This window comes from Panthera pardus, unplaced genomic scaffold, assembly GCF_024362965.1.
Source record: "Panthera pardus isolate Hobbes unplaced genomic scaffold, ASM2436296v1 HiC_scaffold_21, whole genome shotgun sequence".
Taxonomy (NCBI): domain Eukaryota; kingdom Metazoa; phylum Chordata; class Mammalia; order Carnivora; family Felidae; genus Panthera; species Panthera pardus.
The window spans coordinates 9,526,929-9,670,281 of NW_026526777.1; the positions used below are offsets into that span (position 1 = coordinate 9,526,929).

Genomic DNA, 143,353 nt, shown 5'->3' on the forward strand with positions numbered 1-143,353 from the left:
GCTGGCTGGCTTACACATAAATACACCACCCTGTTTTAGACGGTTGGAAAGGGCTGCCTCAGATCCCTTTGGAACGACAAGCGTAATTACAGGACTGGGGGATCCCCTGCCCGAGGCCTACTGAGAGGGTAAGACCTGAATCACCAGAAGCCATTGTTTGTAGCAAGGTGAGTATTTAGAGCAGGTGCAGCTGTGTCTCCCATTTTATTGCTTCCCAAGAAGCCGGAAGGGAAAGCAGACATTAAGGAGCTGTAAATAATAATCTCCCAAAACCTGCACAAAGCGTTGCCCTGGGAGGCATGTGTCCCATCTCAACAGAGGTTCTGCTGTCCCCAGGGCCCGGGGGAGGCCGTGGGGGGGTGGGGGGGTGGATGCTGTGTGTGTGAAACAAAGGCGGAAGCCCCAGCAAAGGAGCTGGAGTGAGGGGCTTGTCTTTGCATCTATCATTGAGTCCAGACACCTGCCAGGTGCCTATTTTCAGGCAAGTCCAAAGGACTGCCTGGGATCTATAGCTGTCTACACAGGCATAGGAAAAAGTGGGGGAGGGCAGAGGAGGGCAACTTCATGGCTTTTAAAACTAAAAACAAACAAACCAACCTCATAAGAAGAAAAAATTCCATGCATGAAATGGGAACTGGTGGTAAAGTGCCAAGACACCAGATGTCCTGACCCCAGCTTCCCAGAGGATGACCTGGGTGGGCTGGGAATTCACCCTGGGACAACGCGGAGTAAGATGCTTTGGGTCTGTCTGTGGACAGAGTGATGGTAGAGGGTGGGACAGTTTTGCGGTGGGAATTTGGGGACCCTACCCATGTCTTTGATTTAGGTCTCGGGCCATGTCCCAAGTTTGCTAAGAGAGATCGCTGTAAGAACTGAGAGGACTGTAACAGGTGGGGACAGAGCCCTTCAGAACCTCAGCCCCGTCAGAATGGACAACTGCAGTCACTCAACTGTGGATTCCAGTCTGGTGGTGACCAGAAGAGCCCAGGGACACTGGGGATATGGTAGAAACAGCTGAAGGCATTCAGACGGGGGTGGGAGGTGGGGGGAGCACCTCCACAGTCAGACACTGCGGTGGTCAATGAGGAGATGGCGTGAGCTCCCTTGGATCCGGCCACCCTTTCTGGCCCCTTCTCCCCCATTCAGTGACTGACTATGGAGTCCTGCACTGGAGCCCCCAGGGCGAGGTCTCCTGTCGAGTGGAGAACACTGGTTCCCATCGAGATGCAGAAAGAGGTCATGGAAGCAGACTGAAGCCATTGGGGAGCATAAGCCCTGCTGGAAAGAAGAGACCTGGGCAGACAAGGTTCATGATCCCTGCACCCCCCCCCCCCCCCCCCCGCCACCCAGGGAGTCAAGGCCGCAAGGCCCTCGGGAGACAATGGCTCTGTCCTGGTGGGGGCAAGTGGCACTAAGACCAGAACTTTGGCAGCTATCTGCCGGAAAATGGTCACCACAATATACAAATCCCCGTGGATTGTGATGTGAATGGCACCTCTAGGCTATGCAGCATACGGTGTGCAGCAGCCACCGCCCCAGGCTGCCCTTCCAGGGTCCAGGGTATTTTAAGAGGATCAAGGCCTTACGCAAAAGGACATCATGGCATTGCCCACTGTAGGTAGGAAATAGGTATTTTTTTAGGGGGGTGTCTTAGTCTGTTTGGGTTGCTCTAGCAAATTACTACAGACTGGGTGATTTACAAACAACAGTATTTATTTCTCATAGGAGGCTCGAGAGTCCAAGATCAAGGTGCTGGCAGACTCAGTGTCTGATGAGGGCTGATTCCTGCTTTACAGACAGCCGTCTTGCTGTGCCCTCCCATAGTCAAAGGGACCAAGGAGCTCTGTGGGGCCTCTGGCATAAGAGACCCGCCCCATTCATGAGGCTCTGCCCTCATGTCCTAATTACCTCCCAAAGACCCCCTTCTCTTAATGCCATCACATTGGGAGTTAGGATTTCAACATACGAATTTTGGGAAGACACATTCATTCAGTCTATAGTGGGGAGTGGGGGTGATTGTGAGTGCTGGCAGTGGGGTTCCCTGGGGCCCCTGGAAGAAGACCACAGGTGTCATTAGATGCGTCTAATGACAAGAATACAGCCTGGGGGATAGAGGTCTTCGCTGGTGATCTGGTTCATTTATGCTGCTCCTTGGGTCAAGGGTCAATGGCAGTCTCTGAGTGTAGACGCAATATTCCGGTGTGGGAGTGTTGGTATGGCAAATTTTAAAATGACTACAGAACTGTGTGTGTGTATGTGTGTGTGCGTGTGTGTGTGTGTGTGTGTGTGTGAGAGAGAGAGAGAGAGAGAGAGAGAGAGAAATTGCGGTTGTAGCCTTGAATTAAGAGACACTTGAGCACCAAGGAGCTCACAGGAGGTAAGAATAGCTCATTGCTGTCTTGTGCACACAGTGTGGGAGACAACACAGAGCTAGTGACTGCTGAGACTCAGGAAAGGCAAACCCCGCAGAAAAGGCAAGTGGGAAAAGAGGAAATGTTTCCAGGCCGGAGGAGGGAGGAGACGGTTCTATTTGCTCATCCAGCCTCTCAGCCAGTGTCTAACAGAGCACCTTCCTCTGGAGCCTTCTCCCTCCGTGTTCAGGACTCGTACAGCAGGCACGAAGGGGGCCCGGCACACGGCCCTGCAGTCAGGTGGCTGGGAGGTTAGCATAGTGTGGCCCCTTAGCCACTTACCGTGTGCTCTGGGGCGAGTCCCCCACCCCCGCCCTGCGCCAGCCAGCCTCAGCTTCCTGACCTGTAAAATATGTAAAGCAGTCATTCTGTTACTTGGAGGGTTGTCCTGAAGGCAGAATGAGGGGCAGCTGGCACTTGCAAAGTCCAGCAGGCGTATTTTTCAATGTTTCTTGAAAAGGAAATACACAACACCGGTATGAAAATCAATGTAAAATGTGGGTATGTGCGTATATATTAAATATGGTGAGTAAGAAACTTTTTGAAAAGACGTCACACACACACAGAAACAAATCGAATATAGCAAAAGGTTATCTCGCAGAAAAATAAAAAATAGGTTCTCTTCTTGCCCTGTTCTTACTTCCCAGCTTCCTTCTCCCGCGAGATGATCAGGTTCCCCCTCCTGTTTGGACCATCCCTTACTTCGCTCTTGTGCTTGAATCACCTCAACCTCCAAGATTTTCTATGCTGCTTCTCTTGCCTGAGAGCCACTTTTACAGAAAACACGATTTGAAATGTCTAACACATAAATAAGCGTTCTCCACATTTGTTCTACAAAGGATTTGTTTTCTCACACCCTGGTGCCCCAGACAAATAGATCTGCCTCGCTGGCACCTTGGATGGCCGCTGGCGTGTTTCTGCGTGATGGCCAGGAGGCAGGAGCCCGAGCATGAGGTGTGAATGACAAAGGCCACGCGGGAGGGGGCTGGCGGGAGGCTGTGGCTGCACCCTGGCCGCCCCCTCTTCTCACTAAATTGCGACCTGCACTGGTAATTGGCTCTTGCGAAGCAGCCTGTTGTGTTGGTGGCATTTGAGAGTAAACCCTGGGCTTCTGAAGCAGCAAATACTGTGGCTAAAATCTCACTTTGGCAAAAGACAGGTGCGCAAAATCACTGAAAATTACCTTTCTCTCTGGGCCCCTAAAAACGGTTCTGATGTGGATTCCTGCTCAGGTTTATCTGCAGGCACTTAGCACCCGTCATGAAAGCAACCCACCCCCCCCCCGCCCCGCCCCCACCATGCTCTAGCCCCACCAGGGAAAGGCCAAGCCATGTGACTCCTGCCGGGTTCCCCATGAAGACTGAGGGCTGGGCTGTGTTCAGTTGATTCCAGCTCCGGGGAGCCTCTGCCCCCCACCCCCACCTCCCAAAAGGGATCTCAAGTCCCAGGCCAATGGGGGATGGGACACACTGACTTTTCCCCTTCTGCAGGCCTGTCCGCCAGCTCACAGACACAGACGGGAAGGGAAAGTTACTCCGAAAAGGAACTCTTTTGCTCCAGGGTGGACGCTCCCTCCACGAGGCTGCAATGGCTACCCTCAGAGCTCTCGGTTCTAGGGAAAGCGGTGATCTTGGAATCTCCTGTCCATGCACCCCGCGACCATCTATTCTGGGGTCCTGGGAATACGGCATTGCTCCTGACCTCAGGAAACAGTGAGCAAACTGCAGAGCAGCGGATGTGAGTGGAGCTGGAAGACCGAGCTCCTGCAGCAGGACCTGGGGGCAAGAGAGGGCGGGCGTTGGCACAGGGACAGCTCATGCAGAGTCGCCAAGAGAATAGCATGACCTGCTTACGGTCCTGGCCAGATGTCCGTGGTCTTTCCACGGCCCCACATGTCCCATGCTTGCTTCTCCTTCTTATTCCTTCCTTCCTTTTCCCAGTACGGGGTTCTGAACTCACCTCCCTCAGAGACTCAGGAACTACTGAAGAATTGTCATGAGGAAATTGGCTACCCGGCCAGGACATCCCCACCTCTGATGAAGACCAGTGGGCAGTGTGGGTTCAGACTCGGCAGGGCACTCACATGAGTGAGACCTGGTGACTCACATGAGCCAGACCCGGCAAGCTGGGTCTGAAAGACAAGACTCGCTCCACTCTCACCCCACTGGCCTTCCGTATTTCCCCAATCATGTCCAATTCAGGCTCACTCCAGCCTCAGGGCCTTTGCACTGCCGGTTTCTTCTTCCCGATAATCTCCTTCTCTAGGTATCTGCATGACACCCACTTCTTTCAAATCTATGTTTAAATGCTACATTCTCAGTGAATCTTCCCTGACCATCTTATTTAATTTATTTCTAAAATAAACTGTTTAAGTTTATTTACTTATTTTGAGAGAGAGAGCACAAACTGGGGGGAGGGACTGACGGGGGGGGAGAGAATAAAACCCAAGCAGGCCCTGCACCGTCAGCACAGAGCCCGATGTGGGGCTTGAACTCCCGAACCATGAGATCATGCCCTGAGCCGAAATCAAGAATCGCACACTCAACCGACTGAGCTACCCAGGCCCCCCCCGACCATCCTGTTTTAAACCCATCAATCAATATTTTCATTTCCTGCTATATTCTCCTCCAGAGCACTTAACACTGACATAGCCTGTATTTTGCTTACTGATTTTATTATCTGTCCCTCCCCAGCCTCCATCTAGAATGTAAGCTACCGAAAGCAGAGTTTTGCCTGCCTTGCCCCCTGCTGGGTCTCCCACACCTAAAGCAGTGCCTGGCACAAAGCAGGGGTGCCCTGCACGTTTGTTGGATAAATAATGAAGAAATGGGGGTTTCTGAGGGCCGAATAGTTGGACTGAAGGGAGGTTCATCTTGTACTTCTGCTGAGGGGTGCTGCATGGCCGCTGTGGATTGCAGGAGGAATCACTGGGAAACTCCTTTGCTTGGTTTCCAAGCCCCTGCTCCCTTAACTCTGGGGCCCCTGTCCTCTTTCACAGAGGCCACATCCCCCTCCCAGACTCTGGTCATAGGCTTCTTCTCAGGCTCACCTGGGGACTTGGCACTAGGGTCCTCTTCATGTCCACACAAAGTAGACCCTCCCAGGAGGTTTGCTCACCTGGATGGGCCCCCCTCCCTGTCCTCGCAGGGGCTGCCTCCCCACAGGCAGTATTTTCCTAGCGTGATTTGGCAAGAGAGGTGTTCAACGGAGATAGAAGCACGTCCTTGTTCAGTCTCTGGCTTCTGCCTGTCTGAACTCACCAGCAGGGAGATCTTTCACTAGAGGGAAGCTGGGGTCCCTGGTCAGCTTTGTTGGTGTTTTATCTGCTGTTTTGGCAGTGGCCCCCCATGCCCCTGGGATCCCAGGCTGTCTCGTTCCCAAGCGACTCAGCGTCCCAGACTCGCCATCCGAGTTCCATTTTCTCCTAAAAGGCACTGCTTCTCCTGGGGTGGGGGGACCTCTCTTAAAGACATGGGATTTTGGGGGGGGGTCCTCTTAGCCATCAGCTTAATACTGTGAATTCAGAAGAAATAGCCAAAGTCAACTCAGAATCGTCCAGGGACAGGGGCACCTGGGTGGCTCAGTCGGTTGAGCGTCCGACTTTGGCTCAGGTCATGATCTCATGGTTTTTGAGTTTGAGCCCTGTGTCGGGCTCTGTGCTGACAACATGGAGCCCGCTTTGGATCCTCTGTCCCTACCCACCCCCCGCCTCTTAAAATAAATAAATAAGCTAAAAAAAAAAAAAAAAAAAAGAAAGAAAGAATCGCCCAGGGACAAACTCTCCAGCCTGCTGTGTTTGCAGCTGCCTTATGGACCCCTCTATCTGGGGTGGGAGAGGGGTGTTAGGAAGAGAAGAAAAATTCCCCACCAAATACCATTTTTCACTCTCTCAGAATCTTAACAAAGGATCCCTATAGCTCTGGTTGGAGCCCATTTCTCTCTGTCTTTCCTCCGTGGTAGGAAAATAATTGGCTCCCGTCACCTCAAGGTAGATCATCTCACTAGAGCGAACCATCACTACACTTCAGATTGCACTGCTGGGTGGGGACACACCCAAGTTCCGGAACCTTGTGGATAGACTATTTTGCGTCTGTGTCAGGCTCTGGACGTGAATTTTCAGTTTGGAAACCCTGATCGTCATCATTCTAGCATCTCCCCCCATGCCTCTTATTTATTCTGAGATTTGTTTCACCCTGTGTCGAGGTTCCTTCTCTGTCCTGCCCCATCAGCACGAGACTTGCCCGCTTCCTCCATTTTGACCCTGGACGTATCACGCATCTTTGTCTTTTGGGTGGTTTTGTCCAACTTGCCGTGGAATCTTGATGGTGAGGAGCTGTAGAAGCCGGGAAAGGACACTTGTGTGCACCCTCCAGGCCGGGAGGGTGGGCGACAAGGTTACTTACTGTCTCCGTTGTTGTTCTAAAGTCTCTCATCCTGACCCTGGGGAGAGGAGCGCGGGCAGCACCTGGCGGCGCTGTGAACCGCTTCAGAAAAGAGAGAATCCCTCTTGTCTTAGGAACACCACAAACTGAATGGCTTAAACAACACACATTTATTTCTCATGGCTCTGGAGGCTGGAAGTCCAAGGCCGGGTGCCCGCATGGTGGGGTTCTAATGAGGGACTTCTTCCTGGTTTCCTTACATGATGGGGAGAGAGACAGAAAGAGAGAGAAAGGGAGAGAGAGATTGAGAGAGAGGAGAGAGAAAACACACAAGTGAGAGAGCTAGGGTCTTTTCATCCCTTCGTAAAGGCTCCTTCCCCATGACGTCATCCAAGCCTGATCACCTCTGCAAGACCAAATACCCCCCAAACCTAGTTACACCCCAAAGTCTCCAAGTACCATCACTTGGGGCATAGCCCTTCGACATATGCCTTTTGGCCAGGGGGAGGGGGTGCGGGGGACACAGGGCACAGCACCTTCCTGCCTGTACTTTGCATCGTCTCAGCTTTCCCAGAAGCTGAATTCAGTCCTATTTACTAGCTTAGACTGATGGGCTCAGTACCAGCTGCCTTTCATGCCACTGTGACACTTTCTTTCTGTTCCACAGTGGGTGTTCTCCAATGGCTGAGATAAAAAGGGAAACCACAGGCCGGGAATGGAACAGTAAATCCATTGGTGGTTCACAGCCACACCCACACCCCGGGGATCTGTCACAGGACTGTCCTTTTCTCCACATGGAGTGCTTGAAAGTTCCTAACAAGGACCGTGCTCCAGAGTTTCCCCAGCACGTTCAGTGTGGCTGTGCACGTGCTTTCGTAGAATACCTGAGAAGCGGGCTTGCTTCGAATCCGATTTGAATCAGATAATTGGTTTACAGACAGAAAATATATACTGTTTTAATTTTTCCAACGTTGAGTAAGGATTGCTTTGGGAGCTGCGTGCAGCATGCTGGAAAAATAACTCCTTTTAATTATATTTATTTACTTAATGAATCACACAGATAGTAGGTAAGTGGAGTGTTGAGGCAGCCTGTGGAGTTGCCCAAAAGTGTCACTGACACCACGCCTTATGACTGAGAATGTAATTTTGCACCCAGTCTTATCTCCTATTTGCAGGGCACTTGGTGAGGTGCTGTGTGCCTAGGAATGCTGGGTCTCCATTTGGGGTCTTCTGGCTTCACATCCTGTGCTCATTGCCAGGGCATCGGGAAAATCATACTGTGGAGTCAAGAGAGCCTCCTTGGAGTTCACACCCTGACACTTAGTGGCCATGTGGCCCTTGGGAGTCAACCTTTCTTAGCAGTGGTGAATGACGGCTTCGTGCGTCGCTCCAGATAGGAGACGGTCAACCTGAGACTGCTTCAGAATGTGTGAAGTGTGGTCCTCAAGGCTTACATGTCCCAGGATGCCTGTTGATGCAGAGATTAAATGGGAGAGGCCCTAATTACTGTTTTCTTAGTAAGTGCAACTGACAGCTGTTTCTTGGTATATGGCCCAGACAGAAAAGCACCTGGAAGCTGGTCTTCCAGAATTCTTGATCCCCCTACCTGTTCTTTTCCCCTCCCATCGTACCTCTCACCACATAATGTATAATTTCCTTATTCATGATGCCCATTCTCTCTCTCTCTCCCTCCACTGAAATGGCAGTTCTAGGAGGGATGGGATTTTGTCTGTGTTGTTCTGAGGAATGCTCACCATCTAGAATAGTGTCTGGTATATGCTGGTCACTTAGTATTTGTTGAAATAAGAACTCTCTTGTTCTGCAGACCACTCCAGTGGTCTCCTTGTGCAAAATGGAGGCTTCAGAGATGGGGCATAGCAGAAGTGGGTCAACTTGCACAGGGCACCTGGGCCTTTCCATAGGATGGGAAATGGGAGCCAATTCCCATTCCCCAGGTTTGAAGTTGGGACACCCGTTGGGATCTGCAAGGGACCCAGAGCTGGGCTCAGAGCAGGAAGAGTGACAAGGTCACCGACCTGGGTGGGTGGGGGGGACAGGGCTTTAGGCTGTTGAGCTGGGTTTAACATAGAGGCTTAGAAATTTGTGAGGAGCGTGGTTTCAGCACAACATGGGACTGATTTTGGAAGGGCCTTCCATCCCAGCCCCTTGGCATCGTTTTTCTTTGAGAACAATGACTGAGCCGAGTATGGTGCCCAAAGCTGTGCCAAGCTGACAACTTGTGTCTTGGGTATCCTGGCAGCTGTGAGCTGCCTTCTTCCCTCAGCTAGTGGGAAGGGAAGTTGGGAATGGATTAATACGACCCTGTTCTTTCTGCTTGGTGCTTCGGCTCTCTATGGGATGAGTTCAGGACACAGGGTTCTTGAGAAATCGGGGGTGGGTGCGCTGAGGAGGCCCAAGAAGGGGTTACTGAACTCTGTGACAGGCCCTAAGAAAATTCAAGAAATTAATCTGAAAAATAAAAGAAATGTGACCATATTAGTACTCTAGGTTGGTTACGTAGGTTGCACCATTTCTTCACAAAGGTAAATTATAGCTTTTATTTGAATGTTCTGTCTTTGCTCCCCCAAGTTTCTGTGTGTGTGTGTGTGTGTGTGTGTGTTTAAAGAACCAAATACATCCTTGTTTCCTTTTCCATACCGTTATAGAATTTTACACTTTCTTTTAGTGAGAAAGAAATGCCACTTTTTTTCAGTTTGCCTCAACTGTCACTAGGCTCCAAACCCTCATTCATACATTTGAGCTTACTACATGCGCGTGTGAGCGTGCACACACACACGCCCGCACGGTGTTCAGCCATCGCCAGGGCGTTGTTTATTCCCTAAAATAAGTGAATTTAGGAAAAAAGTGCCAATTGCTCTTTCACAGATGGTGTACCTCAGATCACGCTTTTTAATGGAGAAGAGGCAGGAATCGCGTTTTCTGAAATGTCCCTTTTTTGAAATATGCTTCCTATAGAATTGGACATGTGCTGCTTGGTTCACATGGTGATGGTGGGGTGTCCTAGTTATAAATAGATATGTTTAAAAATGTGCTCCCTCACCCCGTGAGATGCATGATAGACCGTTTTTTTTTTTTTGCTGGTAGTGGAAAGTACTATTTACCACTTTTTATCTGAGTATCTGGATCTCCTTCTTGCTCTTCCTCTTTTAAATGGTGTGTGTGTGTGTGTGTGTGTGTGTGAGAGAGAGAGAGAGAGAGAGAATGTAAATTTTTGACTCCTAGCCCCCTTAAAACTGCTGTTTCTTCAAAAGGGCCACATCTCTTGTAGAAAACAGCCATGACAGATTTGAGCAAAAAGTCCAATGGAGAGAACAGCTATTAGCTGGATGACCCCGAGCATTTAACAGTCAGGTGCTGGCTTCCGGCAGAAATGCAGGGTGAGGTTGAGGCGGGAGAGGCAGGAGGGGGCTCTGGCAGGCTGGAGCTGGAAGAGAGGTGGTCCTCACTTCCTTCCCACCCCAAAGAGTTTTCAGAATCCATGTACACATCAAGATCTCCCTCCCACCTGCACTTCCCACTGTTGCCCAGATAAGGTCTGACCATTAAGAAACACCCCGAAGGAGAGAAGGCAAGGTCCTGGAAGGCTTGACTACTCCCGGGGGCATCGACTTTTCCAATCATCTTCTTTTAGTAGAATCCTAGATAGCGAGTGTTAAGCTAAAGAAAAATTACTGGCCAGAAACTGGCCAAAGGGTGCTCTAGAGAGGAGTGGTGGTGGCCAGGGTATGGAAGGACAAGGCTTGCCCTCTGGGTTTCTAGAATGTTCTCTGGTCCCCAGTTCGCAGCACTAAGTTGGCCTCAGCCCACCAGTTGTCCTAGTGGGTTGGATTCCTGCATCTGCTGTCTGTATGTCCCTGAGCTGCTTGTTCTGGGGCCTTTCCAACAGGCTTTTCAGAAAACCAGCCGCTGCATCTTTAATGACCAAATTAAAGAGAAAAGAGACTTTGTTGTTGTTGAATACGTACTGTATTTAACTGTTTTTTTAATCCCAGAGAAGTGAAATGCAACATCTGTTTGAGTTTATGTAACATCCAAAGACTGACGACTCAGAATTTCCTAATTAAAGTCATTTTTAAGGCACTCTGCAGAGCCAACGTCCGTCTCTTCCTCGGGTGGCTTTTTTCTCCAAACTGTAGCAGAATACCCAAGCAATACACACATGCTCATGCTTTTAACCTGCTCTTTGTCCAGACAACACCGAAAAACAGCACAATTCCAAGCGGGGAACAATGAAGGAAGGGAATACACTTGTTGGGGGGCCGGGCACAGGGAGGACACTTCTGAGTAAATGAACTTGATAGGCCGCCCCAGAAAAGAGAAGGAACAGAAGGGAGATGCACACGGGCGGTGGGGTGAGCCTGACGGCTGGTGGCCAGTGGAAAAACAGGCTACATTTCCCAGTGAGGTTTAAATAAATTTAGTTGTTTCTCTTCCTCCTCCCCCTCCTCCTTCTTTTTTTTTTTTTTCCCATTTGTAAAGTTTGGGCCAATACAAGAGAGGGGTCTCAAAATTCTGGAAAGTGTATGTAGGTAAGTGTGTTTGCTTGTGCTCATGTACTTATGAAGGGTTGATCTTAGAGATAGGTACGGTTTGGGGGGCGCTAAAAAGCTCCCCCGGTTAAAAAATACTCTCCCTTACTGGCCCACTGCTGTGCCCGAAAGTCCCACCATTAGAGCCACTCCTTCAGATTAAGGCATTTATCTGTAGCCCCAATTAAAACATGAATGTCACCTGGGAGGGGTAACACTCAACTCTTTAGCACCCACTGACTGAACTGTCTGTCACCTATCAGAGAGTAGGACCCTGAGAGATGGGACATGGGGCAGGGACATTCTGATTAATGGGAAAAGAAGGCATGGAGGGAGAGAGCACAGGAGGAGACAGGCTGGGCAGTGGGGAGGGTAAGTGTGAAATAGTACTTGCCCCAGGAAATCGCTCAGATGGGGGAGATCGAGTACTAAAAAAAACTCCTCCCACATCACAGGTTTCCTGAGGCTGTGTGTGTGTGTGTGTGTGTGTGTGTGTAACAATTTGTATATGTTACAACATTCTTGTGTTTGTATCTAATATGGAATTCACCCGGGCCCATTATGAACGTAGTACATCTCTATGGACCTCGATGGTTTCTACGCAGCATACGTATACGCATTCACACATGCATTTACTCACACTCAGCAGTGGAGGTCTTGTAAGTGTAAAGGGTGAGATGTCTCTTCTCAGCCCTTTGGGATTTGGATGCCTACTGACTGTTGGGGAAAGAACTGGCTCGGGGCAATGAGACTCTTTCCTCTGTTACCAGTAGACCCTCATTCAATTCAGGTGGCTCTGCAGACATGGCCAAGACTTGGGTTATAAAGACCGAGCATGGACCTTCCCATCAGGGTTGGAATTTGGAGACATAAATGTCACCCAAGTGCCCTTTAAACCTTTGGAATTGGGGAGGCTGGGGGAGGTGGAGAGAGAATTCAGAGCGGAGTAGATTTCTGCTTCTGTTCCTAGAAAAGCTGGAAATCGTTTGAGTGCCCCCCGGCTGGGTGCAGGCACCAGCCTCGAGGTACAAATGGTAAGATCTGTTAACTCTGCAGGGAACTGCTCAGGTTGGTTGACCTGATGGGTAAGGTTCACTGAGGAGGAGGGGCTGGAGAAATGGGAAGAGAATTCTCATTCTCCAGTGGCTGCTCCCTTTCTTGCTGCGGCAGGAAGCTTGGAAGCAGAGGATAAAGGATGTGGGTGGGTGGGAGGGACGAAGGAAGGAAAAACACAAACACTAGAACTGCTTTTCAACCCTAGCCTTGCATTGGGATCATCCTGCCTTTAAAAACACCTGCTCCCAGGCTCTATCCCCAGATGCTGCTGTAATGAGTTGGGGAGGGGACCAGGTATGGATGCTCCTCAGGCATCTCTAGTGTGCATGTGGCATTCAGAAAGTGGCACCAGAGCAGAAAAATAAGTCTAGTTTTGAGGTGGCCAGGCTGCAGATGACTGGCCACCCCCCACCTGCGCACACAGAGCAGGAAAGCAGGGCTGTTACAAAGGGGAGGAGATGGTGGGATGCTAGGAGCTTGTATGTGGACAGTTGAGCCTCTGCTGATTTGTGTGGCTTTGTGACCTCACTAGCTGGTGGTTTCAGATCCCATTTCTGGCTGAAAATCTAGTTGGGGTGAAAGTGGGCACAGAGAGAATTCCCCTCCCCCCACCCTGCTTTCTGTGGCTTCAGAGAGGAGTAACTCACTGTGCTCTATGAGGCCAAGAAGACAAATTCTGGGGCTGGATGCTTCAAAGGTGGGAGTGGATTTTCTGCTGTATAACAAATAACATTTCATAATTCAATCAACCAGTAAGCAAGCTGATCAATAAACCAACAAATAAAACAATGCACACCATTTTTGCCCTCCAAGGGTGGTTCTCCCCTCACCCCACTGATTCTGCTGACATACACTTTGCCCTTGGTCACCTGAAGACACCCAGCCTGGTGGTGCAGGGGAAGCAGGACTGCTTTGGCCCTGGCTCCAAGGGTCAGAGAAATCTCGAGAGAGTATCAACATTGGCCACCCATGTGGAGACGGGAGGAAAAAGGGAGATACACATTCTTGCTGTTTCCCACCCAAAAGTGTAGGGAGGGAAGGTGGAGTTTGAGAATCAAGGCTGAGCCATTTTAGGTGTCTAAGTCCAGGCTGACCAGCTCTTCTCCCCGGGCAGCTTCAACTTCAGGGTTGGGGATGGACTTGAGATCTGGATGGACCCAATCCTGCCACACAAAACGATACAGCCCGTAAAGCTCCCACTTGAGCACAGCCTGCTGAGAGCCAAGCAGCCAGCTCAGCCAGTCCATGGGGAGCACTGCATGGCATATGGTGGGGCAGAAGGGGGTACAGGTCACGGGATGGGAGGGTGGCAAGGAGACACATAGGATGGCATTCGTTTTAATGGGAAATCAGCTGTCCAGGTCTTCAGCTTTTAGAGCCACCAGCCATGGCCCCATCCTCCTCTTTAGTCTCTGCCATGTGGTTCTGCTTGATGGACGTGCCTTGTCCTACTAGGTAACCTGTATGTGGACATAAAAACATGTAAATAAAATGGGCATTAAGACAGTGACTAAAGAATGTCATTCCTTACAGGTCGATGTTTATAATCGAGGCTTTATAAATAGATTTTAAGGGGACAATGACCCTGAAATTCGATGCAAAATTATTGGGACTTATTTACTTATGTATTTCTCTGCAGAGATGGTCTATGGCACTTATGTGGGTCTTGAAAAATGATTAAAAACGAAAACAATATTAAAGGATTCTAGATCATCCATCGGCGTAACCACTATCAAGGCATAAAGGGATCTAAAGAAATGGTTGGGAATTCCAGGGCCCCACCCTGTGGCCTTGTGTTTCAGCATCTGAAGGCACAGGATTCATCAGGACCCCGTGGCTTACCCCGTATTCCTCCTGTGCACGGGTGCACACTTCAGCCGCACTAAAACTTCTTGAGTGTAGGTCTACACTACTCGAAGTTGGCAATAGGTTTTTCTTTAAAGAAAAAAACAACTTGCTACCACTATTTTTGTGTGTGTGTGGGTATTTCTATCTATTGCTTTATATAACAGTTGAGGTCCCAAAGCAGAAGTGGGTGAACTAAGTCTTTCGAATAAAAAGAATAGTTTTGAATGCATGGAAGGAGTTGCTCCAAGGTAAACCCAAGCACCAGGCATCCTCCCCTTTCTTCCCTGAATGGCAGAACAAGTTTTTATGATAACAGATGAACACTGTTGCATTTTCAGAGTGTATGCGTGGTTTCAATTTCAGGAAGAAAACAAACCTGAAATTCTTACATAGATTGTTGTCAAATAAACTTGTTCCAATTGTTTGAAGTTTGCAAACGACCTCATCATACATACAAATGGGGGGACTTAATAGCCTACAAAGCCATTCTAGAAATGGTTCCTCCATAAACCCTATACTCTGAAAGAACTGCCATGCTCTAGTGTCGGCGAATGCCAGTTCCCTTTCTTGCAATAAGCAAATGGTCAGAGGCACTGACTCTGCCAGCCCTTGATGTCTTGCGTGGGACAGAATGTCAGGTATGGTGGGTGAGGGGGGAGGATGGGGCTCATGTGGGCTCATGCAGAAGCCTTGTCACAACCTCCGAGTCTGTCCGCTGCTCATGGACCATACTGGAGAGATTCCTGTGTGCAAAAGTCACATCATTGTGACGACTGCTTTTATGACCATTATAGTCATTATTATAATATTCATATTATGTTAACTGTATTAAACTTGCGATACAGTAAGGGTGACTTTGGCTTAGCATAGTTTTTATACAGGAAATATTTTAGCTGCGTGGTTGAGCTTTGTCTCTCTGTTTCCCCAAGGCAAGGCACAGGAAGCTCAGGGCTCTCTGCCAATGTGTTCTCACAAGCTGAAAAACGTTGAGGGGGGTGACTATGGCACTGAGAACAGGCCTTCTTCCCTTTTCACAGATGGAAAAGTGAGGGTGCCCTGCATGTGACCTGCATAATAACAAAGTCAATTCAAAAGTATGCCTCGGAGGTCTGAGGACCCCTAGTCTGTGAGCCCCTCCTGAGCCTTTGAAAGAGGGAGCTGGCTTGGGAAATGCCTCCTCCTTTCCTGAAGAGGACAACAGACAAGTCGCTTTGTGGTGCGGGAGGTTTGGAATCTGAGTTTAGAGCTGCTTATTCTCTCCCTATTTCCTTTCTGATGAAGGTGCCCAAAGAAGGCATTTTCCTTTGTTTTGATTTTGTGAGTGACTCTTGGGGGCAGGTGTTTTTATTTTTGGTGTTTTCAGAAGACCCATGAAACTCTTCAGGTGAGACGGTGGACGAGTCTTAGTCCCTGATGCGTGTGTGTGAGTGTGCACGCGCACACTTGTGGGTGCGTTCGTAGACGCATGCGCACTGTATGCGAAGAGAGAACGTGGTGTAGCGCCCGGGTCCCTGTTCATCTGATATGCATATGCGGAGTCCTTCTTTCTTTTCTAATTAATTAGAAGTAATAGCTTTCTATGGTTTCTGGTACGTGAGGGAGTGAAGTGGGAAATAATTTAATTGGCTGTCTTGCTTTCAAAGCCCAGTTTAATGAAATAGTTCTCAGCCTGAAGCGCATGTATTATCCTTCCTGTTATTTTTCCAATTAACATCTCATTGCATCATGTCTGTGAGGAATATTCGAATTGGTTTGAAGGGTGAGGGTGAAGGGACAAGAGCAGATGGGGAGAGAACCAGCGGTGTCTTCCCCCACCAGTGCCTGCGTGTGTATGGATGCGGCTGGAGGGCTTCCCCCAGTGCCTTTCCTCGGAAGAGATCAGACGACTTGACAGAATGCTGCCTTGTCACCTCACCCACCGTCACCGAGTCTTGGGGCCGGAAAGGCAGCTTCCCCTCGCGGGCAGACTAGGGGGCCCCTTGTTAAACTTCTGGTGTTACTTGTGTTGTGGGGTTCCCAAAGGGGGACAATGAGTGGCGCCCAGAGCCTTCTGCCAGCATCGTCTCCCTCTGGGCTCTGTTCCTCCTGACGCACAGTACACGCTCTGTATAAATACTTGCTGGAAGAATGGGTATCCAGAGGGATCTCACGGTAGCCGCCCTCACCCACCCTTCCTGGGAAGAAAACCACGCATAGAAGGTGGCAGAGAGCGGGGCTGGGACCCAGGCGAGACAAGCCAGGTGTCCAGAGTGGACACTGGCGGTGGGGGGGGGGGGGTTTCACTCGCACCAAGTGCAGTGCTGGTCTTTGCACAAACTGGCATTAAGGGCCTTCTGAGATTTCACACCCTGGGCGCTTTGGTTGGTTCCCCTGCATCCCTGGCCTGGCCTGAGGCAAAGCATTCTGTCTTCCTTCCTTTCTCCTGCCTGTTCCCAGAGACACTGGGCCTCAGCTGGCCTGAGACCAGCCCCCCGTGCAGCCGTCTTGCCGTTTGAATATGTCACGCGCACTGTCAGAGCCCCTCCCGGTCCCCAGGGAGATCCAGGGGCAGCTGGGGCCCTCATTGCTGTAATTCTGGTGTCTATTTTCCCTTCTCTCGGGCTTTCTGACCCAGGACACAGCGGTTTTAAGGACTGAGACACGTTTTCTGGGTTAGCCAAGAACCAATGGGAGCCCGGAGGCAGAGGAGAGGCTCCTGTGTGTGGCCGTGTGGCCCGCCGCCCAGCGGCCTGGCTTCATATTTATCTTGGTGAGAGGAGCTAGCGGGCTCTCTTCTGGACCACTCCCCAGCTGGACAAAATGACCTCTCCTCAGCCTGTGGCGGTGGGCCCAGCTGGGAGGGGGGGCACAGTGATTTGTGGGGACAAGGCACCTTGGGCAGCAGTCCTGAGGCAAGCTGTATGACTGATCCAGGTGGGGCCGTGTGCGATGGGGCCACAGCAGGCAGGGGGGGCAGAGAGAGGGGCCATGACCAAATATGCCTGCAGTGTGGTGGGACAGCCTGGGGGGGGGGCGGGGATGATGCAATATTTGAAGAAGTATTTCCTCCTTCTATGAGTACTTTGAGGGTCAAATCCATAATGCGACCTGCAAACTGTGGAGTCCCGGCCAAGATCTGCGGCATCAGAAACTGTGTAGAGACAGGCCACTGGGAGATTCCCCCTGCCCCAACACACACACTATAGATATATAATTATATATAATATATATCATTATTTTCCCCCTCTGTATTAGTGGAAACCCACAAAAAGGTGTGTGTGTGTGTGTGTGTGTGTGTGTGTGTGTGTGTGTAAAATTATTATTATTTTCTGCCTCTGTATCTCTTGCCTGAATTCATGACAAAAACAACGCAGCTGTCCCTGGCTGGCTTCTCTAGGCGGCTTAGGTGGCAAAGTGTGCTGGGATTTCAAGTCTGGCCCAGATCTGATATTCAGCCTCCTTTTCCTACCAAAGGCTTCTTGGAGTTGCAACTTAGAGTTGCAGCTACAAACTCTGCCCAGAGCTGCTTTCTACACGGCTACACAGTGGTGTCCTTTCCTTTCTTGACTGCCAGGGTCCAGGTCTCTGCAGCAAAGCGTCTGAGGACAGGGGGAGCTCAAAGCCCACCACCCTCCACTGAGCCAGGCTTACTTGGCAGGGAGCCTGGGTTTCCCTGAAATGGGAAAATGGGCTTCCAAGTAGATAGAACTTAATTAAGATCCTGCAACAAGCACTGGGCCCCGTGATTCTACTGATGTGACAATAAGCTTACATCAGGAAGCACGTGAGACATTTTGGAGTGTTTCCAGACATCATCCCACTGTCCTTCCTGACTTGTGATGTCGGCTGATTGTATTAGTGGCTCAGTTAACAGAGGAGGAAACTGAAGCCCGGGTGAATGAAATGATTTGCTCAAGGGCTATTTCACCAGCTGAATCTCAAGTCATGCTGAGGTCCTGGGCTCTGGCCTCCAACCTCAGAGCACCCAGACGAACCTCCCTAATCACCTGAAGGCACAGAGCCTGGGAGAGTTGAACCCAGACTCCTCAGGAGAGCTGATCTGTCTTGTCAAACTGGATCCAGGGATCAATCAGGGCAACTCTGCAAAGACTCTCTCTCCTTGTTAGTCAGTCCTGCCCGAGGAATAGCAGTGACCGGAGAAGCAGAGAACACTGCTTGTGTTTAATGAGGGAGAGAAGGTTCCGTGGAAATGGAGTGAAGGTGTGGAGCCAGAAGACTGAAGCTCAAAGTCCTCAGAGCATGACTCATATTAAGGACCTTGGACAGCTCACATGACCTTTCTCCTCAACTCCCTCATCTGCAAAATGGGGTTATAAAGCAGATCTTATAGGGTTGTTGAGACTAAACGACACAATCTTTGGGTCCGTGCTGTGTAAACTGTAGCATACTAATCAAACGGGAGTCATTGTTGTTAATAATCATAAAGACAGAAAGGTAAGGCCAGTCCTCAGATTTCCTATCTTCAACAGAGATGTTTTTTACTCTATGTAAAGGACCTCAAAAGCCCTTTGTAAACCGTGAAGTCGTGTACACCTCAGAGGAATTGTTAGCGGGACTGAGGTCAGTGGTACGATCCATTATGGGAGGGAGCACGGCTGACCGAGGAGGGCAATGGCACTCACCTCCCCAGATGCGTTCCCATAAAAGTGTTGGAGGAACAGCCCAATAACCTTGCCACTGAGCTGGCAACTCTCCTGAAGGTCTTCCATAGGCAGATGTCCTACCAGGGAAACTGGAACCAGATGTACTCAAGATCTCAAAAGAAATTAATGGCAATAAGACTCCGGGGTAAAAATATCTTTGTGCACCGAGCTTGCTCACTCAGCTCCCTTTCTATCTGAGGATCATTTAGGCTTAATTATAGAGTTCAGGCGTTCATTGGGTTTTTGATTAATTTTCTTTTCAGCTCGAGGAGCGTGTGAGTGTAGTGGGTCTGTGTGTGTGTGTGTGTGTGTTTACATCTTTCTTTGCAACTCAGTCGGGAGCTGGCTCTGGTAATGTTTAATTGTGCCCTCCATTCTAACAAGATCGTCCAATGTGCCAACCGGAGCTCGGAAAGCCATTGTCTCCGCTGCCTCCACCCCACGGGCTGTTCCTGCCGTGTTGAGGGATGGTGGGTGGCAGGCCCTTGCTCAGCTGGGACCCTTACTGCAGGATGCCTGCTTTCCTCCTCCTTTTGTGCTTATGGTGTTTAAGGGGTTCTGGGACCAGGAGAGCAGATTTCCTCCTCTACTAATTACCAGTGCCGTGCCGAGAGCTACCGACTGACAGCCAGCTCACCCACACTGCAGCCCCTGACAGGCATTTTTCTGGGCCAATCTCCCTGGAGATTACAAGGTTCTCTGCATTAGAAAACAGTGTTAGTTCTCTGATTTTTAATACATCCACTTAGTAGCTGGTAGAGACTACATGACTGTGGGTGAAAGTGACTTGCTTTCTCCTTTGCTTCCTTGTCTTTTGTGCCCTCCAGACAGGGAACATCTGGGGAGGCCGCGCAGGAGTGTCCTAGCATGGGATTTGGAGCCCAACGGCCCAGTTCAAACCCCAGCTCCTGACATTTTCTGTTTGTGTGCCTATGGATGAGTCACTTAACCCCTCTGGATCTCAATGGATTTTCTGTAAAATGGGGATAATAATACCAACAATATTGCACTCCTCCTAAGACTATCTGGGGATGAGAAAACGCATGTGGAAGCCTTTGGTAAAATACTCTACAAATCATAATTCTTTTATTTTACTGCTCAGAATTGTTGCTTAGAACATGATTTTGACCTCTGAGATATCATTCCTAGTACCAGGGACAGAGAGTTATTAAAGGCCCATGGAATGGTAGGTGGAGTGAGGACCAGCCTCCAGCCTTCTCATGTGCTGTGCACTAAAGCACTGACCTGGGAATATAAAATCCATGCTGCAAAGGGCCCAGATTAAGAGCTCAATCTTGAAACAGCTGTCATGGATAAAAGGGAATCTGGAACATTCAGTTTTTGACATAACTGTAACGAAGATTTCACCCTATTTTTTAAAGGATGAATTTAATGGTCTCTAGTGCTACAAAGGTAAATGGTTCAGGGATGGAAACGAGGAGAGGACTGTGGGTGTCAGGTAAGTGTGACCATGCTGTGCTATGAGATTTAGGGGACCCAGGCTCTTCTCTTGGCTCTGCTGCTAATTAGGTCTCTGACCCTGAATAGATGAGCTAATTTAACTCTCAGTTTCCATGAGATCGTGGAAGAAAGGATCTCAAAGGTGACTACATTTAAGATCTATGACCTGACAAAACAGTCTTTTCCACACGGGAATCAAAAACTCTGGTGTCACCAGAAACCATTGCGTATGTGCATGTTCGGAATCCAAGTATAGTCCTGACACCTCCCGACTAAAACCTGATCAAGGCACTGAGTGAACTTCTCTAAACTGATGGCATCTGGTATCAGACCCAGGGAGTCTCAGGGGAAGAAAAGCCGGGTGGGAAGATGTGACCCCAGTAGAGATTTCAAGGTGAATTCTCTCTTGTTGGAGAGCCTTTTATTTGACAATATCCTGACTAAGCTGAAAGGTAATGATCTAAGGATCAGAGAAAAAGAAGGGATTGTTTCCTTGTAAAACCACTATAACTTTAAAATAATTGGCTGCAGGGCAATGGAGCATTCTGCCAGGCTCATTCCAGAACCAAGAGACCCAACTGCAGAGCTTGAATGGTATCACCAACAATAATCATAATGTATATTTGCCCAAGGGCTTTTAACTTTTATAAGCACTTTCCCCTCTATTTTTCTCATTTTGGTATTACATAATTTTCCAGAAAACTGGCCAGGTCATTTCTTTTCAAACTCTGAATAGTGTGAATTTTCAGCAGGAGCAAGTCTAGTTAAGTATGCTACCCTTGGCTTTATACAGCTATGCCCTTGAAAAAGTTACATTATATGTAAACGTGATTGTGGAAGTCATCTTGTTTTAATGGATGGGCAAGGGGAATTTAAAAACAGAAACTTTGTATAGGATCTTGTAATTAAGTGATCATTTTTACCAGCTGTTTGGTACAATGTTGGTTTTTAAATATTAGGTTTTCTTAGGATAGGGCCATGGGGGTTAGATTCTAGGATCAGTGTCTTAGCATCCCATAAGGTTGACATGTAATTCATTTAGAGGGAAAAGTTGTTTTGAACATCAGAGTGAAAAATAAGCAGCTTTATTTCAGCCATGGCGTTCTTTGGAGCTCCCTTAAAAAACAAGGAAGCATGGGAAGGACAGACATAACAGCTGAATTATTTTTAAATGGAATGTCTCCAGGTCTCTTGTGAGTCACTGATGTGTCATTAATGTGCTGTTATAAATAGCTCAGCTTGCCATCAATAACTAATCTATAAGACAGTAGCTGGTGGTTGGGGTGTGAGGTTAACACTACATGATTTCAAGTGGATCTGTTAACCCTCTCTTGTAAATAAGCACCATCCCCTGAGACTAGAACCTGAAAGAAATTAGACTTAATTGCATTTTTAATAAAAATAATTTAAAAAGTCCTCTTGCTTTTCCTTCTCCATTCTTAGACTCTGGGAGAAGATCTCATTGGAGCCAACCATAGGACTGTAATAATTACTCTGACCCTCAACTCTTTCACCTCTGAAATTAGGCTGCCGGTATCCATCCATAAAATCCACAATGACACTGTGGCAGTTTTATAATTATTTTGCTTGGGGGATTTGGGTGATGGAAGCTAGAAGAGCTGGAAAAATTCTTACTGTAAAGACTAGAAACTCTTTAAAATGTTTGAGATTGGCCTAGCTAAAGGAAATATGGTCTCTCATCCTTGATGGTTGGATCTCAGCCATAGAGTCTTGCTTAATGTGAGCAGCTCATATTTTCATTAAAGAGCTCTGAAGTTAAGCATTATGAAGCACTTTCTCACAAATGCTCATGCAGTTAAAGTTGAGCTTCTGTGAAATTGAGCTAAAATAAACATATATAGATAAAAAGCGTATGTACTGGGCTTCAAGTACATAGGTAGGCACTGCTGGCAAATGTGTTAGTTATGCTGACTCCATCCTGACGTGTATGTTTGAATGCGTGCATGTGTATACATATGTGCATTCTGTATGTTCACATCATTCAGAAACTAAAAAAAAAAAAACAACAAAAGGAATGAAAATAGTATTCGTATTTGTTAAAATGTTCTTGAAATTCTACATGGATTCCATGGTTTAGAAACAATTATCTTTTTGTAAATTTAGGGCTGGAAACGGGGAACAGAATAGGCAGCTGTAAACAAAATTGCAATTAAGGTTTCACTAAAAACATGGCAAAGGCCCCAAATACCATAGCTACTGTAGAATACAGGAACTATCTATCCAAATATTGTGATTAAGGAATACTCTGAACGATCAGATTTTGGAAAGAAGTGGGTAGATGGAACCATTGAGAGTCTCCATCTGTCTGTTCACATCAGGACCTTGGACAGTTCCAAGGAGGCTCTCCAGAAGGGAGCCCATATCACTCTATCTCTCGTTTTTTTTTAAGTGTGCCTTTCATTCCACTGAGTATGTTGAAGAGCTGATGGTCTACCAATAAATTCACAGGTATTAATTTGTAATAACAACTTATTTCTTTCTCTCCCCATTCTCTTCACCACCTGACTTTCATTCCACCCCCATCCCCAGCACCCTCCAGTCAGACAGTGGGACTGTCTGTCTTACAAACACCTGGTGTGGATGTTTTCACTCCCACTTCTAATTGGTTGGGAAGCAGCATTTGCCACAGGCACTGTTTAATTTTGTTTCCATCCCCTGCATCTCGCAGGAAAGCAATGGTCAATAGTTCAGATAAAAGAATCATCCTGGTCAGCTCCAAAATATGGCTACTTGCATGGTAATCACAGCAAGTCTGTCAAATCAGCGATTTCTTTATTCCTAAAAGGAAGGGAATTTTCCTAAGGATTATGGTTCTACCACCCAAGAAGCAGCCCTACTCTTCACAAGTGGCTGCAAAGGCTGGCAAACCGAGAGGTCTGCTTTGGCTCAGAAACTCAGTTTGGCTCCTGCCACCCCTGGCAGCCTCACTGCGTGTCTCAGCGTCATGTGCTCCACACACAGTCAGGCCAGTCTGCTTCTACTTAGGAGGGATCACAACCAGAGGTGGCCCTCGTTTGGGTCTCCACATGAGGACCTGGGCATCGTTGGCATTGGGTTTCACTAGTGCATTAGGGGGGATGGGCTCCATCCGGCTCAGGATCCGGGGCTGCTCCTGCTGAGTCCTGCCCACTAGCCGGGCCCGTTGCCCCAAGAGCTGAAGAGGGTCCACCTCAATGTCCACCCTCATCCTCCACTTGATGGTCTGCAGAATGATCTTCTCCTTCGTGGTGGTGTTCATGGCCACCAGCCAGGTAGTGAAACTTTGGTCCCTCTTGATCCTTGTGAGCAGTGGCACATTGCTGTCACTCACTGGCACTGCCCACGTCACACTTGGGTAGAAGTTGTCATTCATGCTGACGGAGAACCTGGAGATCTTGTTGGTGGGACCAACCAGGGTCACAGTTTCTGTGGTGTTCCCGTACCAAGGGTAGCTCACCCCATCTGAGTCACTGATGGCTTTTACTCTCCCTTCCCTCAAGTCAGGTAGTTCCCAGCTTGACCTGGCAAAGCAGAAGAGATGCACAAGAAAAGAAGAGGCTGTATGAATTTTTCAAAAGATGGAGACGTGCCCAACACTTACTAACACAGTCAACTTGGTCAAAATGGGAAGCTCAGAGGGGAATTCAGGTCAGAAAGTTCTATGCTGTGCTGCTTTGGGATGAGATAGGGGACAAATCGAAATAACACAAAGATAAAAAAAAATACCAAAAAGTTAAATAAAATCATAGCTGGTTTAACTGGCAACGGGAAGCTCAAAGAGGCATTTGTGAGCCCCACAAAGAGGTATCAACTATTTGGGATGGTGGAATTGTAATCAGCTATTTAGAGTCATTCCATTGCAAGAACAACTTTCTTGGGAAGTATGAGTGTGTGCAAAGTTTGTTTGTTGGGAAGAAGTGGTTACGGTTTGATGTACTTGAAAGGAAGCATCAGGTGGAAAGGAGGGCAAAAAGAGGCAGAGTTAAGTGTTACACAAATTTCCCAGAAAATCACAGTCGTAGAATTTCTACTCAACAAAGAGGGTTGCTTAAATTCCAATCATTGGCCAATCCAGCACTTGGAAAACAGACATAGCAACTGATACACAAGGAGATAATGGTCACCTTCTGGAAACCACCTCAAAGCAAACATTGTGCTGTAGGCTGGCATACATAGTCTCTAAAGTGCTATTGTCCCATTGACTTCAGGTCCAGACTGGAAGTCTAATTGCTAACTTTATTTTATTTTTTTAAAGATTATTTTAATGTTCATTTATGTTTGAGAGAGAGAGAGAAAAGAGAGCGAGCCAGGGAGAGAGAGTGCAAGGACGGGAGGCGCAGAGAGAAAGGGAGGCAGAGAATCCCAAGCAGCCTTCACGTTGCCATGCAGAGCCCAATGTGGGGCCCAGACCCACGGGTCATGAGATCATGACCTGAGCTGAAACCAAGAGTCAGATGCTCAACTGATTGGGCCACCCAGGCACCCCATTAATTGCTTAGTTTAGTGAACCTGCCATTCTGGGCACTTTGCTACTTCTCTTGGGTACCCCTGACTTTAGCCCATGTCTCTTCCCCCAGCTCATCATCATCATCATCACCACCACCATCATTGTCACAGCTGATACTTATTGAATGCTGCTCTATTTCAACCACTGTGCTAAGTACTTTAACTATGTTATCTCAGTTAATGCTCAAAATATCCCACAAGATAAATGAACTTTTATTTCCATTTTACACATGAGAGGATAGAGGTTTAAAGATGTTAAGGCCCATAATGTGGGGTCTACAGATTGTAAGAGGTGGAGTTAGGAGTTATTTGACTCCAGGGTTTGTGCTTTTGACCACTATACCATATCACTTCCCCAAGTACCCTTACATGGTTCTGGAGAAAGTCAGAGTGGAGGGGACTCTGGCTGTCCATCTGCTTGCAGCTCCCAGAGCAGCCACCAGGAGCTGGATTGAATCCAAACAGAAGCAGAAATTAAGTCGGCAGAGCCTGAGTGTGCATTCTCCATATATCCACTGCTGGGACTAGGAATGATTCTTAGTAATATGAGAAGATTTTTTTTTTTTTTTTTTTTTTTTTTTTAGTGAAAGGCAGAGGGAGAGAGAATTTTTTAAAAAAATTTTTAATGTTTATTTACTTTTGAGAGAGAGAGACAGAATGCAAGTGGGGGAGGGGCAGAGAAAGAGGGGGATACAGAACCTGAAGCAGACTCCAGGCTCTGAGCTGTCAGCACAAAGCCAGACGTGGGGCTCGAACTCACAAACTGCAAGATTAAGACCTGAGCCAAAGTTGGATGCTTAACCAACTTAACCAACCAACCACCCAGGCACCTCTAGAAACAGAATCTTAAGCAGACTCAATGCTCAGTGAGGAGTCTGACACAGGGCTTGATCCCACAACCCTGGGATCATGACCTGAGCCAAAACCAAGAGTTAGATGCTCAAACCACTGAGCCACCCAGGAGCCCCAGAGGAATGTAATAATTAAAGAAATAAAAGAGATGCTCCACTCATCAGCTAAGTTCTTCCTCTTATGAAGTGACAGAAGATCCTACAGGGCTTTATACAAATGGCTTAAGAGAGAGCTCCACTGTCAAGTTGATGCTGAAATGTCTCAGCATCTTTTACTGTCACGCAGGGACATTGAGACACTAACTACTGCCTCTGGCTGGCCTCCACAGCACTTCCAGTGTGGCTTCCTGGAGAGGAAGTGAGCGCACAGCTGCAAGAACCTTTTCTCTTGTCTGCATGCCCTTGGTAGCTGCCGGGAGTAACTGCAGTGTATCATGATTGGCAGAAATGAAGAAGAAGAAATGACCTCAAATAGAAAGTCAGAGAGATACCGTTTTGCTGCACATGCTGGTTGTAGCTGAGCCAAGGAGTAGCTCACCGAAAATGCTGTGGCCATTTCTTACTGTACAAAAGGGAGTAAGTGTTATTTGAGCAGGACATATTCATATATGGGTCAGAGGTCAGGTGAAGCCCAATCTGCTTATTGGGTTTATGAAATGGCCAGATTGGAGTCAGCTTCTTGCCTCCAGCCAAAGTGTGGAGACAGTTATTAAGTCACCAGGCATTTACTTCCTGTGTTGCCTCAACTCTGATCTCCGTTTAGGTTACAGTGACGAGACCTGTTTGGGGTTCTTTTGTGGGACTAGAGGACACGTATTCTCAGCAGTGTAAAACTGTACTTAGACACTGTGCCAACTGTGGCATATTGGCTAGGGAATTTGGTTTTTGATTCTGTTATAACACTGTCCTTTTAAAGACTGGCTATCTTGCTGGTTGATTAAGATACTTTGTCTATAGTGTCTTCACAGTTCCTATTTTTGCCCCCATCTTCCTGCCCAGAGCTACGTGAACAGACTTAAGCCCAGGGTCTAGAGGTCAGTCAAGTGAGAAATTTACAAAGCTTAGTTTGGTCCCGGATGTTCCGCAAACAGAGATAATATAATAAGGCTCTACTCTTGTGTCTGTCTTGGGAGAGAAGGAAGATACCCTTTTCTTGGAAGATCCTGTGGAATAGAGAAACAAGCTTCTTATTCATCACATGGAAACAAAGGGACATGGCTGAGTTTAGCCAATGGGTGCAGTGACCTTGGGAGGCTACGTACCCCATCCATCCACATTGCTGTGACTTTGGCCACTGCTCTATTGGAAATCCTTTGGGTCTGAGGCATGTTCTCTCCCACAGCCCCAGGGAGGGTTTGATTTTGGAAGTAGCCAAAATTCACTATGACTTCAATCTAGTGAATAGGGACTAGGTTTCTTTTCCAAAAATATCATAGTTTTATTTCTTTTATGAAAGATAGGTACTAATGCACATTCTAAGGTAGTGGCTTTTTTTTTTCCTCCCAAAAGAGTTATGCCTATACAATGCATGATTGGTTTATATAGCTGATAAACCAGTTTGATAATGGTTTTCAAAGAAGTGCCTGATGAATTTCAGGAGTGATAGTACCGTGGAGTCACTCTCTCTTTTAGAGAACTACTTTAAATGAATGCTTGAGGCGCTTCAAATTCTACATGGTCAAAGTGAACTCACCACCTCTAGCATACACTTGGCCCCTTCTCCCATGTCTGCTGCAGCGGGTGACCCACTACTCACCCAGCCTTCGAGGCCAGAAATAAGGGCCATCTTCCTATGCTCTTTCCTAGACTGTCTCAGCTACCGCATCACTGCATCCTGTGAATTTTGCTCCATACGTGATGTTTGAATTTATCTCCTTTTCTCCAGTTCTCACTGCCGTCATTTAATTCACACCCTTAGCATCTCCCACCTGGTCTACTGGTAAGGGGCCACAGCTGGGCCTCTCTGCATTCAACCCCAATCCCTTTCAAATTCATCTTTTAGCTGCATTGGTGTTCCCACATGCAGACATGATTCTGTCCTTTCTACACCCTTCAAAGTTTCCTCTGAATGGGCATCAATGGCATCATCTACATGGTAAGATTCACGTTTCTTAATATATGGTTCTCCATGGTCTGGCCTCCCCACCCCAACATGCCATGCTGTTCTTCCCCTCTTCCTTTTGCTCATGCCATGCCCACTGCCTGAAGCTCTCTCTCCCCTGCTAAAGTCTCACTGGACCTAAGTACTCTTTTTTGAGAATCATTACATGCGTCACCTCCTCCAGGAAGCCTTCTCTTCCAAGCTCTCCTGGATATATCCAGCTCTTTACAGGTCCCAGGTTATATTATAATTGTTTGTTTATGTGTCTGCTTTCTCCATTAGATTATGCTTTCCTTGAGGCTTGGGACTGTGACTTATTTTTGGATCATTAGTGTTTAGCACATTGTTGGCAGATAGTAGATCTTAATACATTTTTGTCAAAGGAATATTTTATTTAAATCATTTTCATGCTTGTCTTATATACAGCTTGTATATAACAAAGTGTTTTATCACAGTTTTATACTTTATATTTTCCCTCACCTTTAAAAAAACTATTATCTACCATTCATGTATTCCATTATTACAATTGCACCATATTTAACACCATGTTTATCCTTTGGGGGGAGGCAGACAAGCCACACACAAATAAAATGAATGAACTGGTGACTACAAATGTATTTAGTGACTGTTCATGCCATAATATACCTACACACAAAAATTAATGACACAGACTTGGAGTGATACAGGAAGTCAGAAACATGGACATCTGTGCAGGCTATAGGGGGAGGGTTTGGGGAGGAAATGGAATTTGAGCTGTGAGGAACAAAGAAGGGCACACCTTGGCGGGAGTTTCCGTCATGGACAAATGTGTGGCATTAAGCATGAACATGGAGTGCCCAGGAACCAGAGGGACCACCTGGGAAGAGTGGAGACAAGGCTGGTTGGGCAAGGCAGTGTCAGTCTGGGAAGAAGTGCCTTTAATAATGGCCTTGAGCACTGGGCTTCATCCCAGGGGTGGTGGGACTTTTCAGCGAGAGATGATGAGCCAGGAAGAAATGTGATGTATGAAGAAGAATTAGAGAACCAAAGGGAGGGAACCAGGATGCTCTGGAGCTTTTGCAACATTCTAGGTGATCTTTAGTGAAGCTTTCATCTAGGCTGGTGGCTGAGAATGGAGAGGAAGGGCCACAAAGAAGAGATACTGCAAAGGTAGATCTACTGTGGCTTGGCAACTGATTGCCTCTCAGAGACAAAAGAGGAAATAAAGTAAAACATTCACTCAAACAATTAATCAGAAGAGCCAAGCACAGTTGACTGGTGTGTGTGTGTGTGTGTGTGTGTGTGTGTGTGTGTGTAAAATCATTCTCAGAAGTAACAAGGTGTGGCCTCACTGTGGCTGACATGCCACACCCATCTCCAGACCCACCCACAGTGGAATTTCAGGGTGCAAAGCTCTGACTCTTCCATTAGGCAGGGAAGACGAAGTCGTGTTTGTCTTTGTGTCTTTGCCCAGGACGTGGTGGTTAGAACATGGAGCACACACACAACTCTCGTTTCTCCTTGTGTCTCGCTAGCTCTTCCTCACCATCCTTTGCTGGTTCTGCTTCATGTCTCAACCTTCTACCTTCGGAGGGCCCCAGGTCTCAGTCTTTGGCCCTCCTCTCTTTTCCATCTTGGTGAATCCAGTCTCATGGCTGTAAGTACCATCTACATGCTGACAACTTCCAAATTTCTATCTCCAGCCTGGATTGCTCTCCTGGGCTCCATATACCCCCTGGCCCACCTGCCAACAACCCTGGAGTCACTCTTGACCACTCTCGCACCTTCCACTTACTAACTATTGGCAAATCCTGTTGATGTCATCAATATCTATCTAGAATTCAACTCCTGCCCATCCATCACCTCCATCGCCACTACCCTGATCCAAGCTACAGCTGGCTCTCCTGGATTGCTGCACTAGTGTCCTAAACTAGTATGCTTGCTAATACTTCTGCTCTGCTGCTCTGGTCTATTTTCAACATGGCAGTCACAGCGGTCTTGTTAAACAAATGTGAAATTATGTCACTCCTCTGCCCAAAACAATTCCACGGCTCCTAAACTATTTAGGAAACGTCAATGTTCTTAAAAGGACCTAGGTGGCCCTGCATGATCGGGGTCTCCATTTCCTCTTGTATATCATTAACTTTTCTCTCCTTCTTGCCCATTCTGGCCTCTGTGCTGCTCACTGAGCATGCCAAGCAAACTCCCACCTCATGGCCTTTGCACTCTTCATTTTATCTGAAGCATTCTTCCTTCAGGATCTGTAAGGTTTGCTCCCTTGCCTCCATCATTCCTGGCTCAAGCATCGTTTTCTCACTGCCACCTTTCCTGTCAACCATATTTAAAATTGCAACTTCCCGACCCAGTGTTCTTCATCCTATATCTCTGATTTATTTTTCTCCACTGTCTAATGTAATATATAACTTATTTCGCTTATGGTCTCCCAACTCCCCAAATGTAAGCCCAAAGTATGTCTTATGTTGTGTTCACTGCCATATCTCCAGTACCTAGAACAATGCCTGGCACGTGGAAGGAGTTCAAAATTGGGGGCCCTGGGTGTCTCAGTCGGTTAAGCATCCAACTTCAGCTCAGGTCACGATCTCACAGTTTGTGGGTTCGAGACCCGTGTTGGGCTCTGTGCAACAGTTCAGAGCCTGGAGCCTGCCTCAGATTCTGTGCCTCACTCTCTCTCTGCCCCTCTCCTTCTCACACTCTGCCTCTCAAAAACAAATAAACATCAAAAAAAATTTTTTAAAAGGAGTTCAAAATTATTTGTTGAATAGATAGGTATTGAAACAGTCTGAAGTGAAAGGTAGGAGGAGACTGAGTTTCAATTGGGACGCGATGCTTTTGTGGGGTTGCAAAGTTGGGTCTAGAGCTTAGGAGAAAGTGAGGGCTAGAGGTGTAAATCTGGCAACTGTCTGCATGGAGAGGGTCAGCTGACCTGACGGTGATATTGGGATCACTGGAGCTGAAGGAGATGCCTTAGGAGGCTCGTTCAGATGGCCAGAAAACAAAGAGGAAACTAAGAAGCAGAAGGACCAGCAAAAGGGGACAATGAACTTCCAAAGTCAAGAGAATTTCAGGAAGTCACCGGTGTTTAAAGCCACATGAACTGGAGAGAGTGGGGTTAAGAAAAAGACCATTAGATTTATTATCAAGACAGCGGTGAAGATATGCTGGTGGAGGCCTTTCGGTAAGGAGTTATGGGGGGAATGAACAAGCACAAGGGGAAAAAAAGAGAATTCAGGTAATTCCTTCAAGAAGTTGGGCACCAAAGTTGGAGAGTTGTCCGAGCAGAGGAACCGAAAGCAGGATTTCTGGAGCCAGGTTGCCTCAGCTTGTAAACTGAGTGCTACCACCTACTGGCTGTGTCAGTTAGATAAGTCACTTGCCCTCTTTATGCCAGTTTCCATCTCCAAGCTAGGCATAGTAATAGGACTCCCTTGATGTACTTGGTGTGAGCCTTAAATGAGATAATGAATGTGAGGCGTGTGGTCAGGCATGGGCGCGAGTGAGGTTTAAGTTCAGATATGAGTAAGGAAGCGAGACGCGGGAAGAGAGAGGGTTGGGAAAGAAGGAAACTCACAGCGGTCGACCCTTTCAGCTGCAAACACTTGACAGTAAGCATGTGAGGCAGGGATTATTGTACCCTGGTCACACACAAGGAACAGAAACTCAGAGTGAACTGTGTAAACTCCTCCTCCTGGGGAGGGCAGTGCCAGGCTTTGAAGTCAGGTCTTTCTGGCCCCAAACCCTGCTTTCTCTCCTTCACCATGCTTGTGGGAAAGCTCCTTAATCTTAACCTTCAATGAGTCCCCAATCTCATTTTTTTCTCTTTGAGGTCTTCTTGGTGGTGAGTGGAGAAAGCACTGATTTGGGTGTCAGTGCCAAAGTAACAGCTGGCTGGCCTCAGACAAGACACTCCTGTCGGCCTCAGGCTCCTCATGTGTAAAATGGGAAGGCAAATTAGAGAAGGAAAGTGACTCCAGGCAAGTTACATCTCGGAGCTGTTACAAGGATCACACAGAGCAATGGCAGGTGAGCAGACGCTTTGGAAACTATAACACACGAGACCCACATTAGTTATTATCTCAATTCCCCTCCTTCTCTTACAACCCTCTCCTCACGGGATAAACACAGTGTTTTCATTTTGGACAATCGGTCATTGACCCAAAGCGCACAGCTAATGGACTCGCCAATGGAGCTAATAATGAAAGCATCGATTATTGCAACCTTCATGCTTTCTGCAGCCCAGTTTTAGAAGAAAAAGGCAAATCTTCTTTAAACAAGCTCGTGCGAAGCATTTCATTCAAATAAGTGGCCCCTGGGTTGAGGTCCTGTTTCTACCCGGACCCAGCCAGTTCTCCCAGGGCCCACGAGGAGCAGAGCAACCTCCCCGAAGGAGCCCCTCTTTGCTCCCCCCAACCCCCCCGAAGCCCCATGGTCTCCAAGGAGATCGGGAGCCAGCAGCAGCATTCTTGAGGGCAGGGAGTGGGCAGGTATTCGGGGGGTACTGCTGACACTGATGTCCCCTGATTGATGGGTGGTTTCAAGGGTGTTTCAAGCTCCCAGGGAGGCTTTGAGATCCAGGATGATACTGTCCCTCAGCCCAGGTGACAGGAGCTCCTGCCTGGCCCTCCACTTTAAGAGACCCACTCTGCTATCTTCTGGCTATGCCATTTCACATTGTGGGGCTAAGCGGACGTGTCCATCTGGAGCCGGTGCCCCTTCTTCTAGACCATGCTCTGGGTATCTGGGATCTCAGTATTCCCAGCCCATATGGCCCCACACTTGCCTCCAGGGTTGATGCAAGGCCTTTTGTCTTCTTAAGGGTAGTCTACTCCACCTGTGTGAGCCAAAAGCATGGTTGTTTGTAAGGGGCATGTATGGAGTTTGGACAGGTGTGTTAGGTGGTTAGTTGTCTACATGCATATCCATGATGGTCCGTATCTCTCTATATGGTACAGAGCCAGGGTGGGAAGAAGAGTGGGGCCAGCTAGGGGCCGGCTCGTATCTTCTTATGCCTCTATACCCTAGCACAGAACTTGGAGGAGTCTGAGAATTCTAAATCTGAACCTCGCTTTCTAGGTTGTTAGAAAGGTATTATCTGTCAAGGTAAAAAGACAGAACCGATGTGATTTAGCACTGCCAGTCTGACTTACACCCTCAGCTTTCCGTTAGTTGACTTAGAATTAAAACTACTATTTAGAAATATGGTATGTAGGCCTTCATTTGTGCTCTTACCTTGGACCCCACAAATATCGGGGACAGGTGGAGGCGGGAGCTCTGGAGCCCTGTGGCTTTGGAACTCTGGACAGCTCTAATTCAAAATTTTCTTTTGATTTGTGTGCTTTTACTCACATCTGTTCAGTCTTAACATTTACAAAGTACTCCCAGAAATAGCTTTGTACCCACTTCTTATATCAGTCTCATGAAGTGGGTATCATTCTACTTTCCATTACACAATAGGGAACTTGCTCAGGGGTCACACAGCTAGCGATGGGCAGAACTGAGCTGCAATTCCGGGATCTGATTCAAAATCACATGCTTTCCTCACAATGATGCCCTGGTACCAAATTAGTGGTCCAAGGGTTCTGAAAAATAATGATAATAGTCATGGGTGATATTAGCTGACAGACGCTGCTGTCACCAATAGTGAAACATTTTTTACACAACTGCTAAACAGACACCCTCCGCCCTCCCCAGGTGCCTCCTCCCTAGCCATCCAGGTTCCTTCCCAGGGCCCCGGATCTCTCCGAAATTCACCAACCAAACACAGGGTTGGACTGGGGACCTCCGAGACCCTACTCAAGCTCCAGGGCTGCATTTCAGCCCTGACCTTATCACAGGCACTGCTCTGAGTCTGTGATCTCTCCACCTGGTTGAGCCTGCTCTTACAGGAGACTGGCTGCTGTTAACTTTACTGCCCTTTGATGGTGGGAAGGGGCTCCTGCCTTCTCTCTTTACCTTCATGGCTCGAACCTATGGCGTCACCACTTGGGAAGGTGGAAAGTTAAAGAGAATGCCGTGTTTTCTGAGGATTCAGACTTTTCCCCGTTTAGTGCTGGGAAAAGCAGTGCACCCACATCCCGGAGAGCCTCCTGCTCAGTGTCACTTCTGACTTGGCAAAGGCAGCGCCCAGCACCTCTGCTTCCCCGGAGCCCTTCCACATGAGGAGCTTGAAGTCACAGCCCATGGCGAGTGAGTTAAGGGAGAGGAGAAGATGGAGAGAAGCCCCTTTCCAGGAGCAGGTGGGGGCAGGGCTCAGGGCTGCGAAGAAGGCTTCGGGGAGAGGTGGGGGAGGCGGGGGTCCAGAGCCAATGCCCTAAGTCACCTGGTGGGTCCAGACGCCCACTGCCTCTAGGCAGCCTCTCAGCCTGTTGAGACACCAGTCCCAGCCCCGGCCCTGGCATGGGTCCCGATTCTCAGATGGTTTGCACCATGATTACAGAGTAAGTTTTAAAATTAGGTCTTTCCTCATTCTGCACTGTTTATGTCAGACTCTGAGAAGCCGCCCACCTCCTCTTCCACCCCTTCCTTTCTGACCACATCCTTTTTTCTTGGCACACAGTGAGGCATTTTTTTCCCACAGCAGAAAAGACCATTTCCAGTGTTTTTAAAGAGCCATCCGTGTTGGGAGAGGCTCCATGTTTAAGCGAAAGGCTTCTGTTGCCGCCGCATTCATGCTCTGTTTTGATTGGGTTTCTGTAGCATTGGAGACGCCTTCTCGTTACGTATCTACCCTTCACCACTTGGAGGTCAGTCTCTCCAGCAGACCCCCTGTTCCAGCTGGGTTCCCAGAGGCCTCTGCTGGCTTGTTCATATTTGACAAGCCGGAAGTCTCGGGTCAGTGGCCAGTTTTCTGGGTCACTTCTGAGGATGGCTCGCCTCGACTCCAATTCTGGGCTTCTTGGAGCGAAGCGGCCTTCCCCACAGACAGGTGCAGGCCAAGGCCGCCTTAAACACCGAATGTCCTCACTCACACCCGTGGGCCAGGCATGCAGGGCCAGACTGTGTCCCTAGGGAGCATCGCGCCCTCTGAGCTAGGCACGGCGGGGGTCCGTGCCCAGCCTCCAGGGACTCACAGCCTACTTGCACTCAGAGGCTCCCCACACCCTCCTGTCCTCCAAATGAGGGTCCTTCCTCCATCTCCCAGAGGCTGCTCCAAGGACACAGCCCGGAGGGGGTGCTGTGGTGCTAAGACCGTCTGCAATGCCCAGAGTTGCCCACGGATCAGTGTCAGTCCTCACCCCACACTGCCTGCCCCGGTCAACGGCAGCCACCCCTTGGCCTGCGTCGCTTGGCTCAAGTGACACTGTGTTTCCACTTCTCTTCCTCTTTCCCCTCAAAATGCTTCCCATTCACGATGTGCAACCCTGTGAAGTAACTCCTCACTTTCGATTACAGAACAAATACAGACGAATGATTTTTTAAGTGAGAACGTAGGCAAAACAAAAATAAAGGGAAATGCCTATAGTCCCATGATCATCGATTACTACTCTTTTTCTTTCCTTCTTCTTTTAGAGAGAGTGCGAGAGGGTGCATGTGTTCCTGAGCTGCGGAGAGGCAGAGACAGAGAATCCTAAATAGGCTAATGCCCAGCACAGAGTGTGACATAGGGCTCAATCCCATGACCCTGAGATCATGACCTGAGCTGAAATCAAGAGTCAGACGCCTAGCCAGCTGAGCCACCCAGTGTGGCCCCATCATAGATAACGACTTTTACCATTTTAGGGTGTCCCTTCAATAACGCCTTTCTTAATTTTAACTAAGAATCTATCTGTAGTAGCGAAATCCCAAAATGAGAGGGAAACAACACGTATCCACTCTCCTCCTCCTCTTGTCCATCATTTGTCTGGCCTCTAGGGACGAAAGCAGAGGATTCAGTTGGCTTCCATGGCTAGGGTGTGCAGCCCATGCCCCGCCCCCCCCCCCCCCCCCCCGCCCCCGACGCCACCACCTGGTCCCTCTGAACTCTTCCAGGGCCGTGGAGCAGAGCTCCTGGATGGTGCTGTCACATGGAGACACTCACTGTGCTGGCTGGTGGGGTTTTCAGGGCCTCAAAGGGAGGAAGTCTGATTTCTGAAGACAGAAATGCAGTGGGTGTTCTCCCCAGAAATGAGCTGCTCCTCCCAGAACACGGGACCCCACACAGCTGGCTTTCTTTGGGCTCCACAGACCCTGGGCACTCGGATGGCTGCCCTGGATCTAAGCCGGACTTGGGTCCCCATTCACTTCTCCTCTCTAGGGTCCCTGCGTCCTCCTGATTGAGTCTCCCGCACCACCTGCAGCTCCTGACGGGGGTTTCTGATCTGCAGGTTACCACACTGCCAACCTATGCATTCGGGGTGCGAGGAGCCATGGCCTCTTCACCCCGCCTGGTCCCAGCCCCAAGCCAGGCCTTCCCGGGGGCTCCTACAATCTAGAACCCTGCGGCTGCTGTGACAGCGAAAGGCTTCTGACCCTGTGAGCACCCAACCCCCCCCCCCCCCCTTTGCTTTTGTCCCTCCTGTTGTGTCACGGACCGGGAGGAAGTGTGGCTCGCTTGTTTCTTTTTGTGTTATTCAAGTGAGATTCCTAGTTTGGAGTCTCCCGGTGGATCCCTGGGGGAGGACGCGTTGGGGTCTTCCCACCCTGCCAGTCCCGGTGAACTGACAGCCTGGCATGCTGTGTGGTCTCGCTGACTTTTACACAGAACATCTGCAGCCTTTGATGTTGTTTGTAAAGACGCAACCAGTTTTCTGGGGGCTGGATCCAATGATGACGCGTGCATCTGATGGAGACGATGAACGCTGAGGACGGCTGGCAGGGGGCCCCAGGCAGCCCCGAGGAGGAGACAGCCTCTCTGCCACCCCACCCTGACATCTGGACCTAATGCTGATGGAGGCCGGGGCCAGAATTCAGAGCTCTTCCTATGTGTTGGCCTAGACAGTGGTTATGATTCTTTCCTATCTGGTTTGGGAATCATCAAGGGGGACAATTTCTCGAGGTCAAGGAGATACTAGTAATGACATGATTGCTAAATCTTCTGCACTACGAATAGGAAGTAACTAGATATTTACCAAATGAATGAATGAACCACAGCAGGGCTTCTGGGCACAAGCGTCTGAGCAGGAATACGGGGGCACCACCAAGTCCAGAGCTGTCTGAGCCTCACTGATCCCAGCCTGGGGAAGAGAGATCGCCCCTTCCCACTCCTGTCCTCCCCCCCCCCCCCGCCATCAGCTAGCCAAACAGAATGGCCCACAGGGCTCAGGCTGCTTTGGGGGACCAGACCTGGGGAGTTAAGTAGAAAGACCAACAGATCAGGGAAGAGTCTGAGAGACCTTGGTCTGGGTCACCAAGCCAAGAGCGAGACTCAGGAGTGGGCTCGGGGTGGGCGGGGGAGGGGGGAGTATCAGTGCAGGGTCTAGGGTGAAGGCTGCTTGGCCCGAGTGGTCTTATGGGGCCTACAGTCTGGAAACCAGAAAGTGAAGTCAAAGGTCTGTTTATTGGATCAAGAATAAGACCAGAGGAGCCAGACTGAGCAAAACAGCTGTGGTGATGAGGTGGAAGTCACGGCAGACAGAGGGGACTCCGGAAAGTCAGATGTTATTAATACCACTATTAATGGCTGATATTTCCTGGGGACTCACTGTGTGTCCAGCATTCTACTAAACATTTGACACAGCACCTCAAAGGAGGCACGAGTTACTCCCCATGACTTTTTTTTTTTTTTTCTCCAAATAGGGAACTGAGTCTCAGGTTAAAGCATTTGGCAAAGTCACAAAGCAAGTAGGTGGCCGACCTGGTCTGAACCTGACTCCCCAGCACCTGGGGCCACTTGTGGCTCAGAACCCAAGGCTGTTGGCAGGCAGTACTGAGCTGAGTGCCCAGCCTGATTCCCTCTCCCCCACCCTCCCAAAGCACTGGTTCTCCGTCCAGCTGCTGGGAGCGGTCACCTCTCACCAGCACTGGGCAGGATGCAGGCGGGAAGGTGGGGAACGGGGACGTGCCCGTGCCCCTTCTCCCAGCTGCCAAAGACATAGGCTTCTTGTTCAAGGACATCCGAGCTCCTGCCAAATAATACCCAAGCAGGGGGCGGGGGGGGGCGGGTAGGTGGAAGGGTTAGGCTCATGAAGCTAAACGGAGGAGGGATGCAGACACAGGTCCACGGAAGGGACGAGGCTGAGGACCGAAATGGTGTGGGCGAGTGGCACAGACTCTTAAAATCAGAGTTTATTGTTTTCATTAACTTCCGCTGTGTGTTCTTCACGTGCCACATTTCACTGCACGCTGAGCTGGGCAGCAGATATGGGGAGTTACCGGCACCAGCTAAGCGGTGGGTGGGGGGGCAGGCAACATGAGGCTGCCGACACCTCAGCCTGGTGACACGGCCATGAAAATGGTTTATTAGGCAGGTGCCCTGCTTCACACACAGAAGGGACGCCTGTCTGCAGGGAAGTGGATGTGGACACGTTTGTGAGCACAGAGGAGTTCGCACGGGTATTGCCAAGCGAGAGGGACAGAGAGGTCCTAAAACGTCCAGGGACATCTAAGTGCTCCCCCCGCGCGGCCACGTGCGCTCGGTCCAGGTGGACTGACCCCCTCGGCTATCACCAGGGACATCCTCCGCACACCTGCCCTCCTCTAATCTGCAACAACACTACCAGATGGCCGGCGGCACGGCCCCGCTTTGCAGAGGAGGAAACTGAGACAGAGAGATGAAGTCACACCGGGATCAGGCAGCTGGGCAACCATGAAGCCAGGATTCACATCTGAGCGGTCGCCTCTGTGGCCCAAATTTCAGCACTCAGCTCTCCAGAGATGGAGGGTTCTCAAGCTCCTTCCATGCTCCAGGCACCATGCTCGGTGCTGTGATTCAGCTCATTCGGTCTTCATAACCTCCTTGTGAAGGAGGCGTTGCTAACTAACCCTGCCGGCCCCAGGCAGCCTCTCGGACGGAGAAGTTAAGGAAGTTGTCTGTATTCCCCCAGCTGGGAAGTGGCTGAGATGGGATTTAGACCCAGGAGAGACCCCACACTCTTCCCCTTAAACTGGGTGCCTGCCTCCCACGTGACCATGTTGTGTTTTCAATTTTAAAAAGTTACATTATGGATCTGTGCCTCCCGATCTGCTCTCCCTGCTCATGGATGAAATCCTTTAACACCTTCTTTTTGAAGTCCTTCCACCTCCAAGGCCATATGGGGGGAGGGGACACGAAGATGGCCTTGGCTTGGCTCCTGGCAGGTGGAAGGGCTACACAAATAGCTTCAATGCAAAGAGGGAGGTGAGGAGTGCGCTCAGGCCGGAGAAAGTTTCTGGGGTGTTGGAGATGCCAGAGGGCACCTGTTTCTTGGTATCGTATTCTTTTTGGTGCTATTGTGAAAGGCATTGTTCTCCTAATTCCCTTTTCAGAACACTCGATGCTCGTGCTTAGAAACAAAGTTGATTCATGAAGAGTGCGTGTTGGCCGTTGTGTCCTGTGCTCTGGGGAAGGTGGCACCGAAGGGAGTCTCCCCCATGGTGGGGTCCAGGCTGCGGGCGCTTTGAGCCGATGCCGCTTAAGCTGTTGGTCACCTCCATCAAACACCCGGGGGACTGGCTTTTGCCCCTGGATGGATCATCTCCTCTCTGAAGATTCCGGCATCAGCCTGAGAGCCAGCAGGGGAGCTGACTCACAACAGAAACCTCTGGAACCTCACACTCTTTAGATGTGAAGTTGAAATCGGGAGCTTTAGGACTCTTCCTGTCTTTGGGAGCCCATCAAAGCTGTGTGAACCAGAAGGAGCACCGACATCCATCCACATGCTGTGTTCCCCTTGGTCCTAACTCTCTTGCCAAGGGAATCTCCCTCCTCTGCAGACCCTGCTGGCGGGGCAGAAAAAGCACTCCACTTGACGTCAGAAGATCCAGGCCTGCATCCTGGCCTGTCACTCAGCTGCACAACCCTCGTGAGCTACACCCTGGCTGTCCTCGGCCTGGGTGGCCTGAGCTGTAAAATGATGCCCCCTTACGGAGCCACGGTGCAGGTTACATAGCAAGTGTGTGGAATGCTAGGTTTTTTTTTTATGCCCATTACAATTTCCGGGCTTCATCGAGTGACATCCAGCTCTGGCCAAGCCGTTTCCACCCCACAGTCCTCCGGGAAGTGCTTCGTGACCATTTCAGCTCACCTGACTGCTGGTGACTTAGCCACCCAAATGTAGAGGCAGACGAGGCAAATGCTGGCTTGGCGGCTTCCCCGGTTTACAACTCTTCCCATGACAAGGAGAATGAATCCCAAACCCCTCACTTTCCCCACTCACCCTGCCTAATCTTGTCTCTGACTCTCCCCCCAGCGCTCCATCCCCACCAGCTTCCCTTATAGTCCTGAAACATGCCGACTCTTCCCTGCCCCAGGACCTTGGCACATGCTGCCTGGAAAGCACTTTTCTCCATTATTTACGTAGGTAACTCTGAATAACCCTCAGCTCTAAGTGCAAGTAGTACCTCCTCTGGGACCTTCCCTGATCTGCACTCATCTTCCCTCCCCCAACGCTGAATTAAACTAGGTTTCTGCCATAGAACTCTGTTCTTTTTCTGATTTCATACAACACATCACCATTTGCAATTACACATGTATGAGCGTTTTTATGGTTTAACGTCCGTGTCTTCAGGCGGGTTCTAACATGCAGACTCTGGTTACTACGACAGACCGAGTACCTGCCACACTGTGGCACACAGTGGTGTTTCAGGGACATGTGAGGGGTGAAGGTCTGCAGAAGAGGCAGAAGGATGGAAGGTGTTGGAGACGGAGTGGCGATGTCGACTGCCTGAGAGGGAAGGAGGAGGAGCGGGGGTGGGGGGTGGGCAGGAAGAGGGCCAAGGGCTCTAGGAGATGAAAGAAACCCGGTGGGAACCCCCTGAGAGGGACTAATTGAATTTAAGGTTTTGGAGAGGAGTGTGAGGGATGGTCTGTTCTGAGGCTCCTAGGAGGGGTGGATGCTGCCTCCTGATGGGGTGCAGTTGGAGTGTCCCGAGTGCCCAGCTGGCTAGGAAATGGACCAGGAAGTAGGAGAGGGCTCCACGGAGGGGCCCCTGTTGCCCGTGTCCCTGCGGTGGGGGTGGCCCTGCCCTCCAGGTGTCCAAGGGATACACAGGTGCCCCTGGACTCTGCAGGAGGGGGCTCTCTGGGAGGCAGGGGGGCTCCGTTAACATCACTTTGGGGGGGGGGGTCGAACAGCAGCTTTTCCCCGTGGGCCGGAGCCCCGTGGTCAACCGTGCTGCAGGGATTCAGGAAGACTTGGTTCACACTGTTCCTGAGCCGCACGGGGCACTTGGCCCCCCCTGGCAGCCCGTGTAAATCCCAACGGCAGAGGCAGGGATGGAAAGCCAGACAGGAAGCTGGTAATGGCCACTTGCAGAAGTAGCTCTTTTAAAACATAAAGGTTCATACCAAGGTCAGTTATACAAGGCTCCCCCTGGCCCTCCCAGGCCCCACTGTCCCCAACACCCACTTTCTGACCCCATGCACTCATGAGGGTTGAAAGATGTCAACATGAAGACCGGGGGGCAGCAAGTCCTATCCCTCGTGCACCACTTCTTGGGGCTCCTGAGCATACAGCCTTGGAGAGAATGCTCTCTTTTCCAAGCCAGGACCATCCAGCCATCTGCCCATTCAGCGATGCTGGAAATGGCCCAGCCCCTGGACGGGCACAGCGATGCCCAGCCACCGAAACCGACCCCTTATTCAACAGGAACGCTGGGCTGAAAAGTAAGTCACACAGGAAGTTATGTGCCATGGGCCAAAGGAGGAGGCTATGTCGATGATGACAATGGGGTAAGAGCTTTCCACCATCACAGCTTTGTCCTTCCTTCAAAGGCTACATCCCAGCCCCACTGAAGGGAATGTCTCCACAATCAGAATCAATAATAAAGGAAAGCCACCTCAGAGTTATGGCTCATTTTAAATTGGTTCCATGATTTCTCGAGCACTTGCCATGTGCCTGGTACTGTCCTTAGTGCAGGGGACACCAAGACTGAAGACACGCCCCCTCCCCCCCTCCCACCAAGGAATGACAGCCTTAGAGGCAGATCACTTCAATATGGTGTGGGATATTTGGGGACAAAGCCATGTCACCCTAGGGGATGTAGGAGAAGCATGGACGCCAGCTGGGGATAGGAGCAGGTGGTGACAATGGTGACGGCCAATGCGGATTGAGGGCTTGCTCTGTGCGGGCATCGTTCCCCGAACTTCGCACGCGTCCACTTATCAATGGTGACAACCGCCCGATGAGGTTGGAAGTAGCACTGTCCCACGGGACTGGGGTTTGGGGGATGAATGAACCAGCCCGGGGTAATGAGGGATTTGAACACACCCCGCGTGGAATCCCGGGTGAAGAATGGGTGGCAGAGGAGGAAGCGGCATGAGTGATGGGCTCAAGGCGGGGCCCGGGCAGAGGGGATACCCGAGGCACTGCTGAATGACTTAGGACGACTTGAACATCAAGTGGGGCCAAAAACGAGGGGAGATAGGAACCCTCTTGCGCTGTTGGTGGGAATGCAAACTGGTGCAGCCGCTCTGGAGAACAGTGTGCAGGTTCCTCAAGAACTTAGAAGTATGACTACCCCACAATCTCACAACTGCACTACTAGGTATTTACCCAAGGGATACAAAAATACAGATTCAAAGGGGTATATGCCCTCCGATGCTTACAGAGGCATTAGCAACAATGGCTAAACTATGGAGGGACCCCGAATGTCCATCGACTGATGAATGGATAAATATATATATATATATGGACTATTACTCAGCCATCAAACAGAATGAAATCTTGCCATGTGCAATGATGTGGATGGAGCTAAAGTATATTATGCTAAGCAAAATAAGTCAGTCAGAGAAAGACAAAGACCATGATTTCACTTATATGGGGAATTTAAGAAACAGATGGGCATATGGGAAGAGGGGAAAAAAGAGAGAGGGGGAAACAAACCAGAGGAAACTTAATGATAGAGAACAAACTGAGGGTTGACAGAGGGAGGTGGGTGGGGGATGGGCTAGATAGGTGATGGGTACGAAGGACGGCACTTGTTGGGTCGAGCCCTGGGTGTTGTAAGTGATGAATCACCGAATTCTACTGAAACCAATATTGTGTATGTTAACTAGAATTTAAATAAGAAATTGATAAATAAAATAAAATACAATAAAATCCCTGAATGAATTGTTTTAAAAAATGAGGGAAGATGAGGGGCGGAGGGGCTTCGACCACGCCCCCCACGGCAGGTTGGTGCAAGCAGGTGGGTTCTCAAGCATAATTCTTCATGGGTCCTGCCCTGCCACTCACCACTGCCATGGAGACACCCCACAAATGTTTGGTGACTGACTGAATGGGAACATAACCATAGCCAAATCCCGGCTTTATCTCCTCCTGTCAATGACCTGATCCAACCCTTGCAATAATCCAGTGAAGTTGATAGTATGTCCCCCATTTTTAAAAAAATGTTTACTCATGTATTTTTGAGAGAGAGAGAGAAGCAGAGAAAGAGGGAGAGAGAGAATCCCAAGCAGGCTCTGCACTGACAGTGCGCAGCCCGACGTGGGCTGGAACTCATGAACCACGAGATCACGACCTGAGCTGACATCGAGAGTCGGAAGCTTAACCGACTGAGCCACCCAGGCGCCCCTGTCCTCCATTTTAAAGCCAAGGAAACCGAAGCTCAGGAAGGTTAAATGATTTTTCTTAAGGTCCGACAGTTAGTAGGTGACAGAGACCCGTCTCGAACTCGCATCTGCATTCTGTGCCCTGTCTACCACACTCGCCCTGCTCTCGCTGAGGCGGGACAGCTGGAAAACCCAGAGACGGGGGTTAACATGGCCAAGCTATTATCTTTTCCGAAACACAAAAAGGGGGGGAGCCTTATGGACCAAGATTCTACTTTTCTGAAGAATTTTCCAGAACCTGGCTCTCAGGGAGAATATCTGTCCAAACCGCCTGTAACACACTGAGCAAACATGAGCCAGAAATAATGAGGTAATAAGCTGCCATCAATGCTAATTATCTGTGCTAATGGAGGCAGCACTGGTGCGGAGAATAAAGAGCGGTGGAAAAGTGTCCTCTGATGGCGGGGCATGGCCCTGCTCCCCGCCCCGCAGGGGATCCCGGGCTGGCTGCCCTGTGTGCAGCCTGCGCTCCCAAACCTGCCTGCTGTTCTCAACCGTCTCCAGCAGGGACCCCCTGCAGGTGGTTGGTGCTCCCCACCGCCCCTCCCCCTTTTCCTGTGCCCCAGTTGTCCCGCTCTGCCTCTCTTGCCTCTCCTTCCATCCTGGATTCCCTTCTGGTTCTCTGCCTATTCGCTGCCTGTTAGTCTTCCAGCGTCCAGCTTCCTTAAGCCTGTCATCCAGGACATAGACCTTGATGTTCCTTTACTCCATGTTCCTCAGCTGCCAGCCAGCCTGGCCCCCCCAGAAATCTAGTCTTCAAATCCTTTGACGCCCCAATGAGCTCCCCAAAGGGACTTCCATGTATGCGGAAGATCCAAGCATCCCAAACATACTTAAATTTGGTGCAGCCTGTCTGATTATTTTTGCATGAAAGGTGAGAGCAAAGAGGTCCTAAGAAATGTCATTCTAATTCACGTTTTTTTTTAAGTTTATTTATTTTTGAGGCAGAGAGAGAGAGAGAGACAGAAAGAGCAAGCAAGCACAAGCAGGGGAGGGGCAGAGAGAGAGAGAAGGAGACAGAGAAACTGAAGCAGGCTCCAGGCTCTGAGCTGTCGGCACAGAGCCTGACGTGGGGCTTGAACCCATGAACCACGAGATCATGACCTGAGCTGAAGTCGGACGCCCAACCGATTGAGCCACTCAGGCGCCCCCACAAGTTTTTTAAAGTTTATTTATTTATTTTGAGAGAGAGAGAGAGAGAGGACGAGCAGGGCAGGGGTAGAGAGAGAGAGGAGAGAAACTCCCAAGCAGGCTGTGCTGTGTAAGCACAGAGCCGGATATGGGACTTGATCTCATGAACCGAGAGATCATGACCTGAGCTGAGATCAAGAGTCAGACACGTAACCTACTGAGCCACCCGGGTGCCCCCTAATCCACACTTTTGCTGAATAAGGGAATAAGCAACTTTAATCCTCCAACAATGCCCATTTTACAGGTGGGTGAGCCCATTGGGTCTCAGGATCTCCCAACCTGCCACTAAGAAGCCACTCTAGGATTAAAGCTGGACCTCTCTGAGCCCCAAACCTGTGTGCCATTAAGTCCACTTGTAAACTTCAGTCGTGGTTCAGGATAAGCAAAGAAACAAATATACAGAGGCAGCCATTCGTTAAAGAAATCTTGCAGGGAAGTGTTCTGGAGAAAAATCTTGATGTGACAGATAAACAAGCACCCATTCATTTTCCCTATTTTACAAGTTTCTTTAAAAATAGATACCCAGTGTCTTAAAGCGGGGCACGTCAGAAAAGCCCCAGGAGAGGTACTGGGTGGAAAGGGGTAAGGAGACATGGCCAAGTGGTCCATCAAGTCTAGCTTTGCATGGCGGTTGTGAACAGCAGGAGAAACACGCAGAGGGTCATAAATTCTAATTTTTTATGCGGCTACTCCTCATACCTGCCCTTCCCATGACTTCTACCAAGAGAAAAGGGGTCTGATGGGACGTCTGTCTCCGTGGGTTCCCTTTTCTCCTGGGCCAAACGCAGAAGGAAAAAAGAACCAAAGTGTCACTCTCCTGCCGTGCTAGCCCCTGTAGGACCCCCACGTTAAAGCAAAGGGCTTGCTTTCTTTTATGTAACATATCTTTTCGGACCTTCCCACGTGGGATCGTGCGATCGGCAGGCAAGAGGGTCATAAGGAAAGTGCTCTTTATTATTATTATTTTTTTAAAGAAAGCAACAAAATTAGCAGACACAGATGAGGCAATGGAGGTAAAGCAGGCATTGGGTTTTAGGGAAGATTTGACGCCTCCTGATTGGCTGGGATGATACAAGGACAGGGCTGCTGGGAAGGGAAACTGCCTAGTCCTGGGAATAATGATGATGCCCTGGGGAGAGGAGGGGACATGGGAAGAGGGAAGAGGTCCTCGGGGAGTGTGAATGAGTGTGTTCGTGTGTGTGTGTGTGTGTGTGTGTGTGTGTCTTGAGGCCACATTTTATAGAGCCAGAGGTTGGAGAGGAAGCAGGAGGTTGGGATCAGGGCTGACCTCACACAGGAAGCTCCGAATGCAGCCCCAGAGAGGCAGATTTCTGGAGGGGACAGAGCCTAGGAAAGCACCCACAGTCGCAGCCAAGAGAAAAATGTTGGCAAGTGAAAAGGAGGAACAGGGTGGTGGGAATCAAGGTCGAGTGGCCCTGGAGGGAGCGAGAAGCTGTAGCCGGGAGGTGGGGGACAGAAGCAGAAGGCCCCCCCCCCCCGCTAGGGAGGGGAGATGCGCCCTGTGCTCCCCGTAGGAACCCGTCCCCTGCCAGGCTGGGACCTGTGCATCTGGAGGGTCTGCGCGGCCGTGGGCATTTTGTAATCGGGGTGGACCCCGCAGAGCCCTCGGCCGCGCTGCGCTGGGGCTGAGAGAAGTCTGGCCCCATGCCGTCCTGTTCCATCGGGGCAGACTTTCCTCTGCTCCAGTCTATGCTTCCCTTAGAAGGCTGACAGCCCAGGCGTGTCCTGTAGGTGTGGGGACAGCATGTGCCTTGATTTTTCTGCAGTGAACATGCCGGCCCTGTATGGATGCTGCCGTGAGTCGAAATGGCTGCGTAGTCTAGAAGGAACCCTGAGAGTTGCAGAGGCCGGTCAGGGCCCGCAGAGAGAGGGACGGGAGGCCTTCAGTTGTCGTGACAGCAGGGACAATGGTAGTACCGTGGTTTATGCACAATTGCCTGCCAGGGGGTGGACAGCATTTGATACTGGACTCCCCGTAACCACTCTTCTGCGCGGTGGGTATTATTAGACCCTTTTACTGCGTAAAAACATGAGAGCCAAAACCGCCTGCCCAAGGTGACGAGTCAGAGGTGGCCAGACTGCCAGCCCGCTCTGACGCTCCAGACACCCCTTCCCATCCTCACTCGGGTCGGCGTACTCCCTCCACCTGTCCCTTGGATCGCAGGGGTCCTGCAGGGGCAAGCTGGCGGGCGCACACGGCCAAAGACGGCGGCATTCCAGCCCCACCCCCAAAGGGCTTGCCCAGGCCCTGTGGGCAGGGTGGCTGCCCCGGGGGGGGGGGGCACTGCCTTTCCTTTGAGCACGAACAACTCAAAGACAGGCCCTCCTACCCTCCTAGTCCCACAAGAGGTGGCGGCCAGGGTGGCTGGGGTGGCCAGGCGGGAAGGACTTGGGTAGAGACACGCCCAGGCATCCCGAGGCTTGGGCCCTTCTGGGGGTGTGGGTACTCTTCACGGCTTCCCAATTCTGCGGTGTTGGCTGTCCGAAGCCACCAAGGGAGGGGAGGGACGGCACCAGTGGGAAGGCCACCGCCACTGTTTTCCAAGGCAGCTATACAGCCTTTACCTCCACCGCCCTGCCTCTGGCCCAGAACTCCTGAGACCCCAGGGACCCCCAGGCCCCCTCAGTCATGCCTCTCCTCACCCCTGTTGACAAGAGGGCAGGAGGGATGAGCAGAGAACTGCCCAAGTGATAGATACGGTGAGTTATGCCCACAGCCTCCCAGCAGACGGTCTCTGGGGCTGGAGGAGGGGAGACATTAGGAACGATCTTGCGGGGGGTGGGTGATACTCTCCCAACAGAGAGGAGTGAGGCGCTAATTCCCGAGGACCAGTGACAGAATAAACGCAGAGAGGATCAGACCCTAAACGCAGCAAGCTGCACACAGAAACGAATTCCCCAGCTGGGAACAGGCGACACCTAAAAATACGGAGCTGTGGTTCCCACAGGAATGCTCAACGGCCCACGTTCAATCGAGAACGGCTCTGGATTATGGGTTAGAGTAAATAAAGAAGATCATCTAAGTAACATAACCATAGGTTTTTAGCTTAAAATGACATCTGGTACCAACATATTGTCTGTCTCTGAGAAGCTCAAATTGCCAGTCGTCCTGGGAGCCCCTGCTGCCCTCAGCAAGTTTTCATCCCAAGTCGCTCTGACTGGTGGGAAGAACGCAAGTTTGGATTTCCAGCCCCTCCCCCCCCCCCAACATTGCTTTGGGCCTCTGAGTCTCTGTGGTGACCCAGGAGCCACTGCTGGGAACAGGCGGTCATCGTCACACACGGGCTGACGGCTCTGGCAGGGGCAGTGAGCTCAGCCTGCTCCCCCCCTCCCCCCACCGTGGACAGGAAGCCCACCAGCCCCTACGCATGTCACTGTGCACCTGTCTCCTCTCCAAGAGAAAGAGCTTTTTATTTATTTTTTAAAGTTTATTTATTTATTTTGAGAGGTCGGGGAGGAGGAGAAAGAGAGAGACAGAGAATCCCAAGCAGGCTCTGCGTTATCAGCACAGGGCCCGACACGGGGCTCAAACTCACAAACCGTGAGATCATGGCCTGAGCCGAAACCAGGAGTCGGACGCTTAACCGGCTGAGCCCCCCAGGCGCCCGTCCAAGAGCACGAGCTTTAAGCGCACCACGTCCGCAAGGTTGGTCAGTGGCTGCAGTTTCTCGGGAAGGAAGGCAGACTCACTCCGCAAGAGATCCAACTCCTGGTTCCACGATGTACTATCTCAAGTCACTTAGCCGCTTTATGCCTCAGTTTCCTCGGCTAAGATGGGGGCTAAGGACAAGAACATCTGACTGGCCTGCTTTCATGTTCTGCTGCTCCTCTCCTTGCCCGGGGGTCCTTCCTCCCCAAACACCACCGGGGCAGGTCTGCTCACACCCCACCTTTGCCACAGGAAGTCAGCCTAGTTGCCCGGGAAACCAGGCTGGAGTCCTAGGATCAAGAGAAGGGGAGGAACCATCTTCAAAAGAAAACGGGCGGGGATTTATCACCGGCCCTGGCCCTGGGTGTCATGAAATCCTGACTTCACATCCTCCCGGCGCCGCTGGGAATCTTTGAAGAGTCGGGCGGCAAGAGACTGTAACTGCTCTCCTCCTTCTGCTGCTCTGGACATTGTTCATTATGTTTCCTTCCTGCGGCCGAGGCCAGTGCAAGTGAGCAATCACAGGCTTTTCCTCTCCTGTGCTGCTGTCCCAAGCCTGGCTAATCATTAACGTCCCCACTCCTTTCTTGCTTGGCCAGTCGCCGACACAGCGAGCCTATGTCACACGCACGTCGGTTAGGGGCAGGGTGGGCATTGGCCGCTTTGGACTCCATGAAATCGGGAGCTGAGTTACACAGAAAACCCAGGGAGTCCCCAGGTTGGGAGAGTAGAGTTGTGGCCCCCAACTCGGAGAGACACAGCTTCTGACACCTCAGGTAGCAGGGCTCCGGGACACCGTGAGGAAGCCAGAAGATACACTGGGATGACACGGTCCTAGGGCAAAGTGCAAGGTCCGCGGGCCTCTGCACATAATAGCAGGAATTAGTTGTAAGATAAGCATACTAGCCCTACACAGTCATGCTCTGGAAGGTTCTGTGCCCCATAAACACGAAGGATGGCAGAAAAATCCGCAAGGTCCCTGTGGAGCAAACAGGAAGGACCCAGGAGTGGAGAGAAACAAAGTGACCAGTATGAACTCTTTGATGACCAAGCCTGGAGGGTGGGAAGGCAAGTTATGGGGCCATTCTCTGACTTCTCCTTCTCCTGACTGGTCCGAACTCGACCCTTCTCTTTCATTGGTCCCCTGGATCAAGCAAGCGCAGGATCCAGGTGGCTAGGATCTGTCCAAGGTGGGGGGGCTGCTCAGTGCACCTGCTGCTCTAGGCATCAAGGAGACCCCGCATTTATGGGGTTTGTTAGAGGTAGGACTCTCTCCAGGACTGATGGGCAGGGAGAGGAAGGATAGGGTTATAATGGGCTCATATTTGCTCTCTGCACCCCAATAAGTGGGTCTCTGCTTTCAAGTGATGGGGCAAGTCAAGATAGTTGACGTGAACGATCTCACCAATGTAGAAAGCAGGCTAGAAATCTCAGACATGTTAGAGAGGCCAGAACAGCCAGCATCCAGCAAGGACACATTGACTGTGGCTCATGTACGGTGTCCCTGCTGTTCTGGAGATGCACTAAGTCTCTCGTGTTCATTACAGGTAACTGGGGATATCGCTTCTTTTTGGCCACCTGAAGTGGGGGGAAAGTCCAACTCAAGAAAATGTGTTTATATGTCAGAAAACTACCACGTGGCTGCTGGTCTGGGATACCTTTTGCACAGAGCTTCTGAGGGGACCCAATGAATGCAGGTCCTTAAAGTTTACAGCACCGCTCCTGGTACATAATAAGCGCTCAGTAAATGTTCAGTATCCTCTAATTTCCTGTAATATTTAAAATACAACCAGCCAGAGAGCAGGGCTCCTGGCTTCCCAGAGGCTAGTTCATTACCTGGGGCTTCCCATTCTTTATTGCTCTCTGGCTAAATTTCCATCCGGGTCATAGTGATTTTGCCTAAGAGAATATAAATTGAGTTCAGTAAGTTGCATGATCCGGGTTGTCACAGACTTGATTAACATCAGGGGACATTACTCAGCGGCCTGGACGTCCCTGGCTAGATAATTCTGCAACTCATCTCCTGAGGCAGCCAGGCCGCTCTGGCATTTCTGCTTCTGTGTCAATTCTTGGGGCGTATACCCCCCACCCCCCGCCACTGCAATTCTCTTCCGGCTTAGTCGTTCCCACCTTCAGAACGTATGTACGACAGATCAGCTTTCCTAGTGACTTATCATGTTTCTATTATAATTGCACTCGCGACCCTGGTCCCCAGACAGACACAAGAACGAGACAGATGGAGGGAAATACGAGTGTGAGCCCAGGGCAGCGTTCTGCGAGGCCCAGCCTGTGTGTCTGCTTCTCATTCTCACCTCACTTGGCCCCATTTATATAAAGGCACTAATCCGGTGTTTGGGGCCAACGGTCTGCGTTAGCCGAGGAGAGGAACTGTGGAGCTCGAAAGGGCTCTCTTCCCTTAGAAGCCCTCCAAGGGCTGCAAGACCATTCTAGCCACGGCTTGAAGGCCTCATCTGTTGGGCTATCTGAGGCAAGACTGGGAGGGGGGACACTAAGTCCCGGATCTCGCCCATGCAGAGTAGAGCGCACACTAACCTCTCAGTCTGCACCGCCCTCTGTGGACGCCTCGTTCTTCAAGCGATGGTTAGAATACACCTGCTGCTCTGTCACCCAAGAGGCAGGTGTTCCCATGCTCCTGCCCTCAAACCAAGCAGGACAGGGATGCGGCTCCAAGGCTGTGGCCCACTTATGCTTTCTATGCTCCAGGCCCCACACTCAGCACCCTGGACAGTCCCCTCATTTCTCTTCCCAACGACCCCATGAAGTATATAACTAGGGCTACGACCACCTCACAGATGTGGAAACTGAGGCCCACGGAGGTTATGTCATTTATCCAAAGTCGTACCACTCATAGGTGCCAGAGCTAGGATATGAACACAACTCACTAGACTCTATCCTTGGGAAATCCATTTTCTAAAAAAAATTTATTTTAGAGAGAGAGTGTGCGCAAGTGGGGGAGAGGGACAGAGGGAGAGAGAGAGGGTCTTAAGCAGTCTCCATGCTCAGCGCAGAGCCCAATGCGGGGCTCAATCCCATGACCCTTGGATCATGACCTAAGGCTAAATCAAGAGTTGGATGCTCAACCAACTGAGCCACCCAGATGGCCTGGAAAATCCATTGTAAGTGCATTGTTAAACAGGCTAAGTTATGGAGATGAGAGTTTTTTTTTTTTTAAATCTGTTTTGTAATTAAAAACTAACACTGCGGAAAGTAATTGTAGTGGACCAGGCTCGGCCGTGCCCTGTCCAGAGACTTTCGGTCCTTAGCCGGTCAGTGGGTCCAGAACTGCAGGCCTTGTCCAGGCCAGGGCCGGGAGGTGGGTGTGGGCAGGGGAGCAGGTTGGCTGTCACAGTGACCCTCTGTTTCACTGTCCACAGCTGGGAGGCCCCTGCAGTGGGCCCTGAGGTCACAGCCCTCCCCCATCAGCGTCCTGCCCCCACGGGCTTCTGGGGAGATGGTGTGGCACAGAGAAGGGGAACCCGCTCGGCAGGAGGAACACACTGCTGGCTCTGGAATCCCACCTCCCTTACTTGTTGCTGTGTTTCCAGATGACTTCACTGCTCCAGCCTCGATTTCCTCAACTGTGAAAGAGGGCTCGAAGCTGCATCACAGGACGATGAAATTAACAGTGTGATGACAACAGACACGCCAAAGCTTTATACACACCGGCAGTTAAATATGTAGCTAAGTTTATTTCATCAGGGTATGAAGGACCATTAGGGTTTACCCTCCTACATTTTATTTATTTTTTTATTTTTTACAGTGTATTTATTTTGAGAGAGAGAGAGAGAGAGAGAAAGCATGAACAGAGGGGGACAGAGAAAGAGGGAGAGAGTTCCAAGCAGGCTTGGCATTGTTGGCGTAGAGCCCGATGCGGGGCTCAAACTCAAGTACCGTGAGCTCATGATCCGAGCTGAAGTCAGACGCTTAACGGACTGAACCACCGAGGTGCCCCATCTCCTACATTTCAAAAGAGGAATTTGCTCACGTTAGTGGGTTGTGGACGTGGCATCAGAAAATCCTCCCAGCCTGCTGGAGGCTGGAATCATCCCCCCCTTCCCGTCACTCTAGCTCTGCTGTGCCGCTCTAGCCTGCCTCCCCTGCAAGGTCACTCAGTTGCTCTCCCCCCGACGGCCCTGCACAGGAATGAGTGGGCATCTCCTGGCGCAGAGGACTGCGGGATGGGAGACAGGTGGGCACAGCTGTGAAACCACAGGCCAGACCTTCGTCAGCTCTGCCACATGGCCAGGGAAGCCGGGGAACTGGCCACCTCCCCCAGGAGCAGGTGTCAGGATCCAAACCGGGGTGAAACCATGAAAGCCAAAGAGTGGCCAAAAGGGGGCAGCGCATTAGCCCCGGTGATGTGGTTTCCACAGTGGGACCCACCACCCCGCGGTTACCTACTGGCGTGCAAATACTTCATATGACAAGATGTGGGGCGATCCCTAAATCATATAGACCCCATTTACCCTTTCAACCTCCAGCCACAGCCTCCTCTGTGCATGCTCCATGCTGAGCACCTTTGGGGGGGGACGGGGGGTGAGGGGCAGGTATGTTGATAACAGGACATTTCTGTTGCACATTACAATTTGGGAAGTGCTCACACAGGCACGACTGGAGTGAATTCTTGAAACAAACCTGTGCAAAGCATAGTCTAATGCCCATTTCGTGGTCAGTAAACTAACGTTCAGGGTGGAAAGGTGTCCTAGGTCATGGTAAATGGCAGAGCTAGGGTTAGAAAGCCATTTGTCCCTTCAGTCAGTCAGTCAGTCAGTCATGGAGTGGTTGGAAGTTTCCAGAATTGATTTTGGTAAAGATCTGCCATTGAGGCCAGAGGGTCCAAGGCCCTGAGAGAAGCGAGGATACTGTTTCATGGGTGTGGCCTCCCCAGGAAAGTGGCAGAAGGTAGAAAAGGAAAGTTTACCTCCTTCAGACTGTGCCTCCCCTTTTTGCTCAGCCACTACTAGTCCGGGACTGATCTCACTGGGCACTGGGGAAACCGAGGCAGCCAAGCAGCTGTCAATGACACCGGCGGTGAGGGGCCGCTTTCTACTCTCATCTCATCTCTCTGCGACACCGCCTGAGCAGGTGTTAAAAGCTCGGCTTCACGGAAGAGAACAGCACAGAGGAGCAGGGAGCGGAGTTTCGCCACGAGCACCGACCAGCCACGAGGTCTGCCCACCCCCCGTGTGTCCCCCCGACCCCCGTTCACGCTCCTGCTGTCAGGTCCCCAGCTCACCCGGACCCCAGTTTTCTCTCTCTTGCGATATTCAATAGTTCCATTTGACGTTTGTGAAAAATATATATGTACGCGTAAATGTACGAGTGAGCTCCAGCAGCATTCCAGGCCCTGTGCTGGACGCGGGGGGATAGAGGCGAGCCCGCCACAGTGCCTGGCATTCTGGCGAGGAGCAGGACGGAACGGGCAACCCTGGCAGGCAGGGTGAGCGCTGTCGTAGCAGGGACAAGTCCAGCTGCAGCGGGAGACGCGCCCGGTCCGGCTGGCGGATGTAGGGGATGTGGCGCTCGTGGGGCAAGGGAGGCTTGCAACCTCCGTGACGGGTCCCGGCCAACCAACGTCCTAATGACCCCCTTCTGAAAATGAAAATCCAACCAAACCACTCCTCTTCCCAAAATCTTTCAGAAGCTCCCTATTGCCGCCAGAATGATGGACGGGCTCCTTAGCAGGCCCACGAATCCTCTATGTTCTGACCCCCTCTCCCACTATGCATTCTCTCTCTCTCTCTCTGTCTCCATCATCTCTCTGTCTCCAACTATCTCTATCTCTGTCTCCATCATCTCTCTCTCTCTCTCCATCTCTATCTCGCTCTCTCCATCTATCTCTATCTATCTCTATCTCTATCTTCTCCATCATCTCTCCCTCTCTCTCTCTCCCTCTCTAGCTCCATCTATTTCTATCTCTATCATCTATCTCATTCGCTCTATCTCTATAATCTCTATTTCCATCTCTATTTCCATCTCTATCATCTCTATCTCTATCTCTATCTCTATCTCTATCTCTATCTCTATCTCTATCTCTCTGTCTCCTCCATAATGGAAGCACCCCGAAGGCAGGGCCTGTGTCCAGTTCAGTTCTCCAAGTCCAGGGTCCAGAAAAAGGCTGCCTGAGGAATTTATTAGAAGAATGACTACATTCCTGAGGTCTGAGTTATCATCTCCAGAGAGAAGACCAATTCTGCTTTCCCTTGGGTCTCATGGTAGGGAGGGCTCGAGGCCCCTGTCAGTTTGGTCAGCGAGGGGAGAAGGGGGTGTCACAGGCATGGGACGCAGTTCCGCCCCTCCGGTTCCTGTGGAGAATGCTACGATGCGAACGGCCAGTTCTTCCTGCCTCTTGACACAGAGGAGTCCAGAGCCAGTTTACACGTCCTCTGGGAGAGGAGTCCACTCCAGCCGCTTTGTATGAACTGCCCCGTTCCTCGTCCTTCACTTTCCAACCCCAAGAGCCCCCAGCCCCTGTGCAGTGCACACACCAAGCATTTGCAAAGTTCTGTGTGAACACTCTGCACCTCCCACCAGGACGGGGTTTATAACAGAGACAAATTCTCCTGCACTAATTTCCAAGGAGAAAAGAAATGCACTTCAAGCAAGAAAATTGGGTATCTGGGAAGGTTTCCAGCCAGGAGATTTCCAGCAGGACTTGAAAAAACTTCGTCCATCCTGCATTATAACAGAGTGGGGGTGGGGAGGTGACCTTTACTCCTCCTTCCTCCAGCTCTATGCTGGTCACCTCGGAGGACACCGAAGAGGAAGGCACGGGCCCTGCCCTGGAGAATATGACCATGTGGGTTCCTTATTTCCTAAGAAATATATAGCGTAGGTTCCTTGCTTTTTCCCCGCCAAACTCGGAAACCATGACTGTGTCATTAGCGGTTAGATCGTGTCTGACCCACGTCTATACCAGGGGCTCCGAACTCCCTTGGAGATAATCTGGTCTTGTACTGATGGTTCCCCTCAGCCTTCCTCACTTGATAGCACAGAGATGGTAATGTTTGGGGAGGAAGAATGAGGCGTGAGAGGTTTAGGAGGGGCACAGGGCGATACCATCGGATCAGGAGGTAACAGAAAGCAGCTTTTGGTGCCTTAACTTGAAGCGTGGTTTCATGTTTCCTTAGAGGCTGTTCTAAGCTCTAGGGTCACAGCAAGGGACAAAAGAAAGCTCCTGCCCTCAGGAAGCTTGCATGGTGGGGGGAAATAGACAACAGGAAAAAGGTAAGGAGGGGTGGCGGCTGCTTCGTCAGACAGGTGCAGGGAAGGCCTCTTTGAGAATGTTGTCTCGTCATTTTAAGCCAACGGCCAAACGAAGTGAGGGAAAGAACTGCACGGATATGTGGAGGCGGAGGGTTCCAGGCAGAGGGCCAGCAAGGGCAAAGGCCCTGGGGTGGGAAAGCACTTCCTGCATTTGGGGAAGGTGGGTGGAGGTGGGGCCAAAGAGGTTGTCGACATGGCATCGGGCCAGGTCCGATGGGCCCTGGAAGCCACGGCGAATGAACTCTGGGAACTTGTGTATCTTCTGCATGCCGAGCAGGTCCTAGGACTTGGGGATACTAAGATGGTCAAGTCACAGCCCTCGGTTCCACACAGCTTAGGATCTAGCGAGTGATGATGACAGAGGGCTGAGTCCGGGACCCCGTGGTTAGGGCCGGGGAGGGGTGGGGCACGTGCAGGGGCCAAGGGCTCAGGAAAGGTCTTCCAGAGGAGAGGACACCAGGAGCGGCTATGGGACCAGCCAGAAGTCAGCTTGTGTCCTGGCCCCAGTTCTGCCCACTTGCTGTCCCAGTCAGGTCCCTTGATCTCCCTGAGCTTCTGCTTCCTTGTGCGTAAGATGGGAACAACAGTACCTGTTCTCTCCAGAGAAAACAAGGTCACGGGCGTAACAGCGCTTTGAGAACTGCAAAGCCCTAGCCAGGTATAAAACGCTGCTATGATCTCACCACACTGTCTTCTCCTCCTGTGCGTTGTGTGGCTCTGTGTGAGGGAGCAGGCTCCTGCCTCTCCCCATCCTCCTGGAAGCCATGAGAGCTGGTGGCTCAGCTGTGACGATCCAGAGCTGGGCATCTCGGCCGGAGGCCCGGCTGCATCCCGTGCCCCCCGCACATCCTGCGGCCGTCAGCGGGGCTGCTGCAGACCCTGAGCTTGTGGTATCTGCTCCAGTGGTAGCTGGAATTGCTCAAGCGTGTGTGCAGACCCCTGCTCCCCAGGCTCCAGACGAGCGTGGCCACCCCGCATCTGCCATTTGTCCGTATCCAGGAGGGGGACGCTGTTCCCCGTAAGCCACGCGTGGCTCTGTCCAGAGTGGCATTTCTCTGTAGCAAGAGGCACGCAGCCCGGGAAAGTGAGGAGCCTGCATTCTCTGTAAAGAAGGTGGATTTGGGAGTACATTTCCATCAGCAGGCTGGCACGGTCATAGCTGAACACCCGAACAGGCCCCGACAAGACTGAAGTGCATTGCGCGTACCGCCCCAAGTTAAAGAGCCCTTCATCTCTAGGTCCCTGTAGGAAAAGGAGAGTGTCCTTCCACTAAGCCCAAGGCTTTATGTCAGCTGCGGTGTGTGTCTTCTGCAGAATTGTCCTACGGGAAGCTCCCTCCCTCAGCTGGGATGCCGGCACCCCACTCACAGGGGAGCACCGGCAGGGTTCCAGTAGGCTTTTGTTCTATCGCCCTGAGCATGAGCACCCCTCAAGCCTCAAGACTATCTGGAAAAGGGGAGGGGATGACAGCAGTCGACTCCAAGGTCCCACGACGCTTCCTCCCTAACGGCAGCACCTGCCGTCTCTACTGGTTAAGGATCTACCATGTCCCTTGGATTTTACCCGGACTTCTGCCTGTCCATGGTCTCCTTCTGTTTCCCTCCCCAGTTTAGGGAAAGACTTGTGCCCCTGGGTAGGATTCTTGCCTAATTTTGCATTATTTCACACTTTGTGAAGCCCGAGGCTTGCTATTGGAGCTCCATAATTACAGGAGCAGAATAAGAGACTCCCAGATCGCAAGTTTGTCTTTTTTTAGCCGATCAGCCCTTGTCGTCCTGGCACCGCACCCCCCCCCCCAATACCACGTTTCCTGGTCAGCGCAAGTGGCCGCGTCTCCAATGTGCTAAGAACGTAAGTATCCATTTACTCCCACCTGAGAAGTGCAGCTCCCAGGGCTTCTGTTTCATTCCAGACTTAATAGCACTTATTTTTCTATGGATAAATGCTTTCATGAACATAGATTTCGGTCGAGATGGCCGTTAGCTGTTTTACTCATGGCAGGAACGTCTGAACTGTAGGTATATATGTAGGTCGAAGGCCCTGGGGTCTGATTGGTCTGGGAAAGAGATTTAAAATCCCTAAAGGATTCTCGGACGTTCTCAACCTTCTTCCTAGATGAATGGGGGCCCAGGGGCTGGACTTGGGCAGGGCTTCCTGGATGTCTGGGAAGGGCACAGGGATTGAGCCAAGTGGGGTCCGAGAGAGTCAGGAGCACAGCTGAGGTGGAGAGCGGAGCAGGCAGACCCACGGGAGCACTGACTCACGAAGGCGAGCAGACCAGACTGAGGCAGCCGGGGAGGGGCCTGGGGCCCAGGGACGCCAGGCCAAGAATGGATTGGAGGGAAGGAGGCAGAGCTGAACTGGTCCTCTGAGGCAAGCGTCCTGGGCTCTGCAGGGGAACTGCAGTCCGTCTGTGGGGAGGAGGGGAGAAAGAGAAGGCAGAGCGAAGGAGCCTGCATGGGTAGGACCAACAGGGGAAGCGGTGTGGATTCCGCATCTGCCTTTGCCACCGAGGGGCTTGGGTAGACTGGGCTGCCACCTGGGATGTTAAGTCCTTTGCAGGCTGTGGATAAGCGGATAACTGGGGCTCACGAGGCAGGGGGGGGGGGGGCTTCCAGCATGTGGGGCTGTGGCACTCTGTGATCCTGAAGATCCCTTGCTGCACTGAGAGTCTGACATTCCATGAAATTTTTATCAAGTATATCCCAAGAGAGTCATCTAATGTATAATTTCAGTTAATCACGCAGCAAATAAAAGAACCAACAATTTCATATTCTAATGGGGTTTATGCCTTCATTAGATAAAACATAACTTTATTAAGTTAGAAAAAACTCTATTGAAATATTAAATATGTGCAGTTTATATCTATATCTGCATCTATCTATATCTGTTGAGATATATCAGTTACGTCTCAATAAAGACGTTAATTTAAAAAAAGAAATGTTGTGAATTAAAAAAAACACAAAAAGAAACTCCCTGATCTTCTAATCCAAGACCTACGGCCTGCTGCCTGTTTTTACGAATAAAGTTTTATTGGAACAGCCACACTCATTCACTTACATGTTGTCTTTTGCTGTTTTCTTGCCACAGGACAGAGTTGGGTAGTTACAGTGGTGACCATATGGCCCATGAAACCCAATATATTTACTATCTGACTCTACAGAGAAAAAGTTGGCCACTCTTCCATTTATCCAATCTCCCATTGTATACGTAAGAAAACTGAGGCTGGCAGAGTTTGGTGACTTCCTTTAGGTTGAGTGAGTTGGTGGCTGAGAGGGGACAAGACTGTGACGTTGTCTGCCCAGGCCCATATTTCTGTGCTGCAGCTCCCAGCTTCCCATTGCTGGCTCTTCTGTTTAGGGGTACCTCGTCACGTCGTGTCGTGTTCTCATTTTACAGACACGAGGGCCGTGGGCAGAGATGAACTGATGGGTCCTGGGTCACTCCTCCCACCACATGGCTGCAGGACAGGTCTCAGCTGGCTCTCATCTGCTGCTCCAAGAAGGCTGAGGCTTGGAGGGCAGAGAGAGCTTCTAAGAACTTCTAAGACTAGAACTTATCTGGCTCCCCAATTCCCTCTCAGCATTAGCATTCACCTTCTGTTATCCAACAAAAGGACACATTTACAACTGTCTCGAGTTCAACTTGAAAACCCTTTTCACAGGTTTCCAGGGAAATTACTCCAAGCAGCCCTGATGGGTTAAAATGATTTTAACATACCCTGTTGCCTTCCGTTCCTTTCGCGGCATCTGCTACAAACAGCAAAACATATGAGTACTTGATATTTATCTTCTTTTGAAATAAGAGATTCCAAAGGAGACAATGCAAAGGGGAAAACTACCCTGTCTACCCACAATCATATTTAAAAGAACAAACAGCCAATCTGAGGTCCAGATTGGGCCTCTGTTTTCTGTGTGGGAGATTTTTCAGAGCTACGAGATCAATCGGCTATTAGAATGATCTACATCTGTCCAGGAGAGTACACATTGAAAGCTGACCCTCACTTTCTCCCTTTGCCCAGCTATAGCCCCTCAGAGGACTGTTTCCCTCCTTCTTGCCATTTACAAGCCTTTACATTGTCTGCATTTCCACGTCTATTACACATCTCTCTTGGATAGACAGTAATGAATACTCATGTGAGAGATTAAAGAACATCGGCTTTCCAACAGAAGTGGTCAAGAGAGTAAAGGGTGTGTGCCGTAAGCAGCCACGAGAGACCCCCAAAGCTTTGCCAAGGTGAGACATTTGACAGGTGCATTGTTCCCTGTGCCCATAGAGCTCCCGACCAGCTCAATACAAGTTTGAATTTCAAGGGTGACATTTCCCTGCTAATGGAGGAAAGCCAAGGATGAGAGACAAGACCAGACAACAGAGGTGGCTTTGCGCGGGCTCAGCCAGTGGCTCCCCTCTTACTTGTCCCTCTAAACTCAGCCTGCCCCTCTCAGTGGAGTCAGCTCCTCACGGCTTAAAGATGACAACCAACATGCATCATGTCAGGCACCGGGTAGGGTGCCAGCAGTCCAAGATGGAGAGAGTCCTTGTCTTTACATTTTTTGAGAATCTGGGCCAGGTACTTTGCTAGGGACTTTACCTGTGTCATCTGTTTAAATCACCGTACAACAAGAAGGTCAGCATTATTATCTGCATTTTATACATGCAGCATTCCCAGCTCTGAGAAGGTAAGCAACTGGTCCAAAGACACACAGAAAGTAAGTGATGGAGCAGGGCTTGAACTCATGTGTGTCCATGTGCTTTCCATCAAGTGCCACCTCCGAAGCCTGGGGACTGTCTTTCACCGTGGTTGCCGTCCAGCTGTGCCTCAGCCGCTTCGTAGGGTGCCCAGAGGCTGCAGGAACGTGGGTCGAGACACAGATGCATTGGAGGTACCGCACGTCGTGTTGAAATGAGAGCAAGTTGGAACGCTGAAGGTCATTTGGAGAGGAGTGAAATGAGGGAAGAACAGACGTGATTTGTGTGGAAATACAATTGTGCATGCTAGTGTGAATTATTGGGATTGATCTGGGCTGGTGGGGTTGCTGGAGCTACAGACAACGCTGCTCATTCAGACCCCAGGGGCTCCTGAAGAGGCGTCCCCCAGGGCCATTGCAAGGGCTGCCCAAGACAGCAAAAATGCAAGATTCTGGCTGACCCTGGGGGGAGGTGGGCGCATAAAAACAGGAGGCGCTAAGCTGCTTCTAAGAGAAAGGGTGGGTGGTGAGCAGAGATCACCATTGTGAGCTCGCAGGTAAGCGGATGCAGGCTCTAGACAGAGGGGTGGGCCTGGCTCCGGAACCCCAGGCCACGTCTGCGAACACCATCTATCTTGTTCTTTACAGCTAAGTTGCCGGCACCTTTGCCTTCCATCTGTTTGGCAACAGTTAGCAGAGGGAGGAAGTAAGGATGCAAATCAGTACAATAGTGCAGACGAGCCTCAGAGCTTCAGCTCCGATGATCAGTCCTTGATCTCACTCCTCACCACGGTTATCACCACCAGGCCCACCGCCAACATCTTCAGGGCCTGGGGCAAAAATAGACTCATCACTCCATACGAGTAAATATTTAAAAGTTAGAAACCAAGCCTACAAACTGCTAGATAAAATACGTGCTATTTTCCTACCTTAGCTACTATAGGTCTTCTATCTGGAAGATCAGACCTCCATTCAGAATTTTCAGGCTCCACAGAGTTCTGTGTTGGACCAAGGTGGCGAGGGATGGGACGCCCCTGGATGAGGGCATCATGGGCGGTGAGGGGCCGCACCCACATGGTGGGACACTGAACTCCACAGCCCAGGCTCCGCCCACAGCCTTGCCTTCAGGCACCTGGAGCCTCTGAGGATTCCCAAGGCAGTGGAGGCCACCCACAGGAGGCTCCCCTGGGGAAAAGCTCCCCATGGGTCCTGGAAGCAGGTGGGAGGCCATCTCAGTGGGGAATTCTGGGGTTTGGGGTACCTAAAGAATGGCCTAGAAGGAGGAGTATGAACATGTCTTCTTGGCCATTTAGAACTCCATGCCCTGTGGCGTGCAGGGCCCTCAAAGGCACAGGGCCCAGGACAAGGGTGTAAGAGTGGTAGAGACGTTTGCTGACACCCCCCAAGTGCCCCGTACTGACAGGTGTCTGAAGCACTTTACATGGGCTAATTCACTTAATTCTCATGACTCCAGGAGGTAGGTACCATTCTTATGGCATTTGCACAGCTCGGGAACCTCAGACACACAGCAGGTGAGCCAACGCGCCCAAGGTGACAAGCGATGGAGCCCAGTTGTCGGGCTGCTCCATCGACTACCCCGTGTCCCCTCCTCACGTGGCAGAGCTCACCTGCAGGGCACGTAGGCTCACCCCGCAGCCTCCCAGAGAGACACAGAGCCCTCCAGACAACTCCCAGACAGGTGCTATGGAGCGCTGTTGTATTCTCGTGGCTGGAATGTTTGTGACAACTCTCCTCCACATCCCCAGATCTCTGACTGCTTTGCTGAATCACAGATTAACTCCCAGATCTGTCAGGTAGATTTGCTGAGGCATCATTGTGAAAGAGCTGGAAGTCAGTGAGGGCATGGATGTGGGTGTGCGCCTCGGCCAGGATGAGGAACGGAATCTTCCCTAAGGGAAAGGAGAAGCTCGGTCAGAGGGCATTTGTGGGTTGATGCCACGGCTGATGCCAGGAGAAGGTGGCTCCGCCCAGGGCACAGATCTGCCTGAAGCATGAGCGACGGACGACAGCCTGGGTGAGTGAAGTTTCCAGCAGCCAGTCATGGTGGCTGACCTTGAACTGGAGGAAGGTCCAAGCCAAAGAAAAGGAAGCCACTGCACCTCATCTTGGTTCTCTTAGAAGCCCAACCCCCCACCTCTACCTGAATGAGTAAGTGTGAAGGGAAAACCCCACGAACGTGGTATTTACAAGCTTTTCAAGTGTGGCGTCCAACATTATGTCAATAGACACGTATCTTAGGTAGCAACCGACCTCAGAACACGGGCATCTGGAACCCACTCACAAATGTTTGAAAAATCGGTCTGAAGGCGAGAATCACCTCAGATCTGGGTTCAAATTCTCCTTCTCTCCCTCAGTGGCTGTGTGTTGTTGTGTATTTCATTTTCTCTTCCTGAACCTTGGCATTCTCGCCTGTAAAATGGTGACAGAAAGTATCCACCAGGATTACCGAGAGAATTCAGTGAGGTAACATTTTTAAAGTCTCTGGGACACAGACTGTACTTGGACAAAACGTTATTTTACCCTTCAGGCCATCCCGGGAGCCGTGTGCAGGATCCCGGGCACAGGTTGGTCACAGCTATGGGAGGCCCTCTTGTGTGGAGGAACCAAGGTCCAGCCAAGAGCTGGGAGGGGGTTACAAAAGCAGCAGAGGGTAGGGTTTGTTTTTGATCTGGAGTCACTCTAAAGGAAGGTGGGAAACCAGATAAATACATCTATCTATCTATCTATCTATCTATCTATCTATCTATGTACCTATCTATCTATCTATGTATCTATAATGTCTATTTATTTTTGAGAGGGGGGACAGGTAGAGAAAGGGAGGCAAGGGATCTGAAGCAGACTGCACTGACAGCAGAGAGCCTGATGCGGGGCTCCAACTCACGAACCCTGAGATCATGACCTGAGCCGAAGGGGATGCTTAACTAACTAAGCCACCGAGGTGCCCCCAGACAAATACATTTACAAGAAATCCCTCCCCGGTAACAGTGGAGCACTGGGGGCCATACCCAGGACCAAGGTGGCAGTACAGTGTGGCCCAAAGGGTCTGCTGCATGGGGAGGGGGGACAGGGCTTCTCACGGCCTCTGCCAGCAACCCACTCCTAGGCCTTCACTCTCAAGGCCAGGCCGGGCCTCTCCCCCACCTGTGACAAGTCCAAGGACCTCATCCGGCCTCACCGGCAGAGACACAGCTGACAGGGTCCGGCGCCAGCAGCTCAGGGTGCTGCCTCAGTGTTTCGGGGTTCAGTCTGCCTTCTCTGTTGCTACTTCGGGTACTCAGGGAAGGCCTGGCACGCCACTCCTGGACTGAGGCAGGGCCTAAGGGGCACCCTGCTCCACTCTTCCTAAGTCGGGTTCTAACAGCGCTGTCAGCATGATGGCTCTCAAATGCAGACCCCAATTTAACACCTTCAATAGCTCCCTCACTGCTCAGACAATGAAATCCCAGCCTCTTAGTGTGGCCTATTAGGCCTGTTTCATTTGCAAATGTCACAAACCAACTTGAGAAAGCATGGAGTTTTTCAAAAAGGAAGAACTTGCAGGAATCTGGGCATTTCCAGGGATCTCAGGGGCCCAAGCTGGGGACTTCTCCATGGGGCGGGGAAGAGGGGGGGCCTGGCTCCAGCAGAAATCCCGGGGGTGCATTACGTTTGGCCACTTTGGGTCACATGCCCATCCCTCACTCACTCTGCAGCCGGTGGAAGTGGGGGGAGGTCCCACTGCGGCCAGTGGAAGTTGGGGGGGAAGTGACTGGTACTTGGGTTCCACTCCTGGGCCTAACAAAGCGGTTAGAAGAGTGGGATCTGGGCTAAAAGAAGCCAGAAAGGTCATGACAAATCCCCCTATGATCTGACCGCATGGCCAGCCCAGCACCTTGTTTGCTACTCAGTATCCAGCCTGGAACCTTATGCTATAGCAACACCAGGCTCCTTGCACTTTCTAGCACATGCCATTATGTCTTGCTCATGGTTTTCAATGCCCCCTTCCTGGGCTCTCTGTACCTTCTTTGTCTGGATCATGCCTCCTCCTCCTTCTAGATTCAGTTTTTTATCACCTCTTCCAGGAACCCTTCCTAGAGCTTTAGGTTAGATCAGACGTCTCCTGAGCTCCCAGCACCCCTGCACATCTTCACAGGGCTTACCCCAGAATGACGCTAAACCATAATAATAATAGTAATAAAGACAAACGTACATAATGTTTACTATGTGCCGTGCACGGGTCCAGGTACACGATGCATTTCGTTCATTTGTTCCTCACAACGACCCTACGAGGTAGGCATATTATCAGTCCCCATTTAAAAAAGTTTTTCTTTTATCTTTATTTTTGAGAAAGAGAGAGAGACAGAGAGAGAGAGAGAGCGCGTGAGCAGGGGAGGAACAGAGAGAGGGAGACACAGAATCTGAAGCAGGCTCCAGGCTCTGAGCTGTCAGCACAGAGCCCGATGCAGGGCTTAAACTCACGAACTTCAAGGTCATGACCTGAGCCGAAGTCAGCCGCTTAACCGACTGAGCCACCCAGGTGCCCCTATCAGTCCTGATTTTATGAAGCAAAGAAACTGAGGCCTCAAAGGTTTATGTAACTTCCCCAAGGCAACCTGCAGAGCTGAGCTCAAACCCAGGCCCCATGGCTCTGAGTCTGTGCTCCTAACTATGTCATCTAGAAGTGGCTTGCAGGGCCACGGTCTGCCCTGCTGGGCTGTGAGCCCTTAAGGGCAGGGCTAGTCACGGCAGTCAACTTCACACTCCTGGTGACGAGGGAGTCAGTACTCATGCAATACCATCTGAGAACTGATCAGGACTTCCTCTGTTGGGTGGCGGAAGGATGAAGAGGGAAGGAGAAAAGACCACTTGGGGCCCCTGGAACCTCCTTTTGCAGACCTATGGAAGGAATGGGGTCCGAGGAGTCCCGCCCCAAGCTGCCCGTGTCCTGGCAGACCACACAAGCTGGCCAGAGCCCTCCTGCCCACCGGGCCATTTCTGTGAAATGCCTCTGGCTGACTCAGCCACGCTTTTTCTCTCCAACTTATCTCCATATTCTTGAAGCGGATTTGGTTTTCTCTGCGGTTGACTGAGACTTGCCCAGTGGCACAAAAGGAGCTCTCACAGTTGTAGTTCTTTCCAACACAACGTGATAAGGCCAGTGTCGGGGCCAGGAGGCCTGGAGCTGTGGCATTCCTCCATTTCGCTTCACTTTCCTTCGGTTGCCGGCCCAGGAGGTAAGCAGGTCTCTGGCTCGCGGCCTTTGCTAAATACGCTATCAAACGTTCCCTGACTTGATTTCTCCAGTTGCGTGTTGAAGCAGACTCTAATACCCTGCCTCGGTAGGCCATGGAGCTCAATGAAAGGGCCTGTTTCTACTAGGAAGGGCGGCAAGGAGGGACTGTAGCCATAATGGGCGGGTCATTACATATGGCCCGTGTTCAGTAGGACCTGAACCCAAACTATAACCCAGCGGCAAATCAATCAATATTAAAGACAGGCACAATGACAGCAGCGTTTTATTAAGTCCTTCCTATGGGCCAGGCTTTGAGCTAAGCGATTGCCAAATACTATCTAATTTAATCCTCAGGGTGGAACGACAGAGGCCTGGGTCTTGTCCCCTGCTGGGTGACGGGACCTCCGACACAGGACAGGATTCCTCACCCATACAGTGGATGCCATCCCTCCTCATCGAGTCGTGGGGATTAAATGAAATGATGCGTGTACAAGGGCTCTGACAAGTGCCAACAGTTCCTCTTTCCTTTCCTACCTCCTTCCCCAGCTTCTTGGAGCTGCAGTCACTGCCCATCCATCCCTGAGATCAATCCTGCCCCAGTCGGACACAGGACAGGTATCAGTAGCCTGCAGTCGATCACCACCAATCCAGTGGGGAGCTTGGGATTCTCCTGGGACCGCCCTCTCATCTGTCCCCACACACGGCCCTTTCTTCCCAGACGGCCGGGATCTGGTGCCCCCGGTGTCCCCAGCCTTGAGTCTCTACTGTTCCCCTTTCATCAGCTGGGGCCCTACGGCATGTGCTCAGAGCTCCGCTCAGAGTACTACACACACACATACACGAGGTGCTCCGGAAGTGGTTGCCACTGTTATTACTAAAAGTACCATGGGATCTGCTGCCACCAGGAATGTCTGGGACAAGTCACACACACCCCTCTGCACCCCACTGCTCCCTGAAGTTTGGGGTTAATACCCATGCTACTTTCCATCACGGCAACTGCCAGGGCTCAATGCCAGATCACTTGTGAAAAGCTATCCACATGGAAACCAGTGTTTTCAGGTATCGGCTGGAGAACAGAGGGGAGGAGATTTCAAGCTGGATCCCACTGCCCACATCCACAAGCCAGAGCCTGTGGGATCTGAGGCTTTTCCTCCAGCTTCCCCACGGGGGGCAAAGCTGGCACGGGGCTGTCAGCCAGGGTGGCCAAGGCAGGACCTCCTTCTTTCCTGTGGTGGACCCACAGACCCATGGAGCAGCCCTCTGGCTGGTTAGCAGATAAATATTAATGACTAAAATGTACGTAGGACGGAAGATGGATGGGTGTCCTGGGAGCCATCGCTTTGATTGTCCCTTCTTAGATGCATTTAAGGATCTCAACGTGATAATTGTAGGGAGCTGGAATGAATAGTAAAAAGCGTAGGGGGAGGTAAAGCAAGGTCTAGGGGAGAAAAGAATAAGCCGGTCGGGACACCTGCTGAGAGGACAAAAGAAACCGTGACTGAGGTGGCCCTGGGAGGGCAGAAGCCTTCGGTGGGGATACCCGCTCACACGCAAACCAGGCTCTGTTTGCGTGCCTGGGTGCGTGAGCAGTGGCGGGACGCCCAGCGGTGCCCGTCCGGGCCCTGAGCCCCTGCTGCGGGCACCATGTATAGACCCGGAGCGTCCCGGTGTATCGTTAGAAAATTCGGAAACAACAGCATATGGCATATACTCCACATGCAATTCTGCTCCCGCTGTTAACTAACTTAATTCCAAACGCCGATTCTCTCTGCTTATAATAAAAAGGTGCTTTGCACAGGGACTAAGGCCCCAGACTGAGCTTCGCTTCTTTTTTTTTTTTTCCACTGAATGTTATTTAGTCCCGAAAAAATTCTAAACAGATTTGAGAAGCCCGGCCTCACTGGAAAGAAACAAAGCACTGAACACACAAGCATGTGTGTGAGAGCAAACAGGAAGTGTGTGGGACGGGTTCAGGTGCGGACGTGGAAGCTTCTGGGAAACCCGCATGTTTAATGCTTTGCCGCGGCCCCTCCCCAGCGCCCATAGCTCCTGATTCCCGGTCCTTCCTCTGCCTCTCCTGGTCTATGGACGGCCACCTCCTTCTCAGGGATCCAGATTCCACATTTCAGTCCTCCATCGCCTCCCCCTCCGCCTCCCCCCCTTACAGGTCCTGCTGCCTTCTCTCCTGGCACCTCCTCCCCCGTTCGGCCTGTGCTCCCCACTCCCACGGACATTACTCTCGTTCAGGCCCTCAATCACCTTGTACTTGGCCTCCCCTCCCCCCAATCCACTCCAGACACTGCCACCAAACAGCCCTTTAAGCCCGGCTCTGGCCACGCCGCCCCAGGGCTCAGACACCCCCCCGGGGCTCTCCACTGCCAACCACATCAAGGACAACACAGCTGACCTTCAGAAACTGGCCGCCGGCTCGTATCTCCTGCTGCCTCATGCCGTCATGCTCCGTGCCCCTCGGCCTCCCTCACACCGTTCCCGTCGCTCAGACCACCTGTCGACTGTGCTGTCTGCCCGCCGCCACCCCGTTCAACCCCCAGGGACGATCCCCCAAATCACCTCTTGCACAGAGCCTTTCCTCTCTGCCTTCTGCACCTCTGTCGGGTCTCAGGTATGCGCGTTCTGCAGTCCAGTCATTTCTGGGCAGAAAAATTCCTCCCACTAGAATGTATCGTCCGTGAAAAGCGGCTCCTCATCTTTTCTGGCTCTTCACTTCACAACACGGTAGATATTAAACACTTTAAAAGAAGGAAACTTACTTGAATTGCATGAAGTTGAAGCGCAGACCTATCAAGCTCCCCGCTGGATCCCGTAAGAGTCTCGTGTGGGCTACGCGGTTTCTTCTCTCTGCTTCTGCATAATTATGGTCAGATCAGAGGGGATCAAAGTGCTAAAGGGTGCTGAGGGTGGCCCCCGGGGGTCCCGCGTGTGCACACACTGTGTATCCTGGTAATCCCAGGAGTTAATGCAGTGGTTCTCAGCTTGGGGGGCGATTTCGCCCCCCAGGGGACACTTGGCAGTGTCTGGAGACACTTTGGGTTGTCACAGTGGGGAGGTGCTACCTGCGTCTAGTAGGGAGAGACCCTGGGATGCTCTAAATAAACATCCTACAATTCACAAGACAGTCCCCACAACAAAGAATCATTCAAGCCAAAGTGTCAAAAATGTTCCTGTTGAGAAACCCTAATATAATGTAAAACAGGCCTTCTGAACCCCATGAAGGAGACGATGAAACTGAGGCGCAAACGAGTCAGGTGATTTTCCCACCATAACACAGCTGTTTAAGTGGCAGAACCAGGCTGACCCTCAGGTTCCCGGATTCCCAGCCCTGTGTCCTTTCTTCTAGGTTATGCGCCTATCTGCAGAGCCAGACAACATGGCAGGAATTCAGAGGCACCAGACTCGACCGAGATTGCCGTTGTTAAGCCTGGTAGATGTCAAAGTGACCGCAAGGGCGTGGGCTGAGGCAAAATAACTCAGTGCACCACCCACTCTCCCGAGCCAGGATGCTTTTCGCTAGCCCTCCCAATGAAGACAGTGGGAGGCAATACCAGAAGTCCAGCGGGCAGTGAACCCTCATCCCAGTAGGCAGGGCCAGACTGCTCTGGGGTTGAAGCGACTCCAGGGGACCATGCTGGGAAACCCTACACCGTGCCTCGCTTACTGGATTCCTTGACTCAAGACAGCAGAAGGGTGACAGGCTGGCACGGAGCAGGAGGGGCCCGAGAGACACAGATGCCACTTTTTCTGCGTATTTGGGCCCGTGTCCCAGAACCTGCCATCTGCAGGAGAGCAGTGAGATGGAAAAGGGCTGCGCAAGACTGATGGGGCAGAGGAGACTTAGGGACACGAGCGCTTCCTCAAGTGTCTGCAGGGCTGCTACGTGAGAAGATGGTCTTGGGGGCTCTAGTGGGCAGAAGTGAGATTCCTGGAGAAAACCACATTTGGCAGATTTGGGCTCCATGTGAGGAAGGATAGGGACAGCTGTATAAAATCACACACAGTTCCACGTCGCTGAGATCCAGGGTAAGTGGCATGATCTCTAAGGGATACTGAAGAGGTTCCTACCTGGAAAGCTCCAAAGTTCTGTTTTATGAAGGGAAATGCAAGGGTGTGCGGCCATGTGCTAACGGTGGGTGGGGCATGAGCTCATGACCTCAGCGGCACGGCTGCTCGGGACAGGAGGTGTCCCTTGAAAAAGCCCAGCTCCACATAGCAGATGTTCAGCGGAATGCAGAAGGCCTGGGTCTCACAGTGACAGGGACAGACAGGCATCGCTTTCGCTCTGATCATAGCTACTGACTTCAGCTGAGAAAGACTCCTTCACTCCGAGGCTGAAAGTCAAGAAGGCCATAAAACCTCCTCTACGTACAGTTTTCTCCAATTTTGAGAATTTGTGAGCAGGTGTGTCTATAGTAAGAGCAACGGGCTGTGAAGACTGGGCGCGTATTAGCTGTCACCATGAAATAAAACTTCTAACAAAGTGAATATAACATGCTCAGTGATATCATTACTATTGGGTTACATGGGGGTTCAGTAAGCAGTTCACACAAATGACTGCAAAGTGGCTTTTCGGTGCTCACTTGGTTGCTTAGAGGGGTAGTTCCAAACCTCTCCTCTCCCCCAACACTCAGTGTGTTGGAATAGGACACTGGCGTTGACAGATACTCAAAATCGGGCACTGCAACTGAACAGTGTGACCTTGGACAAGTCACTCAATTTTCACGTTGTAGTTCCCTCATCTGTCAAACGGGGAGACTACTACTACTTACCTTCACAGGGTAATAGTTGAGGATTAAATGAGGCGTTGGTAAAGTGCATGAAATGAGGCGTTTGTAACGTGCATGCGCCAGTAAGTGACTGGTGCACGTCAGCCATCAAGGCAAAGGGCTTTCGCATATGTCCTCTCTCTCCCCTTTTACCACCATAAGGTGCAGCAGTAGGAGATTCCCCCACCTAATGGTTGCTCACACTTGCCAAATTGTTCTACCTAATTAGACAAAGCCTCTCATGTTAGGATGAGGGCACCAAGTTCTTGCTTCGACTTGTTTTCTATAAAGGAACCACTATACTATGCTATACTACAGTTTCTATAAAGGAGCCACTACACTACATATATATGTGTGCATATATATATATATACATATATATGTATATATATATATAATCTGTATCATATGTATCATATATACATATACACATACGTGTATATACATGGCATCAACTATGTGCACCAGTAAGGTCAGCTTTGTTGCTAACTGCCTGGAAGTATTATTAGGTAAGTAGAGGCTTGAGTGACAATGCCAGCTCAGCCACGTGATGAAACAAGGCACCATGGCGTCCGCTGGCTTTCCAACGTGAACCGTGATGAAAGCCGTAAGGGCAGTGTGTAGGGGTGTCCACAGTGCTACTCAGGCCTTCTGGGATATGGAAACAACCTCTGGGGCCAACCTAAGGTCACCAGCAGTGCTGGGAATTTGCTGGAGAACTTGCACTCCCGACATCGAGGGGAGGTGTGGATTATTTGGAAGGGGTGGATCTTGGCAGGACGAGAGGCTTCGCTGGCCCTGGGGATGGCGAAGCGGCCGTCTCCTCTTTGACAACAGGGTGCCTGCTGGAGTCTGCACCTCTGCTCTTCTCTTGGCACCGCGGCGTGGGGAACGAGGGCTGAGCTTTGTAGAGCTGCCCGTCCTGACCCAGCAGCTGCACGCCGGGCTGGAAACTCCTCATAAGACCCCTTTCATCTTCCTCAAAGGCAGGTTATGAGAACTCTAGGAGAAGGTGCTTGTTATTGTATATAGACTTACACTTTCCCAAAGATGCACGTTAGAGGTGCGGTACCTTTTTCTTTTCTCTTTTTTTGTCAAGTTGCCTAACATACAGCGTAGTCTTGGCTTCAGGAGTAGATTCCTGTGATTCATCACTTACGTACAACACCCAGTGCTCATCCCCACAAGTGCCCTCCTCGCTGCCCATCACCCATCTTCCCCACCCCCGTCAACCCTCGGTGTGTTCTCTGTATTTAAGAGTCTCTTATGGTTTGCCTCCCTCTCTGTTTGTATCTTATTTTTCCTTCCCTTCCCCTATGGTCTTCTGTTAAGTTTCTCAAATTCCACGTATGAGTGAAATCCTATGACCTCTGTCTTTCTCTGACTTATCTCACTTAGCAGAATATCTTAAAAGAAACAAAAGAACCTGCAATTTGCATATTCTGCCAGCAGGGGACAGCCATGTGACCCAGACTCAAAGATGTCCTCTTTATGCAGGGATCTTTCCCCAAACTCCCCAGGTGTGCAAATGCGACTCCCATGGATTTATTAGAATGTATACAACTTTAAAGCAATATTAATCCGCCACACTGAGAAATCTTAAAGACAAAAAGAACCGTGGCCAGAAGACAGAACACGGAGTCGGATTTTTATTGGTTAGAAACACTTTCTGATGCAAATCTCATGCCCACTTAATTGGACTGGGTTTTGCGGATTTATTAGAACGTATACAACTTTAAAGCAATATTAATCCGCCACGCTGAGAAATCTTAAAGACAAAAAGAACCGTGGCCAGAAGGCAGAACACGGAGTCTGATTTCTGTTGGTTAGAAACATTTTCCGATGCAAATCTCATGCCCATTTAATTGGACTGGGTTTCACACAACTGCAGTCTGCTCCTTCCCTGCCGGCTGCTGGCGAGGGGCTCGCCCTCATAATCACCCTAGTTCGGAACCCCTGCCTCCTTCCCGTAAACATTATGATGTACTGGGCACTTACGTTACACCAGGAACCGGGCAAGACACTTCATGCCTCTCATTTTCTCCCTGCCACAATCCCACCAGCTCCACATCATTATCTCCATGCCACTGATGACAGATGGACTCAGCTGGTGACAGAGCCGCATCCAAACTCAGATTTGCCCAATCCCCACACACAGAGCTCTCCCCTGTGTTTTGCTCACTTCCTCTACTGGGGGTGGAAGAAAAGGAAGATACCAAGGTTTCCCCAACGCTGACCGGCTTTCCCGACACTGTCCCTACAATGTTCATTTCCTGTTAGAAGGGGGAAGCCCTCTACTTTACCCTTTCTGAAAAATAAGGCAAAGAAGCCCCCCCGCCCCTCCACGTTTTCATTTCAGGCACTCCCTGAATGAGCTTGCAGACTCTATTTATTTATAGGTTCCTAGAACTTACCCACCAATGGGACCTCAGGGGAGATTTCACCCAATTCCCTCTCTTTGCCACACAAGAAAACAAGGTAGGAGAGGTATAGGGACACCCCAGGGTCAGGCAAGAAGTTGGCAGGGGCAGGATTGGAGCTCAGGGGTTTCTCATTTTATGGTTGGGCTGTAGGACCCTCTACGTTTTCCAAATCATTTCAGAGAGTTATGAAGAAGTGGTCGACTGAAAGAGATCAGAACATCCAAAAAATAAGAACAACAGAGGTTCAGCTGGTTACACTGGCTTATAAAGAGCGGAGCATGAGAATTTAAAACCCCTCGGTAGGTCAGACCAGCATTCACCCCATCTTACAAGGAACCCCTGACCTTGGTGTCCCAGAGGGTCATGGGAGAATACGGGAGACACATCTATAATGTTGACTTTCAGCATTTAGGAAATGTCCCCTAACTTCCATTTAATAACCCCATTTATATCTGTCATCCACGACTCTCTAAAAGTTCATTCCTGGAATCTATTTATAATTTCAGTCCATACTGTTTCTCGGAGTAATGATTTTTGCACATTTACTACCTACAGCGTAAAGTACTACTTTCTTTTATTTGGCCTAAAACTATCAAGCTCTCTGGCTCTGCTCAGCAGGGCAGGACGAGAAGCCATTAACATCTTTCACCTGAAGAATTATTTTTAAAGAAGCTAATTAAGTCTACAATGCAAACAGGTATATTACTATGCAAAAACATTAATTAGGCCAATTTTGAAGTTCCTACAAGTGCCCTGAAAAGAGTTCAGTTCACCAACAGTTTACCTTCTCCAGATGACTTCCAGGTGGAACCCACTTTAGTAGGAATTTTTTTTTTTAATGTTTATTTTTTTTGAGAGAGAGAGAGAGAGAGAGAGGCAGTGGGTTAGCAGGGGAGGGACAGAGAGAGGGAGACACAGAATCCGAAGCAGGTTCCAGGCTCTAAGCTGTCGGCACAGAGCCTGACCTGGGGCTCAAACCCATGAACCACCAACCATGAGATCATGACCTGAGCCAAAGTCGAACACGTAACCGACTGAGCCATCCAGACGCCCCAGGAGGAATTTTCTTTAGACACCTGTGAGGACATGATTTATGTCTGCCCCAGAAGAAAAGTGATAAAAGGGAGCTGAGGGGCAGGAACATATAATCTATAACCACAGTGAAATAATCTATAACGGCAATGGAATCTTCAAAACATATTCTTTTGTTTTCAAAGCCCAAAATTCTGAGAGCAATTCCTTTCTGAACAAAGGGTATATTGGGAATGACTCCAATATCCAAGGCTGGGAGATGGGATAGCAGGGAACACCATGTTGATGAGGATTCAGGTTGCGTTACCTGAATCTTCTTGATTACCATTTAGAATGAAAGCATCACCCCTTGTCTGGTTCACTATCAACAAGGGATAAGCTTTCATTGCTTTTCTTTTCAATCCAATAGTATGAGACACGCTGGGTGAGGATATTCTCCTTGAAGATTCAAAGAAAGGGCAGCCGAATGGCACCGTCTGCGTCTCCTTCTGTGGCCAGGTGAGGAAAGAGACGGAGAGGTACCCAAGCCAGAGAGAATTCCAAGTGGAACAATTTCCATCGTGGTCCCAGGGTTCTGGGTCACCAGCTCCCATGCAGGCCCAGACATAGCGCTTAACTCAATATAACGGCATCTGTCAAGTGGGGAGGGGAGGTTGGGGCCTAAGTGACTTTCTCCTTCCCCCAAATAGTCACATTCTGTGTGTATTCTGCCAAGATAGTGCAAAGGTTAATAATCCAAGGTATTTTAGAATCAGTACGGACCAAACCCATCTTCTAAAAGTTGGTTTTGATATATTAAGAAGAGATCTAGTCTCCCAAGACCACAGATATCCCCAGGGGTTCCTGCATTTGCAAGATGGAGCAGAAAAAGCGAAGAAACATGGCAAGCCTCAGCACTTAATCTTTTTTCAATGAGCCCCTTTGAGGGAGATTTGCCACTCACCAGTATTTTTAGGTAGGCTAAGTACAGTGTCTTAACCAAACTCTGCCAGTAATGTCTTGTCTGTGGGGACAGCTGAGAACTAGGAAAGGACACAGAAGATGGTAACAGAACAAGGCTATAAGAATCCTAGTGCATGGAGCGAGTCAGAGATGTGATAAGAGTTCAATCTTCTACCAATGTCAGAATTCACAGCATGGCTTTTTCCAAGAATCGCGAAGTGCTTTACAGATGACACGTTAATCTTCCCAGAGCCCCGGGTAATGGAAAGCCTGAGGCTTGAGGGGCAGGGTGTGGGGCTGGGGAAGCAGACTTCTCGCTGTGTGCTGGTCCCCCGGGAGCGGATCAGTGATGTGGGGAACAGGACGGCCAGATCTGGACGCCTCGTCCTTCTGCCCGGACTGCTGCCTTCCTCTCTGCCAGTGTCACTGCGAACCGTGACCCTTCTTTCCCTCCGTACAGCAGTATAGCTTCAACGATAAGCAATAATCCAAAATAAAAGACTCAGAGTGCAGCTAAGAGAGTAAAGGGGCAACAGGAAGATTTGCCAAAAGGAAAAAAAAGCAACGAGCTCACGGAGTATGAGCTTCCCACCTTCTGTCCCAGGCCCGGGGCCACCTTGCCCATAATTGGGGCGGTGTGTCTGCTCCGGATCAAGAGGCCTGGTGCCTGCTCAGCCTCCTCATGGGAAAAGGGTTTAGACGCCTGGTGATGTGTTCAAGTTGCTGCCATGACCAAATACGAATAAGGCGCTACCCCGCATGTTAGTTCAGTGCCCGCCACAAAGCAGGTGCTCTGAGTGCGTGCTACGTGAATGCTCTTGTACTGCTTCCTACAGTTTCGAAAGGTGCTTCCTCCCCACCCCTCACGCCTCATAACTACTGCACAGTCTGCCATTACACTCTAGTTAAACATCAGGAAACTAAGGGAGGGAACGGACCAGAACCCAGATTTTCTCATTCTGTTACTCTTTCTAATGGTCTATAGAAAAGGAAGGTTCCAGGCTGACCTGGTGGAAAGTGCATGGGCTGGCAGGGAGGAAAATGGGTTTCTATGCCCAGCACGACTAGAAAAGAACCTGGAGATCTAGTGGAGGGAAGGCAAACAATTTCATTTTATGGGTGACTCCGATTTTCAGCATCAGCTGCTGGCTCCTGGGCCAGGAGGATCCTGGGGCTGCCCAGAGGTTGGGGGGGGGGGACAGTGTGCTGTGATCGATTAGCCATGTCTGCCTCAAGCATGGAAAGGGCTAACGGGACCCCAATGTCACCTAATGGCCGTATTTTCTTTTTCTTTTCTTTTTTTAAAGTGCAGAGCCCAATGTGAGGCTTGAACTCACAACCCAGAGATCAAGGCCCGAGCTGAGATCAAGAGTCGGACCCTTAACCAACTGAGCCACCCAGATGCCCCTATTGCCTCCTTCTAGCACACCTATTTATTTTGTAGCTAATAAAGTGTATCAGAAAACTCATGTGTTCTACGTGACACGGCTGGACAGCAGCAGAGATGGAATCTGAATCCAGGACTCTCACCTATAAGTCCAGTCCTTTTTTCACTAAGTGATGCCATCCTGGGCCTAATACCAGGTCCAGCTCCATAAATATGGATGAATGAGTTCTCCACCCTGCCCCCCTCCCCACTCCTTTTCTTCACTTGTAGACTACAAGAGATAATTCCTGTTTAATCTATTTCACAGAATTACTGACTCAAATGAAAGGCCAGACTCCTAGCACTCTGAGCTCCTAGGCCCGTGCTCTTACTGCTGCACCATGATGCTATCAATAGACGTGAAAACACTGAAAGGCAGAGGCAGAGTAGCAAGATGGGAAGGGAGGAGTCTGGAGCCCTAGATTCAGCTTCAGTTGAATACGCTCCACACCTGCAGAGTGGGGGGTTAGGGAAGCAGACTTCTCGCCGTGTGCTGGCCCCTGAGAGCGGATCAGTGATGCGGGTAACAGGGACAGCCATATCCAGATGCTCTCTCTCTATAGCCCCAGGTGCAGGAGCTCAGGAAGAATGGGAATGGGAAAAAGCCAAGGCTAACAGCGGCAGTCTCCAGCCCCCTGGGGACAGCTGGTTCCAGGTATGTCGCAGAAGGGAGCATGTGGCCGGAGGCAGAAGCTGTGTTCTCTCGTATCCCTCATCCCCCGCATCCTGCTCTCCAGAGTGGCTGTCCCAGACCTCGTCACTGCACATCAGCGATGTGACTGGAACCTGGGACACTGAAGCTCAGAAAAGATGATGATAGCAGTAGGGCCGAGGAGAGGGTGAGGCTGGGGGTCCCGGGTCTCGATTAGGGGGCTCCCCTTTGTTTCCTACTTCTGCTCCCTCCTCGTCAAAGGCTCCATCCACACTTCCACTGCTCTTTCTCTCCATCTTCCTGACACCCTCATTGGTCCAACCACATTGTCCATCCTCTGTAGTCCTCTCTTCAGCCTCTACATCACAGCGACCTCAAGGAAAGGCCTCTCTTCCTCTTGCCCTGCACACGTTCCAATACCAGTTTTTGGTGCCATCCATTAAATAGCTGCCGTATCCACCTCATCTCTTCTCGGGGAGTGGGAGGTGCCATAGAGTGGAGGTCATGATTTCGCCCAGAGGTGTCCAAATAAAGAGAGATCACTCATCTAAACTAGCCTGAGACTCACAGGATTGTAGGGCTGAAAGGAACTTGTAACAAGGTCATCTTGTGTAACCAGCCATAGAAGTCCTACAAGTATCCTTGAACACAAGGTCCTGCAGAGCTCCCAGGCAGCCCATTTTGGGGTTCCAAGAAGCTCCTACCCATCACGTTTATTTTTTTATTGTCTGCACTCACTAGAATGTAAATGACATCAGGGTGAGGCTTTTTTGTCTGTTTTTATTCATTACTGCATCCCTGTTGCCTAGAATAGCGCTTGGCATATGGCTGGTGCTCAATAAATATTTGTTGAATTAATTAATAATTGGTTTTGTTTCTAGCCTTTAGGGTCTTTCAAAAGAGTTGCAACTTCTTTGCCTTCTATATGACAGCGCCTCAAATAATTCAAGACAGCTGTCATATCTTCTCCCTACCTAAGCACTTATAGTCCCATGAACATTACAGGAAGAATATCCAGACCCTTTGCCACCCTCAGGATGTTCTCTGAATGTGTTCCAGAATCACAAAGCAAGAAGGACACCTGAAATTTTCCGAGCTAGCCCATGCTCTCATTTTACAGACTGCTCTCTGGTCTTCAGACACCAAAGCCCAGGCTGCCTCGCTGCCTTGTAAGCAAAAAGTAGCTGTGCTAGAGGGGCATGAAGGGTTTAGAGCATTTACGCCCTCTTCATGTGGGGGCCGTGCTCCCCTGACAGTGAAGGTCAGGCCATTGAACAGGCGGAACACTCACAAAGGGCTCACCTGTGGTGGTCCAACAAGTGCCTTCTGGAGGAAGGACATTTAAGATGCATGGAGATGGTCTCTGCCCTCGGGGTCCCTAGCGGGGCAGATAAGTCAACGTGCAGTTACATCATAGCGAGTCAAATGGCTGATGGGGCAGGTGCCCCATCATAAGCACACCAGTGGTTTGGGGACATGCAAATCTCTCCGGGTTTTACTCTGGTGATCGGGCAAGACATTCCTCTCTTTGAACATCCTAAGAGCGTTGAACAACTGAAGGAAGACAGTGGAGTATTTCTACCTGTACATCTTCCGCATTATTTTGAACCCCCATCGAAGACAGATTTTCTTAAAGCTGTTGTAAGTGAGTGATTACTACGTGTTGGGAGCTGGGCCCACAACAGGTACTCAACAACTATTTGTTAGCCAAGTACATGCAGGATCTTCACAAAAACTCTACAAGGTAAGCATGCTTATTCCCATCTTATAGAAGAGGTGGTGGCGATCTATTTTATTGGAGGTGATGAGAAGTATAGATCTACGTGGGGCCTGGCAAAGGGTGGTGACCAGGTGCTAGATGCACGGCCCATGACAGCTGGCACTGCCTTTTGCATGCCCTGGTGGATGCAAGGCTGTGCATACCAAGCACAGTCTGCAAGTGACCTGGACTCTATAGGAAGGAGACTGCCCTGGGCTGGATTGTGTGGAGACGCGGGAGGAGGCGGGCTCTAGGGCCTGGGCGGGTCCTGCAGAGCTGTGGTCTCCCTGCACCCTGGCATGGCATGCTGTCAGAGATCCTGGTTTCCTTGCCCTGGGCACAGATCCCCTGTGATCAGACTGGTCGTGAGGGTGAGTGGCACGGTAGCAGCCAGCCCTGTCCTGGGGCATGTTGACATGGAAGGGGATCGCTGCCTTGTAGAGATCTATACTGAGGTAGGTCACTAGGGGACACTGTGCAATGGAAAGTGATTGTTGGGGATGGGGGGGGGCGGTCAGACTACACCTTAAAGGAGGTTCTGGTGTCCTCAACAACTCGGGCCTATTGCTGTTGGGCTCTGCCCTCACAAGTCCGCTTCCAACCTAGGATCTCCCAGATGCCCAATACCTTTGAGCGACCTCTACCATCCAGGCCTGGGAAGACTATGTCACTCAGGCCAAGGCACAGCACAGCAGCAGGAGCCTTGAGCCCACAGAGAGGAACTTGGTGAGCGCTGGGCACATGGTCCTTCAAGGGACCTGGAGTCCAGCTGGTATCAGGATAGACCATAAATCAAAGAAATTGGCTTTGTTTGTGCTTTGAGGCATTATTACCATGGCTCTAGATTTGTGTATAATCTTGTTTATTTCCTCAACCAAATCACAAGTTCCCCAAGGGGGAAGGGTTGTGTTCTAAGTCTCTGACCCTACGCTTCTAACACATAGAAGGCATTCTAGGCCTATTATGGAATGATGGGTGGGCAACTGGCTACATAAGGTGGGTTAGTCTTCAATCTACTGAGCCCCATGGGCCTAGAAGGCTGGATTGGCTGAAGGGTTAATTGGAAGGAGATGTACCCCTACCTGGAGGCAGTGTGGCCGGCTCCAGGATTCAAACACGCAGGGCACATGGCCTCTCAGGCAAGGAGTCCAGTAAAGGACATAGTTTGATCAAAGGAGACCACAGAGCCTGGTGGCTCTGAACGCAGACTCTGGAGCCAGATCACTGGGTTCCAATCGTGGCTCTGAAGAGCTGTGTGGTCCTGAGCAAATCGTTTAATTCCTCTATGTCTCAATTTCCGCATGTACAGGTGGCCATAATAACAGTGCCCAGCTCACAGGACTGGTGTGAGAATTGAGTCAAGATGTATGAAATACTTCGGAACGTGTAAGTGCTGGCTATTAATGTATGGTGGAGGCTAGGCAGTGGGAGGGAGGGAGACCTAATCCAGACTTGGGGTGGGGTGGATGCCAGGGGGGCTCTCTGGCGAGACTCACAGGTGTATTACAGAAGGGAGGGGAACCCTGGCTGTGGGTGGCATGCAGTATACTATAGCTCTGGCTGAGGCAGGTTAGATGGCCTGGGCTTCCCTGGCAGGGAGGGCCAGGTCTCCGGACGTTGGCATTATTTGGTAAGGAGTTTCAATTTTATCTCGGAGGGCATGGAGAACCTTAGGAGGTTTTTAAGTAGAAGGGGTGAGATGATCAAATGTATACGCGGAGATGCAGAGGCTGCGTGGCAGAGGGAAGCGCATGAAGACGGGAGGCAGGGGGGCCAGCTGGGAGGCCACGGAGGCAGTGGCAGAGCTGAGAGGAGCTGAGGCTTGCACTAGGGGGCGGGGATGGAGAGAAGAGGGTGGGCAGATCTGAGAAGGTTAGGATAAGACACAGGACTGCTTCAACACCACCAACAATGCGTATGGAGCCCTTCACTGCGACTCAGGCTCTGTGTTGACTCCTCAGCATGGGCCATCTCTTTCAGTCCTTCCTCAAGCCCTCCAATCCCTGAGCAGGTGGGGTGGCAGGATGAGAGGGACTGGATGCCCTCAGGGGCTGAGGGACAGATGAGGCACAACCTGCTAACTTACCTTTGATGAGAATAAAGAAGGAAGGGGATTTTATATGGGAGCAAGTAACAACGAGGCCAAAGAGCTGAGGAAAGGCAGCAAAGAAATCCTGAACCCAAATTAGTGGGTCCAGCAACCAGGGTTCCCAAGGGATAAAGGGATCGGTGAGTGCCTACTTCTCATCATTCAGGAAACAAATGCCAAAACTCTAAATTGCCTGACGGTCAAATACGCGCACCTGCGTGTGTGTTTAGAGACAGAGACAGAGAGACAGAGAGAAGTGAGAGTGGGGAGAGGAAGGGGAAAGGAGGGAGATTATGCCTTCACAGACCCACACAGGCTCAGACATTTGGATGGGGGAAAGTGCTGCGTAAGCGAAGGGTCTAGGAATGGTTCCGACCCTCCTTATGAATGATCTCGATGTGGGTGTCATAGGAATGAAACCAACAGATGGCAATAAATTTGTAGGAAATGAAAGAGACGGATGTAAATCCAGGATCACAAGAACCCTGAAACTGGTTCTATGCAAGGGAGGCATAGGAACATTAAATATTTCCTAAAGCATTAGCTCAATTCCAAAAGGTGGGAGGCGGGGATGGGGAGGAGGCGGCTGGCTGTCCTCACGATGAAGCAGGAAGCATCAGAGTGTAATGGGGCGGGCGGAGAGGGGAGCAGAGAGAGGTCTCCCATTCATCTCAAGCTGTACTGGCTCTTGACAGACAGGGAGTGGGTGGCTGTTTCTCTTTCCAACCTCAGCTTTTTTCTTCAGTAACAAGGTGTAAACTAACTTTCCTCAGGGCAGACTCTTCAGCTTCAAGGGGGAAAGAGTACATCAAAGGTAGCCCACAGGGGAAGGGGAGACCTGCCATTTCTTTGTGGAAGAAACCCCCACTCTCTTCTCCCCCTGGGACCTCACCTAGAGATTTCTCTAAGACACCATTCATCTTCCCACTAAAAACGCGACCCTCTCTTCCAAAGAAAGTCTTCCAAACTTTCTCCTGCCTATGGAAAGGAGACGTTTTGCATTTTTTTTTTGAAAAAGCCTCAGATGGGGGTGGGTGGGAGGGGGGACCCAACACTGAAGGTTGGGGGACCCAACCTTCTAGGCTTGACTAACACTGAAATGTTAGACCCACATCAGACTTCTAGTGCCTTGATTCTCAAACTATGCCAAAAAAGACAGGTGGTAGGGCACCTGAAGGGGTTGAATCTGCTTTACTCAAGGTAAAGGCTGTGCTCCCTGGAAGGCCCTGGGACAAAGAAGGTGATCTCTGTCTGATATCCACAGACTCAGGAGGCCCAAGGACTGTAGGAATCACCATTCCTGCCTCAGACTCTCATCTTTTCCATCAAGACTGTTTCCAGCATGTTCGTTTTTCCAAATCAGAGCTGCCTTCTCAGCATACACCCAAGGCAAGACTTTACATTTTGGAAGTGCTTGCACCTGTCTCGCTGCCCCTGCCCAACCTGTCTGAATGGCAAAAAATTGTCCCAGGGCGCATCTGGTGTCCTGCCTTCCGGGGCATCCTGGAGGTTGGGTCCAGATGCCATCATGGCATCAGCACTTTGCTTGGGTTTTCAAAGGGCAAGGAGGCTTTTCGATGGGTAAAGGTGGCGGGGGAGGGGGGCGGTTGCAGAAGGGGCCGCATCATACAGGACACCCACCTGCTTCTGGGTTTCCTGGGGGAGAGTGAGGGATGGGTCAGATGTTTTCCCCAATTCCCTTTCTGCTGTTTTGTGACTTTAAGAGAGCCCAAAAGCATTATTTCAGCAAAAGTCAGCAAAATGCCCATCTTGGATCCATATATTCTCAAAGATAAGCTCAACTCGGACACATTTTTGGCACCAAGTGGAGCCCATCTATGCAAGTTTTCCAAATGAAAGGTGACTGGCTCTTCATGGTTAGCCGCCCATCAAGCTGATGCTCAGAACCCGGGGCCAGCAGGATGGCAAAGTGGACAAATCGTGGATCACGAGTTAGAAGAAGCTTGTTTAGTCCTAGGCCTGTGCCTTCTGGCCTTGGACATGTCACATAACTTCGCTGAGTCTTGCCTTCTTCGTTTGCAAAAAAGAGATGATACCTTCTCTACCTTCCTTTTACGACCATTGCCAGGAGCAAAGGAAACGTTATGAACAGAAGCACTTTGTAAGTTTCTATTATCAAGATGAAGAATGGTTATTATTAACATGGCCTGGAGGTCCAGAAACTTCCCTGAGGACAATTCATGGGAATGCGCTGGGCCTTTAGTTCAATGGACTGATCTTTCAGAGTTACTGCCATGGCCATTTTGTTGAAAAGGCTTTCGGCCTCAAGGGCCAATTTCTACCTTCTCCATGCAGGGTTTTATGACATCTGGGACCACAAAGCATTATGTTTATTTAGGATCCTGTCCGAATCCCTTTTTGTACCTCTGAATTAAACTTATTGATTACAGGGTCAGAGGGTGGCACATTAAGCTGATGTTCAAATTCAGAACCCAGAAAGCCAATAGGATGGTAAAGTGGACAAATCGTGGGGAATGGGTCTCAGGGGACATCTCTGTCAACCTCTCGGTGCAGGTAAACAGCCCCCTGAGCATTAGCGTGCGTTTCATTTTGGCTTCTACTACCTGCCGTTATCCTGAGCTTTGTCTTGGATGCTCTGGGTCCTCTGCCTTCCTCAGTATCAGTGCTCAGGCTAGGTTGATGACTCTGTGATAATGACCTTGTAATCTTTCTTTGCAGGTCCCACCCCCAGCCAAGCACACACACACAAAGCCATCAGGGTTCCTAGAAATCCTGAGCTTATAATCTAATCCAAGAGCTTTGAGCTCTGGGTCTGCGGTTCAGGAGACACCAAATCCAGGAGGAGAGGAGCAGAGAGAAATCTGTCCTGGGAGCGGTGGTCAGGAAGGAAAACAAGGAAAGTCTAGTAAGTGCAGCAATGGACACGGGGCAGGGGAGTGTGCTGACATCTAGAACAGGGACGTGCAGGAGGTGAGGATGGCCAGAAAAGTCCTCGAGGCTGCTGAAGGTAACAGCTGCCCTCTTTTGCTGGACCGCTGTGGTTCTGGAGGCTCAAAGCAGGCATGATGCCGGGATGACAACGCCAGGATGGAAGTCCTTCATGGCTGCTGCCTGCTCGTGCTAGACCTTCTCTGGGAATAGGACCCCAAGGACGAGCAGGTCTGAACCTGTAAGGACACTTTAGGGAACAGGTATAATACTGCCTGGAGAAAACACAACTGACGGTGGTCTTTAGGCGGTCTCTACTGGCCTATCAGGTTCTGCCACCTCTGGGTGGGCCTCCCTACAAAGTTCACGGTAGACCCCGCACAGTACTGAGCACCCAAGTGTTTAACACCGGCTGGCTGATTTAGCTGGAGGAAGGGCTTTTACCCAGTGTTTCTGCACGGTATGAAAGATTTCCAATCCTAGTTCCTGGCATGCCCCAGGTATTCCATAAAGCCTTGTCCATTCAGTTATTTGTTCGCTCATTAAAAAAAAAATTTAACAGAACCACAGAGCACCTGCGATACGTCAGGCACTGCCGTAGGCAGTTCACAAACGTCAACTCATGAAATCTTCAGAACAACATTCTGCAGGAGGCACTGCCTTTTATGGATGGGGAAGCAGAGGCACAGAGAGGTACCCGAGATGTCTGAAGTCACACAGCTAGTAACAGCTACGTATGGACCTATGTACACAGCCTCTGTCTGGAGGCTCCAAGTCCATGCTCTTTCATGCTATGTGGCCTTCAGCCAAAGAGGAGTCAAGGACAGTGAGTTCCAGGAGGTGGGCGGCTCTGAACCCCATGCCCTTCTCCACCATGGTGCACTAATCTAATCTCCCGGGAATCTAATACTCCGTCTCCAACAAGGACACCAACGACAAGGAATCTCTAGCTCCACCCAATTCTGCCGCATGGAGACCTCACCTGAATGCAAGTAAAGCCATGAGGGGTCTAAAGAGCTGGTAACACAAAGAGCACAAACCTTTGTATCTTTTTTTTTTTTTTAAAGAGTGTTGTGTTGGCCCTCAGAAGAATCCTGAAATACCTCTCCTGTACTTACAGCTTGTAAGAGTGTGTGCAATAGTCCTGTCAATGGGTGTTCACATTACTTGCTGTTCCCAGCCTTCTCCAGCCCTGCTTGGAATCGTAAGGTTAACTTTTCTCTTGTAGGTGAAGCAACAGTACGAGAAATGCTGCACTGATCTCTGTGGTCAGGAGCAGAGCCCAGGAGTCCTTTGAACCTGCTCTTCGATTCTGGTTCTAGCACTGCAAGGTTGGGCAAATCACATGATCTCTGAAGGGCCTCAGTTTCCTTATGTGTGCAATAGAGAGAATATGAATTTATTTATTTACTTATTTATTTAACAACTTTTTAAAAATATTTATTTATTTTCAAGAGACAGAGAGAGACAGAGTGCAAGTGGGGGAGGGGCAGAGAGAGAGGGAGATACAGAACCAGAAGCAGGCTCCAGGCTCTGAGCTGTCAGCACAGAGCCCGGCGTGGGGCTCGAACCCACCAACAGTGAGACCATGACCTGAGCTGAAGTGAGATGCTTAACTGACTGAGCCACCTAGGGGCCCCTATTTATTTATTTAAAAAGACTTTTTCTAAAGTTTATTTCTTTGAGAGAGAGAAAGAGAGAGCACACACAAGTGGGGAAAGCACAGAGAGACAGAGAGAGAGAGAGAGAGAGAGAGAGAGAATCACAAGCAGGCTCTGTGTTGTGCTGTCAGCACAGAGCCCGATGCCAGGCTTGATCTCATGAACCGTGGGACTGTGACCCAAGCCAAAATCAGGAGTCGGATGCTCAACCTAATGAACCACCCAGGCGGCCGTAGACAATAGGAATTTAAACCAATATTAATGAGGTACATTTTGGTAAAACATCTGGTATCTCATGATCGTCCTGTGCCTATCAGGTGATGAATCAGTGAATCACTGTTGACTACGTGGGTTAGGAAGGGACTTACCTGACAGTCACCTGAGTGAAGTAGAGCCCAGATCTCTGACGGGCACTACATGGACGTGAGGGAGGAGATAAGTCATTCTGCCCCTCGGAGCCAGGAAGGCCAGCTGACAGCAGAGACCCTGTGCCCCCAATAAAGCGCCTGTCCAGGCGAGGTCATTCCTGCAGACCGTTACTGCGTTATACAGTGTGTTTCTCAGAGAAGTGATAAACTTGTATAAAAAAATTAAACTCACTGAATTGTTATTAAAAACCCAGACATATTTTAAAATAAACTCAATCCTGGGGGATCTCAGCTGGTCTGCCGCTTAGCTGTTGGTATGACCTTGGACAGTTCCCTTCACCTCCTTTCACATCTGTGTCGTTGCTTAACCTGCAAAGCAAAGCCGTCGGGTTGGGGGGCTCCGTGGTCTTTTCGGCGTCTAAAGTTCCATTGCGTCCCTCTTTTCTGGCATCAGCTACCTAAAGGGAGCAATCAATCTGGAATCAGATGGCAAGCGTGGCCACTTCCTAACCGTGTAAACCTGCCAAATCGCTTAAGCTTCCCGAGCCTTGGTTTTCTCCGGCGTCATGTGGACAACACCACCGCCTCGAAGAATGAATCGGAGCCTCAGCAGAAGTAACTACAGAAAGGCGCTTTTGTAAATGCGGAAGCTCCAGCCTCGTCTTTTGTCACCAGATTCGAGTTTTACGTGACTCCGACTACCTTGAGATCTGCACACCCCAGGGTAGCTCGACGCAGGGCATCCCCACCCCCATCCCCACATGTGGAGAGAGTCAGCCCGAGGAGTGCCAGGGCAATGCCGGGCATGCGTGTGTGTGTGTGTGTGTGTGTGTGTGTGTGTGTGTGTGTGTGTGCCCTCTCTGGGGTCCCTGGTTCCGCCTGCCAAACAGCAGACAGCTTTGTCTCCCCGCCCCCTTCCTCCTCCTGTCGGTCCTTCTCGGAGCCATCTGGAAGAGAAGGAGGCAAACCAGCTCACCACCTGCCAAAAGCCAAATGCCAGCGCAAAATGAGCCTCAGGGGTCAGCCCAGGGAAGAAGAGCGGGGAAATCTGGAGCCAACTCCTTCTGAGTCTCTGATGCTACAGAGAGACACGGAGGGTGGCTGTGCTCAGGCAGGGCCTCGAGGCTTCCTAGGAATGCAGCTCTCCTCTCCAGAACATCCTGGCTTGTCCAGGAAGAGCTGGGGCCCTGAGGTGTGCACAGATGGGGACAAATGCCATAGTCGTTGACCAGAGAGCACTGACAACAAAGCAGAGAAACGGAGTCACCGAGACAACAGCACGCCTCAGTCGGCTGTGTCCAGTGCATGGCAGGGGTCTTCCCAGACCCCCCCCCCCCAATCCAAGACCCTCCCAGTGTCTTGGCTCCTCTCTCCACCCCCAATGGTGGGCTGCTGAGAAACCTCAGTTCTTTTTACCAAAGGGCCTCGCCTGGACAAGCAGCTTGCTCTGAAAGGTATTCCTTCCAACCAGAAAAGGTAGCCACAAAAAGCTTACTTCTTGCCTTACTTTTGCTTTACAGTTAAGGAACAGAAGAACCTAGTAAGGAAATCATAATGTAGTGAAATAAATATCTTGGAAGACCCTCCGTTACAAATCTCTTATGGGATCCACAGTTGAGCTTGCAAAAACACGTTCCCCAGAGGTCAAAAATGAAGAGGAAGCGAAACCAAAGAAGCAAGCAGGCTCAGCCCCAAAATGTATAAAGCAAACTCGAGAACCCTGCAGGAAGAGTGATGAACACCCCGGCATGGAGAGAAATTTCAACAGACCTTCTCACTAACTAATAGATCAAGCAGATAAAGCTTGGCAAGAACACAGAACGTTTGCACAACACAAGTAACAAGTTGGGCCGTATGGACATAAATAGTGACTAACCAGAAGTTGGATGGAGGGACCCAGAACCAACGTTCTGAGCTTGTACAGAAGTTGATTGTCACCAAGGAGCTACAGGCCAGGGAGCTCCATCCCAGTTCCGTCCTGGGTCATGCATGCACGGATCAAAATGTTGACTGACAGGGGAGGCATCACAGAAGAAATTGAATCCTGGAGACTAGAAATGATTGGAGGGAGAGCCATAACAGCTCAAGAGTTTGATGCTAGCCTGTAAATAGTCTGTGTTCTTGGACTCTGGATATACTTAGCCCTTGACCCGTCCCCGTGAAGGCAGCCTCGCCATCTACCCGCTTCTGTCTCTCTAGCTACTCCACTTCCCTTTAACCAGAGAGGTTTCTAATGGAACTTTTTTCTCAATGTCTTTGCTCTTTTGGAATAGCATTAAACCCATTCCGAAATGTTTTTCCTTTTTTGTGGCAAGTCATAAATACGACAGTGAAACTCTAGATCCTAATTCTGATTGCCCAGACATTTCAAGAAGCACCAGACGCTAAGGGTAAATCTTAGAAAAACCACTCTCGGCATTCAAGTAAGGATGGATTTCTCCCCTGGAGCAAAGCTAAACACACCTATCTGCTGACCCAGAAGCATCTCTACTCTTCTTGGCTCAGTGGTGGCTGTTCATCCAGTTGTGGGGGTACCTGGCCTAGGACTCCTCCATCCTGTCTGTCGTCACCGACACAAGCCGCAGAAACCGTGGCACCATGTGAGTAGAGAAAAAACCACCTGAAGCCCCAAGTGTTCACAAACAACCCCCAGCGGGGGCTGCTGCGCCCAGGCGCCCCGACTTCGAGTCCTGGATGCACGCCACCCTCAGCCATGTGGCTAAAAGAGAATTGGCTGCTTAATGGAAAAGTATGCACAGATCTGGAGGTTAAAGGCTGACAGATAAGGTTTCCGCGAAAACCTTACCAGGTAGACAGAGCCACCTCTCCCCTCTTCCATGCTACGCCAAGGGCCTGGGAGTTCCTGCAGGAGAAAGGCGCCCTTTTAGCTCCAAATCTGCACAGTGACCCCTTTCAGGCAACCTTCAGGTCCAACCTTTTGTCTAATTATGCAATAATTCCACCTCTGAAAAGTCTTTTCAATAGTGATTAAGGGACCCCACAGGTACACCCAGGTGGTGAGATTCCCTGTGGGACTCGGGCTCGGAAAAGGTGACCTCTCTCAGAGACACCTGAGAGAAGATGAGACAGCGGCCGGAGCAGGAGGACGCCACCTTGGCCGCAGAGGGGCCACCTCGGGGTTCCCGGCCCCAACCCTCCCTTCTGTCTCTGGCACCCCTTAGTTGGGGCCACTCAGCTCAGCTACCTGACCAGAGACTGTTACCCTAGGGGCTTTTCAGCAAAGAAGACCAAGGGTAGCTGTTCTTGGCTTTGGGGCGGGAGTGAGATCAGCACCAGCCCTGCCCGGGTCTCCCAAGTTCACACCCAGCAGGCAGGGCAGGACAGAAGGTCAAGAGTTTGTCCGGCCTTGCTGGGCAGGAACCAGGCTGACTGTGGCTTCCCTGGGCCCCATCCACACCTCATCAACTGTCCTCTTTCCCACATCTCAGGGTCTGCTCTTGACACCCAGGCCTTTCTGATGGTCACCAAGAGGACAAGGGCAGTGAACCATGTTCTCAAACTTCTTTCATACCCTATCCCTCTGGTACAGACTTCTGTGAGTGGACCGGCCCCCTCCCAGCCCCACCCACTCTGGGGATGTCCCCAGTCCTCTGGTCTTGTCTGAGTTTCAGCTGCCTTGCCAGTCTTCCAGAACTCTAGTTTGGTTGCCCCTTTCAGTCCCAAACAATTTTCCTTATAAAGAACTTTCCATGGGGGCACCTGGGTGGCTCAGTCGGTTATGCGTCCAATTCTTGATTATGGCTCGGGTCATGATCTCACGGTTCATGAGTTCAATCCTCACATCAGGCTCTGCACTGACAGAGCAGGATCTGCATGGGATTATTCTCTGTCTCTGCCCCTCCTGTGCTCGCTCTCGCTCTCTCTAACTAAATAAATAAACTTAAAAAAAATAAAGCTCTTTCCATGGCTTTTGAAACCCTCTCCGCCCCCACCACGAGAGGACGGTACCCAGTGCAGGTTTAGAGGGTATGAGGAGGACAGGGTGGCTCACGGGCTTTTGGGGCAAAGGACAGCATTGCTCCTCCGGCCAGGACCCCCTCTGCATTTCTCCCTCCCACCTCAGATGGAAAGAGGGAGCCCGACAGGGAGGACCCAGGAGGACACGGGGCTGGGGCAGGCATCTGGCTAAGGCCCAGCGGCTTGACAGAGTAAGAGAGACTGACCCGAGATAAAGCAGAGGGCCAGAAACCAGGCAGGGAAATGTCGACACAGACTCAAGAGATGCTGCACGTGGTGGACAGGGACTTGAAAAGGCCCCGCGGGCCAAGGGGACACTGCCGAGGGGCCCAACTAGGCCAGGAGATCTGAAGGGGCGTCCTCCTCCAGGGAGGTCCAGAGGTAGGTTCTAGTGCCAAGTTTTGAGAGGGAGGCCCAGGCTGGAACAGGACCGTGTAAGAGGGGGACAGACCACGTGACATTGCTCTGACTTTCTAGTCATCACGACTGACAGGCAGCCTGGAGTGGTACAAAGACACAGTTTTGGAGTCACCAGACGGGCAGAAGTGACAGGCTGCTGAGAGGCACACACGGCCCCCTCTGCAGTCCTTCCTCTAGACCCTCCTTAAATCCCACAACGGGCAAACGGTGTGTTGGCCCTGACTGGCTCGTTTCTGTTCCCGTCCACCCCTCCCTTCTTTGCAGTGAACAGACAGCCCACTTCGATCATGCCCCCTGCTAAAGTGCCTCAAGTTAACAAAAAATAAGACCCCCTCCCCCCCCCAAAAAAATGGAGAGAAACCCAACTAAAAGCCACAACAGAAACAGAGTCTCCAGGCTGCTAGGATATCCCTCTCAGACTCTCCCCATCTGTTCTGCTCCATGGGGGCCTCCCAGCTGAGCCCTGCTATCAGGGGAGGGCCCCCGGCCCCTCACAATCTGTCATCTTTGACACCACTTGGATCTTGTTTCTTCTGGAGCTGCCAGGGGCCCTGAAGCCACCCTGCCTGTGTGTGGGCAGCGAGCCAGGGGGCCCACGTACAGCATCAGCACCTGGGTGGGAGGGGAGTACGAGGTGGGGGAGAGGGATTCTGGGCTGCTGGGCACCCAGGCAGAATCCCAATTTCTCCATACATCCCTCCCCCTGCCCCCCCCCCCCCACTGTGGGCTGCCAAACCCTCCCATTTCCTGCCATCTGTGATGCGCCTCTCTGGGGAGACCCTCTCCTTTCTTGCTAGCTAATCACTGTCTGTGGACACTGGGAATAGGCTGGTCTCTCTGTTCCTGGCAGCTGTGTAGACATCCCTTGGGCTGATCCGAGCTCCCCTCTGTGCTGCCGAGGGCCGGGTTCTTCCTGTCCTCTGTGTGGCTTCCTCTCTTGGGCGGGTGGCCATCTCTGTCCAGAAACCTGGACCTTCAGCAAACGGCGTGCAGGGTGGTGGGGGCAGGGATGAAAAAATCAGACGTGGTGACCCAATTACTACTTTACAGACTAGGGCTGCAGGGAGTCGGAAGGACGTGGGTCTGAGGCCTGGTGGTGCCACTCACTGGCTGTGTCACGGCCCCTCTCTGGGCTTTGGTGTCCCTGTCTGTAAGATGAGCAGGTGGGCCAGATGAGCTCCCATGCTGCCCTAACACTCTGTGACTCACAGATGATTCTGCTGACCCACTACCTGCCTTTTTCTGGGTGTTTCTCTTTAGATTCTGCTGTGACTGGTAGCCGGAAGGGTAAAGAACACTGACTCGGGTGCCAAGAGGGTCCCCTGGGTCCGACCCCAAGACCCCGGTCTCATTAACGTCATGTCACGACCAGCTGAGCAAACCAGCTGGGAGGCGAGGAGGCCGGTGATTTCCAATTTGATTAAACCCTTTGTTCCCCGGGTCTGCTCAGTAAGGACAAAAGCAAGCACTCAGGCCATCTCCTGAACACCCTGTATTTCCTCGTTTGTTCATTCATTCACTCAACCCTTAATGAGGCTTGTAACATCACAGAGTCTCTGGAAGTCTGGCTTCCAATCCTGGCTCTGTCTCTAATTAGCTGGGCAATGCCAGGCAAGTTACTCAACCCCTTCGCGCCTCAGTTTCTTCACCTCTACTATGGGGAAAGGAACGGCCCTACTTCGCAGAAGGGCACATGAGGCATTTAGCACTAGACGCATGTTCAACAAATGGCTGACTATCATCGAGTTGAGTAAGCTGCTTATGGCCTCAAGGGCAGACAGACAACAGAATAGGCCAATACCCACCCCTTCCTTGAAGTGCACGTGTGGCCCAGCATAAGACAGCCTCCCCAGCATCAAAGGCCACGAAGAAATCTTGGGAGTGTGGGTTTAGTTTTATGGCACAGATTTATTTATTTATTTATTTATTTATTTATTTATTTATTTATTTTTTAACGTTTATTTATTTTTGAGACAGGGAGAGACAGAGCATGAACGGGGGAGGGTCAGAGAGAGAGGGAGACACAGAATCTGAAACAGGCTCCAGGCTCTGAGCTGTCAGCACAGAGCCCGACGCGGGGCTCGAACTCATGGACCGCGAGATCATGACCTGACCCGAAGTCGGACGCTTAACCGACTGAGCCACCCAGGCGCCCCTATTTTTAATGTTTGTCCGTTTATTTATTTAGAGGCAGAGCGTGAGCGGGGGAGGGGCAGAGAGAGAGGGAGACACAGAATCCGAAGCAGGCTCCAGGCTCTGAGCTGTCAGCACAGAGCCCGACGTGGGGCTCGAACCCATGAACCGCGAGGTCATGACCTGAGCCGAAGTTGGACGCTTAACCGACTGAGCCACTAAGGCGCCCCACAAATTTCTTATCTTTCTTAAAAATTGGGAAGCTTATTCAGGAAGGTTTGAAACAGATTCTCCATTATTTGAGTCACTGGAAAAAAAAAAAAAATTGGTCTTGGATTGAGTCAGCCGTAGGTGTGGAGGCCACCCCCTGGGGTTGGAGGCTCAGCGGGGGGCTCTTAGTAGGAGGACAAGAGGGTGGCACCCTGCTCCCCCACAACTAGCCCATCTAAGTCCCCTTCATGCCTTTCAGTCCCCACATACCCCAGCCCCTGACCCCGGCCCCCTACTCCCATTTCTAGAGCAAAGCAACATCTCATTGGCCCGTTTCTGGCCGTTTCCAACTTGCCAAAGCCTGTCGAGGCCACTCCTCATGCCCAGAAGCCCCGATCTCCTCAGCCTGCCTGCCTCTTCAAGATGCCGCAGGGCCTGCTGAGCGAGGATGCTGACCGGTTTATCGCTTCCCATTAGCCAGACCTCTGACAGCCTCGGAGTGCCCGGGCCTGATGCGGGCCCAAAGCCAGCTTGGAAAGGTCAGGCCCCAAGAGAGGAGGCCAGCCAGAGGCTTTCTGACGCAGGCCTGTCACAGAGACCCCGCTGGGGTGCCATCAGACGCCAAGGTCTTATTTATTTCACTTTAATCTGACAGCCTGAAAATTTCTCTTTGCTTTTGCTGAATGCATTTCGATGTTCCTCTCTGCCCCTCTCTGGTCTTCACAGGCCACAAATGCTGACTGACCCAGGGGTGCTGAGTGTGTGCGGCTCTCAGGATGACTTCTCTTGTCCCCGGCTCCTGTCCAGGGCTGGCTGACTGTGCACTTGGCACACAAAGGCTCTAGGGCAGGAGTTGTGAGGCCTGGGCACCAGGCCTGACCCAACCAGTGCCTGCCAGGGTGACCTTGAGCACACTTCATAGTCTCTTTCTTCGGGTCTCTGCTTACTCATCTAAAATGGGAATAACGGTTGTCCTCAACGTGTCTGTGATCATTGTCAGGGTGCCTGTGTGAAGTCTCCTTTTTATAGAGACAGGACCTGTCTGTATGGAAAGAACCAAGTACATGAACGACAGCGGACACATCAGCCGTCATCTGGGTGCAAATCACTTCAGGTATTGGTCCTCATCTGCCCACCCGGGGCTGGAAAGTCCGCAGCTCCTTCCTGAGCTGGAACAGCATGGGCTGGGAAAGGAGTGACAGTGCAAGGAGTATGTCCGCTGAGCTGATGTGCAAGCCCAGGGTCCTTCCACCACCACAAGTGATCTGCCTTCTGTTCTTGGTTGTCCATCCAGACACCAACTGTCTGGAGAGCCTGAGGGACGAACAGACTCTGAAGTCCAGCTAACTGAGGGGTCTGGGTGACTGTCATGCTGCCCATGAGGGCTGACACGGACCCTCAAGGAAGCTCCTGGAGGAGGCATGGGCCTCAAACCTGCAGCCCACACTGGCCGGCGTGGGATCCCTGTGAGGCAAGGAGGCGTCCCCTTGTTCCCAGGGAACGAGATTCTGGGCGAGGACAGAGCTGGTTCCCTGCCTTCTCTGCACCCCTCGCCCCAAAGATCCTGCTAACGTCTGCCCTCAGCGGGAGCTCTGAGACGCCCACATCCATGACCTCAGGACAACTTTCTCCGTTTCCCGAGGAGTGAGGAAATAAGACAGATCCGAGCAGACACTACAACTAGGTCCGCTTCAGAAAAGACCAGCGAACCGTCGGGGGACAGCAATATTCCGCAGAGCCAGTTCAGAGCACCTCCTTCCTAGGAGTTAAGGCCGTGGACCAGACACAGTGATGGGCTGATGGGAGCCCCAGCCCGGCCTCCTGGCGGGGCCGTTTGCCCCTGAGGCCCTGGGCCCGCTACTGACCCTCCCGGCCACAGAAGCACCTCCCTGGCTGCTGAGATTCCCAGAGGCCGTGTGTGGAAAGCACTCGGCGCACAGACCTTCCGTGTCATCTTGTCCCCTGCCTTCGTGGCCCTCCCCTCGTGGCCCTTCAGTAGCAGCATCTCCCAGACTCAGGAGGCTTTCCCTGATGGGAACGGTTCTCCCACCTCAACACACCGGCCCCTCCGTCTACAACCCTTGGCAAAACCTCCAGGGCGCCTCGGTGAGAGGGGAGGGCCGGTGAGAAAGATGGGCAGCTTGCGCATGATTGTCGGTGTGGGCGCTTCTCTGTGGTTGCCGTGCGGGCCCTGACCCCTGCCAGGGACCCCGGCCCTCCATGGGCCCTGCCTCTCTGGGAGTGCTCACCAGAATGCTCTGTTACGGCAAACTTGACATCATTTCTTTTCTTGTGATAGCCATTTATGAATCACGGCCACTTCCTGCGGCCTGTTCAGCGTGAACACGTCAGAAAGGGGAGCCCTCTGTTATCTGTGACCCAAGTGGCTGGACGAGAAGGAAGCTACAGAATCACCTACTTGGGGCCTTTGGGCAACCCTGTTCCTCTCCTCAAGGAGCGCCGAGGGAGAAGCGAGGCCCTAGGCCGCAGCAGCGGCCAGCCTTCTCTCTTTCTTTCTCTCTCTCTTTTTTAAAGTTTACTTATTTATTTTGAGAGAGAGAGAGTGAGTGAGTGCGGAAGGGGTAGAGAGGACCCCAGTGTGGGGCTCGAACTCACGAACTGTGAGATCATGACCTGAGCTGAAACCAAGAGACGGGTGCTTCACCGACTGAGCCACCCAGACGCCCCTTCTCTCTTAACCTGGAACATGAAGCATCTGCAGACCGGGCCCCAAAGACAGCATCTGCCTCTGCTGCCCCGTGCAAGGTCACTGACACCCTGCCGTCCCGTCTACCCAGTGCCCGGTTGTATTTTAGCATCCTGGGTTCCACCAGCCACGTTTTTAAGTCCCCTTCGAACCGTCTTCCTGAAGTCTCCTCTGGTTCCTCCCACTCCCTCCAGCCCCGGGGTTGTGCTTTATCTCCAGTGAGCTTAGTGCTTCCTGATAAGGCCTGCTAATCTGCTGCAGCTCCCTTTCTCCCAGATGGGGAAGATTAGAGGCAAAGGGTTAGGCCACCGCCCCCTCCAAGGGCACTCAGGACTCTAAGAAGGGAAGTGCATCCTGTTTCCCATCTGATGCTCTAGACTGGGAGTCCCCAACATTTCCGGTGGGGAGCAGTTCCAGCTACTTCCAGATCATGCCCCCCCCCACCCCCATCCAGTGATGAAACAGGAATGGGGGATGGTTGTTGGTGCAATGGCCTGGGGACTTATCAGATGCCTAAAGGAGGCACCTCTACGACCAGTGAGAGCCACCCGCAAAGCCATACTGCACACGCAGGCAGCACGCAGCTGTGAACAAGAAGGGGCGTGCTAGCTTTGGGGGAAATGACGCTAAATGCTAAAGTACCCAGGTCCTGAGAGTCAGGCCACGAGTCAGCGATGCAGGTGACGTGCTAGGACAAGGTCTCTATGTTACCTCTCCTCGGGCAGGCCCTGGATGCCACTTTATCACAGGTGACAGGAAAGTGAGGCTTCTGCGTTTGCTGAGCGTGACTCGTGGTGCACAGATTACTGCACAGAGACAGAGGAAGTGACAGACAGAAGCCCTGCTCTGAGACGCAGTGGATCTGCTGGGGCAAAGGCAGGATGAAATGACACAAAAGCAAAGTGGCATTAAACTGTGTCCGTGCTAAGTGACGGCACGTATGTCTAGAGTTCAAGAGCTTGGTAGGGTTAGCCTTGGGTTTACTATGAACAGCTGACTTTGAAGACAGACAGGATTTGTTGAAGGTGACATAGCCTCACTGAGGTCAGAAAAAAATGGCTCATTTATTTTTTTCAAATGTTTACGGAGTATCTGCTAGGAGCTATGCACTCTTCACGGGAAGAGAATGGATACAGTATCTACTTTCAAGAGGCAGTAGAAGGGTCAGGTGTTAGATAAGTATACAATTACATTCTCGCTAACTGAAACAAGTAAAAGAATAGTGTCTCAAAGAGACCAGAAGAACCTGAATTTAAACTGTGAAATCAGAGTGGCTTCTGAGGAGGTACCAGCTTAGACGTGACTGAGAAGTAGGAATCTTCTAGAGAAGGGTGAGCAACCAGAGGACGTCAGACACAAGAGCGGCACAGGCAAAGTTCTGAATTGGGGTGAAGCTGGGTTTTTTGAAGAAATGGAAACAGTCCAACGCGGCTTGAGGACAGACCTTCAGAGACCAGGGAAGAGGCTGTCCCTTGAATTTGGATACAAATTCAAACTGTATTCTGACCACAATGAATTTATCAGTAAAAAAGTTTAAGCAGGAAAGCGGTAACATTTACGTTTCAAAAGTATCACTTGGCTCCTGGGTGGGGAAGAGACTGGAGGTGGGGGGTGGGGGCAAGAATGGAGGTGGCAAGTTTGTCTAGAAATCCTCTGTTGGAGCAGATGATAGCTGCCGGTGACCTGTCCTATGAGGGTATGCGTGGATGCAGATAGCTGGCCGGATTACAGAGCTATCTCGGAGATGGGACCAGCAGGGTTTGATGATGGACTGGACATGTGGGAGGATATCTAGGGTGACACACAGACGTTTCAGCCTGAGCAGCTAAGGGACTGGTCTTTACCATGATGGGGGAAAGACTGTGGAGGTGCAGATTTGGGGAGGAGGGAGCTATAGTGGCAATCAAGAGTTCTGGTTTGGGGGTGCCTGGGTGGCTCAGCTGATTGAGCGCCCAACTCTAGACACTGGCTCAGGTCGTGATCTCGCCATTGTGGGATTGAGACCCACGTTGGGCTCTGTGCTGAGTGTGGAGCCTGCTTGAGATTCTCTGTCTCCCTCTCTCAAAAGAAATAAACATTAAAAAAAAAAAAAGGTCCACTTTGGAGCCATTAAATTTGAGATGTCTTTGAGACAGCCGAGTGGAAACTACATAAACACACACACCTATACCACAGGTGACTGCGTATCACACAGAGGCTGCCGTTGGGATGGATAAAATTACCAGGGAGAGGATCAGATGAGTAACGTCCTGATGAACGGTACTTCGAGTAAGACAGAGAAACAGCTAGAAAAACGGCATAAAGCTAAAAGATGGGGGTGATTCAAGATGGAGGAAGCTGTCATTGCTGAAAAAGCAAGTGTCTCTCAATGGTGTCTCCTGGATTGGTCACACGGATGTCACAAACTGAGCAAGAACGATTCTGCGATGGATAGAAACCAGCTTGGGTCGAAATGAACAGACGACCAAGGTGGGTTAGTGGAGTCAAATTCTCATTAACGTTGGCTCTGAAGAAAGAGTAGAGTAGAGAGACAGGCAGGAGTGAGCTACGATCTCCTAAAAAAGTTTCACCCGGGCTGACCAGAGCTCCCTTACAGCTCGGAAGATGCCTCACATGGGGCTCCGAGAGAGTGGGGAGGGCTGCTGCTGGCTCTCGCCCCGCACTCCGGCTTCACCTCATCCGTCCTTGACACATGAACCCCATTCTTTGTTCAAACCTCACTCAGGAAACCTCTTGGGTGCCGCGCTCTAGCATTCAAAGCTGTTCCATCACAAAGATTTTTGTGTCCCTCTTGGAAAGCTCCCACATGGTCTGAAGGAGGTGGGAAGAGCCTCCCGACACTCTGTCTTGGCTCCGATGACCTGACTTCAACCTTCTCTTCCGGGTCACACCGTTCTAGGCCTTCCCGGACAGACCCCAGCCTGCTTTCGGACCTCGTCTCCCACTGCTCTCCGACCTGACAGCTCCCCTTCCCCCAGCCTACTTATGCCCCCTTAGAACAACTTCTTTTTTCCTGACTCCATGTATTTGCTGTTCGTCCCCCTTAAGAATTAGCCGCCCCCCCCCATCTAGGTGAACCTGATCCATTCCTCACATCCAGCTCCAGTCCTTCTGCCTCCAGAACACGCTGCCTGCTTTCCCAACCCCGTCTCCAGCATTTCTCCGACACCCTGGGGAACACTCCTTCCTACTGAGGAACAGTGAAGTTGCCTGCTGGTCCTTTGGCGCCCTTACCTGGGAGGCGCTCGGTAAATATTTGTTTACTGAGGGGACGACTGAGAAAAGCCAGAGGCCTTTCATCCCCAAAAGAGGAAGGCTTGCAGCTGTCTCCCCAGGGCTGCATCGGCAGCATTCACCAGGGCCCAGGAGACATAAATAGGGGACATAAGTATTCCCCAGCCTGGGTTCTATGTGGTCGTGGGAGGACATTCCAAGTCACATGTGTTCAAGTTCAAACGATGCTCTGGCCATCAGTATCATCAACGATTTCAAATGCTCCTTCAGAAACCGACTCCTTCCTGGAAATGCTGAAACCCTAAACCACAAAAGCCCATGTTTGCTTTTTAAGCCCGTCACTAGAAGTTTCTTGCCATTTTCAATTGTGGATTTCCTCTGGCAGTCCCTTTTATAATGTCGAAAAGGCAGCTTTCTAAGCTAAACCCTCTGATCATATCATGCTTCATGGAACAACAGCATTGCACAGGGGTGAAAATTCAGCCTGCGGTGTTCTCCGCTCACCCCCCCCCCCCCCCGCCCCCAACTCAAGACACTGGCTAAAGCAGATAACTAATAGGCTGTGATGACATTCATGCAACATGAGGTCCCATTAAAAAGTCTGCACTGGCTAAGTTTTCAGGTCATAAACATTTTGTGGAGATCGGTTCAATCAAATCTGGGCTCCAAAGTATCCTTAAACACACAGCAATTGCTGCGACCACGAAGACAGGTAGACTCTGGGCACAGATCTACAATAACAGGCTTCATGATTTCTTGGGGACACTCCTGCTCCCCTGCAGCAAGATGACCACCAAGAATCTTAAAATACTGATAGCGGCAGTTTAAAAGCAAAACTTTTCCCCAAGCCCCAAAGGCAAGAATTCAGTCAGATAAGGTCGGGGGAATATGTGTCCCTCAGACCCAACCCCAGCTCATCTCCATCACAGTTGGTTCCGTGGTGGGCACACCCTCCCACTGATCCAAGGAAGTTCAACTACTATGTCTGTTTATAGCTCAACTTGGCTCTTCCTGAGGCAGAATATATTTTCCTTTATGGAAAGAAATTATTTGTTTGTTGGCTTTTGATATACTGATTCACGAGAGATATGAGCAACAGAGAGGTTTGGCTGTGCGGTCTGGGGAAAAGTGAGGCTGTTTCTGTTCAGTCCCTCCCAGCCTCCTCTACAGAGGCCCCAGACTGCAGTGACGGCCCCCTGCCCCGACCCCCGCCAAGGAGCACACTGCCATCAGAGCCGGGCCAGGGAGACAAAAGGGAAAGCCTCTGCTTGGTCTGGGGCTTGCTCTGACTTTGCTGGAAACAGTTTCTACAAAAGCCACTTTAAGAGACCCATGTATTCAGATATAATCATCCTTTTGAGGGTGTGTCTGGTTTTAAACGGCATGATCCACCTAAAATAATATGGCCCCCACCCCCATTTCTTACATCCAGCTGTCTTCCAGAAAGATAAGAACACACACCGAGCAGAGGCATTACAGGAAGAAACTAGGCTCTCACCCATCATCACTAGGAATGAGCTCTCTCCAGCACTGAGATCCCGTGCTTAAAGAGAAAAGTTCGAACTCTTTGAGGCGAAGGTGAGGGGAACAAAACGACCTGTCAAAATTTCTTTTAGCACCCACGACTAGTGTTAATTTACATGCTCTCGGAATGCAAGAAAAAGCCTGCCACCTGCCACTGAAAGGATAGTTTGACCTTTCGAAATAGAAACACGCTCGCCCCATATCAACATTCAGGAGATGAACCTTGGAAGTTCTAGAGTCTTCGGGTGATAAATGGCACGAGGCCCAATTTCCAGGAAAGGGTTTCTCTACAGCCTGCAGGTAGGTAGGGTGCTCTGGACCAACACCGCAACACAGGTAGAAGGCAGGCCCCCAAACCGTTAGCCGCTGCAGCCGCCCACTGCTCAGACTCTGCTCCTGCAAGGGAGCTGGCAGGGAGGTTGAGAAAACCGAGTAACTAAAAAGTCTTGGACGCGAGGGCCCGCAGCCTGCGCTGCTGGGGCAGGCTGTGGGCTCCTGGCCGCGGCGCTGGGTCTCCCCGTAGCCGCCCAGCCCCGCGCGCACCGAGCGGCGCTGCTGAAGGAAGTTGGAGAGCTCCCAGCTCGCCGGCAGGATTCGCCGGTGGGCGCCGGGGAATCCCTTCCAGCGCCGCAGTTAGTGAGTGGAGTAAGGACGGACCCTGGACGGCCAAGGGACCTGCGCTTCGCAGGAGCACAAGGAAAACACCGCGCCACGCCAGCCCCAGGCTGCTCGCACAAGGTGCTCCTCACCGCCGCACACCTCGTCCAGAGGGCGCCGAGCCGGAGAGGCGGCTCGGCCGGGTCTGCGGCTCCGAATGTTAACGCCGGCAGGCTCCCCGGACTGGGGCGCAAGGTTTCAAACCCAACGATCGAGGGAACCAAAGGCAGAACCAGCGAGTCCCGCTCGGACGCCCGGGACCTTCTCCTCCAAGCCCGCTCGGGCTTTTCCACAGGACGCGCGGCACAGCCCGTGCGCCCCCGGCACTCCACTCCGCTCCTCTCTCCACAGGTCCCCCCAAACTCTTCCCGGGAAGCCCCCACCAAGCCCAGACGGCGCCCCGAAACTCCCAGGGCACTCGCCAGCCACCCCGACGCCCGTCTCTCGAACCCTCCTCGTCGTGTTCTCGCCGCCCCGCACCGTCCTCCTCGCGTTCACGGGGAGTCAGAAGCAAACCACCAGAAAATGCCTTCGCGAGGAGCCTCCCTACACCCGCCCTGTCACTGAAACAAAAGCGCAGGGAGGAGGGAGGTGGAAGAGGAGGCGGGAGGAAGGTTTAGAAAGAGGATGGGGAGAGCGCTAAGAAGGAGCTGAGCGGGAGGGTCGGGGTGGGGAGGAGAGACGGGGCCAGGGACCCGGCTCCGGCACCGCGCCGCCGGTCGCTTACATGCCCAGGTCGCTGTAGGTGTTGAAGAACTCCATCTGGTTGCACGCCTGGATCCAGCCCACCACCCAGGTCTCGTGGCGGGGGATGGGGGGCATGACCACGCGGGCCGAGGCTTTGAAGTAGGGGGTCTTGTAGCGCAGGACGATGGGCGAGGTCTCCTCGATGCGCGTGGGGCACTGGTCGATGGTGGCGCACACATCGTACACCACGATGTTCTCGCGCCGGATCCGCGCCTTGCAGGTGATGCTTTGGATACAGCCCATCCTGCCGCCCGGCGCCGGCGCGGCGCGGCGTGGGGCAGCGCGGGGGCCCGCGCGGGCAGCCGGGGGCGCCCGTCACGCCGGCATGGCGACGCGCCGCCCGCTCCCGGTCCGGCTCAGCTCGCGCCTGGGAGCGGGGAGCCGCCGCCGGGCATCCTCCGGGGAAGCCCCCTCCTCCGGCCGCCGCGCGGGGTCCCCGCCGCCCCGACGCCCGCCCGCCGGCCCCCGCCCACGCCCGCCCCCTCTCTCCGGCAGGGCGCGCGGAGCGTGCGCTCCTAGGAGGCGGCGGGCGCCCCCGCCGAGGGCAGGGGGGGGAGCGGCGCTGCGCGGAGCGGTGCCCACCCGGGGCCGGAGCCCCCCGCCCCTCGCCGGAGAGGAGGAGGAGGCGGCGGCGGCGGCGGCGGCATGGAGCCGGGGGAGGGCGGCGGCGGCGGCGGCGGCGGCGGCGGCGGCGGCGGCAGCGCCCGGTCTGTCTGCCTCCGCGGCGGCAGCAGCAGCAGCAGCAGCAGCCGCCGCCGCCGCCGCCGCTGCATGAACCTCTGCACCGCGGCTGCCCCCCGCGTGCAGCGCACCCAGCGGCGGGCGAGCGGGCGGCCCGAGCGGCAGGCGGAGGCGGCGGCGGCGGCGGCGGCAGCGGAGACCCGCGCGGCCGCCGGCCCCGCCCCGCACTCCCCTGCCCGGCCGCTGGGGGCTGGGGGGCGCCAGGGGGCTGCGACCGCGGGTGGAGGGCGCCTCGCGCGGGGCGGCCCGGGACGTGATCCGCGGAGGAGCCTGGCTGTACGCCATGAGTTTTGTCCCTCTCCGGCTGCCGTCCGGGTGGCGGGGGGGGGGGGGGGGCGGCGGTGATGTGTAGGGTGGGGGGTGTTTAAAGGGCCGCGGGCGCCGGGGTGGGGCCCTGCACGTGGGGCCGGCGCGGGGCGGGGCTGCGGGAGGTGGCGCCCGGGTGGGCGTGGGGGCTGGGGGGTCGGGCCGGGCCCGGGTGGGGCCGAGGAGGGCGCCGCGCTCCCGAGCCTGGTGGGAAGCCGGCGGTGACGGTCTGGGGCAGCCGAGGGGCAGGGGAGCAGCTGCATCCCGGGCTGGTGGGGTGTTTGTAACGCGGTCTGTTAGATCGGAGTTGGGCTGGAGCTCCCCGAGGACCCTACCTTGAGGAGGCCTCCCGGAGTGGCTCGAAAGGCGGTGGATTTACTACGGCTTTGCCCGACTGGGTTTGCTCTGGAAGCTTTTCTTTCCACCACCCTGTGTAGGGAGGGCGCCCAGAGAAACCTTCCGTGCCCCAACACCACGTCACCAAAATGCCGGGAGTTTTTGGTTGTAGCGCGAGCTGAGCTTTTTACTCATCGCCTGCCTTCGTCCAAATCTTTTCCTTCTTAGAAAATGCTCTTTCAACAAAATCCCACACACTGGGGAATTAGAGCAGTGGTGGACTTACCCTAACTAAACACCGCGTTTTGAATGTAGCTGCATCCTAGAGACAGGTTGTGCCTAGCACGACCATCTAGCTGGATTAGAGTGCTTAGCGGCCTTCCCGAGGTTACCCAAGGTAACCTGTGACCTGCTAAGTACAAGGGGAACTTGAGAACGTTTTTGGAACCAGGCTGGATTTAAATAGTAACTGCTTAATGATACAAGTCCGGGACACCGGTGTGTAGTAAGCCATCTACCTGATGGAAAGCCTGGAATCTCAGGGGCCCGTTCTTGTCTTTGCTTCTCCAGAGCCCAGCACGAACGGGCTGACCTGACAGTTGTCTGTGAATGAATGAAGGCGTAAACAAAGAACAGCCTCACCCTAATTGTCCTGTGGAAACCGCCACCACGGATATTGGACACCGTGTGCAGTCGGACCCAAGTCGTGCATTGTGGTCTCGTGTGCCAAACGGAAAACAATATTTAGCAAATGCTGTTGCTCTTACGGGGCATCTTTTTTACATTTAAAAGCCAATAGCTTCCCTTTACGTATTTCTTCTGTGACCATTGAACATTTGCAGGATCCGGTGCCCAAGTGTGAAACACTCACCTGGGATGATGGTCTTTATTAGCTAGGACAGATGTGATGAGTAAAAGTCAGTTGAGATCCAAAAGCATTCTTCATCCTTGTTTTAACTTTTCTGGCGCCTTGATTCACTTTATGGTTACCAAAAGAGCAGTTTTTGCCCTTTGATGACGTGCTTCTGTCATTTTCCCACGTAGCTACAGATCTCAATCACTGGTCCTTTCATTCAGGAAACACTGACAGACTTCCTGGCAGGAGCCAAGCATTGTGCTAAGTGCTAGGATTCAAAGATGAGCGGGAGCCCATGGGTCACCGAAGATAAACCTGCTAGCAAGTTGTTAGTGGAAACTGCGACATGTGCTTTTAATAGTGGCGTGTGTCCTGTGCTGGGGGGAGCCCAGATAGGATGGCCACTGAGAGATGTACAGGAGGCTCTCTTGGAGTAGTGGCATTTGAATCGGATCCTGAAGATAGTGATAGAGCTCTCCGAGAGGAGGAGTTTTCAGGCAGCGTAGGGCAAGACTTGGGCAAATCCAAAATGCGTTGAGGTATGAAAGAACACAGCATGTTCAGGGAGATAAACAGTTCCCAGTCAAAGCGTTTTTCAGGGTTATGTGCAGACCATGGGCATCTGAGTCACTGGCCAGGAACTGCTTATTGACAGGACCCTATCTTGATCTTAAGTGGAAGCCATTGAGTGCAAAATCTGCATTTTGAGAAAAATTACTCTATCCTTTTGGAGGATAGGGCAAGGACAGTTTAGAGGCAGGGTGTCAGGGTATTGTGATGACAGATGATTTGGCCCTGAGCTAGGGCAGTGCCATGGGGCCAGAAGAGGCCTGGCTGCATTTGAGAGTCATTTAAGAGGTAAAATCGATTTACTTGGTAACTGATTAGATGTTGGAGAGAGAGTCTGGCCAACTCCGAATTTCCTGGCTTCAGCAATAAATACATTAGATCCTAATAGTCAGAACAAGAAGACAGAATTGAAAGCAGATTGAGGTTGTATATCGTCATGCTAAGTTTGAGGTACTTGGAGGGTATTTTGGGGAAGGGGCCAGAGTTTGAGTTTCCATGGTTATTAGGTTCCAGGAAATAGACCAAGAGAAAAGCACTCAATTGGGGGGAATTTAGTTAATCTTTGTTGGCTTGAGTTACTTGTCAGGCTGCAATTTTGTGGATAATATCATCTTCTGGTAGCACAAGCTAAACCTTCATAAACAGGGCAGAGCAGTGGTAACCTTCTCCAAAGTCTAGGGAAGGCATGTAAAGGAGAGTATACCTTCTTTCCAAACTACAAATGAGGCCTCGTGATATCCAGCAGAGTGCCAGTAAAATACAACTCATTATTCACAGACCTGGACCCCTGACATTCTCAAAGAGTTCATCCATGACCTTCATGAGTCTCCAAAATCATGAATGTCACCATGACTTATCATTTCCACTACAAAAAGCAGCAAAGTGTGAAAAATGCAAGGGATCCTTTTAGACTCTTAATGGTTCTATAAATATGGGACCAAGGTAATTTCTAAAGCGACTTAAATAAATTTTGCCATTAAAATAAACTCCTTACTTCATTAGCTCTGTACCTTATTAACTCCATATATTAACTCCATATTTCCCTGGCTCTGCAAAGGAAAAAAAAAAAAGTCACAATAGAATTACTACACAGATGTCAAGGAGAAGAGAAGGGCTAAGTTGTGCCAGGACATGAATGCCAGGTGTTGGGCGTGGTCCATTCACGAGCTAAGTGGCTGGCAAGTCCTCTCTGGCCTTGTACCAGGCCATTCAGGTTTGTGGCCCAACAATTGCCTCATGACAGGGACCTTTCGGATCACTCAGCGGAGACTATTTTCATCCACAAATATTCAGTCTTCAAGTGCCAACCAACCACTCCATGTAGCACGAGGGCAAATCCTCAGAAGCACCATAATGTCTCTGTGCTGTTCTTCCAAGTTCCTCTTTCTCTCTTGGCCCGGTGAGTGTCCCCGCCCCTTTAGCATCAGCTCCCTGCCTCTCTTAGCACCTTCCTCGCTGTTCCGGGAGGTGGATCACTCGCACCGATCTCCTTCAATAAGCTCTTCACCCCTCTAGAGAGTGTACCATCATGCCCGGTGGCCCAGCCTTGTGCCTGCCACCCAGGAGCTGCTCAGTAAATGTTAGAATGTTTGAAATTATCTTTTTAGGATGATAAAACATTGTTTCCCATAACCTAACTATGAGCTTTGTCTCCTTACCTCCAGCAAGCATAAATTTTGACCCTAATTCTTTCTGCACGGTCCTTCTTTGCCATCCCGCTCATTCCTCCCAACGTGCCTCCTTGGTGTTCAGTGATGCCCTTTGTCTCTGAGCAGTACACCATCTCCAGGGGTATCCATTCCATTCTAGGCACCAAGAAAGGGAAAAACTTCAATGACGAGACCTTGATGACAATCATTCCTTGTGAATAACCTCATTCGAGTTTATTCTCGGGGCACAGCACAAATGTTCCTTTGTACGTCCTGCTTTTGATGGTCTCGTGCATGACAGAGACCCTCAGTTCGCCAAGTTCAAGCCCCAGAGCACACTCCCCAGGATGCTGGCCTCTGCACCTCCTTTGCAGTCCATTCCCTCAGCCTCTGCTGACCCCACGCTCAGGCTTTCCAGAGGCAGGGCGATCTCTGACTTTATTTTTTCCTATTGGTGGTCAAGTGTGCTTTTTAGAAACTCTGGGTTACCAGGGCCTATTTTCTATTTGACCTTGGCAAGGGTTTTCAGAAACTGTAGAACAGACTACCACATATTGTTGAGGAGTTGCCTCTGGAGCTGGTAAAAATGGACGTGGATTTCTACCTAGCTTCGATGCCCTGAAGACAGGCAAGAGGGCAAATGAATCCTCAAGCCCTAAGAGTTCAGGGTTAAAGAGACAACTCTGCTCTTTGGCTGTGAGCAACCTCCTACCACCAGTTTAAGTCAGAGTAATCGATTTCTCTTCCAGGCCACACTAGGCTCAACCTGAAGTGGACCGTGGTCATAGACTCTTTGCAGAAGGCATTCGGCCCCAAGATATGGCAACTGCTTCACGTGGCCGGTAGCAGTCAAGCCTTTCCTACCAGCCTCACATTACCTTGGGCTACAAAGACTGTGAAGAAGGATGCTCTAGTTCCCCAGCTGTCCTGTTGAAGGGCACTCATGCCTGTCTCTGTCACGTTCAGAGTCCTTTTCCCAATTCTTACCTGTAGGGTTTAACTCTCTCCCCTTCTTTTAATCCCACAATTCTGCAATCATGATTGCCCTCCCAGCTTCTCTGACTCCTCTTGCTTCCCCACCACCCTGCCACCCCAAGTGTCTCTCCTCACCCTACCTGAACTCCCTCGGGGCATTTACCCATGCTATTGGCTGTATTATTTTCCATGGATGTCTCCCAAGTTGGTGCCTCCAGCCTAAGCATTTCCTCAATTCAAGGCCAGCACATCCATCTGACCACTAGATGTTTCCATTTAGAAGTACTGCCATCTTCTTCATTTCAGTGAATTGACACCTTTCTCCCTGCAAGCCAGTGTCTCCTCCTGACTACCCCATTTCTGCCTGAAGGTTCCTCTGTCTCTGTCTTGGCCACTCATTATTCACACACCAAGGGGGAACAAATTCTGGGGAGCCTGGGTGGCTCAGTCAGTTGAGTGCCCCACTTTGGCTCAGGTCATGATCTGGTGGTTCATGGGTTTGAACCCGCATTGGGCTCCACACTGGGCTTCTCGCTCCCTCCTCTCTCTCCGGCCCTCCCTCACTGGTGCTTTCTCGCTCTCTCAAAATAAATAAATAAACTTAAAAATAAAAGTAAACTTGAAAAACAACCCTCATGACTCTCCCTATCGTAGAAACTTTCAGCGTCTTCTTGTTACCATCAGATTCACCACAAATCTCGCCGGTTGGTGTTGAAGTGCTCCAAGAGGGCACCTCAGGCAGCCTTTCTAGCTGTCTTTCCCTCTGCTTCCAACAGACCCTGGGCCTTGGCCTGAGCGGACAACTCACCATTCCCTCCACAGGCCTCCACCCTCTCCACTTCTCTGTTTTTGTTTAAGCTCAGTCCAAATCCGCCCCCCCCCCACCCACCCATGACAATGATAATGATGGCAACCATGTATGTGTAAATGGTTCCTTACATGAGTCTGTGAGGTGATACTCTTACCTCCTTTGCCAATGGTGGTACAAAGAGAATGAGGGACTAGCTCAAGGTCACGTTGGTAAGTGGCTGGGCCAACACTCAGATCTCCGTCTGCCCACGCACTGTGACCCCTCTGACTCATCAAAACTGTGAGCACTTCAGTCAGAAATGATCCTTTTCACTCCTGGACTCCTACTCACAACATACACTGGACACTGAGTAAGTGACACATGAATGAGTAGAATAACAGGATTTTATAATGGCTTCATAGAAAGAGCAAAGGAGAAGGAAGAGTCGAGGATAAAGGTAAGATTTTTAGGCTAATCACTTAGAATGATAATACTATTTTCTAAGTGAATCACATGAAAAGAGGAAGAGAGTTTGGTGGGTTGGGGGCTCTCAACAGGATATCCATGTATTCAAGTAGGGAAGTCACTGATGGAACCATCTTGTTTGAGTTGCCATTTTAGAAAGTATAGCTTTAGTGAAATTCCTTCTTTCTCTCATTTCACCCTCCTTCCCTTTTTCTCCCTTCCCTTTCTGCCTTTACTTTCTTCCAGAAATATCATCGAGCCTTTTCTTGGTATTACGATGCTGCTTGGAGACAGTGAGGCATATGAGATACTCCATCCTATTCCATGAATACATTTTCATCATCTTGAGTTTGTGTCTCACATTTAATTCGACTTGGTGTCCTCAGTTGTAAGCACAGTGCTTGGTACATTGTAAATGCCCGAGTGATGCTGAGTAACAGCCTGGTGAGGAGGAAGAGAAAGGACATTTCAGGTTGAGACCAGTGCCTCTCAAATTATACATACAGACCACCTGAGGATCTTGATGAAATGCAGATTCTGATTCGGTAGATCTGGGTGGGCCTGAGACACCGCACCCGTGGTGAGTTTCTAAGTTCTTGTTACTTGAACTGTGGTCTGAGGACTAGCTGCTTTGGCATTCAAGTTCACGAAGCATGAGCATGATAGAGAGGATGGTGTGTAGGGGGCCGAGCAAAGTTTAGCGTGGCAGGACATAGCACATGGGGATGTGGGTAGGGGCGTTGAGGAAGTCAGAAAGGGAAGCTGGGACCAGGGTGTGCAGCTCCCAGGGTCTACATGAGGCCAGGAGAGGTACAGTGCAAAGCTAATGCAGTCGAGTCAGACATACCTGGGTTCTAACCTCAGTTTGGACGAGAACTAGGTGTATACTTTCAATGTCCCTTAGCTTCATTTTCTGTGTCTATCAAATGAGAATAAGCAGAAGACAATGTCTACTTCATAGGGGTGCTGTGAACATTAATTAAATGTAAATCTCCTGGGGTGCTCGGGTGGCTCAGTTGGTTAAGCATCTGACTCTTGGTTTCGGCTCAGCTCACGATCTCACGGTTCGTGAGTTCGAACCCTGCATCGGGATCTGCACAGACGGTCCGGACCCTGCTTGGGATTCTTGGTATTCCTCTCTGTCTGCCCCCCTCTCTCTCTCTGAATATAAATAAATAAACATTTTTAAAAATTAAAAAATGTAAATCTCCTTAATGCCATGCCCAGGGCATGGTAGGTGTTCAGCAAATGGCAGTGAGCATCACCACCGTTATAGAGGATGCCAGAGTCAACCGGGGCAGACAGATAAAACACAGTCCCTGCCTGTGGGAACTTCCAGGCAAGGCGATCATCAGTGTGGATGGGTCTCCTGGCTATAGCCTCTCCATGTTCTGTTTTGGTTTTACAACTGGAGGCGATGGGCTGTAAACTGGTTACACAGCTTGAGGCCTCAGGCGGGATTGCCACTTGCCGGTAGACCCAGGTCAGTGAACACTCTCAGCAAAAGGCAGTCACCTCTGGATTTGCTTTGGCCTCAGTCACCTTTCTTCTAGACGCCTTTCCTTCTTCTCCCTTCTTACCTCACCACCGGGTTATCCTGCCAAGGCACCCGCTCATCTTGGATGAGGTGTGTTTCATTGTGATTCCTCTGCGTGGGTGAGAGAGTGGGGTTGCGATCTAGGGTGCAGGGACGACGTTTCAACGCCAGTGTGTATGCACAGGTGCTCTTTTGCACCAGGGCTGGCTGCTCTCTGGCTCTCGCGCGGTGTGGAGGACAGAGCCACCGCTTCTCCGCAAGTTCACTGCTGCCCTTCGTCTGTCTCCACCACCACCATCCAATCTGCATCGTCTAGAGCACTGGTCTCCAAACTCATCTCCACTGGAGCAGAGAAAGAAAATAATAGCATTTCTGTTTTCTGCTTTTCCTGTTAAAATCTCTATTTTTGTGTATGTTGTATTAAAGAATGTATCAGTATTTGGTGCTCACATAAGTCATTTATAAATAAGTAAACAAGCAAGCCTACTTGGCAACGATTGATCGAGACCATTGCAACTTCTTCTAGCTGGCTTCCTGGTCTCAATCTCTCCTTTTACATTACACTGAGAATTATCTTTCTGAAACACTCTGGTCACTGTTTACTGGCCTGTCTGAAGCCATTCATTCATTCATTTATTGTTTCATTCATTCATTTATGCATTCACTCATGTGCTGAGCAAATGCCATCTGTCAGGCATCGTATGCGGGAGCTATAAAGGTACCATGATGTTATGCTTCTCCGCGAGACGAAGAAGACTTTGAAGTCTGGCCCCTTCCCACCCCACCGCATAACCTCCCGGCTCCCCCCTCACACAGAGCCACATTGAGGCCCACACGGTTTCCATCCCATGTTCTTTTCACTGTCACGTCCCACAAACAGGCCAGCTCCATGAGGCAGGGCTCTTTGCCTTTTTGTTCACTGATGGATCCCAAATGCTTAGCATGGTACCTGGACTACGGTAGGCACCTAATAAATATTTATCAAATGCACTTGCCTTTTCTCTTGTGCAGGTGCCACTCACACAGCCAACTCATCCCTCAGCGCTCAACCTAAATGCTCAACCCCTTCAGCAGTGCTTTTGGCCTCCCAGGCCCAGGGAAGGCTCAATATCGTGCATCTGTAAGGCCCCTGGACCTCTTCCTCACAGCCCTTATCACGATAGCCATTAATTAATCATTTCTGTGATCATTTAATTATGATCACTGTTCCTTGCTAGATTATAAGCTCCATTAGTGTGGGAACTTATTGCTGTTTGGGGTGGGAGAGAGATCCCCGAACTCTGCCTTGGTTTCCGAATCCTGTCCCTTGCTCGCAGACTTCCATCAGGCGGCCTGCCTTGTCACTGCTCCTGGAACTGGCCTGGCTCCGCCCCCTGCTGGGATGCATCCGTCACTCTGGTGCGGAGGCCAGGCCTTCCTGACACCGAGCTGTACTCATGGGACCAGACACATTTCTCTGAGCACCTGCTTTGGGATTTTCATGTTAAGCTCCAAGGCCCACCCCTCCTGGATTGCACCAACCAGTTTGTGGTGTGGACATGCGTCTGGAGATACAGCAGGAGGTTGTGAGGAGCTTATGTGTGGATCCCCGGGGACTGATTGCTAAAGGAGCTCTAGTGTGTGCTGTATTTACTCAGAAAATTCAACCTGGGCCTCAGTCCAGGCTAAATAAATGCAACACGAGGGCACAAATCTTTGTGAGCATTTACCATCGGAATGAGTACTTATATTTATTACTGCTGGAAACTATTGATTTATGAATGGAAAGCAAGTCCAAATCACATTATAATAAAGGGAATGAGCAGTTTAGGAAGAAAACAATACCAAAAGGAAAGAGAAAGCCTGAGAATCCCTTTAAATTGGGTATTATGTTTACAGGAATAGAAACTAATTCTATCTGTATCACCCAGTAAGTACCACACACAGTGGAAGCAAAATAACATTAGTGTTTACACTTCCTGAGGCAGTTGGCAACACCCACAATCCTGTAGCAACAGACACAGGCATCTAGCAGGCCACACATCATAATTTCATTTCACAACCCCCCACCCCCACCCCCAGCACCCGCCACAGAGCTGGGTGGAGAGGACCACACTGTTTCCCTAAAATGTTCGAAGTACAATTGATTGTATCTTAAAATAGGCCCATGGCCTGGCACGGGGAGCTTTATTGGAAAGTTATGTCTCGGAGGCTTTGTGTCTTTCAGGTAATGGAAGATGGGAAGTGATATCAACTCGCTAACCTTGGGCAGGTCACAGAAAGCCTTTGAGCCTCAGTTTCCTTGTTTGTATTTGTAATTCAAAGAGACAATCTTCATGGCTCTCTCCAGATTTTGTCCTGGTTTTGTTCTGGGAAATACCTTGATAAACTGCTTGGGGTGGAAGATGAGAATTCCACGATGAGGAGCTTGAGACCTGGTAAAAAGATGTTAGGTGGTTCTCCCACAGAAATGAAAGTGAATTGGGGGGATGGGAAGAGAAGACAGGGAGGAGAGGGTGGATGGCCTACCAAGCGGGGAAGGGAGAACAGGGAAATCTAATATCCAGTTTTCAAAAGGTTTGTATTAATTTTCATGTAAAAGACCCTCTCTTCTGTGTCCCCAAATCTTTAACAAAGTCTTCTTTATTTACGAAGACTCTGTGTGTGTGTGTGTCTGTGTGTGCGTGCACGTAAATTAAAGAGTAAGGCTGAGTTCCACGTCTGGGGCGATTACAGGGCAGACAACTGTATGAGTTATTGTGGAGAGCAAGAGTTGAGAAGTGTCGTGAAGGCAGCGACAGAGGAGGCTTCGAGGGCACAAACCTCCTAGAACGGCAGAAATCTTGGAAAAGTGAATGGATTCTCTGAGGGCATGGGTTACGCATTTGAGCCAATGCAGTCCTTCCTTCTCAAGGAGAAGGGAAACCTGAGTATGCCAGGTCAAATGCAAAATGGTGCCAATAAATGAGACACAAGGGCAGAAATCTTTGAGAGCACTTACCATTGGAATAAGCCAGTGCTCCTATTCTTGCTGGAAACCGCCCTGCCCTGCTAATCTTAGGGGGTTGTTAAGGGTTGAAGAGTGTCATCAGTCAGAGAGTGTGAAGAGCTTTGCCAGTGCCTGATATCATTATCACTACTACTATTTTAGAGGCTTTCAGCCCTCTCTGTGTGTGTCCCTAGACTTTGTGACTCAATTTCCAATCTGCAAAGCACGACACAAAGATTATTGTTTGTTCTTCTTGGTCGTTGAAGATCGAGAGCCATGCCTCAGGAGAGCACCTTTGTAAGCATGCTACGGCAGTAACCAAGATGAATGTAAAACTGAATAATTCTGCAGAGGTATAAGGAGATTACACAATTGTTTCCTCAAAGAGGAAGAAATTAAAATACCACATGAAACAGATGAAAAAATGATCGGTCGGAAGGAATTCAGCTCCTCTTTTAGACAGAGAGTAATGGGACCTGAAAAGGGGGGATATGAAGGAAATTCTCAAGGTAAGGAGTAGAGGTAAAAGCACAAGAGATTTTATGTACATTACCCAAGTTGCACGGGGACGTGTACACAACCGAGCAGAATACGTAAGGTTGAAGGTATATGAGCAGACGTGGTAGAAACCAAAAAACAGACTGGGGGGATCAGTGTGAGGAGGTATGTGTCACACGTAAATAGAGGGGTCACTCTCGGGCACATTAGACTGGCCAGAGACCCCCCCAACACTTCCAAGATGGAAGATGCCACGGCCGTGGAGCCAGTGGACTGTGTCTGGGTTATTAGGTGATTCCTAAGATGTAAAATGGGGAAGCCCACTGGGCTATTGGCTGTACCTACTTACATTCAATTCTTTTTTTTTTTTTTTTAAGTTTATTCATTTATTTTGAGAGAGAGAAAGAGGGAGAGAGGGGAGGGGGTTACCGGGGGGCAGAGCAGAAAGAGAGGGAGAGAGCTAGGGTCCTAAGCAGACCAAGCCCAATGCAGGGCTCGATCCCATGAACTGTGAGATCATGACCTGAGTCAAAATCAAGAGTGGACACTTAACCGACCGAGCTACGTAGACATCCCTATTTTCAACTCAAACGTATTCTCTTTCCCATTTTTGTTAGTGTTCTGACTGAGTGCTTTGGTAGAGGTGAGTGCAATGCCTAGAAGGTCTAGAGGTCAAGGGGTAGCCAGGGTTGCTACTAGGCTGGGGAAAGCTTAGCCTGTAGTGGAAGTTATCCGGAGGGCAGGCAGTTCAGAACTCCAGATGGGATGCCTGCAGTCCAGCACAAAGACCCAATTGATTTTCACTTCCTTCAGGCAGGGGTGGGCAACTGTGGCATATGGGGTATCGTGAGCCACCTGGGAGTGGATCTCACTGCTCTGCCACTGTCTCACACCATAATGTTGGGTAACTATTTATTTCTCCTCAGCGTCAGTTTCCTCATGGAAAAGTAGGATTAATCCCATCTTCCTTATTGCCCTCAAAAAGAATATCGTATGTGTAAATGCTTCAGCATGCCAATTAGATGATGTAATTTTGAGTGGAAAGATGATGTGTTTCTTTCTGGACCGCTTCCAATCTCTGAGGCTCATTTCTTCCTTGTAGATTAGTTCCCTCTGTCCCGCAGAACACGAGACTGTATCTCAAGTGACTATCAACTACTCTCTCTTAAAGTGCCAATTGATCAGTAATTTATGAAGGGTCTCCCACATGACAGGCGCTGTGCTAGGCATTGAAGATTCAAAGAAGAATTGGACACCATTTCTTGCTCTGATGGAACTCATAGTCTGGGAGGAAAGTAAGAATTATAAGAGAAGGTGAAATCCTGTAAGACAGGTCCCATTGGAGTGCTGCAGAGAGAGATAGGGAGATGGGGAAGAAGAGCCTGAGGCTGGAGGGAAAGGTTTCTCAGAGCACAAGCAGAGATCTGCTCTAGGATCTGCTCTAGGGTAAGTAAGTGTCCCCAGGAACAAGGCTAGGGAAGACAGTGTTTGCAGAGGAAAGGCATGAGCAAAGGCATGAGCACATGGAGGTACTTTATATATTTAGGAAATGGAGAGAAGTCCAATGCAGACAAATTCTGAGTGAAGAGTGAAATGGGGTGGAAGATGACATAGGATGGGATGCTGGAGACCAAGTCTATCAAAGGGATTGGGAGCAGGTTGGAAAAGCAATGGAACATCGAACCGTAATAGCTTTCCTGGGTTAAGCCGTATCTGGTCATGAGGACTTATCTTCTTTATATGTTGTCAGAGTAGATTTGCTTAACTTTGCTGAGGACGTCTAGTGCTGATACTCTGTGGTTTACTGTAATGGCATTGTCTAGTTTTGATATCAAGATAACACGGGCTTCATAGGATGCATTGGAAGCATTCTCTGTTTGTACGACTTTTCTATTGTTGCTGAACTAATAAGCCCAGTTTTATTGGCTTAAAACAAGGAAAATTTGTGAATCTTTCAGTTCTGGAGGTCAGAAGTCTACAGTGAATCTTACTGGGCTAAAATCAACATGTTGGCAGGGCTGACTTCCTTCTGGGGGCTCTAGGGAGAGTCAGTTTCCTTGCCTTTTACGCTGCATTCTTTGGCTCACGGCCCCGCCTTCCTTCTTCAAAGCCATCAGTATAGCATCTTTCAATCCCTTATTTCAACTCTCCTGCCTCTCTCTTTCACTTGCAAGGACTCTTGTGATTACATTGGGCCCACTAGGATAATGCAGGGTAATCTCTCCATCTCAAGATTCGCAGTTTCGTCACATCTACAAAGTTCCTTTTGCCATGTGAGGTGACACATCTATTGGTTTCAGGGATTAGGACATGGGCATCTGTGGAAACCATTATTCTGCTTACCATACTCTTCTTTAATTTTTTGGAAGAGTTTGTGTAGAACTGGTATTATTTCTTCCTTAAATGTTTGGTAGAATTTTCCAGAGAAGTTTTCGGGGCCTGGAGTTCCTTCGTGGAAAGATTTTTGGTTACAAAATCCATCTTTAGTAGCTTTAAGACAGTTCAGGTTATCTAATTTTTGGTAGAGCTTTGGTAGATTATGCGTTTTAAGAAATTTGCAACATGTCATCTAAGTTGCTGAATTTGTTGGCACAAAGTCGTTTATAATACTCCTTGTTATCTTTTTTTCTCAAGCTTTTATTTAAATTCCAGTTAGTGAACATACACTGTAATATTAGTTTCAGGTGTACGATTTAGTAATTCATCACTTCCATACAATACCCAGTGCTCATCACAAGGGCCCTCCTTAACCCATCACCCTGCCCCCTTCCTCTCCAGCAACCCCCACTTTGGTCTCTAGTTAATAGTCTGTTTCCTGGTTTGCCTCTATTTTTTTTTTTTTTAATTCTATAGGATCTGTTGTGATATCTACTCTTTCATTCTGATATTGGTCATTTGGGCCTTCTCTTTTTTTTAATTCATGATCAATGTGTGTAGAGGTTTATAAATTTTATTGACATTCTCAAAGAATTGGCTTTTGGTTTCCTTGATTTTGTCTACTGTTATTCTTTTTAAAATTTTATTGATTTAGACTGTTATAATGATTTCCTTTCTTCTTACACGAGGTTTAATTTAGTTGTTTCTAATTTCTTAAGGTTATTGGTTTGAGGCCTTTCTTCTTTTCTAACATGTGTTTAATGCTATCCATTTTTCTCTTACTACTGTTTTCACTGTATCTCATAAAGTTTGATATGTTGGGATTTGTCTTATTTCCATTCAAAATACTTTACATTGTCCCTCGTGATTTCTTCTTTGACCCATCGTTTACTTATAGGTGTGTTATTTAATTTACAAATAGGGAGTTCTAGGTTGATGGGTTTTTCTTTCAGTACTTTAAAGATGTTGCTATACTTTCTTCTGGTTTGCGTTGTTTCCAAAGACATATTTCTTGTTATTATCTTTGTTCCTCTGAGAGGAACTGAGCCACCCAGGCGCCCCAAAAATCTGTCTGTTTTTAAGATTTTTGTTTTATCATGGGTTTTAAGCAATCTGATTATGATATACCTTGGTATACTTTTTTGACAATGTTTGCTCTTTTGAATTTCTTGGGTCTGTGTCTATAGTTTTCATCAAATATGGAAAAAAGATCTCTTTGCTACTTCCTCAAATATTTTTCTCTACATCCTTTTCCTCTTTCCTTTTCCTCTCTTTTAGGGCCACCAATTACATATATGTTAGGCTGCTTGAAGTTATTCATATTTTGTGCACTTTTTCTGATGTTTTTTCACCATACAGCTTGTTTTGAATATTTCTAGGATTATTGCTATTGCTACTCACTAATCTTATCTTCTACTGTGTCTAATCTGCTCTTAATGCTAATACCTTCCATTGTATTTTTCCATCTTAGATGTTTTTCCCATCTGTAAAAGTTCGATTTGGATCTTTTAAAAATATCTTTCACATCTCTCTTTATCATGCTTATGATTTCCACTATCTTCTTTTTTTTCTTACATTTTATTTATTTTTGAGAGAGAGAGAGAGAGAGAGAGAGAGAGACAGAGCACAAGTGGGGGAGGGGCAGAGAGAGGGAGACACAGAATCCGAAGCAGGCTCCAGGCTCCGAGCTGTCCGCACAGAGCCTGATGCGGGGCTCGAACCCACAAACTGTGAGATCATTACCTGAGCTGAAGTCAGTTGCTTAACCAACTGAGCCACCCAGGCGCCCCATTTTCCACTATCTTCTTGAGTATATACAGTGTATTTACAATGTCTTTCCTTAATGATTCTTTCATCTGTACCATTTGTGGACCCGTTTCTATTGGTTGATTTTTTTTCCTCATGAGACATCATACATATTTTCTTATTTGCATGTCTAATAACTTTTCATTGGATGCTAAGCACTTTGCATTTTATGCTTTTGGGTGCTGAATTTTTGGTACTCCCTTACAGGCTTTTGTGCGTTGTTTGGGATGCAGTTAAGAAAAACCAAACAAAACAATGTGGTCCTTTTGAGGCTTGCTTTGAACTTTGCTGAGCGATACCAGCCAATCTTTTGTTTGGAGGTAACCTGGCAATTCTCTTTTGAATACGCTTTCTGATACCTCAAATATTTCAGGTTTCTCCACTCTAATTGTTGCAAATGACTCCCAGCTCTGTGTGAGCTTTGGGAATCGTTTCTCCTGGTCTTTTCTGGTGGGTCTTTCTTCTGCCTCAGCTAGTTTCCTCACATGTAAGCACTAATCAGTATTCACCCGAATATTCCAAAGGAACCTTCTGCAGATCTCTGCAGTTTTCTGTCTGTGCAGGTCTGTTTTCACTAATGCTTTGCTAAGGTGCACGTGAACTCTAGGTGCCTTGGGTTCCCCAGACTCCCAACTCCACCTCCCAACTCAGGAAGACTCTTTGCCTGGGTCTCCTCTCTCTGTTCTGTGTTCTGGAAACTCAGACATTAATCTGGGACACCATAGGGCTTCTTTTGTTTGTTCCTTCTCTCCCAGGGAACCCTGTCCTTTACTGCCTGTTGTCCAATGTCCGAAACCTGTCATTCCATACACTTAATCCAGGTTTTTTTTAGCTGTTTATTCCATCTTATTTGGAAGTGAAAGTAGATATAAAATAACTTAAAATGAGATTGCTTAAAGACTTGGCTTTGAAGAAGACTCAGATCCCAAAGATTGGCACATGGTCATGAAAACCTGGCGCGTGGACACCTGCAGTGTGATAAGGAGCAAGGGACCAATCTCAATATGCCGAAAGTCTGCATAATTGGTTCCACTCTGCCTCAGATCAGAAGTCCACTCTCTACCCTTTTTTTTTTAAATTTTTTTTTTGACATTTATTTATTTTTGAGACAGAGACAGAGCATGAACAGGGGAGGGGCAGAGAGAGAGGGAGACACAGAATCGGTAGCAGGCTCCGGGCTCTGAGCCATCAGCCCAGAGCCCGACGCAGGGCTCAAACTCATGGACCGTGAGATCATGACCTGAGCCGAAGTTGGACGCTTAGCTGACTGAGCCACGCAGGCGCCCCTCTCTACCCTTCTTAAAGCTCTACTGGAGCAAGATACAGAAGCCCCCGTTATCGCTGGGGGCTGGCGCATTGACCTTACCCTTAATTCTAGTGAACTCACTTGCCCTAATCTGCTGGAAGTTGCTGAAGGCAGCAGGCAGTGTTGGGCCTGGGCCCCTGGTCACAGTGGATTTGCCTGGCTTTCTTGAAGACCATTCCTGCCTGTGTTTCCAGGGAAACAGGCCATAACCCCATGGGGCCTCCTAACACCACAACACTGAAACTCAAGACTGAGAAGTGAAGCCATCCGCCGAGGGCCTCACTTCTGCCCCTTGGGATCATGACTAACTCTGTGGCAGAGTTGTGATAAATGACTTTCTCTCCTTCCGGTAATTCAGCTTTCCTGGGTGGAGCGGCCCTGCTGGGGTAAGGAATGAGTCGGGCAGCCCCCTGGGCTGCAGGGGAACTGGCAGCTTGGATGGTTGAGTGTCCCTGAGCGTTCCTCTTGGAAAAGACAGATTGAAACAGAGTTATCAGTAGGTTAAGCCTCTCCCGCAGGCTTAGAATCCTCATTTCAAAGACTAAATGGCCTAGAAGGTCCTTTTCTTATGTCTCCTTGGAACTCAGTACTTTTTCCTTCTGGTTTCATTTTTTTTTTGAGGCAGTGTCCATAGAAACCAATGTCAAGTAGGTACAGCCAGGGTGGCCCTGCCCAAGAAGGCTCTTACCTCCCGGAATGACGAATGAAGGCCTCTTTCCCAGGACAAACTGCGATTGTTCCCATGAGGATGACAGGTTACCACAGTGATGACAAACATCAGATGTCATCTCTGTGCACTTTGCATAGAAGGCCCTGTGACTACAGGGCATGAGCATATGTGTGTCCAGTACGTCTGCTAAAGCAGCTGGGGTGCACAACACGGTCAGGACACACAGTAGGTGCCTAGACGTACTCACCGAATGAGGAAGCACAGAGAGTTCTATCGTTGTTATGGGCTTGGACACAGACACATTTGTGAGCCCGTCCTGGGTTCGCGGCACCAACAACGCGGCACACAAAACGGAAAATGACACCTCACGTGCCACGGGGAGTTTTCCAGCCTCGGGGGGTGGGGGTGGGGGGGAAGAAAAACTATAGTACAAAGTAGAAGTCTACCAAAGCAGTGATTCACAAGCCCCAGGAGGAAGAGATCACTTAATTCCAGCTTCTTCTTCCAAAGGTAGCCCTCTGGACCTAATGTTTGTCTGCTTCCTACTCACATGTTTTAAAAAATCCCTCTTACGTTTGGGAGATTTTCTGCAACACAAGCCGCCCCTCCCCAAGGGAAGAGCCTGGCCCTGGCTTTCCCAGACTGCCTTGCGGCCGGGCCTCGTTCATAGATGCAAGTTCTGAAGATCAGATACCCTGCCCGGAGACTTCAGTTAGGAAAACAGCGGACTGAGGAAGCAGACGCTGGAAACTGCTTTCTGTTGAGGGAGGCTATGGGGCACTTGGCTCCTGGGGGCAGCAGAGCTCGGCGCTTCCAGCGCCCAAGGTCAAGGGTGTGAACTGTGTGCTGTCACGGCCCCACCCCACCCCCCCGCCCCGTGAGATCTCCTCAGAAAGCCATCCACAGTGTGGTCCTCGTGTTGACTTTAGTCGTGGGGCCACCAGACCTGCCCTTCCAGCCCTCCTGGAGATTTTTCTGAGCTGCTCAGTATCTTTTAATAAGTTCTTTTCCTACTTACGTCAGCCGAAGGGGGGGTTCTGTTGTGTGTCCCTGGAACCCTGGCTGAAAAACCTAGAGCCAGCATTTCCTGCTCACGAGAATGCAAACAGGACTCACCTGTTCTGTCACTCAGGGACTACGGTCCTAACAGTAGCTGGGGCAGAGTGAGCGAGCGGGTCCTAAACTACCCTTGAAGGAGTGAGCACAAATCTCACCTCTGGAAGCTTCCTTGCAATGTCTGCACCCCAAAGATACTGTTAAAAACGAAATTCAGCTGAGTAAATTAGAAGATCTAATTGGCTTTATTAAGCAATTCATGAATTGGGCAGCGTCCCATCCAGCAAGTAGAAAGATGCTTCTACAAAATAGAAGGTCTTTACAGGCAGGAGGGTGGGGCAGGAAGTTATCAGCTAAAGAGAGAGAGAGAGAGAGGGAAAGAGAGAGAGGAGAAGGATTGTTTCAGGCCCTGACATCTTCTTTTGGGGGTAAGGAAACATCAGAATTTCTTTTTTCTTTCTTCTTCTTTTTTTTTTTTTTTTTGGCTATGGATAAAATACAATTAAAAAAAATTTTTTTAATTGAAGTTTGGTTGACACACAGCAGCAAGATTTTTTATGTTATTTTTTCATGCAGGTTACCTCACTAGGGCTAATCAGAAATTTTCTGATTAACTTTTAAAAGGTCACATCCCTGGGGAGGTCAAAACTGTAATTAAGTCTTGGTTTGCTTCTGTTGGGGCATATGACGCCATTCTGGGCTGGTTTCTTTCTTTCTTTCTTTCTTTCTTTCTTTCTTTCTTTCTTTCTTTTCTTTTTAAAAATTATTTAATTAATTAATTTATTTTGAATATTTTTTAATGTTATTTAAACATTAAAATATTGAGAGAGAGAGAGACACAGAGTGCAAGCAGGGGAGGGGCAGAGAGAGGGAGACACAGAATCCAAAGCAGGCTCCAGCCTCCAAGGCGTCACCACAGAGTCCAACGCGGGGCTGGAACCCATGAACCATGAGATCATGACCTGAGCTGAAGTCAGATGCTCAGCCGACTGAGCCACCCAGGCGCCCCTCTTTTTTTTAAAAAAAAAACCAAACAAACAATACTGGGAATGAAGCCCTTCTGCCCGCATCACCCACTTTGGGTTAGTATAGCTGGATGTACAAGCTGGAGATGTGTGGTTGTCCCAGACCCTTCCTCTGTCTCATCTCCCAGTGACAAACTTTTAGAATCTGACCTTGCTGTTATTGCTTAAATCACTGTGCCTCTCTCCGTCTCCACCGCTGCTTTCCCAGCTTGGATCTTCATCCGCTATTATTGTCTCCCCGTTCAGTTCCCTGCCTCCAGCCCCTTCACCTTTCAGACCACATTTAATCAAGTCAATCCTCCTCTCTAGGGTAAAACCCCTCAATGGCTCCCTATGACTGGTCGACTAATGCCCAAGCTCTCTTGTGATCTTGCCCCCAGAAAACTGGTTTTAAACTCACTTTCTGCTACTCTCTTGTCACCTCCTATGTCTAGCCACCCACCAGTCTCCAAACACCAGGTGCTCATAGCTGCATCTTCCATGCACTACTCTCTCTTCTTGAAATGTCCTTTGTCACATTATGCATTTGTCATACTCCTACTCATGCTTCAAGACTTAGTGAGAATGCCACCAACTTTGGGAAATGGTTTTTGCCATTTCCAGCAAAGTGTAGTGCTTCTTTTTTTGCGCTCCCCAATTGCCTTCTCCAGCCTTCTGATACAGCACTTACTACATTGCTGTGGTTATTGACTTAACATGTGTATCCTCCCACTAAATGGTGAGGAGTGACGGGTAGGGCTGGACTCCTCTGTTCATCTCTGCATCTTCAGGGCCAAGGACCGTGCCTGGCACTTAGTAGCTACTCAGTTGAGCTTGTGAACTAACTAACTAAGTAACTAAAATAAAGCTATTGCAGGAAAGAACATTGAAAATTATCTAAAACATTGGCAACCTGTATTCTCAAATAGAGGTTGTTATTCGAGTCGTGAGATTCTAGTGACTCAGGCCACCACCATTGCCTCTCCAGCGGGCTATATGCATGTTCCAAGGGGAATCCTTCTGCACAGGCAGCCTAAAGACAGACCGAGGAAAGTAAGTGAAGCACCTGCTAATTTACAAGTACCTAGGTATTCGGAATAGTAATTAACACAAAGCTCACTAATAGTTAGGCAGTAATTAATAGCTAAGTGTTGGCATTTAGCAAAATGATGTTTTTCCCTTTTTCTACCCAAGCAATGATTTTAAGTTGAGGATGCTGAAAATGGCTTGAAATGGGAGGAAATCATTCCAGACACCACGTGTATTTAAAAGGCAGTGCAACTTGTGGGCGTCCTTCAGTGCTATCAACCACAATGGCAAGTGCGAGCATTTACCGAGCCCCTGCCAGCCAAGGCAGAGGTGTAGGGCTGAAGGCAGGCCCGCTTTCTCAAAAACCTCTCCTAAGAGAACAAATTACACTTGCAAAGCAAATGAATTTAGAGGGAGGTAAGGTTATCATTCACAACCCAGAAAGACCCTTTGTTACACAAAAGGGTCTCCCACAGGGCTCCTTTTAATAGGGAACTCCTGGAAACACTTAAAACATCATTGAGTTTATAAAGAATCAATTAAGAACAAATTCTTTCCTAAACCATTCTGTTGCACAATGGGGGTGGGTGTAGCTGCCTTTAGAATTGCTGTCCCAACCTTTGCCTTGCCGTCAGCCTTTGTCAGCAACCAAGAGGCAGCAACATTGTGTAAAGGAAAATGCATAGATGGGTTCAGGCCACCTGGGCTTGAGCCTGGCTTCTGACTATGCTAACTCAGCCTCAGTGTTCTCATTTGCAACCGGGGCCAACACTCTTGGGGTCAAGGAGTGGAAGAGAAAATGAGTGGAAATGGCCCATGATATAGGGAATTGCTGTGAGAAGTAAGGGAGATGACTCATTTTCAGAAATACCAAATAAAAGCTGTGCTGTCTGGTTAACAGTAAGTTTACAACCTATTGGAAATATGTACAACCCTTCACCCCCACAAAGGTATCCCAAACCCTTAGACACTTCACTTCCTGGTTCTTCTCCACCCCTCCCACCCCCCTTACCCCCCTACCACCCCTCCATTTTCCAGGCTTGTTTCCCCAGGCTTTGCAATGAGCAAGGCCAAAGAACAAAGGGAGGAGGGACTGAAAGTCTCTGGGTCACCTCAGGGAATGTACATTTATTCCAATCAGACTACTTTTCGCCTTATGTGGTCATAGGGGACTTCCACGTCAGGCTACAACCTCTGTAGTGCTCAGCCAATGAGGAACCAGGGGAGGGACTTGCCTCCGTAGTGCTCAGCCAATGAGGAACCAGGGGAGGGACTTGCACGCTAGGCGATAAACTGTCTGCTGTAACTGCCCCGAGTGTGCCTGTTTATCAGACACCAGCTCTTGCAAGAAGATTGATTAAAGCCTCGCTTCACTGTTCCCTCCTTTGATTGGGTCGGTGGACTTATTTCTAACATTGCTCACTCCAGTATTGTTTTGCTAGGGCTACAGTAACACAAAGTACCACAGCCTGAGGGTCTTAAACAACACAGATGTATCATCTTAGTTCTGGAGACCAGAAGTCTGAGATCAAGGTGTTGGTGGAGTTGGTTCCCTCTGAAGGCTGTTCCATGCCTTGCTCCTAGTTTCCAGTGGCTGGATGGCAATCTTTAGGGTTCCTTAGCTTCCGCTGATTCACCACGACCTCTGCTTTGTCATCACAAGTCCGTTCTTTCTCTGTGCAGACCCCATCTCAACTAATTACATCTGCAATGACGCGATTTGCAAATAGGTCACATTCTGTGGTCCTGGAGAGTTAGAATTTTAACATATGAATTTTGAGGGGACACAATGCAACCCATAACTCAATAACAAGTTGTTGTTCTGGCCTTAAGTCACTGAGATGACAGACAAGCTGTGTTTTTTCTTGTTAGATATTTTGCCTCTCTTGGCTAGGATGTTGCCAAGTAAAAGACATTTTTATAGAAACAACAGCAAGCCACAAGGAGAAGATTTTGAACATAGAAATCAAGACAAAAGGAAACGTTTGCAGAGAGCAGACTGGGCGGCTGCTCCAGGAGCACTCTTCTTTCTCCTTCTAGACTCTTTCAGCCCTTCCTTCTCAGGAAAGGGAGTGCACTCATCAGGGATTTGGTCACATTCTCCTTGCCACTGACGAGTACGAGGGAGGTCTGGCACTCTATTCTTATCATGACTCACTTTTTACAGGAAGAAGATTTCTCACACCCAGCGGAACCATCCTTCTGTCAGATGGAGACGACTCTCTGCCTCCAGAGTTCTGCCAAACCAGCCACAGGAACAATGAATCGGTCATTTCCTCCCAAGCTTGGTTTCCAACAAACTCCAAAAAAAGCCAACCGATGCTGTTGCCCCACAGATTGTATTGCTATTGGATTGCTGGGGGTTTGGAGGTCAGAGCTGGAAAGTCAACAGCACACCTTTTTTTGTGTGTGCTCAGGTCTCCAAACAGTGATCTTTGGATATTGGGGTAGATTGTGGTGATGACCACATTTGCTCCCACTTCCTGTATCCAGGCATTTGGTAGTGCCCTCCCCCCCCCCCCAACTGTTGGCATAGCCACGTGTCTTAATTTGGCTAAAGGGACCACTTTGAAAAGTGCCCTCGCACTGAGGTGTCTCCTCTCGCTGCTCTTTTAACCTCTGCTGCTGCCACCAAACCATCAAGCTCAGGTTAGCCTGCTGGAGGAAGACATCGTGCGGAGCAGAGGTAAGCCATTGCAGCCAAGCCATCATGGATTACCCGGCTCCCAGGCGGCTCTACAGCTGAGCGCAGCTGTATGAATGCCCAGCTGATATTAGCAGAGTCTGGTCCAGGCTGGAAGAACCACTCAGTTGTGGGAGGCCCAAACTGCAGACTCTCCAAACCGTGAGCTAAAATAGTGTTTTTCTTTGCTTTTTTCTTTTGTTGTTGTAAGCCACTTGGTTTTGAAGTGGTTTGTTTTGTAGCAAAAGCTCCACAGCTATTTTTCCTGGAGTCTAGTACTACTGACGACATCGTGTGTGATGGGGTTTTAGGGACAGCTTCTTAACCAGCCAGGTGTAATTTGGGCAATCTGGAGTAGGAGGTAGGATCTGTTATCAGTCATGCTTCTGTGCCCTTTGGGACCACAGGCTTGGAGTCAAACTGGCCTTGATTCAAATTACAGCACTGTGTCTGTGTGGAGTAACAGCTATAATAACATCACAATCTCGGTTGCTTCACATCATAAAGGTGCATTTCTTCCCCATGCTGCCGCTCATTTATATATTTATATATCAGGTGTCTCATACATCTGTGAGAATCTGCAGAGCTGATTGGGGCTGGCCAGTCAAAGATGGCTCGGTTGGGATGGCTTGTCTCTCCTCCGTGTGGCATCTCGTCCCCTGGCAGGCTAGCCTGTGGTTGATCACACTGGCATATATCCATGTAGAATAGGACCTGGGCTCCTTCCATCTAGCACCTCCTCTGAGCCCTCCACTGGATCCTTGGTATCCAGCCAGGAGACAAGCAAAGAGAAAGAGCATGGGGTATGTAGTAGGACTTGTTTTAAGGGCCAGGGCTGAAAACGGCACAAACTATTTCCCCCCTTATTCCCTTGGCTGGAACTAGTCACATGGCCCCACCTAGCTGCAAGGGGGCTGGGATCATGATGCAGCAGAGTGCCAAAGAAAGAGAAAAGACAGGTATTGGTGAGTTCCCCAAGTCTGTCTCATGTAGCAACTCAGTAACTAGGTATTTGGGCAAGTTGTTTGACTTCTCTGATAGTCAGAGAGTCCCATGTGGGCTGTGCAACCTATGGAGAAGGTCTGTGCTCCAATATGTGTCTCTTCATTCTGTCTGTGGCCATTCATACTGGGGACTTGAGGAGGTTTAGTGCTACCTCCCTAGGTTATTGTTTTTCAGAATCAGGCTCTGTTTGGCATGCCAATGACAGAGCAGTGAGAATGGTCCACCCTTGGTGTAGGTAATAAGTTGATGCATTTTCCGTGGAGAATTAAAAAAAAAATTTTTTTTAGTGCTTATTTATTTTCAAGAGAGAGAGACAGAGCACAAGTGGGGGAGGGGCATAGAGAGAAGGAGACACAGAATCCGAATCAGGCTCCAGGCCCTGAGCTGTCAGCACAGAGCCCAACATGGGCTTGAATCCACAAACCGCAAGATCATGACTGGAGCTGACGTCGGACGCGTACCCTACTGAGCCACTCAGGCGCCCCTGTGGAGAATTTTTTTAATTACAAAAAAGAATGGAAGTGGACCTGCTTTTTATTATCATCATATGCCAGCAATAATAATAACGTTCTCCTTCCTAAACAACAATTGTTATCTGAGTGCTAAACAATCATGGCATTACCATTAAGACTTAATGATCTCCACAGCTACAATGGAGTCCTAATGCACAAGGTCCCAACCACACATTGTGGTTTTGAGCATACATTATAGAGGCATCTGGATTTCAGATCCATTTAAGCACATTTTCAAATGATCTCTCCAGCCACTGTGTTTCACTGTCTAAAACTTTTAAACACACATAAAAAGCTACAAGTGATCACATGGGGTGACAGAACAGAAGTAACTCCAATTCTGTTTCATCATCTTCATAAACATTGTTTATTTTTACTTTATGGCTTTAATGTAGGAATATCTAGTGCCACAGACATTGGAGGTACAAGCTGCTTCCCATGGGAGCTTGAACTATGCTGAACAACTACGAGCTTACTAGGAGTTCACCAAGTTCATTTCCAAGCAGGATACTGTATCTATTTAAAGGGCAAATGTCTTAGCCAGCTTGGGCTGCTATATTAAAGTATCGGAGACTGGGAGGCTTGAACAATAGACATTTATTTCTCATGGTTCTGGAGGGTACAAACCCAAGGTGAAGGTGATGACCATTTGGCTCTTGGTAAAGGCTCTTTTCCTGGCTTGCTGATGGCTACCTTCTTGCTACCTTATCACATGGCGGAGAATGGAACCTCTGATGTATCTTCCTTTTCATATAAGATTACTGCACCCATCATGGGGGCTCTACCTTCATGCCCTCACCTAATCATCTCCCAAAAGCCCCACAACCTAATGCCATCACATAGGGGTTAGGGCTTCCACAAATGATTTTGAGGTGTGACACAGCATTCAGTCCCTAACAATAAGTAATGAAGTTGTACTACTTTGAAAATAATTTTGGGGCACCTGGGTGGCTCAGTCAGTTAAGGGTCCGACTTCAGCTTGGGTCATGATCTCATGGTTCGTGAGTTTGAGCTTCACATCGGGCTCTGTGCTGACAGCTCAGAGCCTGGAGCCTGCTTCAGAGTCTGTGTCTCCGTCTCTTTCTCTCCCCCTTGCATGCTCATGCTCTGCCTCTCTCTGTTTCTCAAAAATAAATAAGTGTTAAAAAAATTTTTTTAAATAATTTGGGGGGAAGTTGGAAAATTATTTGCCTTGGGTTCAAATTCACTAGCTTAGTCAATGGCCCCTCCACAGAGCATTGGTCTTTGGTAGGCCTTCCTTGCTAGCACTCTACTCTCCAGTGGGGTTCCTGTGTCCACCTTGATGTGTTAGGATCTTCTTAGGAAGCAGTAACTGGAAAAGACTTGAGAATTCCAGGTCTCAGATCCAGACATTAATTGTGGCCTGGGCCACACTGTTCACTGGCCGGTGGGGGCAAAGCCATGCTAATCCCAAGTGGGCCGAACACGGAACCTCCTGAATCCTCCTCTTTCTCAGCCATCGTCTTTTTTGTTTCCTTTTAACAATCAACTGCCTCTAAAACAGCTGTGTTCAGTTGTTCTCTTGTCCAAATGAGTCCAAATCGGGACTGTTCTTCCCATACATGAATGATGCTTATTCCAATTGTCCTACATTCTTCCTTCTTTTTTTCTTTTTTCTTTTCTATCATTAATTATTATTTTTATTATTATTAATGGCATCATTATTCTCCCAATCTCAGTAATCTTTGGCATGCTCTCTTTTATTTTCCATAGTTCACTAAGTTCTGTAATCAAATTCTCTCCTTTCCCATCTACCCTGGTTTGGACGCAGGTCAGCTTGAATCTGAGCCCATGCCTCATGGCTCCACCCACACACCCTGAAACCTGTCTGCACTCCACTGCCAAATGAAACTTCCCCAACATTACTTCATCATGTCACTGGTCCCCCTAGAATCCGCGATGGTTTCCTGTTGTGAATGCATCAAAACCATCTCCCCTCAGACCTGAGGATGTTCGAGCCAGTGTCAAACACACTAAAAAAAATTTTTTAACGTTTATTTTGAGACAGAGAGAGACAGAGCATGAACGGGGGAAGGTCAGAGAGAGGGAGACACAGAATCTGAAACAGGCTCCAGGCTCTGAGCTGTCAGCACAGAGCCCGACGCGGGGCTTGAACTCACGGACCGTGAAATCATGACCTGAGCCGAAGCCGGCCGCTTAACTGACTGAGCCCCCCAGGCGCCCCACACTAAAAGTTTTTTAATTAAACGTTTCACTTTCCAACTAAATATTTTTTCCTAAATCTTAATCGAAGCTTGATTTGGGGTGAGAGAGCAGGTAAGCGAGACAAAGGAGACACCATTTTGCTCCATGCACAAGAAGGATGTGTTGACAGATGTCAGGGCTCAACAAATATTTCTTACATAGAGAAAAGAAACTTATGGATAGCACATGAAAATATAACTTCCTCAGAGAGTATACTTTGCCCATATTCATCCACTGATGTTGTTTTAGTTGTCTATAGCTACGCTAATAAACTACTCTAAAGCTTAGTGGCTTAAAACAATCGTTTTATTACCTTTCAAATTTCTGTAGGTTTCTCTTTTGCTGTTCTCTCTTGGGCTCTCTCTTGCAGCTGTACTTAGATGGAGACTTGGCTGTGATGCTGGCACAGCTGGGCCTCTTCCCTCCTTAAGTGGTCTTACCTCTCCCTTTCCACTTGACCTCTTCATGTCATCTCCCCATGTGGTCTTTCCAGGAGAACCAGACTTCTTATGTGGAAGTTCAAGGTTTCAAAAAATGAAATAGTGGAAGCTGCTAGACCTGTGAAACTAAGGCCCTACCTGGTACAGTGTCAGCTCTGTCATATTCTGTTAAATTGAGTCTCAGGGAAGCCCACCTTCAGTGAGGGAGGGGTCTACACAACGGTGTGATGCAGGGTGGTGGGGATCATTGGGAAATCATCTCTGGAGACTAGCTACCATACTCGGGCTTGTAATGATTCAGGTCCTTTCTAGATGAAAAATACACTTGCCCCTACAAATCCCAGTTCAACATGGCATCAGTTTAAGGCCCAAGATGTTGCCCACTAAATCAGGTGCCAGTATGGATGGGACTGCCCCCAGGGAGTCCCTATCACTTCTTCTGGTACAGAGAATAGCAAAAGATAGGTTATCTGTCCCCCGACCCCCCACCCATCATATAATAATGAAAGATATAGAAAAACTACAATTGATTCCCCCGTTCAAAAAGAAAAAGAAAGGGAGGAGACACAAGCAGTCCCTGATTTACAGCAATCCTGAAAAATCCAGCCTGGCACCTGTCCCAATTTCTCTGACTCGAGGCAGGGAATGTTCCTTGATTAAGGCACAGTTTTGCTTTTTAGGAATGGTTCTCCTCAGCTCCTGGTTTCATCCTTGGGGCTTTGGTTCTGAGTCATTCTTCCTTTTTCATAAGGATGGCCCGTGATTGTAGCTATGTGGCTCTAAGCCTGCTTCCTGCCTCCTTGGAAGTTGCAGACCCAGAGCGAGGGCAAGCTGGGGTGACTAGTCTGCAAAAACAGCCCCACTGAGCCACACCTCCTGTTCGTATCCTTCTGTGGTTCCTTCACTGCTGACTCTGGGCTTTAACCAATGACCCGCTTTAACCACTGGACTATGGCAGAAGGGACGCTGTGCCAGCTCTGGACCCAAGTCTTAAGGAGCCTTGGTAGCTTCTGCTTTTGTACTTTTGGAATCCCTGAGCTACTGACTGCCCTGCTTCAAAGACCACACGGAGAGTCCACATGGAGAGAGAGAGGCTTGAGACTACCCCAAGAGGGAGAGGAGCCTCCAGATAACCCCATGCCAAGTTGCCACCCGACTGCAAGCACACGAGAGAACCCAAGTGAGACCACAAGAACTTCCCAGCTAGCCTGGTCAACCTAGGGAGATGTGAGACATGAGAAAGTTGTTGTTTGAAGCCATTAAATTAGGGAGGTTTGTTATGTAGCAACAGATAAACAAAGCACACATGTTTACTTGCTGAAAGCTATTTCACCACCTTCTGTGCCTGATACTGTGTTGGGAACAGTGGACGCAAAATTAAGTAAAACACCGATTCTGAGCTCTATCTTATTTGTCAATGGAAAATCTTCAGAAACAGATATTTTAATTTTACACTTTAAAGGTAAAAGGTTTCTGCTTAATTAAAATAGACTTGCAGTGAATCCTTTTGTTAAAGAGGAATAATGATTCTGAGATTTCTCAGATTTTTCATTTTCTTCATGCCAGAGTTTTTACCTAGCAAAGCACACCTGAACTTTTTAAAAATTTCTTTTAATATTTATTTTTGAGAGAGCGAGAGAGAGCGAGAGAGAACATGCGCACAAGTGGGGGAGGGGCAGAGAAAGAAGGAGACACAGAATCTGAAGCAGGCTCCAGGCTCTGAGCTGTCAACACAGAGCCCGATGCGGGGCTCGAACTCACAAATCGTGAGATCATGACCTGAGCGGAAGTCGGACTCTTACCCAACTGAGCCACCCAGGTACCCACACCAGAACTTTTAATAATACAATTGAATTCAGCAAATATTTTCTGAGCACTTACTATGTGCTTCCTCTGTATATTTTTTAAAAACTGTGCTGCAATTCAGGTGCTGTTTTCTACCTGGCATCTATTGGACTGCATGCTGCTTATCGTCCTGAGTTACTTGGGGGTCCTGCTTTTGTCTGTTAACATGTATTCTTGTTACTCTTCTGCATCCCCTGGCTTTTTTCCTATTGCTTCAGCGGGAATCACGTTCAGTTGTTCAGTTTCTAAATGACCTAATTAGCAGTACTTTTCCATTCTTTCTTTAGAATTCTCAGTCTCCAGTTGGACTCCCTCCCGATTACTCGCTTTTCCTTTCTGAGTTTTACTCAACATCCTGCTAATGAGTTCACGTTCCACTCCTGAACCTCCATGGATTGCTGCCCGGGCATGTGGAGGCCTCCTTGCCTTAATTATTGGGGAAGAAAAAAAAAATCTCTTCTTGGTCTTTCCTTGCTAGACTCTGTTTGCTCTGAGTTTCCAGCTTCTTACCTCTTATGTGTCTGTTTTTCACAGAAACAGAGACCGTAAAGGAGAGAGGAGCCCTGGAGATCATATAATTTTACAAATGAGCAAACTTTGGTCAGAGAGCCAAGTGACTTGTTCAAAGAACCACAACCAGTTCGTGGCAGAGCCAGGGGGAGAACCCATATGTCCAAACTAAGAAATCTGGGCTTCACTCATGCAGTGAAGTCCCTATCAAACCACATGAAATGGGTGCAAGCAGACTAATTGATGATTGATCGATCAGGTCTATTTATAATTAATTAATGGGTTTTAGTTACATCTCTATTCTTAGTTCTGGACTAAAACTGGGAGAAAATAAGAGAGAGAAAAAGCACAGTGGATTCACGAGCTGTAAAATGTACAGCAGTAATTTGTAATATATTTTTTTAGGGGTTAGGATTTTGGTGAATGCTCTGAAGCCCCTCGCTAATTTATTCAGTAAATACGCATTGAGTGTCTCCTATGTGAACACGTGTATGCATGCAAGTACACATGTACACATCTCACCACATCTTTCAAGGGGATGCTGCGCAAAATAGTGCATAATATCCACGTCCATAGCGATGTATCACAGATTTGTTCCTTTTTTTGGAAACATGGACACATCGATTCCATATAGATACTTTATCTTCCTAATCACTCTCATGTCCCCAGTACCTAGAACCATCTGATTCTTGCATTTCATCGTGGGGGACCTCAAACTCAAATGCCACTGTGTGGGTCAAATAAAACCCGTTTACCAAATTCCTGGGCAGACCCTTGGCCCCACCACCCTGGTGTGCCATCAGCAGAGATGGCAGCATCCAAGCTCCCCGGCCACAAGACGCTCTCATTTCCTGACAATTCTATAAATGAGTGCTCAGGGGCACTAGCTCTTGCTCACTGACCTCTGTGGAGTGGTTAAACACCCCATCCAGTGATTTGCCCAGCCAGTCTCCACTGGATGTCACTGAGAAAAATTAAAGTCCCTTACTAAAGGAAATGAATGGGGAAATATTCCTTATTCCCTTCTGCATTTGCAGAGATCCAAATGTGGGATTGTCTTGCTTTTATTAGTTCAAAATGTATTGGTGAGTCTACAAATGAAAATGTAGCATTGGCCGTGCCACCCAATGAATGTGTTAGATGCCTGTTTCTATATGGGTTATGCTAACACAAATCTACATGTGGCATCTCAGATCTCAACGGTAAGTGTCTGGCATTAGCTCAAACTGTTCAGGTCAAGGTCCTCAACAATCTCCTCAACTTCAAATCTAATTGCCCGCTCTCATTTCTTGTTGTATTTCATTTGCTCATTTGTCAACTATTTGTAGAGTGCTTTCAAGGTGTCAGATATGTTTTAAGCACTGGAGATATTACATAGACATGGTCTGTTCTTTCAGGGAGCTTACTTTCTGTGAAGGTGAGGGAGACAACAGTCAAGTAAACACAGGAAAAAGTAGCGTAGTTCCACATAGAAAGTAAGATGAGGACATAGGATAAGAATGAGTGAAGAAAGCCTTGACTGCAGAGTCATTTGAGTTGAGACCTGAATGGTGAGGAGCAGAGGGCAATGCAAATATGTAGGGGCAAAGGGTTCCACTCAGGGGAAACATCTGGTGCAAAATCCCAGGAAAAAAAAAATGGATTCGAAGCTTCAAGAATCAGAAAGAAAATCTGTGACTGGAATATCTAGCTTGAGTTCTTTCCAGCATTTGGCCTCGTTTACAGTCTTGCCTCCATCTATTTATCTGCCGTGTTGCTGGTTCTCTCCAAGGTCCTGAAGAATAAGTCTGCCCCTTTTGGAGAGTTCATCTCCTTCTACAGTCTCATTTATTACCTCAATGTTGTACTCACCTGAGTACACTTCCTAACCTATGAATTCAGGTAATTATAAATGTTTATTTGTTCTATTTTTTAGAGAGAGAGAGAGAGAGAGAGAGAGAGAGCACAAACAGGGGGAGAGACAGAGAGAGAGAGGGAGACAAAATCTCAAGCAGGCTCTGCACTGCCAGCGTAGAGCCCAATGTGGGGCTCGGTCTCACAAACCCCTGGCATCATGACCTGAGCTGAGATCAGGAGTCGGAAGCTCAACAGACTGAGCCACCCAGGAACCTCTGAATTCAGGTAATTTTAAATGCATAGAAATGGCCAGAAGACTTACAGCATTTATGGCCTTCTTCTTTCTGGAACACAGAAACACTGCAGTAGTTCAGAAAGACAATGTCCTGAACTAAAGTGGTGGCTGAGGCGAAATCACTGGTACCTGAGAGCCTGTTAAGATGTATGTGTGTGGATGTGGATGTGTGCCATGGCAGTGAGGGGACTATGGAGTAAGAATGATTCCAAAGTGTTAGACTGGAGTCCCTGGGTAGATGGTGTTGCCATTCACTGAGATTCAGAAGAGAAGTGGATTCTGTTTTGGTGCAGATCAGGGTGAGTGGGCGGGTACAGGTAATGGAAGGTAAGACAGAGTTGAAAGAGGTTAAAAAAGGAGTTCCGCAATCTGAAACTGGGACTCCAGCAGAAGAAGATCTCTTTCTGATATCTCAGATTGGAACTCCAAATAAATCTTGCCAAGTAAACATAATAAAAATGGGAATATGGTTCTATGCTGCTGTTGGACACTATTATAATTCTACATTGGGATTCAAGAATTTTATACATGGTCTAGAAACTTACCCACCAAGAATAGAATTGCTTTCATTAATGTCACAATGCTACAAGCCAAGCAAGTTAAAAGTTGAAAAAATTCCCTTGGAATTTCAGACCAGAGTTGTTTGCATCATTTTGATTTTCCTTCTGCCCAACGAAGTAGATTTTAGAAGGACAGTCACCGGTTTTTGAGAATTGGAGCATGGTGGCAGACATGGTCATCATTACGCATTAGCTAACGTTCATCAATCATCATAAAAATTTACGGGGCCCTGACTATGCGTTAGATATTGTGCTGGGTGCTGGGGTTGCAAGGATGAATAAGATATGGCCCTTGCTCCAAATTATCAACAAATCACACCCGGGCTGATTTTCTTCTTCACACTAGTGATTCCCTTCCAAACTGACGGATACCGCCTTTTTAAATGGTCTGTTATGTGTCAAGACCATGTGGGACCAACTTGTGTTTACTCTTTTATTCCTAAAGCTAATTGCAAATCGCCACCTCACCAAAGAGTTCTGGGATGCCAAGAGATTCACTGTAGGTCACTTGGAAGGGGGAAGAAGTCTAGAAGGGGTCAAGACATGCTACAGTTATTTTTTTTAAGAGTTTGTATTACTAGGAAATAATTTCCTTGGTTATTACCTATGAATCCTCTCACCTAGTTCTCTGATAAAGCAGCTTGTGGGCCTCTGTTCTGGCATTTTGATGGAATGGGTTTATTTTCTCTACCTTGGACACCAGGTGTTACTTGCTAAAAACAGCAGAGGACTGAATCTCTTCCCTTACGGATCCTGGCAACTCTGCAGCAAATTTGGGCACCGAGCCTGCCCAGGCTCTGTTACATTTTGTGTCACACACCTCCTAATGGAAGTGTGTGTGTGTGTGTGTGTGTGTGTGTGTGTGTGTTTGGTTGGAGTGGGGGGATGGGGAGAAAAAGAGAGAGAGTGTGTTTTAGTGTTCCTACTTTCTTTTTTTTTAATGTTCATTTATTTTTGACAGAGAGAGAGAGAGAGACAGAGCATGAGTGGGGGAGGGGCAGAGAGAGAGGGAGACACATAATCTGAAGCAGGCTCCAGGCTTTGAGCTGTCAGCACAGAGCCCGACACGGGGCTCAAACTCACGGACTGCGAGATCATGACCTGAGCCAAAGTTGGACGCTTAACTGACTGAGCCACCCAGGTGCCCCCAGTGTTCCTACTTTCAAATGCAGATGGTGCACTCTGCCTTAGTTGTCTCACAACCAGTTAATCTGAAAGTAAAATCAGGTAAAATAGGACAATAAATATGATGGTTCCTAGAAAAAAATGAGTTGTGACATGTTAAAACATTATTTGCTAATTTGTGGTATAAATGAGTATTACTCTACATTCCCATGGGAGATAGTATAGTCTAGTGGTTAAGGACATGGAGTCTTTGATTTGACCTTTGCTAGCTATGTGATCTTAGGCAAGTTATTTAATATCTTTGAGTAACTAAGACAATGAGTAACTAAGAGTAATATCTTGAGTAACTAAGAAATTGAGACCTCAATTTCTCTATTCATAAAATAAGGATAGTAACTTTATCTGCTTCATATGGTTACTATGAGGATTGACTAACTTGTTATAGGTAAAGTGCTTACCCTAGTGTCTGACAGATGGAAAGTGTTTACTTAATCAAGTATGTGCTTTCTTTGTCCCTGCCATGCCCAAGGGGATCCAACACCTCTTTCCAAATGTATTTTTACAGAAACAACCACTTATATCCTCCCATGCCCTACTGAAAAGCCAAAACATTTGCAAAATGGAGAGACATCATGCACCCAACAGAACAAACTGTTAAAGGACCTGGATTTCAATCCTAATACTTTGGCCAGTTGGCCAAGGTGACCTTGGACACACTTTCTTATGGCAGTATTGGCATTTCTATAACATGCAGCTGAAGAAGATGAGGCCCCACCTCATTCCCCCAACAGAATAGAAATGCTCAAGTCTCTCCCACCGTTAAAACCAACCAACTAATCAATAGCAAGCAAACATTTCATGAAAATATTTTCTCTTTGTGGTCATAGTCGAGCTCCTCTAAAGCTTGTCTGCATTAATTTCTCCCACATTTTCACCTGCATTCACTTCTTAACAAGGCTTGGCAATTTATCCTTGGCCTCTATCACTCTATTACACCCTCTCCTTGTTGACAAAAGCCAGTGGCCATCTTTCAATCTTGATCTTCCTTAACTTTTGGCCACAAAGAGAAGAAGGCGAATGACCTTCCCATGTGGGAAATACATTTTCAAGTTTGAGTCCAGGCATAGCAATTCTTGTTGTTGGAATCAAAATTGCCATTTAAAGGGACTTTGTTCTGCTGAAAACAACCCATATTCAGATACAAAATGTGAATTATTCAAGTAATCAAGGAAACTAGGTCTACTAAAATATCTTACGGTGACATCAGACACCAAAAGTGAAATCTGATGACAGGAAAATGATTAGAGCATAAAGCAATCTGTTGCTTTGTTCTGATGTGCAATGATGATGGTGAAGTAGGCACCTGCTGCCGTTTGCACCTGATGGGTCCTAATACATTTCAGTCCATTGTCTAATCATTCTACCCCTGTCCAATCAAGACATATTTGTACATGTCACATTCCACCATGACCTTCGTCTTTGCCAAGGAGCTGCTACAAAGATAGAGGCAAACTGTGAAATGTAGTCATTTGCATGCCAACAGATATTTTCAAGGTTTAATTTCACACACACGGGCAGGTGGATGCAGGCAATATTTTCGGTCAGGGGAACCTTTGGCAAACCCCCTGAAATCCACCATTCCTCCAGAGTTGACTGCATTTTAATGGGAGGTTTGGTGAAGCTGCTACTCTGAGCTGAGTCAGATCATCACGGAGAAAGTTTATCATTCTCCAAGGCTGTCAAGATGATTAAAGAGAGCTGTTGTGCAATAGGTCCCAAACGGCAGCATCAATGGAGTGGAATAAACACTGGACTGGGAATCAGGGGAACTGGTCTGGTCTGGTTCTGTGACTCTGAGCAAGCCTCTTTCATTCTCTCAGGCTGGGCATTGTTACCAGTAAGAGGAGGTTGGCCCAGTTTCTAAGGTCATGTCCAGTTCTATGATTCTGAAGTTATTTTTTAATCTCTTCTCTCTTGACTCTGTAGCTTTCTTCCTTATTTCCTTGACCTGTTTTTACCTTGCCTGATTTTACCACTACTTTTCCAAAGTGATTACTTCTTATCTCTCTGCCTCTTCACTTACTTTCTGGCTAGCTCCCTCAGAGATAACCCCAGGAAATATGTATCTCATAAGCAAATCATCTTCTCCTTTGGAGATAGTATATCTCCATGCTATTTCACAGCAGAACAATTACATGGTAAATTCAGGATGTGTTCAGAATATTCACTCTTACAAAGCCAGACTCTTCAGCCTGAATCCTGGGTCCTTTCCAAAGGCCATTCACTGATGCTCATGTGGCATGACAGTTGGGTGGCCAGGCTTCAAACCAGATAATTTAACTAGATGATCAGGCCCTATACGGAGTAGACTGTAGTCTTCCCATGCCTTTGTTGTGATAATAGTTTCTCTAAAGATTTTTAAACTCTAAGCTTGACAAAACTTTTTTTTTAATTTGCTCCATTTCCTCAAGGCCAAGTCTGGGGCGTGGAAACAACCATGATTCATCAGTTAAACATGTCAATAAGAACCATACCTTCTTTCTTGGGGCTCTGTTAGCATTACTATGATGAGGTGTTTTGTTTTGTTTTTAAGACTCACAACTAGAAATACTGTAGAATTTCAGAACATCAAGTATAATGAGAATATCCTAAACACTTTCCAACAGGGTTAAGGATAAAACACAGGACACACAACTAAATCAGAAGTTCGTATAAACAATGGATAAGTTTTCAGATAAATATGTCCCAAATATCGCCTCATTTATCTGAAATGCAAATTCAATCAAGTATTCTCTGGTTTAGCTTGCTAAATGTGGCAATCCTGTTTTCCAGAATAAAGCTAGATCACCCAAATATCCCATCAGCAGCAATGGATGGTAAAAGGCAATTTGAGTGATTACAGTTTTCAGAATTCTGAGATACTATGATTTCCTCCTAGAATTCCATACCTACTCATCATGAAGTATATTGGAGAAATTAAAATATTTTAAGATATTTAAGGACTTAGAAAAAATGACTTCTCAGAAAGTCGTCCAACATGTGTGGTAGTAAAATAAGAGAATAAGTAAAAAAGGAAGACATGGGCTTTATGAAAGTGTGACTCAGGTTCAGAAAGGCAGTGGGAGGATTCCTAAGGGCAGGTGTCCGGCAGAATGAAGGCAACAGATAAGACTGTTTGACTGCAAGTAATACAAAATCCATTGGCTTAACAAAAGCCACAAGTAGGGAGGTCTCCCAGATTGATTCAATGGTTCAAAGATCAACAAAGACCCAGGTTTTTGCCACGTTTTTGCTCTGTCGTCCTGGAATTGACATCATCCTAAAGCTGCTTTGCCTCCTGGCTCTAAGATGGGGCCAGAAACAATCTGAGCAAAGGCGTCTTTGCTCATACCTAACAGGAGAGAGACTCGCTTCTTTCCAGCAAGTGTTTCCTCACATCTCATTGCCCCAGATTGGCCTAGAAGGGCTCCCCATTCCCAGAAGAATCTCTAGAAAAAGGAAATAGAGTCACTTTTATTCTTCCAGGCAGTCCCTACTCTGTGCCAGGCGCTGTTCTTGGCCCTGGGGGTAACACAGAGAATAGAGGCAAAACTCTCTGCCTTCATGAAGCTTCCGTTTAGGTAAAGAGATGATAAACACATGTGTAAAATACCTGTATGCTCTATGGTGACGCGTGCTAGTGGAATAAACAAAGCAGGGGGTGGGGGACAAGAAGTGACGAAGGGCAATGGAATTGTAGAGAAGACCTCCAGGAAAGTCCTCACCGAGGATGTGACCGCTGTCTCAAGTCTAATGATCTGTGGCGGGATGGGTTTGGGAGAATCAGCCACAGTGTCCATTACATCTGCAAAGCACACAACCCAGAGACCCTGGGAGAGAGGTCGACTGGGAAAAAAGGAGACTTTTAGACTACCTGATGTACTAGAACATTTTAAAGTAGTGTTAGAATCAGGAGAAACAAAAACACATGGAAGAAAGAAATTGGACTCACAGAATACTACTTGGCCGCGAATAACATTTACATAGTCACAATAATGTAAATGCTGCTATTAGTTTTCAGATTTTAGGATGAACTGACAGAGAAAGCACAGAAGATTTAATTATCATTACAGGACCAAATGTAAATGTTATCAATTTGAATGTTCTAAGATTGGAATGCTGAAGGAGATAGAAAAGCCAAGGGCAGGACTGGGAGCGCCCACGTTCTCATTGTACCCACGGGGATGTTAAGCGAGACTGACTACCTTTGGTGGAATAGGAAGTGAAGTTTATTACCTAAAATTTCAAAGTAACCAAACAATAGAGAAACTAAATATGTGTTCTAACCATGTTGGGAAGTTAGGAAGGACAGGTGGGAGGTGATATAAGTGAGCTAAATCTTATGGCAGGAAATTCAATGTCTAAAATGGAAAAAAACAAAAATAGCATAAAAGCCCATGGGTGGTGCCCAGGGCATGGGTGGTTCAGTTGGTTAAGCATCCGGCTCTTGATTTTGGCTCAGGTCATGATCCCAGGGTCGTGGGATTGAGCCCTGTGTGGGGCTCTGCACTGAGCGTGGAGCCTGCTTAAGAATCTCTCTCCCCTGTGGCCAAAATGAACAAATCAGGAAACTATACATGCTGGAGAGGATGTGGAGAAACGGGAACCCTCTTGCACTGTTGGTGGGAATGCAAATTGGTGCAGCCACTCTGGAAAACAGTGTGGAGGTTCCTCAAAAAATTAAAAATAGACCTACCCTATGAGCCAGCAATAGCACTGCTAGGAATTTACCCAAGGGATACAGGAGTGCTGATGCATAGGGGCACTTGTACCCCAATGTTTATAGTAGCACTTTCAACAAAAGCCAAATTATGGAAAGAGCCTAAATGTCCATCAACTGATGAATGGATAAAGAAATTGTGGTTTATATACACAATGTAGTACTACGTGGCAATGAGAAAGAATGAAATATGGCCCTTTGTAGCAACGTGGATGGAACTGGAGAGTGTGATGCTAAGTGAAATAAGCCATACAGAGAAAGACAGATACCATATGGTTTCACTCTTATGTGGATCCTGAGAAACTTAACAGAAACCCATGGGGGAGGGGAAGGAAGAAAAAAAAAAGAGGTTAGAGTGGAAGAGAGCCAAAGCATAAGAGACTGTTAAAAACTGAGAACAAACTGAGGGTTGATGGGGGGTGGGAGGGAGGGGAGGGCGGGTGATGGGTATTGAGGAGGGCACCTTTTGGAATGAGCACTGAGTGTTGTATGGAAACCAATTTGACAATAAACTTCATATATTGAAAAAAAAAGAATCTCTCTCCCCTTCTCTCTCTGACTGCCCCCCCCCACCTCACACTCACTTTCCTCCTCTCTCAAAAAACAAAACAAAACAAAACAAAACAAAACAAAACATGTATACTCCAGAACTGTAAAAAAACAACAGTGTTTCTATTTGAGCACAGAATAAACATGTTAAAGAGTCAGTGGGTTGACTTTGGGGGTAAGACTGAGTGGGGAGTGAAGGACAAAGTATACTTTTCATTATTTGTCCTTTGGGAAAATTTTTCTTTTGAACTATGTATGTGCATTACTTTGATTTAAAAAAATGTCTGGTCTCCATTGCAGAAAAAAAAATTTTTTTTAAGTATCTCTCTTTTTTTTTAAAGTTTATTTATTTATTTTGAGAGAGACAGAGACAGCGTGAGTGGGGGAGGGGGAGAGAGAGAGGGAGAGAGAGAAAATTCCAAGCAGGCTTTGTGCTGCCAGGGGCCATGGAGCCTGACCTGGGTCTTGAATTCACTAAGCATGAGATCATGACCTGAACTAAGACCAAGAGTTGGTTGCTTTGCTGATTGAGCCACCCAGGCGCCATCCAGAATTTCTTTCTGTATTCCTAAAAGTGATCTGCGATCATTATAGAAAATTTGGAAACTCCGGAAAATTTTCCCGGATTTAAAGACAACTCTCAAAATATTCTTCTAGTCTTTTTTAACAATTATATTTGCACACGTTTTCAATTATATGGAGTAAGGATATATTTTGATGAATTCAAGTTTGACTCTAAACTGATTAGCTTAGATTCCATAGGTAATTTATAACATTTTATATCTTTCTTACGACTGAACATAAGACCAAAACAAACATGATATTAAAGTCTTTATGTGAAGAGATCTTTGACATTAAACAGTAACAGTGAAACGTATCCTGTTCATCAAGGAGATGGACTTCAGCAAACTAAGGTTAAGTTCACTCTGATGGTAATCAGGCAGCAAGAACTATTAATTGACAGACAAATGAAATGATGTATTTGCTTCATATCTGAGGACAATTACGTAGATAACTTGTATAATGAAGGCATGATATTCAGATCCTACCTTCCTCACTGGCCCCGCCTCCCATTCTTCCCTAACCTTGGCTCAATGCCCAAGCCTCTCTGATCTAGTTGTGTGTCACAGAATGCACCAGGCTTCTTCCTGCTTTTGTGCTTCGGCAATGGTGTTCCCTGTGCTTAGAATGTCTTTTCCAAGCTAGTTTAGGTTTCAGCTCGAAAGCTGTCTTTCCTGTGATATTTAACAAGTCCTTTGTGCATATTTTGCTGTTTCTTTCTCATGCTGCCGCTAAACTTTACTTCTCCCTTGACTAGTGTACTCACAGTGTGGAGTAAAGACTATGTGTTGTGGGCTGGGCTGCATGACCTTGGCTCGCAGCTCCACCTCCAACTGGCCACAGGAGCGTGGACAGGTCACTTAGCCACTTTGGGCCTCAGTTTAGACATCTGTAAAACGGCATTAGTAATAATACCTACCTCAGTGGTTATGGGAAGGATGATAAGAGATAATACAAAGGAGGCGCTTGGTGCAGTACCTGGAAATGGAAGGTGCTCAGTGATTATAATGATTAGCTTGCATGTCTAGCCATTGAGGTTAGGGACTGTTCCTTCTCATCTGTGTCCTCTGTGCCATGGTAGAACTTGGCATCACGTCCTTGAAAAAGTTGGTAAACTAAATGAATAAGTGAATGATTTAAAGAGTGAACTCAGCAGCCTTTGCCTTTAAAATGATCATTGTAGGAATAGTACTTCCAAGCATAGGCCTCAGGGCCACACAAAAAACGAACCAGTATTAATTCAATGAGTCCCTGTTTTTCTTTTGAAAACAAAGAACCACCTTATGAACACACTTCCTACTTTATCAGCTTTGGAAAGATGCGTCTGAAAAGGCAAGATGCGTAAGAAGTCCCCCAGCTACAGGACCTCAACTCTCTCCTCAAGGTTTCTCAAAGCCATGCAGATGCTGGAACTTGTGGCCTAAGAGCTTGGGGACTCACAGGATAGCGCATTTCAAGGAGGTATGGAGAATTCCTAGCCACATCACAAGCAAGAGGATCGTTAGAGCATTTTTGTATTATCTTACGAAACGCATCTATCTGGGTTTTCTACGGGATTGTTTTTCTTCCCTGTCTATGGAATCATTGCTTGTAAGGCCTGGGATATTTCCTTTCAAGCCCAGGTATATTTAATGTCTTTGCAGTCATATTCAACTGCCTTGTGACCCCAGGGGCTCCAAGTAGTAAGGCTGATTCTGTTCTGATTAGGTGACTCCCATCTGTCTGTGCCTTACCCGGAACCAAGGTTCCACATACTCCTCCAGAAGAAGGAGAAGATGTCTCACTCTGCCTGCAAGAGAATTGGGTTCTGCTGACATTTTTCAAGCCTGACTCTGAGCCAGACACTCCGGTAGTTACTTGGGAGAATAATATTTGTCCTGCTTATCTTCAAAGGCTGCTGGAAGGCTCTAGTGAGCCATTTGATAAAGTACAAAGTGATCTACAAACACAAGGGTTTTATTATTATTAAAAACACATCTCATCTTCCACTGGAACGTCTAGATAAAAGGAATGCTGGGTATGATAAAGAGACGGGGCAAAAGGGAAAGAAACATTAAAAAAAAAAAACCCAATTACCAAATATCACACAAATACCACAAAGAGAGTGATTACTTGATTAATTAATGATAGAGGGCCCACGTTTAGGTTTTTCAGTTATATTGGAATCAACCCTCTTTGCCTATTAAGGATCTGCTTATTTCTGCCAACGAAGAACTATCAAACCACTGAGGCCTAACTGACGTGTGATTAATGTGGGCTCTGTTAATTGTATGGCTGAGTTTTATGCATGAAGCTGTATCCTTGATTTTTCTCC

The 143,353-nt window shown here is 49.3% G+C and overlaps 1 protein-coding gene and 2 long non-coding RNA genes across 3 annotated transcripts; all 3 read right to left on the minus strand.

Annotated features, from left to right (window-relative positions):
• Positions 1–13,723: 13,723 nt before the first annotated feature.
• Positions 13,724–15,515, minus strand: LOC128778819 (uncharacterized). The gene is made up of 2 exons (XR_008424541.1): positions 14,242–15,515; positions 13,724–13,859 (listed from the first exon to the last, which is right to left on the minus strand). It is a non-coding gene; the product is annotated as an uncharacterized LOC128778819 (long non-coding RNA).
• Positions 15,516–22,384: 6,869 nt separating this feature from the next.
• On the minus strand, positions 22,385–101,642 carry FAM78B (family with sequence similarity 78 member B). Its single transcript, XM_053908952.1, has 2 exons — positions 101,176–101,642; positions 22,385–23,872 (listed from the first exon to the last, which is right to left on the minus strand). The coding sequence occupies exons 1-2, from the start codon at positions 101,436–101,438 to the stop codon at positions 23,350–23,352; spliced, it is 786 nt and encodes a 261-aa protein (XP_053764927.1). The 5' UTR covers positions 101,439–101,642; the 3' UTR covers positions 22,385–23,349.
• Positions 58,401–62,166, minus strand: LOC109276623 (uncharacterized). The gene is made up of 2 exons (XR_002084762.2): positions 61,938–62,166; positions 58,401–60,543 (listed from the first exon to the last, which is right to left on the minus strand). It is a non-coding gene; the product is annotated as an uncharacterized LOC109276623 (long non-coding RNA).
• Positions 101,643–143,353: the final 41,711 nt, after the last annotated feature.

What these genes read in the sequence shown, in the direction of transcription:
- FAM78B (XM_053908952.1), bottom strand. Translation starts at nt 101,438, where the DNA reads ATGGGCTGTATCCAAAGCATCACCTGCAAGGCGCGGATCCGGCGCGAG. An exon ending in ACCTACAGCGACCTGGGCAT is followed by an intron (nt 23,873 to 101,175) that starts GTAAGCGACCGG and finishes CTGCTTTGCCAG; the next exon opens with GTCAAGCTGGGAACTACCTG.